Consider the following 144,179-nt stretch of genomic DNA (forward strand, 5'->3'; position numbering starts at 1 on the left):
AGATTTAAATCCATTCATTTTAATAGTTACATTTAATGTAAATGGCCTAAACCCCTCAACTAATAGGCAGTGAGTGTCATATTCATAAAAAATTGAGACCAAATGCTTTCCATAAAAATCCCACTTTAAATATAATGATATTGATTGGTTAAAAGTAAAAGGGTAGAAAAATACATGCCAAGAAAATATTGATCAAAAGGAAGAGTGAGTGGCTATATTAATACGCAAAATAGAATACAGATGAGGAATATCTCTAGGCATAAAGAAGGACAGTGTTAGGAAACAATTCTCCGTGGGTCTCTAACATACTCTCACATCCTGTGAAAGCTTTTATAATGGACAATTCTTTCAAGGATGTTTGTGTAGTGAACAGGCTTGAGAGATAGATACAGTGTCTCCCTCCATCTCCAGGGTGTAAGGCTGATTTGTTTGCTGTCTAGGATAATAAAAATAACATCCTCCAGGGAAGATGTTGGCAGGTTTCCCAGCAGCCCTCTTTATAGGACTAGGGTTTCCTAAGTACAGGGTTCCTTGACTGGACACAAACCTACTGAGTGTACAGTGTCCACCTGGGCTTACCTTTGCCTTGCACTCATGAGATTTAGGGGAAAGTGAGGATCAATGTAAACATGAAGTTCCTGCTATTTTCTGTGCTGTGAGTAATAAAAGCCTTTGTCTCTGACCCAAGGGTCTTGTGTCTTCTGCAAGAATGTATGAAACTGGAATTATGCTGGTAAAGGAATCAATTTGTCAAGAAGACTCAACAATCCTAACTATGCATTCACCTTACGGATCATCAAAATATGTGAAATAGAAATTGACAGACCTGAAAGGAGAAAGAGACGTTATAGTTGGAGTGTGCGAAATTTCTTTCTCAGTAATAAAACAAGACAGAAAGTAAAAAAGGATAAAGAGGATATGAAAGAATAACACTATCAACCAATTTGATCTAATTGACACTTATAGAACACTCCACCCAAAACAACAGAAGCCACATTCTTTTAATGTACACAGAGAATATTTACCAAGATAGACCACATCATGAGTCATAAAACAAACATCAACATATTAAAAGAATTAAATCAAATAAAGTACTTTATCTGGCAATGGTGGAATTGAAAAACCCACCAGTAGCAGAAAGAATTTGGAAAATCCCCATACTTTTGGATTTAAACAGTACAATTCTAAATAATCTATGATTCAAAGGGGCGGGGGGAATTACAAAATATATTGCAATATATAAAAAGGGAAATACAGCATATTGAACTTGAGGGACACAGCTAAAGCAGCACACGGAGACAATGATAACAAATGATTATATTAGAAATATCCTAAATCAATAAACTAAGCCATCTCTTTGAAAACTACAAAAAGAAAAGAAAATTACAACCAATGTAATCAAAAGGAAGGAAATAATAAAGAGTAGATATTAATGAAATGAAAGATAAACAATAAAAAATAAAATCAATGAAGCTGGAAACCTGTTCTATCAGAATCAAACTGATAAAGCTTTAGCCAGAGTGCTGAAGAACAAGAGAGTAGGTAAAAATTACCAATATCAAGAATAAGCGAACATAACTACAGATCTTAATAGGATAATAACAAATATTATGAACGACGTCATGCCAATACATTTTAACACTTGGATGAAATCAGTAAATTTCCGTAAAACATACAAACTACTGAAGCTCACTCATGAAGGAGACAACCAAAATAGTGTGATATCTAACGAGTAATTTGAATTTCTAGCTTAAACTCTTCCCCCAGAGTAAACTCCAGGCCCAGGTGACAGCATGTGTGAATTCTATGAAACATTTAAAGAATTATGCCAATTTTACACAAACTCCTTAAGAAAATGGATGCTTATACAACACGAATGAGTGACATTTCTCCCTGAAATGCAAAGCTGATTTGCCATTTGAAAATCAATCTTTGTAATTCATTATATCAAAACAATGTAGTATAAAAATGTATTCTCTCAATAGTTGCAATAAAAGAATTTGAAAAAATTCAAGATCTATTCAAAATTAAAAAAATCTCTCAGCAGTCTAACAATAGAAGGGAACTTCCTTAACTTGATAAAGGGGCATCTACAAAAAAGTATAACAGACAGCATACTTAACAGTAAAAGAACAGTGCTTTCCCCATACTGTAAATAATAGGATGTCCAATCTCACCATGTCTATGCAACATCGTGTGGGAGGCCTTAGTCAGTGTGATAAGAAAAGATAAGTAAATTAAAAGGCATACAGACTTGAAAGGAAGAAACATGGCTATAATTACTTGCAAAGAATCATGGCCATCTGTGAATACAATCTCAAAGATTCTACAAAATACCTCCTCGAAATTGAGAATGAGTTTAGACGGGTCACCGGATACATGGTCAACTTACAAAAATCAATTATGTTTTCATATACTGGTACTGAATAATGGGATATAGAAATAAATTTTAAATCTTCATAATTTATAATAGCATGAAAAAGGAAACATGAAACATCTAGAGATAAACTTAACACAGAGATAATCTGATATATATGATCATTTTATGCTGAAAATAAAGAAAACGCTGATGAGAGAACTTTAAAATAATCTAAATAAATTGAGAGATATGCTCTGTTCATGGATTGGAAAATTCGATATTGCTAAATTGTCAATTCTTTAAATTGATACATAGATTCAAAAAAAATACTAAACACAATCCAAGGAGGCTTATTTTTAGATATTGGGGAGGTGATTCTATAATCTATATGGAAAGGTGATGGCCCTAGATAGCCCAACCAATTTTTAAACAGAAGAACAAATTTAGAGGACACACAACCCTGATTTCAAAACTTACTATAAAGCTTCAGTAATCAGAACAATGTGGTTTTACTGATAGAATAGATATATTGATTGATGGAACAAAATAGACCCATATGTCTATAGTCAATTGATTTTTGACAAATGAAATGTGCCAAGGTATTTCTAGAAAGTATACACTTTTCAACAAATTGTGCTAGGGAAACAAAACCTCATCCCTTCTCTTCCCACACCCCATATACGAAGAAAAGTTTATCTTGAAATGGGTGGTAGACCTAAATGTGGAACTTAGAAAACTTTTAGAAGAAAACACAGGAGAAATTCTCTGTAATCTTAAGGCAGACAAATATTCTTATATAGCAAAAGCACAAACAGAAAATAAGAATTGATAATTTGTACTTTAAAATTAAAACTTTCTGCTCTCAAAAGAACTCCTAAAATACAATAATAATAAGATACATAATCCAATGTAAGTGAACAAAAAGTTTTTAAAAAATTTTTTATTTTATTGAGTCGCATTGGTTTATAACATTACGTAAATTTCAGGTGAACGTCATTATATTTCAGCTTCTTTACAGACTGCGTTGAGTTCACCACTACAAGTCTAGTTTCCATCCATTACCCTACAAATGTGCCCCTTTACCCCTTTCGGCCTACCCCTGACTTCCCTTTTGGTAACCGCCAATCTGTTGTCGGTATCTATGTCTGTTTTTCAATCTTCCACATATGAGTGAAATCATACAGTGTTTGTCTTTCTCTGATTTATTTCACCTAGCATAATATCCTCAAGGTCCATCCACGTTGTCACAAATGGCATGATTTTGTCTTTTTTATGGCTAAGTAGTATTCCATTTGGACAAAAGTTTTGAAGAGAAACTTCAGACACAAAAAAGCTATAGATATCAAATAAACATATGAAAAGATGTTTGGCATTTTTAATCATTAGGAAAATTCATACTTAAATCATAATGAGATATCACTGCATACCTATTAGATTGGCAAAAATTCCAACAATAACAAAAATTACTAGTGAGGATGCAAAGCATCTGCAACTCCAATAGATTGCTAGTGGGGATGGAAAATGGTTTAGTCACTTCAGAGAACAGTTTGGCAGTGTGGTACAAAGTTAAATATTTACTCAACGTGTGAACCAACCATCCCACTCCAATGTATTTTTACAAGTGTTGACGACATATCTCCACACAAAGACCTGTACCTCAATGTTTGTAACAGTTATATTCATAAGCACCAAAAACTGCAAACAATTCAAACTCCATCAACTGATGGATGGATGCACATATTTTGGTTCATTCAGAGAATGGAACACTACTAAGCAAAACAGAAACAAACTGATGACACATCAACAACATGATGTTCTCAGCATTAAACTAAGTACAAGAAGCCAGTCAAAAAAGGTTATATACCTTATGTTTCCATTTATATGATATTCTGGAAAAAACAAAATTATAGCAACAGAAATCAGATCAGTGGTTTGTAGGGGCTATGGGTAGGTGGAACCTACCTCACTACCTAGGTCCACAAGATGACTTTTCGGGGTGATGGAAATATCATATAAATTGATTGTGGTTGTGGTTATACACAGCATACATTTGTCAAATTCAACAAACTGCTACTAAAACAGGTAATTTTTGCTGTATGTAAATTATATCTCAATTAATAATAATGAACAAAGAAATAAACAGAAAAAGGAAAATCAACATGACAATGCTATTGGGTTCATATATTTCAAGTGGACTTCCAGAAGCTTTTTGGGAAATAATTTGGCAATATATGCCAAGAGCCTTAAATATGTTCCTACATTTCACCCATACAACTCCATTCTAGCATCCAAAGAAATTAACCTAACACAGAAGAAAAATTATACCCATAAAGATGTTTACTACAGAATTATTTATAATAGTGAAACCATAGAAGTTAAGATTTAACAGCCTGTGAATGATTAAGATATAGAGCAATGTCTTGATTCAGACTTTAAATAAATATGAAGCCTATTGAATAAAATAGAAAACGTCATGACGCAATGTAAACTGAAGAAAGTAACATATCCAATTTTATTTCAGGGCTTCTGTAAACAGCGGCTGACTAAACACATGCATCTACTTCCCATTCTCTAGAGCTGCTATAGCTGAAAGTATAGAAGTACGAATGAAACCTGGTGCAAATGGTCTCCTGGTTTTTATTGATGCTCCTTTCCGCTTCAGCCTATTCTCAACTCCCACCTCCACGTTTGAGGCATCCACTCACAAACCAAAATTCTGTGAACCGAGTTTTAAAAACACCATGGTAAAGTATTTTCTTCAGGCTGTTTTTTCCATCTTGAATTTAAATAATAAATCTAAGGTCATGCTTATACAAATGAAACATACAAAAAAAATTAGCCAACAGGCAATAACAAGGCAATCAAACATTAACAAACCCCCAAACACACCATTGCTTTAAAGCTGATTTTATCATAAATAAGAAAATTTGTAGCATTGATTTGATACTAACTGATCAGTTACTGAAGATTAAAAATGACTAAATATTATTGATGTAGTGGGTATATATACGTGCAACAAATAAAATCTATAATTCTTTTGAGCTTAAATATAAAGAGATGATTTTCAAGAAAAAAGTTGTCTTTATACTGTAAATATTGTAGTTTAAGGGTTAAATAATTGGGCAACCAAAAAATATTTAGTATTCCAAAACAATTTATTTTCTTTTCTTTTCAGTTTTGTTAAGACATAGTTGATGAATAAAATTGTAAGGTATTGAAATGGTCAATGTGATATATGTATACCTTGTGAACGGAGTCCCACCATTGAATTAGCACATCCTTCACCTCACATATTTACCGTGTTTTTTTTTTTGGTGAGAACACTTAAATTCTACTCTCTTAGCAAGTTTCAATTGTACAATACAGAATTATCAACTGTATTCACCTTATTATACACCAGAGCCTCAGACCTTACTCAACTTATAACTGAAACTTTGAACGCTTTTACCTGCTTCTCCCTCTCTTTCCCCACTCCAGCCCCTGGCAACCACTATTCTATTCTCTGTTTCTATGAGTTCAACTTTGTGTTTTAGATGCCGTAGATAAGTGATACCATGCAGTATTTGTCTTTCTCTGTCTGGTTTATTTCACTTAGCAGAATGTCTTCCAGGTTCATCCATGTTGTCACAAATGGTAGGATTTCCTGCTTTTTAAAGGCTGAATAATATTCCATTGTGTGTGTGAAAATATATGTATATTAACTCATTATCCATTAATCTGTCAACAGACACTTAGGATGTCTCCATACCTTGGCTATTGTGAATAATGATGCAATGAACACAAAAGTACACATATCTCTTCAAGATAGTGATTTCATTTCCTTCAGATATATAATCAGAAGTGGGGTTGCTGGATCATATAGTAGCTCAACTTTTAATCTCTTGAGGAACCTCCATAGTGTCTTCACAGTGGCTGTACCAATTTATACTCCAACAAACAATGTGCAAGAGTTCCCCTTTCTTCATACCCTCAACAATATTTGTTATTTTTTGTTGTTTTGATAATAGACATCCTAACAGGTGTGAGGTGATATCTTATTGTGGTTTTGATTTGCATTTCCCTGAAGATGGGTGATGTTCCCCTTTTCATGTAACTGTTGGCCATTTGTATATCTTGTTTGCAAAAATGTCTATTCAGGAACTTTGTCCATTTTTTAATTGGATTATTTAGGGTTTCTTTGCTATTGACTTTGCTATTGAGATGTATATTCCTTGTTTATTTTGGATATTAACTGTTTATCAGCCTGGCCTGAGCTCCTGGTTGTGTCTCAATATTTTGTGATTGTCCAAGCCGCCATTTTTGTTCTTAGTGGCTCCCAGGAGTTGAGGGTGTGCTGAGACCTGTCAGTGTCTCAAAGAGAAGGATCAAAGTTAGCACCTAGATCTGGGATGATTAGAAGCAGGACCCTCAAGCGGCAACCAGCAAAGTATGTAGTTAGCCCTTCCAGGAGAAACTGGGAGATAGGCATTTTTATCTGTTCCTTTTGTACTAAGCCCAGATGTACAGCCATGGAGAGGAGGGGAGGGGTGTTCCTGCACCCATTTAAAAATTGTTTCTTTGTGTACTGCAGTACTGTGGGATTCATGCATGAAAGCCTCCGAGGCTATCAGAGCCAGACAATCCACGGGCCCATCCTTAGGGCAGCAGTCTCCACAGCTGGAGCCCCAGATGTGTGTACAAGATCCTTCCAGAGAGGTGTTGACAATCTGGTTTTATCATTAGAGTGAGCTAGAGGGAGAAGGTGGGGGTGGAGGGTAGGGGTGGAGGCAGGAATACTCCTGGCTCCCCCATTCTCGAAGGAGGTTCACAACCAGCCGCCAGACATGTGCTAAATTAGAATCATTTGAACCTTCGAGCAGCAGCTTGTAAAGTAGGCCTTCAAACTCCTTTCAGGGAAAGACTGGGAGACGGGTGTTTGTGCCTGCTCCCTCTGCACTGAGGCTTAAGGAAAACCTCCAGAATGCTTCACACCCATCAAGACCTCCTTCTTTGTTTGCTGTGGACGCAAGCCATGAGTGCCTTGTCACCACTGTATTTCCAGCCTTCTCCCGTTGCAATATTGGCACATAATGGGTGCTCACATATATGTTTAACAGATGGACGGTCTGAATTAAGAATATCCTCAATAAGAGGGGAGGCATCAATCAAGAGAGCCATAGAAAAAAATGAATATCTAGCTAGTTTATGTTTTAATCATTGTCAAAACAGCGATTCCTAATGCAGGTATAGATCACATTTTTAAAAATGTTTTGTAAAATACAGATTCCTGGGCCCTGCTGGAAATCTACTGAATTAGAATCTCTGGTCACAGATATTTAAAAACAAGTGCTCATGGGTTTTCTAACATGTTTAATAACCTTTGCTCTAAAATGAGCTTTCCTTTTATGATTTGAAGAGTTCCACACTTTCAACCTCTGCACAGATACACAAAACTCTTTTTGGAAAAAGCTTCAGAATAATCCACTATTTCAGATTTTTAATTGAGAACACTCTGTCAGTGACTTGGCAAAATTATGTAAAATTATTCCTGCATATTTCCTGTGTAGAAATTCTACTAGTTTAAAATAATCATTTTTTCCCTCTTTTTCTAACAATTACCATTTTATCCACCCCCCCAACCCTAGCTCCTTAAAGTCTAAAAGATTTCAAGATTTAAAATGTGCCCTTGCTATGAACTACTCTAAAGTAAAAGAAACCAAATGAATTCAGGCGATGTCTTACAGAGTAATTGCCTTCTTTTCATATTAATAAAAGTCGTCTCTCATACCTATTTTCCCTGGCTTGTTCATATAACATAGTCAACTGTGTCAACATTTAGCAACCTTAAATTGTATGCCAGACACCAAGATGTACATAATAAACATTTCTGTATTCCATAACCATCTTATCAATGGTTCTGTACTCAATGTGCTTATTACAATGCCGATTTTCCCTCCAAACAATGACATGTGTTGAAAAGTGGATAGATACCAATATCTGTTATGTATATTAGCAAATGATAAAACATTAAATAGAGTGCTTTAAGTGAAATCTAATGAAAAGACCATTTCACACCAAGTCCTTTCCTTCCTTAGCGGGCCCTAACCCTCATTCTGAACAGATACAACCTCTGGGTGGAAAATAGAAACATCATAGTTGGAATATGGTGGGAAAAAGGATTTGTAAAGAAAGAGACTGAGGGCTTCATTTAAAAATGTGGATGCAGGGCTGACCCTGTGGCCAAGTGGTTAACCTCGCGCGCTCCGCTGCAGGCGGCCCAGTGTTTCGTTGGTTCGAATCCTGGGCACGGACATCGCACTGCTCATCAAACGATGCTGAGGCAGTGTCCCACATGCCACAACTAGAAGGAACCACAACAAAGATTATACAACTATGTACCTGGGGGCTTTGGGGAGGAAAAGGAAAGAATAAAATCTTAAAAAAAAAATGTGGATGCAAAGTGTACTTTCCCCTCTTCAGTTTTAAATTAGAGAATATGGACCTAGAGTGGACAACAGATTCTAGTAGCAAAGGCAATTATGTGGTATACAGAGCCATTTATTTTGATGGGAAAGAAGGTTATCATTTCTGTAATTTTAACAGTGGTAGATGTTCACGGTTTTAAAAGGATCGATGAATACAAGAATGTATAAAATAGAAAGTGGAAGTCCTTCCTTTGAGTATTACTATTAGTGAGTCAGCTAAATACTTTTCTGGAACTCTCTCTATATGAACACACATACTTAGAGATATGCATATGCATGTGTATGAGTGTGTGTGTGAAAAGTATCCCACATGGAAATTCTAATGGCTCCTGTGAATTTGGTAGTGCCTTTCTGGCAGTATGTAATAGAGATACTCACATCCATGAAGGGAGAACAGAGAAGCTCTTAATTGCCTATCACATTACTTTTGGAGCTAAATGGATGTTGCATTATTCAGGATTAAGAGATATATTTCCAAAGCACCAAGCTAGATGGATGCCGCAGAATTCCTCATTTGCTCCAAAGCCGTTCATTGTTTGCCTTTCTATTGGTTTGTCATTGCCATGATGACGGATACGTCTGGTGCACGATGTTGTTTGCAGGGCAATTTTTGCCACAAAAAAAGGATTAATTTTTTTTCTGCCATTTTCCATTTTCATCACCAATTTCTAACTGTCATGAAAGTGAGCTCTGTTTTTACACGACATTCCATTCTTATTACCTTCTTTGTCCCAAGAATGAAAGTCTGTAATGAGAGCAAAGCCATAGCTGGCATCAGAGAGCTGTTATAATTCACTCTCATGACAAAGAAAGTAATGAGAAATGACAGTGGCACAAAATGAATCCTTTCCCATCCCAGCCCCTTGGATGATAATGAAAACAGAAGATGGCACCAACTTTATTCATCTTCGTGACACCTATTGTGACAGGATTGAAAGCTGCGGCAAGAAAGCATCTGAAGTTACGATTTCCCAGTCTCATTCCCATCACATGTTTAAAAAAATCAACGAAAAACAAACAAAACAAAACAAAAAGCCTTCCATATCACCACTTCTCCTGGGACTCCCATTATGGGGAGGCTTTCCGAGGTTGCAGAATTCTCTTTACGGTGCACAACTGAATGTATTCCAGAGAGCATGAAATGCTTCCATCTCCTAAAATTGTTTTCTTTTTTATTATGAAATCATCTTAGCAATGCCTCTAATAGAATTGATGGGAAAGAGGAGGGAGAGAATACAGAAATAAAGCCACTTTTTGAAGTTCTAATTCAATTCTTTGACTCTCCTGAAAAATATAAATTTAAGGTATAAAGCATTCAACTAATACTTCAGCAGACTCTCACCCGCTCTTACATATCTTTGCCCTCTCCTCTCCTCCCTTCTCCTATCTCTCTTTTTGAGCTGTGACTATATTTTTAGAAAAGCTAAAAAGAAATTTAGAGCTAAGTTGACCCAATCTCTGTATTTTATGGATCAGAAAAAGGAGACTCAAAAAGGTGAAACAACTTAGCCACCGTCACCCAGATAGTGCCAGAATACTCAGTCACAATTTTTCAGTGTGATCTTTCTAGAACGTAAGTTGAGAATGCCAGAGAAAGGTAGCATGGAGTATATGTATTCTTCTTGAGTTTTTGCAGCCTCTCTATCAAGGGAAGGTGGCATCCTCTCAAGGAATTCATTTTAGAGTCACAGGAGTCCGAGAGTCCAGGCTCTGTCACTTCCTACCTCTGTGCCTTTGGGCCTATCATCTTTCTGATTATCAGTTTCCTTTACTATATAACAAGTTTAGAAAATTATAACTGGCGTACTAAATGATCTATTTTAAATAGAGTAGATATAGTGATCCCCTTATTTTTTCCTCTCCCTACTGACTTCAAATATGACTTTCTTTTACCTCCTCCAAGAACAAAGATTAAATGCATAGATCTTAGATCAAAGATTAAAAACAAAGATCTTATCTCAGGACCAATCTTCCTCACACACAGAAAAAGCAAACAAACATTCTTTGCTTCTAACTATTCTGTGGTCAGGAGCAAGGGAGGGGGGCAAAGTAAGGCAGCAAAGGCCGTGCTCCATTGCTGGGCATCTCTGCCCTGCACCATTTCTTGGCACAGGCCATGGATCCTTTGGAAGACTTCTCACAACTCGCACTCCACTCATGATAGTAAAGCAAAATGGTCCATTTTTCCCATTGGCAGACACCTGAGTCCTTTCAAAAATATTCAAGCCTGGCTTCTTTTCTGGGTATCCAGGTGGTCCATGTGAAAACCCATACCACCTGGCCCTGACGTGCTCCAAGAGTGAGGCCCGTTCACTGCCTCCTTCATTCTTGTTTTGCAAATGGGGACTGCCGGAGGCAACCTCTTGCATTTGGAATTCTTCAGGCAAGAGACAAGCACCATTCCCTTTCTCCGCAAACTCCAGGGTGCACACGCCAAGCTGGAGGCAACCGTTCTATACCAGTATGGGCAGACCTATGCATTTGTGCAGCTAATAAGCATTTGGCAAGGAACTGGCAGTGTGTTAGTGAAATGTCGCTCTCCCTTTTGACAGACATTCTGGGTGCCATCCTTACTTGACTGGAGGGAAGAGGGCATGTGATAGTCTTACATATACCTTTTATCCCTTCATTGACTGTTCTCCAACAAATCTCTAACCTTCTTTCATCGCTGGCTACTGGGATTGATGATGGCTGGACCAGTTTGGCCATTTGGGGATGAATCTGTGGCTTCCTTTTAGATAAGTAGCAAAACTTGTCCTTCATTGTCTCAGCTTTCAAACTGCAGACAAAATTCTGAGACCCAGCAACAGTCTTGTTGCATTCTCTACAGATCTCACATGGTTGTTGTAATAAGCATAACTTTTTGATATCATGATAATTTACTTTGTATTTCTACTAAATGATGATATCATAACTCCTGAATTATGGGGCAACTGAAGTGTACAGAGGGGAAGTGCCTTCTTCTGATGCAAGAAACCAGTATTCTGGTTAAATAAAATATTTCAGCTAACACAAAGTGGTAATGTATGCCACAACACAATGTAGTTTGTGTGTGTGTGTGTTTTTACTGAGGAAGACTTGCCCTGAGCTAACATCAATTGCCAGTCCTCCTCTTTTTTTGCTTGAGGAAGACCAGCCCTGAGCTACCATCTGTGCCACTCTTCCTCTATTATGTCTATGGGACACCTCCGTAGCATGGCTGGTGAGTGGAGTAGGTCCGCACCCAAGATCCAGGCCCGCGAACCCAGGGCGTCGAAGTGGAGCGCATGGAACTTTAACCACTGGGCTACGGGGTTGGGCCCTACACTGTAGTTTTTAAACAATTAGAATACCTAGGAGTCCTAAAACTTCCAGACCTTCCTGCACCTGATGCTGTCTGTGACATTGTGGAGCTCAACTATGATCTACATCGTAGATCTTCTATGCTGAGGATCCAGCAGACTTTCAAGCCAATCCAGAGCTGGCCAGAGCTCTTGTTCTTGGGAAACTATTTCATTGTGAATACCTCGCTATAGGTAATGAAGCACTCCTGATTCCGGTGGCAGCCAGGGTTCCACCAGATCTGTGCAGCATTGGTAGTGGGACTGAATATTTTGTAGTTCCCTCAGGATAATGTACTGAGCTCTCTTCCAAGCTTCTTGTTAAGTTCCTTGACCTATTTACATGTTTTGGGGGCTTATTTTCATAATCACCATTCTTTTACACTTTCCTTGAACACTTTCAGACAAATGAAGAAAGCATTCTATTAAACAACAGTAATCTTGATGGAAAAATGTTCCAGATTTCAGGTCTGCCTCTATCACTGATTAATATAACACCCACCGCAGTAACTTATATTTTGAGATCTAATGTGTAGAAGGCTTTGTGTCCTGTAACTTTGGACAAGTAGCTTCATTGCTTTAAGCTTTTGTGGACTTATCTGTAATATGAGAGAGATTGGAATTAGATTTGTGGTTTGCAATCTGTTCTGAGGACCCTTGTGTTCTGTTGAGATGCTCAACAGCTCCCACAGAGAAAGAAGGGAAAGGACCACGGAATTGTGGGGGCCGTCCAGCAGCCTGTTACTCAATCAATGGAGGAGTTCCGCTCATGTCATTTTATGTATCAGGCTTCCACACAAGACTGATTTTCGAAAAAGGAGTTCAACTCCAAAACCACTGGGTTAGAATTTCCTTCTGACTCTGCTCAGCTATAATTCTACGAGATAGCACATGATTGTAAAATACCAGAGCAGCAAACGTTAATTCCCATTCTCTTCTGAGGTGTAGGGTGAGGTTGGAGTTGTGAGAAATTGCTCTGCCTTTCAGCTCGATGTCACCTATTCAACTTTGTTTAGTGAGCAGATAATAGCACAAAACAGGATGTTTTCTTGCCCTGGTCATCCCAGGCAAGAAAAGGCTTTATTTGAAATGCGTATCATGGGGCTCAAAGTAAATGTGAAAATTGGTATAAACTTGCCAAAAGAACAAATAAATGGGACTGGCCCAGTGGCATAGCAGTTAAGTTCATACACTCCACTTCGGTGGCCCAGGGTTTGCAGGTTCGGATCCCAGGCGCAGACCTAGAGCACTCGTCAAGCCATGCTGTGGCAGCATCCCACATGAAATAGAGGAAGAGTGGAAACAGATCCTATCTCAGGACCAATCTTCCTCACACACAGAAAAAGCAAACAAACATTCTTCAGAACTTTGAGGACAACATAGAAAGGAGTCAGCCATGATGTAGCTGTATAGCTGTTATGTCTCCATGGGAGCTATGCCCGCAGTTCCTTAGTCTCAGCACCTTTAAGAAAGGAATATTATTCTGCAATTTATTTCTAAAATAAATTTATTTTAGTTTAAAGATAACTAGATATTTTTCCGGTCATGCAGGTAAAGGTAAAAATTATGCTAACTTAAAGTGCTATGGATATTTTCTAGTCATTCAAACTATGTAGGGTTAATATCAAAGAGACTATCATGAAGAACAAAGATTAAATGCATATAAAAATCTTTCATTCTATTTCTAAACCTATTTTGTAGTCAAATAAGACACGTACAAGAAAAAAAATTTCATCTTAGTTTTTAATTTTCATGTTTCTTCCATTTGTAGTCTGGAAGATTTGCTAGAGAGTATATGAGATCTTCACACACTTTTAATAAATTCATCTTACTTTTGGTGATTAAGGCATCTGTGAGATTAAAAAGATGACTTGAAAATTCCATTCCTGATTACTTAGGGTGAAATCACAATTACTGCTTTGTCTTCCTGCTTGGTTAAAAGCAGTCAGTATTCCCATTACCTGTGGATTGCTATAATAAGTCAAGCTTAAGAAAAACGCATATGTGAAAACTTGCTTGCAATTACTTTTCCTGACAGTCAGGCAAAATGTAATTAAAAAGTTTGAATTGTACAGGTGCTAAAAAGAAGTACATTGCAAAATAAGCAAACTCTAATGTTAAGAAATCCATTGGGTTATTAACATGTTATGATCTTAATTATGACAGTCCAGGGTTATAATCCTGGGTCTATTGCTAAGGAGAAGAGATTATAAAAGGAGGTTGTCAAAATCTTTATCAGAGAGTTATTTTAACATCATTTTTAAGGGAAATTTATTGTTTAATTATGAAGGTAATATAACTACAATCTAGGAAATATGTAAAATGGTGAAAAGAAAAATAATTGCCTATTGTTCCAGTACTTAAACTGCCATTATTATTATTTTGGTGGCATTCCTTCCAGGCTTTCTTCATACGCTTTTATTAAGTTTTTGTTTATAATTTTAATGTGTGCGCATAACATTTTGCACCCTGTCTTTTCACTTTATTGTATACATTTAATAGAGTTTTATATTTTCAAAACGAGTCTGGTTTGTATCTTAGGAAATTACTTGGTAAGAGAAGGTGGTCAGCATGGCAATAAGCCTCAGGCCTGGTCCAGAAGGTAATTCCACTTTGGTGTGAGGCTGGCAACAACCAGGTCATTTTCATCCCTGGAATCATTTCATGAGAAATGCTTTGCCCTATGCTGAATGCTAGCTACAGGACAAAGTTGCCATCAATTAAGACTTGGAATGAGGCCAGATCTAAATCACTGGGGTAGAATCTTTGCATCTCAGCTTCATGGGGATCACCATATAAAGAACCCAGATGATACAGGACACCGTAATTGCTGCCCACGGAAGCCAAAGGAGAGCATTTGAATCCACAAAGATGAAAGCACTTCTTTCAAGGACACCTGAAGGCATGCTATGAAACCAAGAGCTGTAATAAAATCAAAATTACTTAGAAAACTAACTGTAATGTTTAAACTATTCTATGAGTGAGTGTAACTGGATTTTTTGAAAAAAACCGCAACAATATATAAGTAATGCAAACACTAAGAGACCCTGCAATTTTGTTCTTTGAGATTAAAAAGAATGAATATGGAAACCTATAAAATCAACTGTATGTGCATGTGCGTAGGCATAATTTGGCCTAAGTACGCATGGGAACACTATCTTAGTACCGTCTAAATGATAAACTGCACTTTAAGTAATCCAAAAGACAGCCAGAGTCCATGGAAACTTTCAGAAAGACTGAATCTCTACAAAAGTTCCAAGAGCTTCATTCGTCATTCAGTAACCACAACAGATTAAAGAGTAAAGAAGTTTAAAGAGTCTGCTACTGAGAATGTCAAAGTCACAGAAAGATTTGTGACAGTCTTTTCAAGGGCGTAGGGAAAAGGGACAGAATTTCTGGAGAGTAGAATGAAAGTTCACATCAAAATTTTAAAAACTCATAAACTGTTTGACCCTATAATTGTACTTCTTGAAGTTTTTCTCTCCCTCTGGCTGCCTTTTAAGATTTCACTCCATCTTTAGTTTTCAGTAGCTGGACTCTGCTGTCCCTAAGTGTAGTTTTCTTTCTGTTTACACTATGTGGGGTTTGTAGACCTTCTTGAATCTGTAGCTTGATATCTATTTATGTCTAGCAAATTCTCAGCCACTATTTCTTCAACTATTGACTCTTCGATTAAACATACATTAAACATTTTGTCTCTATCTTACATGTATCTTATGCTTTTTTCTATACACTTTTCCCCCTGTGCGTTGTTCTGGATTCTCTCTACAGCTCTATGAGCTGATTTACTAATTATTTTTGTTTTCTTGCTATTTCTAATCCGGTAATAAACTACTCTAGTAAATTTTTCATCCTAGTCATTATATTTTCTAGTTGTAGAATTTCCATTTGATAGGTGTTTTGTGTGTGTGTGTGTGTGTGTGCGTGTGTGTAGATTCTAGGTGTCTACTGAAGTTTTCCATTTTTTCATCTATTTTCTTGAATTGTATCAATCATGCTATTTAAAAATTTATGATAACTCCAATATCTAATTCACTCACAGGTTTGTTTCAATTGCATGTTTCTCTCTTGGTTTTTTTCAACTGGTTCTGTATTTTAACATGCTTTTAATTTTTAAATTGATACTAGAAACTATAGATTAAAAAAATTGCATAGTGTATGCATAACGTAATCTTCCAAAGAAGTTCTTTTGTGCATGTGTGGAAGGCAGATAGAATATCAGAAGATCACCTTAATCCTTTTATGAGTTGATTTTAGTTTCTTTTTTTAAGATTGTTGTGTTTCACTTTGTCCCTAATATTCTGTCATGGCCCTTCTGGGAACTTAATGACAAGCCCTGGGTATTTAGCAAGTCCATCTGATCTGATGGAACTTGAGCTCCAATCTCTCTCCCTGGCAGTGGGCAGTACTGAAATCTGCTCTGTTTTGTTTCCCTCCTAGCTGCGCTTTCCACAGGTTTCCTTGCTTGCATAATTAAGAGTGCATCAGTATCTTGAAGAGAATCAAAAGGAGATTTGGTGAGTCTTTTGAAACCTCCCTGTTTTGGGGTAATGTCACTCAATTTGTCCCCTCTCTGTCAGACTCACACTTTGACTTCTGTCTCCGTGGTCCTGGGAGACTCTTGTTTCCTGCTTGGGCTCTGTTCCCTCACTTAGCGGAAATTTCTAAGTACCTTCAGGAGAAAAGCCAGCCGGTCTGGAGCTCGCCTGCCCACAGTGGTTGCAGTTCCTCCTGTCTCTAACTGCTTTGGTTGATTCCAGTGCCTTCAAACAGTTGTATTTTATATCTTGGTCAGCTTTAATTACTGTAACAGCAGAAAAGTTAGTCCGATACAAGTCATTCCTTCATAATGGAATCAGAACGCCACTTCTATAAAGAAAATAATCATGGATGTGGCAAAGATTTAGCTACCTGAGTAATCCATAATGGCTATTCTTCTACTGGTGAAAACTTGGAATGACTGACAATATGGGATTATTTAAATAAATTATGACATCCTCTGTAAATCAAAATTGCTCCCACAATTAGGGACACAATTGAGATGATGAATTTCAAGTGTGACCAAGCAGTGTGTGGTGTGTGTGTTTATTTTCTTTCAGTCATATTTACTACACAGGTGCAAGCATAGATAGGTGCAAACTCAAGAGTCGGGCTTAACTTGATCATACTTACCCCCAAACCCCATCTAAGTCCTATCTCTGTCTAATTTAAGAGGAATGGAATGTATTAAAGCACATTGAATGGCTCACAGAACTCACGGAGGGCAGAGGAGTAGGGATGGGGCTACACTGCTAGAAATAGCTACAAAAATCACGTGTAGAACTTCTCTCGTGAGAACACACTGCTGATATCTCTCAGCCGAGATACTACTGCTGTCTCCTTGATACCCCTGATCCTTGACACTGGAAGTTACTGCTAGAAACATCATCACTGCTGCTTTAGAAAATTAGAAACAGCTTTGACCACAGGCAACCCATTCCTGAGATTCTAAATTGTTCCTTAATGACTATGACTCATTTTTCAAACAGGTATGTCCTTCCAAAATCAACTATTTTCAGGTAGTTCATGTAATGGGAGAACCAGTGTCATGTCCATGACTATGAATAATTCTCCATTTAACTTAGGATTATATGTATAAATTATTTAGCTTTTAATTCTCTGAGCCAACTGTGACTGGCCCTACAAGGATACTCACCATGCATCGCTCCTACCCTCCATCCTGCCGTCTGAAAGGCTGTTTCCTGCAAATAGGGTTTGTCTGTGCATGATTCTGCATTTACCTCAATCTTCTCTTGCTCCTCAAGTGTTCAGGCCAACCTGGGTCCAAATAATGAGTTGTCAGATTTCCTGCTAAGTCTAGGTTTAGGCTACTTCATTTGGTGAATGGGCCAGATTTTTCTGAACTCTGTAGCCATGGACACTACCTCTTGGTAGCCTTCCACTTTCCTTCCTGATAGTCATTAAATTTACCAGCCCTTTCACAGATTTTGCATAATTTATTTGCTGCTGTATGTTCCAACACTGTGACAGCACTTGGAGCTTATAAGACACTCAATATCCATTTTAATAAGATTTTGTAACATTTTGTATACTTAATGAATATATCAGAACACTCTCTAGTTTCTTTAGAGACTCCATTTGTAGTTTTATCTCTCATTCTCTGTATACTTTTGTGTGGCTTCCTGGAAGAGAAGAATGAAACTACCATCACTGTTATTTTTAAAGCCACAAAAATAGCCAGTTAATAAATGTTTATTGAGCTGAACTAATAGATATGCAATAACAATGCTAAATGGCCATCTGTAGGATAAGTCTAGGGGGAACCACATTTATATCTCTAATCAAAAGTTAATGTCATTGATTATTGAATAATCCATTTTTCTTTACTTGTACCCATCCTTAAGGAGGAAACGGAAATGGACGTCCAATATTCTGATTGTTGAGTGTTACTGACTAGTGAGATTGTGGGGATAAGAAGGTTAAGTCAAAATTTCTCTATTCTACACAAATTTTATTTTGGGGCTACATATTTCATCTAACCATATAACAAAATATTGTCAGACTAAAATCATTATGGAGTCATCTGGAACCTATTTACTCTGCCTCTGGTTTTGTGAAGTCTAATGGGAGCCAGAAAGAAGCAAATGAACAAAAATGAGCAAATAAACCTAGAGATGTTTGTAAAATAGGACTTGTACAGAATTTACATGAAATCATAGTCACGGTTATGGAATAAATATTCTATGTTAATAACTTGTCCATTAAAAAAGATGTCTGATAGAAAACAATTGAAAGATCAAAACAAATTGATATTTGGAAGAGTATCATGTTTGCCTTCTGCAAGAAGCAACACAGAAGAACAAATCTCTCAAACTTATGCTTCCACTAAGTGGCTCTGCTTTTGCCAACATTTGAAATTGTCAGACGTTAAAGTTAGTCTTTCTGGTGGGTCTGTAGCAATATTTCATTGTGGTTTTAATTGCATTTCCTTGCTTACTAAAGAAATTGAGCTCCTTTTCATCTATTTATTTGACTTTCTTCTCTTCCAAAATATTTTTTTAAGATGTGTGTTTTTCCATTTGGTTACCTTTCTTCTTCTTATTGATATGTAGGAGTTTTTTTTTTTTCTTTAAAGTATGCTTTTTGGTGGGGAAGATTGGCCCTGAGCTAACATCTGTTGCCAATCTTCCTCTTTTTGTTTTCTACCCAAAGCCCCAGTACATAGTTGTATATCCTAGTTGTAGGTCATTTTAGTTCTTCTATGTGGGATGCCGCCTCAGCATGGCTTGTTGATTAGTTTGTAGGTTTGTGCCCAGGATCCAAACCAGTGAACCCTAGGCCCCCGAAGCAGAGTATACTCAGCCATTGGGCTGGCTCCTAGGAGTTCTTTATGTACTGCAAATGCAAGATCTTTGAAAACTATATGCATGGCAATATCTTCTGCTCTTGGGTTTACTCTTACGCTTTCTAAATAATACCTTTCCTAAGCTGAACCACTTAATTTTAGTGAACAATTGAAAATATTTTCTTTTATTATTCTTGCATCTATAAAGGGAAAACACACTACTGCTTTCCTTTACACTGCACACAATACTCTCAACACTTCTGTACTCTGGTCTCCAAATGTGTGGAGGTTTTCCTCACACCAAGCAATTCTGCAACACCAGCTGGATGTCCTAGAATTGAACTCAATTCCAATTCTACCTACTTGGAGCTAGCATTATCTCCCACACGTTAAGGATTCAGTCCTACAAGACTGCCCCCGCTCCCACTTCAGATGCCATTTGCAAGTCCAGCTTGTTACCTGTGCTTCTGACCCACTGGCTGTAGAGCAGAAGTTCCTGCGATCCCCTCCTTGGATTTGATTAATTTGCTACAGCCTCTCACAGAACTCAAGGAAACATTTTACTTGCTAATTACTGGTTTATGGTAAAAGGATATGACTCAAGAACAGCCAGATGGAGGACGTACATAGGGCAAGGAATGTGGGAAGGGATGTGGAGCTTATATGCCCTCTTTGGGCAGACCACTCTGCCAGCACCTCCACGTGTCCACCAACCCAGAAACTCACCAAACTCTGTCCTTTTGGGTTTAATGTTTCATTGCATAAGCTTGATGGAGTAAATCATTGACCATTGAGGTAGAACTCAATCTCCAGCCTTTCTTCCCTCTTGGGAGCTGGGGGATGGAGGGATGGGACTGAAAGTTCCAACTGAGTCATGTTTGGTTCCCCTGGCAACCAGCCCCATCCTTAGAGGCTTTCCAAAAGTCACCCAAATGACATAAACTCAGGTGTGGTTGAAGGGGGCTTGTTATGAATAACAAAAGATGATCATTTCACATTTCTCTCTCTGAAGCCATTTCAGGAACTAATGACAAAAACCAAGTATTATAATAAAAGATGTCCCTGTTGCTCTAATCACTTAGGAAATTACAAGGGTTTGGGGAGCTATGTGCCAGGAATTGGAGGAAGGCCAAGTATATATTTTCTTATAAATCACAATATCACCATATCCTATTTAAGAAATTTTCCCTCCAAGGTCTTTAGTGTCTTACATCTTTTTCTACAACCATTACTATTTTGCCTTTCACATTTAGAAATCTAAATATAGCTGAAATACATTTTTGTGAATGCTATAAATGCTAATTTCTTTTTCTTTCTTTTTGGTGGGGCAGATTTTCTCAAGGCTAACATCTGTTGCCAATTTTCCTCTTTTGTTTTGCTTGAGGAAGATTAACCTTGAGATAACATATGTGCCAATCTTCATCTATTTTGTATGTTGGTCACCACCACAGCATGGCTTGATGAGTGGTGTATGTCCATGGCCAGGATCCGAAACAGTGAACCTGGGCTGCTGAAGCAGAGCACACCAGACCCAACCCCCGTGCCATGGGGCTGGCCCCCTATAAATGTTAATTTTTAAAAATATAGATATCTAAATGCTCCAGCAGTGTTTATTCAAAAGAGATATGTAATGTTAGCTTTGTAACAAATCAAGTGTCTATGTATGTGTGGTTCTGTTTTTGGATTCTTTGGGTTTTTCTCTTTCATCATTTTATATTTTTTTGCACAAATATCACATTGTATTAAGAAAGTTTCATAGGTCTTGTTAAAAACAGAACAACAGGCCCAAAATGGACTTGCTTATGCTAAGCCACATGGCACCAAACCGAGACCAACTCCTTGGAGCTCCTTTCTGTCTGCTACATCGGATGGTGCAGGATTCAAATTGATTTTTGCTCAAATTAGAAAAAAAAACAAAACCTCTTAAAATTTTAATATGCTTCAATTTATCTTTTAAGAGTTTTGATGTAAGAAGAGGGAATGGAAAGAGACCCCCTCCGATGGCCCCCAGGAGCTATGAGCAACCAGGCCTGGTGCCTGTGGAGCCCCTGAGCTCGCTGTTCTCTCGCTGCCTCAGGAGGTCGTGAGTGGGTCCCTGTCGGATGCTCCACAGCTTCTGCGTTACGCACTTTCAGACGTTGTTTGAGCATTTCTCTTTCCAGACTGGGTCTGGAAACTGGCCAGAGTAGGACTAGATCCGGCTGAAAAACTAGACCGGGGCCAGGGTTGGACCAGATTTGACTTAGAAACCGTACTGTTTCTGGGTTGAAATGAGCCTGACTTAGAAACTGGACTGAGTCTGACTTGGAAATCAGACTGGGTTCCGCGTCTGGTTCCAACAAAAACTGGACCAGGCCCAATGTGAGGCCTCAGGTGAATAAAATTTTTTTTTAGGGAAGAACAGACAGGTTAACCTTACCAAAACTAGTTGAATTCCAGTGGCCACAGTGTAAAACCTTTAACCTAGATAAGCTTATCTATTTGCAGGTGCCCTAGAGAATAAGGGGTCTCAGCTAAGCATTCACTGAAAAGGGTTCAGGGGAAATTATTTCTCCTCCTCTACAATGTCTGATGACCAGGGTGAGACTTGCTGGGAAAACCCCACTCGCTTCAGAGCCTACAGACAGGATCCTGGGAAAACTGGCAGAAGCCGGTAAAGGGTAAGAATTCTGAAGTTAGCTCTCTGAGACCTCTGTCTATGGTGCCTGGTGCAGAGAGGAAGGTAAAATTTCATGTGGTCCCATCCTTTCCAAATTCAGACTGTCAAGAGAAAATATTTGTAGGAATTAGATCTTTGAATTGTGACTTGTGAATTTGCTTTTGGGTACTCATTGTTTGTCTCTTGATCCTTTCTCTCCCAGGGGGAGCGATTGCCTTCTCGTTTGTCTTGTTACATGTCCTGAGAACTTGGGTTGGCAACTGTCAGATTGAGGGCCCCAAAAATATGGCCAGGTTTTGGGGACCATAGCTCTGAAGTGCATTTCAGACGTTGGGAATTATCCTGCCTGTAATAATCATAGTAGTCTCTCTTCAAAGCCTTAAATGCATGTTTACAGCAAACAACCAAGCAAATGGTCTTAAGAATACAACTTTGGAAAAGGAAGAAAGAAAATGACCAAGTTAAAGAATGCGAGTCAGGATGTTGTGACCTATGATTGCTGCAGAGATTCAGCAAAAACTCCAGAGCGGTAGCTGGGGGTAGTGCTTAATGCCTTGTATTTTTGATCCCACCTTTCAGTTAGGCTGAGGGTCTGATCAAAAGGAGGGAATTTTAAAAAATTGGACAACAGGCGCAAAATGGAGTTGCTTATGCTAAGCTCCATGTCACCAAACCAAGACTTGACTTAATTATAGTTTCAGCTCTCCAGAAATGGAATCTTAAACCAATCACTCAGGAATCACCAGATAAGCACTCACGAGGTAATCCGCTGAGAGACCCCAGCCATCTCCTAAAGGGAAGTAACCTTGCAATAACCAACCTACTTTTTCCCGCTGCCTTCAGCCTTGGAAGTCTTTCACTCTGTGTAGCTCCTCACAGCTCCTTTCTATCTGCCACATTGAGTACTGCCTGATTGGAATCGATTTTTGCTCAAATAAACTCTTATAATTTTCATATGCCTCAGTTTACCTAGATTGGCTCTGAGCTAATATCTGTTGCCAACCTTCCTCTTTTTTTGCTTGAGGGAGATTGTCACTGAGCTAACATCTATGGCAATCTTTCTCTATTTTATGTGGGATGCTGCCACAACGTGGGTTGACAAGTGGTGCTAGGTCCACGTCCACGCCCGGGATCCAAACCTTCAAACCCCGGGCCACTGCAGCAGAGCACAGGAACTTAACCACTACGCCACCAGGCTGGCCCCTCAGTTTATCTTTTAACAGTCTTAAAAACTGTTAAAACAAGTTCTTCATAATTGGTGTTATTATGTAAGAGTAGATTGGCTATTTTCCTTCCTTTATAAATTTTAGAATATGTTTGTCACATTTCACACAGACATTTCTTGGGATTTTGCCTGGAGTTACATTGAATTTTAATATCAATTTGAGTAGAACATATCTCTACAATGCTCAGTCATTCAAACCGTGAACATGGTATGACCTTTCATTTATTTACATGCTCTTTAATTTCTATCAGTAATATTTCTTAGTTTTCAGTGAAGAGGACTTGAGGAATTGCACATTTTTTGTTAAATTTATAGTTATTTGATGTTATTTGACATGTTTTAAATAGTACCTGTTGTTGGGTAAACATTGAATTATACTTACAGAAAAGGGAAAAATTCATAAGTGTGTAGCTCTACGGATATTTACAAACCCAACACACTTGTATAATATGCAAGCAGATCAAGAACTAGAATATAACAGCACCTCAGAAGCCTCCATCCAGGCACTGTCATGACTTTTAAAACAAAATTAGATTTACCTTTTTTTGTTTAAAGTGAGGAAGATTGGCCCTGACTTAAAATCCATTGCCAATCTTCCTCTTTTGCTGAGGAACATTGGCCTTGAGCGAACATCTGTGCCGATCTTCCTCTATTTTGTATGTGGGATGCCGTCACAGCATGCCTTGGTGAGTGGTGCATAGGTTTGTGCATGGGATCCAAACCTGCAAACCCCAGGCTGCCAAAGCAGAGCATGGAAGCTTAACCACTACACCTCTGGGCTGGCCCCAGTTTTGCCTTTTTTAAGGTTTATGCAAATGCAATAATTCAATGTGTATTCTTTTCTTCCTGACATCTTTCCCCAGATCTATCTGTAAGATTTATCCATACTGTTGTTTACAGTTATAGTTTATTCATTCTCATTCAAGGATAGCATTCTGTTATACATCAAATATATGTGGTGAATACTCCACAATATATGTATCCAAATGACTATTTATGGACATTTGGATTGTCTCTCATTTTTAGCCACTAACAATAGTGCTGCTATGAGCATTGATTTTTTTTCCTGGTTTTTAAATTTGTGGCTATTTGGAATAGTGCTATCATATGTATCTTTGTCCATGTCTTTTGGCGGATATATATGTATTTCTGTTGGATACATGCCTAGGAGGAGAATACTGGGTCATGGGCCATGCCTATATATACCTTTAGTCCATACTTCCAAACTGTTTTCCAAAGTGCCTATGCCAATTTGCATTCCCAAAGTGCATAGAATTTCCAGTTGCTCCTCATCCTTGCCAAAACTCAGTACTGGGGTTTATTTTCATCTTCACTATTCTGGTGAGTATAAAGTGGTATTTCATTGTGGTTTTAAATTGCATTTCCTTAAAGACAAATAAAATTAAGCAACTTCTATTTGCTTATTTTTCTTTATTTTGAAGTGTTTTTTTCAAATATTGTAACAATTTTCTATTTTATTTGAGTACTTTTTAAATTGATTTCTAAAAGTCCATGTACGTTCAGAATATGAGTCATTTGTTAACTATTTGTATTGAAAATATCTTCTACCACTCTGTCGCTTTTTTTCCTTTTTTAAGGACTTCTTTTGACAAATAGATTTTAAATTTTAATGTAGTCCAATTTAGGTTTTCTTTAAATTTAGAGTTAATATTTATTATTTAAGAAATTTATGACCACCTCAACGTTATAAAATATTCTTTATGTTTTCTTTTAAAAGGTTTATTATTTTATCTTTGCTGTTTACTTTTACTTTCCATCTGGAATTGAATCTTATAGTGGGTGTTAGTACCATTTATTGCAAAGACCAAACTTTCTGCTGCACTGCATTGTCACTTTTGTCATAAATCAGGTGGCCACACATGGGTGGTTCTGTTTTTGCCTTGTAGAATTTATTCTTGCCATGTTTTTTTCTTTCTGAGATTAATTCTGGATATTTTCTTTTAGCTTCACTTCCCATTCACTAATTCCCTTTTTGTTTATATCTAATCAACTGCTAAACCCATCTCTAGAGTTCTTCATTTTAATTATTACATTTTTAAATTTCTGTAGTTTCATTTTTAAACTTCTTTAGCTTCCTATTCTTTTCTTAAATTCTCACTAATCCTATTCATCTCCTTAAACACAGTAAGCAATTTTTATTTAAAATCTGTATCTGACAACTACAAAAGCATATTCTGGCACCTGTTTTCCAGTCCAGTTGTTCCTCAGTTTGCTTTGAGATCTGGAAAATAATATAGAAGCCAAGAATGATGTCTGCTTTCTCCAGAGATGATAGGCTTTTCTTTCTGCCAGCTGTCTGACTCAAGAAACCTACAATCTCTTTAATCTGATTCAGAGATTCAAAACCGGATTTTCCTCTCTGCAAGGGCCAGATGACTTCCTAGTCAACCTGTGTGTAGTGCATATTGTTTACTTACGCTGTACCCACTCTCTTGGATATGGTACCCCCGTTTTCATTCCTGTCCCCATAAGACACTCAATAGTACCACTCAGCTTCCCAGACTCTCAGCATCTCTTCCAGAATCAGCAAGTATCCTAGAGGACAAAGACTTCTTACACTAATCCTACATGCATATATCTCTATCTTCCCCTGATCGTAAACTGGATCCTCAATAACTGTTCAGTTCTTCTGAACCTTCAAGCAGATTATTTTGTTCATTTTTTTATGGGTTTCCTAGGGTTTCTTCAATGGGAGGATTGTTTTAAATTAGTCCATAGTTGCTGGGAAAAAAAATTTTTCTGAAGTACTTTTAAAGGTATTTTTTCAAACAAACCAAATTTCTCTCTGAAAATAATCCTGCTGTTATGAGTTCAGGCATTAACAAATATTTCCACTTCATTATTTATAAAGTCCCTCATTGAGGGACACTAACTTCTACTTCTACTTCCTACTAGCTTTTTTCTTAAGATGGTGTGAGATTTTAGTTACTATGTAAAACTTTAAGATGCCTTAAGCAGGAAAAATGTACAAAATTTCACTCTACAAGTGGAAAGTATAGAAGGTCTTGCCTAGAAGGGAGCAGAAACTGGGTCTTAGAAATGTTTGAGGTGATGGCATAGATCACATATTTATTGGAAGGCTTCAGGGTTTCAGAAGAAGAATCAGCAACAACGATATAACACATATTTCAGGCTTGGATGAGGTAGAGGGAAAAAGAAGAGACAGCCCTTGCTGTGAAGCTGGGATGCTTTGTAAGGAGGATGCACAGAGGGTGAACTGTTGGGATGGTGGATCAGAATTCTGTCTCTGTGTTTTAGACCTACATGGTGGCTTTTCACATTAGTTAGGAAACTTATGGTTAAATACAGCAACAAATAAAATAATCTTCCCAGAGGAGTTTGCATTTTAAGGATGCTGATTCCCTCAGCTGTCAGAGGTTAGCTTAAGAGGAAGGGTCATTGGAGGTGGGAGGGCTCAGAAACTGGAGTAACAAAGAAGATTGATGAGCTCTGTGGTACTCTCTGGACATCTAGAAGTCACTGTGGGAATGGGAGGGATTGTGATGGGGAAGGCTCAGCCATACCTATTGATTTTGTTGTCATGAAAGGGATCCCAACATCTGTTTTATTATCCTTCACTAAGCTAGTGGGCTAGGACAAATCTGTTAACAATAATACAAAAGGATAAGAAATTTAAAAGAGGTAAATGATAAGCCCCAATGAAAGCAGGGAGGTCATGCCTGATTTTGTTTATAAATGGGCTACCTGCCATGTGTCAAGCCCAGTGTAGTAGGTCCTAAAGAAAGAAGAAAGGAAGAGAGAGAGGAGGAAGAAAGGAAGGAGGAAGCAAAGGAAAATTTGTGTGTTCAGGAGTTCCATTAATTTTATTAAAGAATTTTATCTAAATATTTATTACTGAAAAAAGACAAAAGAAAAGAGCATCCATGAGTTGCGGGTCTTTATTCTTGCTAAAGTCTTCAGCCCAATTCAACATGTTTGCCTATTACTAATAAAGGGTTTTTTCCAAAGTAGCTATTCTATTACTTCAGTGTTACTCTGTGGTACTTTTCTGGTCAAAGTAATAAACTGCTAATTTGTGTTCTTTCAAGTTATATAACAAAAGCAGTATTTCAGGACATAATTTTCTCTTCTATACTTTGAAACATAGGACTCTCAGATAGCTAATGAGTGTTTTGTACAAATAGTTGAGCAGAATTGAGGGTCCCAATATACTCCCTCTTTCCGGCTGCCTCCCCATATCACCCCACCCTGCCCACACACAGACACACACCTACCCTCCTACATCCTGCCATTAGGCTTTCTGGAAATTATACGGCTTTCTATCTGGGTGAGAATGCAAAACAGGCTTCAAACATTCCAGAAGATTTTATAAACTCTGCCGTCTGCACATCTGGTATGTAAGATGCCTGTAGTGCCCTTTAATCAACAACACAGATATCTGTGCTTTGGGTACTTGTCAAGAGTTACACCACAAATTGAGTGCAAATAACCAGGTCTCGTTAAAATTGACTTGAACACGGGATGATTTAAAGAGACAAGCTACCCAGCCACTCTTAGATATTCTCCAAGCTCTGACTTATGTTAAGAAATAAAATCAGGACATAACATTGCTGAGTAGTGTCATTTATCTTCCTGAAGTTAAAGTTGCAATATGGTCATAAAGGAAAAATTCATCTTAACAAAGATTCGTTCATCATTGTTGTTAGTAGCTTCCTCCAAATGTATAATGTGTGTGTATATATATATATATGTCCTTTATTAAGACTTTTTTTAAGAGCTGTTTCAGGTTCATAACAAAATTGGTAGGAAAGTACACAGATTTCCCATATACACCTGCCCCCACACAGGCATGGCTCATCCACTTTCAACAGCCCCCACCAAAGGGTACATCTGTTACAACTGATGAACCTAAATTGACACAGCATAGTCACCCGAAGTCCATTCTTTACATTATGGTTTAATCTTGGTGTTATATATTCCTTGGGTTTGGACAAAGGTATGATAACAAATAGCTATCACTGTGGTCTCATACAGAGTATTTTCAATGCCCTTAAAATCCTCTGCCTATTCATCCCTCCCCACCGCCTGAACCCCTGACAACCACTGATCATTTTACTATCTTCATAGTTTTGACTTTCTCAGAATGTTATACAGTTAGAATCATACAGTTTGTAGCCTTTTCAGGCTAGTTTCTTGGGCTTATTAATATGTATTGAAGGTTCCTCTTTGTCTTTTCATGACTTGATAGATCATTACCTTTTAGTGATGAATAGTATTCCATCATCTGGACGTACCACAATGTATTTATTCACTCAGCTACTGGAGGACATCTCAGTTGCTTCCATGTTTGACAATTATGAAGAAAGCTGCTATAAACACCCATGTTCAAGTTTTTGTGTGAACATAAGTTAACTCCTTTGGGTAAATACCAAGAAGCACTATTGTTGGATCATATGGTGAGAGTATGTTTAGTTTTATAAGAAACCATAAAACTGTCTTCCAAAGTGGCTGGACCTCTTTGCATTCCCACTAGCAATGAGTTAGAGTTCCTGTTGCTCTACGTGCTTGTCAGCATTTGGTGATGTCAGTGTTCTGAATTTTGGCCATTCTAATAGTTGTGTAGTAGTATCTTATTGCTTTAATTTATATTTCCCTGAAGACATATGGTGTGAAGCATCTTTCCATATGCTTATTTACCAACTGTATATCTTCTTTGGTGAGGTATCTTTCAAGGTCTTTAGCCCATTTTTTAATCAAGTTGTTTGTTTTCTTATAGTTGAGTTTTAAGTGTTCTTTATAAATTTTGGGTAACAATCTTTTATCAAATATGTCTTTTGTGAATATTTTCTCTCAGTCTATGGTTTGTCTTCACATTCTCTTGACATTGTCTTTGCAGACCAAAAGTTTTTAATTTTGGAGTCTAGTTTATCAATTATTTCTCTCATGCATTGTGCCTTTGGTGTTGTATCTAAAAAGTCCTCATCATACACAAGGTCATCTAGGTTTTGTCCAATGTCATCTTCTAGGAGTTTTATAGTTTTACATTTTACATTTAGGTCTTGATTCATTTTAAGTTCATTTTCGTAAGAGTGCCTAGATTCATTTTTTTGCTTGTGGATGTCCAGTGTTAACAAAGATTTTTTAATCTTTTGGAGAACCATGTTTTCACTTATTGCCCAATTGTCATGTAAAAAACTTTATATGATGATCTATGAGACAATTCATCCTGGAAATCAGATTAAAATATATAATCTTTCCAAATGACTTTACTATGCTTTATCTCATGGACAACTAAATTATTTAATTCTTTTTTCCCTTCATTGTTATTAGGAAGCTCAGAGAATACTTCAGTATTATATTTCTATTTAGAACAGTTTGATGGATAAAGAACAACAAAAAGAGGAAAATATTATGCTGGGTGCTGCAGGGGAGACAGAGTAAATGGCCCAGTCCATGTGTTGGCCAAGATTACTGTCCAGTGTACTTGTCATGGGGAGTAAAGAAGCTAAGGAAGGGAACAAACAAGGCTGGGTAGGATAACACTATTGATGCTTCCTAAAGACTGAATTAAGAGGAGGCCAAGGAGGAAAAGTCAGCCCTGGTGCTCTAGCAGTTAAGATTCAGCACTTTCGTGGCCATGGCCCGAGTTCATTTCCCAATCAGGGAACCACATCACTTGTTTGTCAGTTGTCATCTTGTCGTAGCTAATTGTTGCTGTGATGCTGAAAGCTATGCCACCAGTATGCCAAATACCAGCATGGTGACCCATTGGGGACAGGTTTCAGCGGAACTTCTAGACTAAGACAGACTTGGAAGAAGGACCTGACATCAACTCCCGAAAAAATAGGCCATGAAAACCCAATGAATAGGAGCAGAATGTTGTCTGATATAGTGCTGGAAGATGAGAGGATGATGCAAAAACCTCTGGCAGGGTTCTCCCCTGCTGTACACAGGGAGGGTTGGAGTTAGAATTGACTCCACGGCACCAACTACAACAAGGAGGAAAGGGGGGAACATCTAGATATGGGACTCTTCAGTCTCTGTGAAGGAGATTAGAATTTTAGCTTGGCTTTCATTGAAGGTTTGGAGAGGGGGAAAATGTATTTCAGATAGAAGAAAAGTAAATGAGTTACATAGGAATTATTAAATGGTTTTGTGTGGAGCAAAGACTGTGTGATATAGTGAAGTGTGAAATAAGCATAGAAAAGTAGGTGTTTCTGTATATGGTGTATGGCTTTGAAAGCTACAGTGAAGAACTTTAGTTATTAATTCATATCATTCATTTTCTTATCTTTCTGGTGAGATGTATTCAGTATGTTAATTTAAAAATTTTTAATAATTGTGTTTCTTCTGTTTTTTAATAATGTAAGCTGCCTCACATTCATTTTGATGGTAGCAAAAAATAAACAATACAATGTATAAATGTTGGTAAGAAAAAAGAAACTTCAATAACATTCGTTTTTAAAATATTATTCAAAACAGCTATCTGATGTAAAATAGAAAAGAATGAAATGACAACTAAATTTGTCTAGAGTCTCTGTAAGTAAAGCAATATGCAAAGTATTTTTCCGTATTTTATTTATTCATCATAAAAATCTGGTAATAGGCATTTTTATCTCAATTTTATAGGTGATATTCTGAAGCCCAGATAAATTAAATGACTTTCCCAGAAACTCCCAGCTCATAAGTGCTCGAATTCAGATTGGAAAGCAGAACTCTAAAGCTCATTTTCTTCCCATGACACTGTGCCATAACCAATATAACATAGTGATCAATTCACCCTAATTTTCACATCTCAGCTGATTGTTCTGACACAAACTTGATGCACTTTCCTATAAATGTAACTTCATTAATACACATTCAGATTTTAAATAAATACATAAAACAAAGTAAAGCGGCAGAGAGGAACATCTAGAACATGAAATCCATCTTTGTTTTATCTACAAGAGTGTCTAATATAGATATCATTTGTCAACAAAGTCAGCTGGTACCAAATGGAAACTGGGATGATGGTGCTATTTACTCTTTTATTTTTGAAAATTTCTGAGACAGTCCATTTTGTAAATAGAAGCTGTATAGGTACAATTTCTCTACCTATACCTGTAGCTGTATCTGTATCTGTACCTGTACCTGTTGAGGCTGTTTTGAAGTTGTTCTCTGCAAATGTTGATTGACTATAGTCATCCTGGAAGTAGTAGCTGAATGGCTCAATCTTGTTGGCTAAGACATCCTTAACATTTAATAAATCCCAGACATCAGGGACACATACCTAGAAAGATGTGAAAATCCAGGCCTGTTTGGACTACGGAGGAAAAATGTTGACTCTCTTTCTAAAGCTTCATGCTGTTCACCAAAACAAGGTACCATAATTGACATTAGTTCTTCCCAGGGTTCATACCTCTGACTTGAAAAAGACAATTATTCTCTCTCAATGTGGTGTATACCTCATGACTGAAATACTCAATTCTTTCTTCTATATGTTTATTTACATTTCAAGATAGAGTGAAATAATACCTATGCTATAAGAAGTGATAGACTGAAGGAATCCAGCACTCCTCCATCACTTTCCCATTCAACACCTTCAACAGCTGTCAATTTCTATGGAATAAAGCTCAACTCCTCACCATGACATTTACCATTCTCCCTGTTTTGTCTCCATCTGAGTATTCTAATATTATCCCAACTAGAATTTTTCACGTACCCAGCACACCACCTAAATGGAAATATTTGACATTTCCCCAAACATCTCTGTATCTTCAGGGCATGTCTTTATAAACAAGCCCAGCTGTGCGCCTGCTTTCATGGAACTAACTTTTCATCTCACAGATACACAAAGCAGGTCTTGCAAGGCTTTACCAATCTGTGCATATCAAAGAGACCACACTGGTAGTAGTAATAATCATATCACCCATCCCTGAGCTAGCAGACTATTGCCATCCATTCAAAATCTCCCCAAGTTCTATCTGAGGAGTTCCAGAAGGTTCTTACTTGAACTCACAAACTGACATCTTTGCTATCACATGGCATGGACCATATTCTGTTTTGGCATCTGTTGTTGACTCTTCTAAAGTTTTAAATCATTCATATGCCAAAACAGCAATGTATTCCCCCAAATCCTCCATGGCTCAGACAGAAACAAGATAATGTTGCTATTCCTCTGTGTCATACTTTTCCACCTTGGCATGAAAGTACGTGGCTTGCAAACACACATCTCATAGAATCCTTCATAAAATACAGCTTCTTCCTTTCTCCCATAGCTCCTGTCTCCATATAGCTGAAGTGATTATCTTTTAATAGTAAGTGATGAAGATATTTCCACAAGAAACATACATTTCTGATTCTTTTTGGACAAGATTAGACGGAGACATTTTCCTTAAAGTTATCCTATGCTTTGGCTACAAGTGGTCTGTTTATCTCTTAAATCTAGTATGTTCATATGTCAGGGAAATTATTTCATTTTTCTTAACTAATTTGAGAACAGTTGTGGGAGAAGGAAAACCACAAAGACTTCCTTAGTATAAAGAGGATTTAGTAGAAAATGGATGAAGTTATTTGAATACAGTAGGCTCTTAATAAAGTAAAATGGTCACTTACTAGATTTTTTTTAAAGTCTGTGGGGCCAACCTTGGAGACTAGCCTTTGGAATGGAGTCCAAGCTGCTCTTCCTGGCCCCATCCTCCTCCATGTCCACCTAATACAGTGTAGGCACCTGCATCAGCTCCTTCCTGTCCCTTCGGCCCCAACCCCTCACATCAAGTGATGCCAATTAAGTTCTGTTGATTGATTCTGACTGTCCAAGGGAGTCCAAAATGCAGCAGTAGGCAGAGGGTTGACCAAAGCTGGGACCCTTATTTCAGTTTTTTACATACGTAACTTTTCATCCTTTCTTGTTTTAGATTCTTTAGAAGAAAGAGTTAGGTTTTGCTCATCCCTGTAACTCCTAGGATTCCTTACCCATAGTATACACTTGAAAAATTATTGTTGAACTGATTCCTTTTGGCCATATTATACTCACTAAATCCAATTATCCTAAATTAAACATTACCATATATATTTTATATCTAACCTCAAATCACTTAGAAAGGTATATAAACTCATAAATAATCCCCAAACATAAAACTGATTATTTTTTGTTTTAAAGTGATTTTCCCACTCTTCAGTCAAATGTATGATGTTGTATAGACACTGCCTTGAAAGCAGCTCCTGAAAACACTAGGATTATGTTACAAGGCCTTCTGATAGAAAAACAATTATATTACTGTAACTTGCATGATATCGGACAAGGAATGATTAAACCATCAGTTCCCTGGAGCCACTTCTGAGGCACTGTTGCATGAGGGATACAAAAGAAATAGAACCGTGACTGTGTTTTGTACAATGGGGGTATTCATTTTTGGTGGAAACTCTTCCAAGCAAATTAGGCTTAAAATAGCATTCCCATCAGAAATAATAAACCTAAAACGTAGGCAGCAAAGGAAGCAGACTCAGAATTTTCAGAGAAACAGACAACTGAAGCCTCACAGGCTTTGCAAGATTTTGCAGAATGTATTGGAAGGGAGCAAAGATTCCAGCAGAAATCAAAACATACAACTTTTGCACTTAAAGTTGGTGTTTTGAGACTAAGCATAAAAAAGAATTAGGCTAAGGAAGAGATATCCTGAATCAACAAGTAGGCATCCCAAGAAAGATGTAAGTTGGGACCGAGTAAGCTTCTTTTCACAGGAAAATTCTCCCAACTTAAAAGAAAATATTTGTAGCCACTCTGGTCACATTACTTACTAAAGAGGGAATGGAGAATGGTCTCAGAAAATAAACGTGTATTTTAGAGTATTCCATATTGTAAGCTACGTACATTCCCTATTATAGTGTGCAAGTTTATTTTTCTTAACGAGTGCTTTTATTGCCTGCGTAAAGCTCTAAGTGGATAAACACCTCTGGTTATTATTACAAATTGGATGGAACTATGGAAACTTCTGGAACACTAGCATGGGTGAAGTTAAACAGTGCCCCTTAAAGAATTCTGTCTGAATGAGGCTTCTTTCTTTCTGAACGTGACATATTTTAAATGAATATAGGTCAGGAAACATTGTTTTGCAAAGTCTGAAGAAACAGCAAATGTAGAATTATTCCATACAGCCGAAAAGAAAAGAGTTATATAAGACGCAACCCAGAGGCAGTATGCTGTGGAGGAAGAAAGTCTGAGAAGGAGGCAAAAAATGAGTTCTCATCTTAGCTCTGCTCCAATCAATTCTTTGACCTTGGTTAAATCGCTAAACCCAGACTGAATCTTGATTTTCCCCTTCCAGGTCAGAACAGACACTATTGTGAGCCTGTAAAGGCCACTTTTCACCTTAAAAGCCATACTGCAGCTCTTTCTTGCCTGTCATTGGTGCCGGGGGACCAAGTCTTCCCGATTCTCTGTGCTCTGGAGGGGGTGTATATGATCCACACGCTGTTGTAAGAACTGAACTAATTCTCTAAGCAGCTCTTGACTAATACTACCCTACCTGCAGCCCCCACTGAGCGCCACCCCACATGAAGTTAAACCAGGTAAGAGGCACCATTAAGAATAAAACAAAAAAAAATGTTGTCTTTACACAGCAACTCTGAGCCTTTGGCTGGTCTCCTGTTGCTTGATTTCAACTTGTTCAAAAACGTTTCAGATAGAAACAGTCTAGCGACACTTTGAAAAGTTCAATTGTTGAAATGATGATTCATAATTCTAAGAATATGAGATTAGTAGTAGTTCCAAAATGGATAAACAAGTATTATCTAAAAAAGATTTTTTGCTTGCACATTAAAATGTATTCATCTGTGGGCTATGTAAAAAAACAATTTTCATTTCTAAAATAAGGCCTCCCTTTTTTTCCAAAAGTAGACCCTGGATACCAACACATCTGGATATTTTATCTATAAAACTAAAGTTACGCATCTGGATATTTAAAAATATCTGTGAATATTAAAATGTGGGGGATTTCAATAAAAAAATTAAAAGCTTTTGACCTAGAATTATAGAATGAATGGCATATCTGAGAAGATGGGGCTAAAAGATGATCTGGTCTAGACATTTGATATTATAGATGATGTTATAGATAAGAGAACACAGGTCCAGAAAAAAAAATCCTAATGTCCTCCCTGAAGGATTTTTTTTTACCCTAAATACTTCAAAGGTATTGGGCTCTTGACTTACCAAACATTAAAAAAAGAGCCTTTTAACATAATAGCATTTATTTCAAAAAACATTTGTTGTGTAACCTCAACTAATTGGTGCAGAATTGCGAATCAGTAATTTAAAAACCTGCAGTCAAAAGGCACAAACTTCCAGTTATAAACAGATAAGTCCCTGGGTGTAATGTAGAGCATAGAGACTATAGTTAACAATACTGTATTGTATATTTGAACGTTGCTAAAAGAGTAGATATTAAAAGTTCTCATCCCCCCCAAAAAATTGTTACTATGTATGGTGATGGATCTTAGCCAGACTTATTGTGGTCATCACTTTGAAATATATAAAAATATCAAATCACTATGTTGTACACCTGAAACTCATATAATTGTATGTCAATTATAACTCATTAAAAAATGTAGCACAAAGGATCCTTAATGAGCCAAAATTAGCTCATTAAATTTTGCACTAAAGCCTCTTCACTTTATCCGTAGTGACCCCTCAGTCCCTCCCTCAAGAAATATTTACAGTTGTTTCAGGTCCAGTTACAATAATCTTACCTCTCGTGTTTTGCAAATCATATATATTCAAAACAACAAATACAAGATGATTAATTAAGCTCATACTATGAGACAGGCACGTGGCGAGCATGCAGAGGTGATAAAAACAGCAATTACTCCTGCTTCCGTGGAGCTTACAGCCTGGGAGAGGAATAGAGAGCACTTGAAGGAGCAAGCACACCGACAGGAAGAAGAGTAGCTGCAGAGTGATAGGATGAAGGAGAACAGAAAGTGTAGAAAAGTAGACACAAGATCTCACACAGCGTCGTTTTCTGGGCTCTTTTAGCTTGAGGTCACACTGCCTTGTACATGTCAGGAGTTCCTGAACGCATCTTTCTAATGCAGTATTTTGTAGTATTTGATATTCTAAATGATGGACCTGGCCATCAAGAAAATACTCAATAAACTCTATCTGAAAAAGAGGGAAAAGGTGGGCACATTGTAGATATCTCTGCCAGGGATCTCATCTTGAGGCTGGTCCATGTCTAATGATGGAGATTCAAGTTTACTTGGTTATGTCTGGGGAATATTTGAGGGACCTCACAATGTCAACTCACTAGAAGGGATCTCATGGAAGGGAGCTCAAAACAAAGAGAGATGTAGCCAGGTACAACAAATTGACCCGGTAATAAGCCTCATCTGGCAACCCAGGTACCAACTCTCATATCACTTCTGTATATATTCCATTGCTCAAAGCAAGTCACATCACCATGTCTAACTTCAAAGTGGGGGAAAGTACAACACTATCTTATTCCCAGAAAGGACAATCAAAATGTTGGTGAACATCAGTGCTTTGCCAGAAAATTGTAAGTGTTAGCATTGTGTGGATATGGATAGAAATCCTTGTGTAGTGGTCGGAATGTAGACAGGTGTTGTTATTCTGCAGGGCATCCTGAACACGCATAGTTAAGAGAGGTGTGTGTATACTCTATCACTCAGCAATTCTTCTAGGTACGTACTTCAAATAAGTCCACACACAGGACCATATAGGGGCAGGATCCCTCCTGTAAATTGCAGCATTACTTGAGTTGATGATGACTTGTCTACAATTTAGGTGTTCATCACTGGAAGTAGATGGGCAAAATGCCATGGTTACAGATGCAACAGTCGGAAACAACAGAGTATGGACTGGCCTGGTTGCATAGTGGTTAAGTTCGTGCACTCTGCTTTGGTGGCCCAGGGTTCACCAGTTCAGATCCAGGGCGTGGACATATGCACCACTCATCAAGCCATGTCATAGCAGCATCCCACATAGAAATACTAGGACTTACAACTAGGATATATAACTATGTACTGGGGCTTTGGGGAGAAAAGAAAAGAAACAACAGACTAGGTGTACTTACAGCAAACCTGAAAGCTTAGTGACAAGATGAAAAAATAGTTGTAATATATGGCACAATATAAAATTCATTCAAAATAACAATATACATTTTAACAGCATAGTTACAAGATCAAAAGGATATGCATTAAGCACATGAGACTTATTGACTATGAAGAAAAAGGGAAATGGAAGTGAGTGATAGAGATAAAAAGGAGTATATAGAGAAGTGAATAAATTTGAGAGGGACTTTGTGCAGATCAGTGATAAAAATCATTAAATCAGTGACCTGGGCCTAAGATCCCACAAAACAAAACAAACAAATAAAACTCGAGGGAGTTGTTTCAACTGAACCGTAAACAGATGTTAACCCAAACGTTGTTGTTTTAGGGTTCCAGTCTCTGTGGTAGGCTACCCTGTGGCTTTAGCACAATGAATATGCAGGCAGCCATCAATGAGCCGCCCCCGGAAGAGCAACAGTAAAGATTTTAACACTCAAAAGAGCAGTTTGGAATCCCAATGGGACCCCCAGAACCTAGTGGAGTGGCAGCATCTGGTAGGAGCTGGAGCTAAGGAGAGAGGGGAAGGCAAAGTTCATTTTGCGTGGTAGGCGCAATGGAATAGCAGTGTTGCCATCTGGCAAAAAAGTTGGAGCCCAGTGGGGCAGGGTCAGAGGCCATGCACCCTGTGGAGAAGCAGCTCCAGGGTCAGGAGACAACTAGACTTCCCAAAGAAGTCAAGGGAGAATGCAGTGTCCACTGGAGCAGTGTGAATATGATATCCGCCCTGATATCAGTCCCCCTACATTGAACCCAGCATGTATGGGGTTACAACCAAAAACGCTCATCCCCTACCCCTGCTGCTCTAAGTTACACTCACATGAAAATATCAGTTTTTTTTTAAAACCTTTGTATTTCTGAACTTCACAAAGGAAACAGAAGTTAAAAATTGTTAGAGTCCAGGTGGCCTCATGCTAATATTTTGGCTAGTTATGGGTCCTTTAAAGTTTTATTACAGGGAAACTAATATCCAGAGAATATTATGAAGCTTCCTAGAGGCCAACTCCTCAACTTCCTGGCACTGGAATCCATCATCCACCCAGAGGCAGACAAGCAGAGATAGCCAACTGCGGATTCCCCTACCTCACCACCCTCCTCCCTGCAAGCAGTGTCACAAGGCCAAACGCAGGCTAGTGAGAAAGTGCCGACCAGCAGGCCACATCTCCTCTGCTGCAATCTAAAACCCCAAATAAAACCCTTTCTTGTAGCTTTTCGAGGAGTTTGGGATTATAGTGTTAGCTGCCTGTTCTCCTTGCTCAGTGCTTTGCAATAGAATTCCTACTTTCTTCCACTACACCTGGTATCAATGATTGGAATGCGACGCAATGAGTGAGAGAACTCACTTCAGGTCCAATATCAAATACTTTGTCAAGTCCTTCTGGAGATACTTAGAAATAATTGGCAAAAGCTACAGGAGTGGAGGTGGGACGTGAGCAGAGGGGAATAAAGGAGTCTGTAAAACTCAGCTATCTCTAGCCTCACTGGCTTGGAGACATTTGGGTAACAAATTAAAAAAAAAATCGATGTATAAAGGAATATACTTCAGGTAACCAGAAAATCCCCTTATGTAAAATTCCTAATCTTATGAGGATGTTCTGAGTATAAATGCAACTGAGTAAATGTTTTAATTAATTCATCCTGATCTTTTCAATGAGATGTGTGGCCCTTACAAGAGAAACCCTAGCAGTCAGTTTGTTGGAGATTACAACAGTGGGAAAGGAAGGGTTGAGTCTTTTTCTGAGAATGTAAATATATGCGAACTGGGTGTCTCTCTCCAGATCAGCACTTCAGAAGGGAAAGAGGGAGAGACACTATCAAGCAGCACTGCAAGAAAAAAATGATTGGATTCATCCATTCTGTATGTCAAAAGGAATTAAGAAGGGATCTCAAATCACAATGAGGCTGAAATCTTCAGTGACAGGAAGAATAGGTCCATCACTAACACTAAGATGGAAACAAAGAAGAGAGGATGCTTAGAGAAAAATATTATAATTTCAGTTTTTGAAAAAAAGAGCACCATTATCTGAGTCTCAGAACATCCATACGTTGAGGAGGTAATTGAAAACACAAGGGAGGGATGTCAAAAGGGAAAAGTATTACTTTGAAATGATGAGCTCCATTCTTGGGATACTCTCCACTGCCACAGATTCTGATATTAGAAAGTTGAGGAAAAACGTCTCCAATTTGCCAAATCTTTACAAATTCAACAGGCTGTAATTTATATAGAGAGTAGTGATAGTGAAGTAACAAAAGGAGAATGAGACATGGAACAGAAGACATAGATTTTACCATGGGCCAACCATTGAATGTCCTTTGGCAAAGAACTTTGCTTCTGTCCTTCAATTTTCTGGGCTATAAAATGGAAATAACGATACTCACTGTATCTCCCAGAGTTGTTAACTACTCAAAATCATGTATCTTAAAATGCTTTCTCAGTGGAAATGTGCTATAAAACATTACTTATTGATATTATTATAAAATGTTCTTATAGTATTTCTCTTTCTATTAACTGTATTTATTGAGACAGGCAAATCCTTGGAATATCCACTGCATAGCCCAGAGAACACTCAAGAAGCCAAATCTTAGATAATATGCTATAATAGATGTTTCCCATAAACGTTACAAAAATTGTTCCTGTTAAAGAGATCAGTGGAAAGAAAAGAAAGGTGAAGTTAGGAAAAATGTTTACACCAGGCATCCACAGACAAATAAAAGATGAAATGTCCTCATTCTTGAGCCAAAATATAATCATAAAAGGGAGCTATAAAAATTGTTTTACAAAATCTGAGAAGTATTTACTTTTGGACTTTTTACACTGAACTTTAAAATCATGTTGACACTTAAAGTTGACATTTACATTTCAATAGATTTTTGTATATTCTTGACATGGAGGAAAGCATCGTATTTTAAAAATGCATATGTTTGCTAAAGTTGCACATTTTGTTTTTAACCAAACCATATGTTAGGTAATTGCTATGTCCCAGGATGAAAATCAGTAAAACAAGTGGTTTTGACAACCTCAAATGACAGAATTAACTACATGGCCAATCTGGCAGATTATGTGGAAAATAATAATAATAACAGCAATTTAATTAAAGCTAGTCAAATTGGTTAGTATATTAATTACACATTTCAAGGAAAACAAGATGTGTTGAAACACCTTGACCCATTGTATTAACCCATTGCATTCCACCTACGTAAAATTCTCATTATGACCCACAAGATTCCATTGGGTCTCATCTTTGTACTTTCCCAATTCTCATCATACATCAATATCACATTTTCTCTTTTAACTCCAACAGTAATGGCCTTCACTCAGTCTTCTTTGTGCACTGTACTCTTTTTTGCTTTCTAGAGGCTTCCAGCACATTCTGTCTGCCATGTTCTTCCTTTTGTGCCTTCCCTCACTAACTCTAACTTATTCTCCTTATCTTCTCTCAAGATGACATTTTTTTTTGGTGAGGGAGATTAGCCCCAAGCTAACATCTGTGCCGGTCCTCTTCTATCCTGTGTATGGGACTTCTCCACGGCATGGCTGATGAGTGGAGTATGTCTGCACCCAGGATTGGAACACTCAGACCTGGGCTGTGTAAGCGGAGCATGTGCAACTTTAACCGCTTGACCATGGGCCGGCCCCTCAAGGTGACTTCTTCACTGAAGTTATTCCTAGCTCTCCAAATTTGGCTGGATTCTCTTATTCTCTCATGGTGTTCCATATTTCTCTTCCTGGTACTTATTTTTAGGCTTATTAATGTTTGCCTTTCCTTCAAAATAATAAATTCCTTAAGAGTAGAGACCATATATATTTTCCTCATTATTTTATTCCAAATACCTATCAAAGAGCTGGCATATAATAGACAATCTATACATATTTGTTAAATGAAGGACTAACTATTTAACCTCTAAATGGCAGAGATGTCACATGATTCTCAACTCACAAATAAATTCATTCAACCACTCCCTTTAGTAAACCCAAATGCTAAAAAGCATTATGTAATATTTATTTTGTTGGCCATGTTGAACTAGTTAAATGAAATCAATAGCAGAAGGGACATGACAAAGTTTACGTTCAAGGTTACATTTTAACTCAATTTGTAGAGCACATAGGGACAGGCTGCTCTGTTCTCTGTTCGTATTCACTCCCGTCTTTGCTACCTGTGGTGGGTGAGTATTCATACATAAGCTGAAGACAAAATTGTCCAAATAAGTGTTTAAGCTTTGTGTGTGTGTGTGAGAGAGAGATATTTGATAAATAAATAACGAACAAATCATCTATATAAAGCTCTTGCAACACTTTCCAAAAACAATTTGTACTTTCATTTGTGTGAAACTCAAAAATTCCCATAGCAGTCAGCACGTAAGAACTAATCGATATCTGGCTTCTCTTCCAAGATCTGCCCCTGAGTTTTATTTCTCTGTGAAGTTGCTGGGATCAGAGTGAAGTAAGATACCTAATTTATGAGTGGGCTCGAGTGTTCAGGCCACACCAGCCACGCTGGTACAAGATCTCCTTCACAGAAAAGAGTGATGATAACACAGCTCCCGCACCATGTTTAAATGTGATTAATCATTAAGAATCTTTGTAGACTTAAGGAGTTTTTTTAAATGTTGTATATGATGCGAACTTGAGAAACACTTCAACTGAGCCCTGTCCCTTATGTTTTGAAAATAAATAAGGGAAGGCAGAATGGAGAAGAAGGATTTACTTAGAGTTGCAAGATCTAATTAAATCCCAATGCCCACTTCATAACATCACCATGACTTGAAGTGCATTTTTGACCTCTCTGAGATTTACTTACCTTTATGAGTTAAATGGGGAATATAGAAATGACCTCACTGGGTTCTACTTTTTGAAAAAATACTTAATAATACCTACCATTTGTTGAATCCCGTGCCAGATACATTTACCTGTAGATTTCATCTAAACTTTATATGAAGAGGCATTAACAGCCCCAGCTTACAGCGAGGCTCAAAGAGGTCAAAGTCACACAACTAATAACTATCAGAGTGAACGATGTTGAATGACATCTTTAGGGGCCTCTATCGAAACTATGAGACCCTGTTTGGCTGTTGCCACAGCTGTTGAAGCTTCAGACCAAATCCCAGCATCCCTGGACCAAGAAATGATTCTCAATGGTCTCTGACCTTGGGCAACAACGTTGCTTGCTTTAATTTATGCACCACCATGGTTGTTTGTCATGGAAAGCTCCCCACTGATTCTTTACCCACCAATTCCAAGTTCAGCTTCTCCAAGCACAAAGTAAATTGAGTCGGGAATCTCTCTGAATATGGACATCATAATAGTCTTCATTATTGCCCTTCTACCTATAGGTTGTCACATCAGAGAAGTTGCAGAGTTGATTTTTTAAAAAGTTTTTACATAAAAGGCATGTATGTCCTTTGATTTTGAGACGGTGAGCTCATCATATCCAAAAGTGCTTGGGGCAGGCCCCATGACCTAGTGAGTAAGGTTCGCATACTACCCTTTGGAGGCCTGGCTTTGGTTCCCAGGGCACAGACCTACACCACTAGTTGGCTGCCATGCTGTGGTGGTTACCCACATATAAAATAGATGAGGATTGGCACAGATGTTAGCTCAGGGCAAATTCTCTTCAACAAAAGAAAAAAACAACAGTGCTTGATGTTCAGTCATGCCCTCTTCATAATGCCTGCTCACTTGCATAATCACTCTGTCTAGCCGAGACAACATGTATGACAGGAGTGGCACAAAGTGGGAAACAAGAAGTTAAATTCCCTCTGTGGGAAAACAAAAACTTATTGTAAAAGTCTGAAACCCAAAGCTTTCATGTAGAAAATATTCAGACACACACCAGGCATTTAGGTAATATTTTTAGGGGGAAAGCAGGGCTTTACAGGGAGAAAGATCTGGCCTGGGTATTAAAACACCGGGCTGTAAATCTTGATTCTACCACTTACTGGCTGTGTCATTTCATCCAGAGTCACAAAACATTGGCTTGCTTTCTTGCTGTGAAATGGTCATAACTATACCTTCCTAGCCCCCTTCCAGAGTGTAGTAAAGTTCAAACAAAATAGCACGAGAGAGTGGGGCAAGAGTATGACTCCTATATTATTGTTTTGAATTTACGTAGTAAACTCTTTTATTATAGGTAATATTTCCCAAAACATTTTCTGCAGAATACAAGTTTTGTAAGAAAAGTAATGGAAGTCATTTTTGTAAGAGCTTTTGTGTTGAAATATGTTCAGAAAATTCTGGGTTAAACAAAGTTAACCCCTTACCTTAAGACTTCTCAGAGCCTCCAATGGGCTAAAGCAAATCTTCAGAAAGGGAGAATTTGATTCAATACTTTGCCAAATTTATTTAACCTCATACATTTTATCTTCTAAGATTAGTATTATGCAGAACACATTATGGGAAACTTACATCTTTGGAGAATGAATAATCCTGTGTTGAGTTTTGGATTCTCAGATATAACTTTTTCTATTCATTACAATAATGGCTGTCACATATTTCGTACGTGCCAAGAACTGAGCTAAATGTTTTAACACTCTGACATGATTTAAATCATTCAAGAATCATTTGGATTGCATGCCTTATTGTCATTTTACAAGTGAGGGAAATGAAGCTTAGAGAGGTTAAGTAACTTAACCAAACTTAAGAATCACAAGGTCAAGATTCAAATCCAAACCAAGGTCACACCCTTGTTCACTGTTGAGCATTGAATGACTGGGTGAATGAGTCGTGTGATCATATGTGAGACGTATTTTTTCCCAGTTTTATTGAGATATAATTGACATACATCACTGTGTAAGTTTAAGGTATACAGCGTGAAGGTTTGGCTTACAAGTATTGTGAAATGATTAGCGCAATAAGTTTAGTTAGCATCTATCATCTCGCATAGATACAATAAAAAAGAAAAAGTAAAAAAAAAATAAGAACAAATTTTTTCTTTGTGATGAGAACTCTTAGGATCTACTTTCTTAACAAGTTTCATATGTATCAAACAGCAGTGTTGGATATAGTCGTCATGATGTCCATTACATCTCTGGTACTTATTCATCTTGTAGCTGGAAATTTGTACCTTTTGATCACTTTCCTTCATTTCCTGAGATGTATTTTAAACAGCAATTCTGTGAAAATTGACAGATCCTCTCTCTTTCACTGGCAGTCCAGCTCCTCTGAGCTTCTACTAAGAGAAGAGAAGCTGTCCAGCTCATTGATCAGACAGTGATCAATCATGGACAACGCCTGAGCCCATTCAGGACCACTTCTGTCACATTTTCTTCTCTAGACCCAGGATTGGACCAGTCTGGTCCTCAGGCCAGACCTGGCTTTCCTCTTCTCCCTATTGCTTTGCTTGTTAACGAAATAAGCAGGCTGGAGCAGAGCCTGCCTCCTTAAGGTAGGCCTGTCTCGGTCTTTTTCTTTCTGGTCCATCTTTTATACACTTGTAACCAGGGTGGGCAGGTAGGCTGCTGTCTGTACCCACAGAGGGGCCGGGCAAAGGACAGGAGAAGCCCAGAGAAACCTTAAGCCTATGCCAAGTGTTCCAATACACTTCTCACCAGAGTTCAGAATTGTAGAACTATGTTTGCTTTTCAATTTCAACATTCTTCTTCAGCACAAAATTCCATGCAAAACAGTCAAAAGTAGGACCCTGTTTGGTGTGTAACTGCGACATCATCAAAGTGCAATGAAAAACAGCAGAACTTCAAAAAGAGAATATTGAGATAAAGATTAATCTTTAAAGAATATATATGTAACTCAACTCAATAGCTGCTTAATACAGAATTTTAGGATTTCAGCATTTTTGGACCTATTTTTTTAATATATATAAAGTGATCTAATTTTATTTCATCCAAACCAATTTGATTATTTCTACAGTAAATTGTTTAAGGAAATTGGTGTGACCTATAAAACAAGATGAGTTAATATTTCAAACTTCCTAAAACATGCCAAACTTACCTATCTTTGATCTAGTCATGAAATCAAAAGTTTATAATTCAGTTATGTAAGAAAGACATTGAGTACAGAATTATTCCAGTACCAGGTTGATCCACTCCTGTCAAATAGCTTTGATCAGCAGTTTTCATATTTTTAAAAATGAAAAATACTTCCTTCAAATAATATTTTACAAAGAGCTCAATATGTTAAGCAGAAAGAACCGGAACTTGCCTGTGAGAAGTCAGAGAAGAAGTCTGGTAAAGCTATCTGCTAAGAACTTTCCTTTACCAACTTGTGTAGATCCCGGGCTTTGAGAAGAATCCCTAAGAATTTATAGAGCACTGCCTATGAAGCGTTGGTCCAGATAATGCTTCAGACAAAAATTGGGGAAAGGTGATTTTTCTGTTATTTAAGTTGACTGGTAATACTAAGCACACGCATAATGCCATGAAATATAGAAGGAAGAAATAATTTTATATCTGGAAGGGACCTTGATAATCATAAGTCCAGTGTCCACCAATTTTAAGAATGAGGAAACAGGCCCAGAGAATTTAACCAACTTGGCCAATATCACGCAGCTAACTGGTGGCAGAGTCAGGAATAAATTTCCTGCCTCCTGACACAGTCTGGTGTTCTCCTAATGCACTCCATGGACCTGCAAAAGTCATTTGGAGGTAGCATATTTTTTCTAAAATGCTTTAGCATGAGAGAGAAAGCATTTTATATGCTAAGAATTTGTCAGACAGTCCCTTCAATTTGAGATATAAGGATAAAGTCTTCCGTGAAGCAACGCAATTGTCAATGTATGTTTGTGTATCTTGAAGTCTTCTTCTGGTGCTCTGCACAGAAAAGCACCCAAAGGTTGTCTACATGTTCACCTTGCCTCTACTCTAGTGGGGAAGCCACTGCCAACCTGAACACTTTTGTCACGAGTCCTTTCACCATCCACAGCCCTGACGCTGAATAACAAATGCCCAGCAGACGATCTTTAAGCAGTTCCAAAGGTTAGCGGTTTTTATAACCAAAGTATTCCAAAAATCAAGGAGCATAACAATTTAGTATTTTGAGCTTATTCTGGAGTGTTCCAAGTAATTAGAAAATGTTTCTGACAATATTGGCCTTTTTAATGAGAATATTTCCCCTTTCGTATACCATATTTTTAAGATATTCAAATTAATATGATCATAAATGTGTCCCTTCACATTGTCTCTACTACTTCTGGTCCAGGAACACTTTGTTACAGCAATCCCAGGAAACTAAAATGATGACCCTGTCAAGACATGTCTGATTAGGGGGATCCGTGTTAAATTATCAGTTTTAGAATCAAACGTAGTCAAAAAATGGCATGGCAGTTTCATATGGTTAGGCTTTACATGGTAGCTACGTAGTGGCGATTTCAATGGCTTGTATCTGCAAAAGAGGTTTCACAGCTCAGGGAGAGAGAAATTAGCAAACTTTACCTCACGCCACCATAGTTCTTTCTATATGAGGGCAAGCTGAGAATATAAAAACATGCTCTTCTCCATTGCTATCTACTTTATTGGTTTTCTAAGAATCTGACATGTCCAGCACCATAGAAATGCTTCTGTAACTCTGCATTATTTACAGATTTATTTCTAACTACTTGCCTTGACCACTGCCATGCAAAGGAAATGGCCTTTTCCCCTTTTTTCTGGATTTGACCTCATGATTCATCTTTCTGATCAGTGATCTCCTTCCTTCACCCACTGAATCTGAAATTCTTCAGTTTTTTTAAAATCTGAAAAGATCTTCATTTATGGATATCTAGTATTCTGAGTTGACTATTTAGAACTTTGTAGTATATAAAATAATATCATGCAGTACATTGAATGGTAGACATGTAAATTGTTAAGAATTAAGCTCTCAAGATGTAGCTACCATAGAAGAATTTCTATGGAAGAGTATTGGCAATCCAAGATCAATTGTGACTTTCAAAGGTAGAATGAGCAAGATTTATATCGATCATATTGTTACAGTTCTAGACATGTAACTGCTCCCAGTAGTGGCAGTAGTGATGTAGTGACAACTTGTAATATTCAAGTTAGCCAGCTGCAGATGAAACTCGGCTTTGAATAAAGGAAAAAGAAATTGGGGCATTTGTTCATTAATATTTATTATTCCCTGATAAAAATGAGAAATGTCTAGGTCATTTGCTTAAGATTTGCTGGAACACTTCTAAAAAAAGTGATACATTCTTTAAAACCTATTACAAAGACTAACCGAACTTAATGTTAAGGACGCTTTCTTTGTCTCATCTAATTCCCCCCAGCTGCAATTTCAGCTTCTTCTAGGCAGTCTGTTCTTTCTCATTTGCTAATTGGTGTTCACAAAAGATGTTCTTAACATGGATTAGCAAGGGGCCAAAGCTCCACTGAAGAAAGTTTGGAGGCCTGTGTGTTAAAGAAGAACCCCAAAGGAAGATTGAAAACAGCAAAATTGTGTTTGTGTAACAAGGTAGTAAGAAAGAACAGATAGCAAATGGTCACAGACATCTGAGGAGAGAATCATAATATTCCTTACGATCTTTGCGTGAAATGGTTTCTATTTTTTACATAGGCTTTCTCCATGATAGCTTAGCAAAGGGAACAATTTTAAATCTTGTGTTTATGGACAACATTTGAAAAATGCTAAGCTTCCAAATACAATCTAAAGAGTTTGTGTTTTAAAGGCTGTTTGAAAGCAGAAGTGAGTGAGATTCCCCAACTTGCCAGGAAGAAGTTACCTTTGTGATGCCTTCAACACTTTCTAAAAATTTTTTTGTATGTCTCATATTTTACTTCCTAAATCTAGGCGGAACCTAGCCAAGTACTAAAATCTTCAGAGACCAAGGAAGTAGTTTAAAAGGACAGAAATTAAGGTTTTTGACCAAAAAACAGGGAAAATTAAGGTTTCTGGAAAAAAGTGGAACTTCTGCTATCTTTAAGATGGGTTCAAGAATTGGAATTTCTGAAGAACAAATACTTCTGTAGTTTTTGGCTGTGGGGTAGTAAACAAATTCTCCCTGAGGAAGTTTTTCTCAACGTTTTATTATGAAAACTGATGCTCTTATTACCTCACAAAGATAGTCTCATATACAAAACCCCTATTTTGAATATTTATCATACCCAAGAAACATATACATGGATTTTTAAATCTTGCCATTCTAACAACTCTGAGAAGCAGATATTCTCTTAATCATTTAAAGGATGAGAATTGCATGACCATACAAATTAAGTAATTTGACCGTGGTCACAAAGGCAATAAGTGACCAAACCACAATTCCAATCCCAGTGGCTTTGTCTTATTCTCATTCTCTGAGAGCAAACATACTTGCATTAAATTAGGTCTCCAGAAATAAAGACTCTTCTGATAGTATATAAACATATTTAAAATAATTAGTCTGTGCGTACAAATGTATTAGCCTCGTCCCTTTAAATCTTTATTATTAAGGGGCTCTGTTTTGCAATGAATGAGAGCATTTTCACTGTCAATATTCTAAAACTTTAATTTAATTCTCATTATACTAATTTAAATAGTAATTTTATTCCAGTTCTTATTTTGCTTAATTTCGCAAGAAAATTCTAGTATTAGTGAAATTTACATTAGAACTCATCTAAGAATACAGCTCACCATATTGATGGCCTAAGGCATCCGTTGATATGTTAAAGGATAGCTTTAAACAAATATTTGATATAAAGTCTAGGATATGCATTATAATGAAGGATGGTAAGAAGCTTTACTTAGTAATAGGAAAGTTCAGTTGTGTTGGTGAGACTAAATATTAGGAAGGAAAACAAGAGTGTTGCACTAGCTTGAATAAATAAGCTCTAAAAATGATCCTTACAAGCATGTGTGTATGTGTATATAAAATGATAACAGTTGTCTCTGGTAAGGGAATAGTAAGATGAGCATTTTAAATACTGTCAGTGAGAATATAAATTGCTTCAGTGTCAATGAGAATATAAGTCGCTTTACTATATACACTCAGACACTTAAAATTGGCGAATAGTCAAAATATTTAAATTTTTTACCACAAATTGAATTTCTAGAAATCTCTTAGAATAAAAATAAGAGATGCAGACAGAACAATGTACAATGCTTGATTGTGGTGTTAGTTTATATAGCAAAATGTTGGAAACAATTTTATGTTCCCCAATAGGGTAATGGCTAAAAATTACGCTAGGTTCGTATCACAGATAATTGTACAGCAATTGAAACTTGGATTTTCACAAACATTTGATGGTTTGATAAAGAGTAGATTATAAAATTATCCATAGTAGGAACTAAGTTATATATGTACATATGCTCATAGAGAAAATATCAACATTTTAATAGTAGTCATCTCAAATAGTTTTTCGTTTTCATTTTTGTAACTATGTGTTGTTGTTTTTTATTTTTTTGGTGAGGAAGACTTGCTCTGAGCTAACATCCATTGCCAATCTTTTTCTTTTTTCTCTTGAGGAAGACTAGCCCTGAGCTAACATCTGTGCCAATCTTCCTCTATTTTGTATGTAGGTTGCCATCTCAGCATGGCTGATGAGTGATGTACATCCATGCCTGGCATCTGAACCTGAGAACCTGGGCCACTGAAGTGGAGCGCATGGAACTTAACCACTGCACACCATGGGGCTGACCCTTATGTGTTATATTTTTAACAAAAATAAATCATCTTTAGAAATAGAGAAGTTTTTGTGAGGTGATGCCCTTAGAAGTTAGAGTGGAGTCCTCATCACCTCACTAGGATTATTCCAAGGAAAGCAGCACCCCCATGAGTGCACATCCTCACGTGGATGTAGCTGCTCACATCCACATTCAATCACATTGCTCTATGCCAGTCAGATAGTGCTTGAGCACTTTCCACAAGCCTCTGTTTGAGGGACTTCTATAGGAAATCATGCTGTCGAAGGTGAGATGATTATTTCCTTCCTTATTTATCTCATAACAATTTTAGATGCAAGTATTGTGATCTAAGTACAGCTAATGAACTGGGAAGAGTAGTTCTAAGAGAACTTTTCTGAGTTTCTAGTTTGAGATAAATATCTCACATTATCTCTTTTAAGCTGCATAATAACCCATTTTATGGATCAGAACGCTGAAGGTCTTGGCAATTATGTGATTTGCCTACCTAACTATGATGAGTCAGAGGCAGAATTAGAAAGCTGTACTCTTTCTACTACATGTACCAGGGTACCACCTTGGCAGAAACTTCCATAGCATTTAAGTTCTATTTGTAGGTGGTGTCAGAAATATTATAATTATCTTGGTGTATAAGTTTTGAGAGAAGCTGAACTGATAAAGACCCATCTATAACGTAAAATTGGGCCAACCTATGCTCTCCTGTGATAGTCCTCATACTCTAGACAGAGTGTAGAATGTGGTGCTGAAGTTAAGTGTACAGTGGAAAGAATTCTGAACTAAATCCTATGCTTGAATGAATGAAGTAAGCCTCAGTCATTGCATCTTCTTTTGTGTTATCCACACAAATAAAAGTAAAATATATTTAGACTTAAATTAGTAGTTACTTAAACCCACTGCATTTAACCTCTATAAATCCAGACAGGCCTTAGTGTAAAAGTATATACAGATATTGTTTACATTTATTTGTTTATGCCCACAAATTTATGATAGAAATACAGATAAATTGTAAACCGTTACATTCATATAAGAGAAATGAAGCACAAGACTGACAGCAAGGGGGAAGATTATATTCCATTGGTTAGAAAGACACTTGCGAGAAATCTACTTTTCTGTACACAGTAGGGCTCGTCCCAGGTAGCAGTTCAAAGCTGTATTTATCACTTTAGAAAAATCACAAAAAAATCCCTGCTTGCTGATTTTTTGTTGTTGAAAACTCAGTCCTGTGTTTTTTTATTTGTACCAAATAAATGAATATAAAGCCCTTTAAAGAGCCGCTAGGTCTAAATCCACCATTTTAATCAACCCTGAATAGCAGCGCTGGGCTGAGTCCAAGGAAACTCATTGTTATAGTCAACAACCTTCTCCAACCACTCCAGAATGTTATTTTAAAGGCCTCAGGAATTAAAATTAAAACAAATGCCTTAAGCCTTTTCAAAACTCTGTCCCAGAAAATAAAAGCCAAGTGCCTGCTCTCCAGAGTATTATAGAGAAATGCATTTGGCTGAGTTTGAAAATCTCTCTTTAATGTGAGCAACTGGAAAAACTATGGTTGAACAATGCTAAGTAACCCTCCTCTGAAGATTAAAAAGCAAATTTAGGGTTATTTAATCAGCAATACCCGTTCTAAAACAAAATGATCTTTATACTTTTAAAACCATTATGCATTGCTTTTAAAAAGAAATTTGGCACAAACAGCATTATGAATAAGTAAAATTAAGTCTCTAGTTCTCCTTTAATACTCTTTTAATAGAACAAAACGAAGCGAAACATGACCCATCTCGACCAACTATGATTTTCATTAGCTTCTTTTCAAGGATGATAGTTTAGAAAAGGAAAGCTGTAGAAAGCCTGTCTTCCTTTGATAGAACCCTCGATATTTGGGTAAGTATAACTGGTGATTTTTTTTTTGAATTAAAAGACTAACATAATTGAAATTTAAAATGCTCATGTATGTCAAAGATGAGTTAGGATGCTCAGGTTTTTTTCCCTATCTAGTACTTTAATATGAATTTTTTAAGAATTAGTTTTGAAATATGTACATTTGAGAACTGTCTGTAAAGTCCTGAATAATTGTGCTAAACTTTCCCACATTGGTGGCAATGATTTGGACAAGGAAGTCCAAATGGATTAGCCTAGTCTAACCTGATACTTTAGAGATGGGTAAACTGAGATCTCATTAGTGGCAAACCTGACAATCTAGTACTCTTCCCCTCCCCGCCATGTTGACCTCCACCTCTACAATAAATACTAAGAAGGAATGCTTTAGTTAAATTGAGTCCCATTTTTCCAAGTAAATGCTCTAAAATTTCAAAAGGGTAAGCTTTTTGTTTGTTTCCTTAATACCTCCTACCTTGACCAATACGTATGACTGAAAAGAAAATTTCATAATCCTTGTTCATTAGAAAGGCATGCTATAGACCAAAGCCAGTACGATATGCAGTTTTCTTCCAGACTTTGAGTTCAAGACAAAAGTCAAAAAGACACCAACCTGCTTTTTATTCTTTATTCATTAAATGGCATACTGAAATAATAGAGGTCAAAACGATAACACTTCCAGAAGGTGCTCCTCAATGGAGTGTATTAAACTGATATTTCAAGACTGGTAAAATATGAAGGTGTTCTTGTTCATATGAGGAACTAGAATATTTCCACAATGTTTTAAAGAAACTGTAAATAGGATATAAATCAAAGTGACCATATCACTAGAGGACCTAGAAAATTACTTAGTGGCCTTGGCTATTCAATTGTAATTAGTGAGACTTTTCTATCACAATTAGACATTAGTCAGTGTTTAACGTGCCAATACAAATATTACCCCATCTCCACTGCTCTAGTCACCAATTCGATCAAGTTACAACGGCTTATCTAGCTCCACATGCAAAGCTTTCAGAAAGAGGGATCTGGCATATTACTCGCTTGCTTTTATATTTCAATTTCAAAGAGTGAAATGGAAAATTAACTTTGTATTTTTGTTTGGAGGGGACTAAGGAGAATGACTGGAGCTCTAAGCACAGGAAGCTCCATTTGGCTCTTTGATTTTCCTTAAATTTCTTCATGAGATGAGGATAATTGTAGGAAGTTGGAAATAATGGCACAGAACTTCAGAGATTTCTGATTTTTAAGTATATTTTAAACCATAGAACTTTTTCTCAAGGAAAATCTTAAACAGAGCTCTAATATATAGCAAAGGTAGGTGTCGAGCTTTTATCTCTGAGGTGGATTTGAAGAGCTCAGAGTCCACGGAAATCCTACCCCTCATCTCTGTCCTGTATTGGCATCTCTACAGAATCCCAGGGCTCTGCAGAATGCAACTTTAAAAATACGGTTGCGAATGATACCAAAGAGTAAGAGAATGAGTGAAGGAGTTGCTCTTCGAAGTGTCATTACTTTGCAAAGTTAATAGAGATTGTTTGTGATAGATAAAGGAGTCTGCAAGAAGTCTGATGCACAGAGATAGAAATTTAAGCTCAAATGGCTAAAAACATTTAACTAAACTTGGAACTGAAAATGAATTCACGAGAAACATTCTAAATGAAGTATATACAGATCATGGTTAAATTAAGGTTAGAAAGATAGAATAATGAGAATAGGAATCATTAGCTACTTTGTTGGTCAGTAAGTCTCTTCTAGTAATCAAAAAATATGTCTTTTTTAAAAAATTAATTATATATTTGGAAATTTCTGTGTTTGGAAATAATTGGACACACAAAAAAAAGCCTAAGGTCTTAATATTTGCAAATACTTTGTAGGCTAATAAAAGACCAAGCTATAAAACTAAAAATAGTATGTGTTGATGAAGAATCAATCTTAATATTCATTTTAAATAAATAGTAATATGAAGTCCTTCCTCATTAAAAAGAGAAAGTCTTTTCCATACTAGAAATGAATTATATTAAGGAAATTATTAATATACTTAGTAGATTTTATCAAGGTATTTGTATATTAGTTTATTTATTTGAATCTTAAGATAACCTTCATTATGGTTTTTGTTCTCTGAAAAAAGTGGCGGAAGAGAAACTGTGTCCCCCAGTATGCATTCTTCTTTTTTCTGAGATGAATTTGGTGACCAGAGCACTTGGCCATTTAGCTAGAGACTGTATTTCCTATTCTCCCAGGCAGTCAGGGCCTATGTTTCAGCCAGTGAAGCACTGCCGAAATATGTGCAACTTCTAGATTATTTCTTTAAAGATAAAGTTGCTGTCCCAATGTAGCCTTGTTTCTCTTATTCTTGGCCAAGAACAGCAGCTCTAGCAGATCTAAGACTCAAAGATGAAAGCCACATGTTGAAGATGATATGGCCAACTGGCCAATCACAGTTCTTGGGGATCACACACTTATCATAAGAGAGAAATATTCTTCTATCTAATTCCAGGCCTTCTATTTTAAAGTTTCATTGTAATAAATCTTTAGCCTATGCTTTAGCTAATAAAGAACTCGGTGTCCTAAGAGGTGTGATGCTATTAAAAATATGTGACATTGTCTTAGTGGTTGAATTGTAGACTACAAGGACACACGTATTGTAGGCTGGAAGGCCAGCGACCTTTGTTACGGCTTGGCAAAATATTTAGTAAAACTGTCAACTGTAAAGAAAGGTGGATCATACCTATGACTATTGTTTCTCTAAGGAATATCATTAGGAAAAGACTAAATACGTGTCTATGTTATCTGCTCCTTGACACTTTTAGCCAAGTAAAAGACAGAAAGCTTGAGTAAGGATTGCCCGTGTATAACTAGAGATAAAAAGGAATAGACCTTGCTCAGAGAGTCTATCTCTGACAGTAGTCTAAACATTAACTTGATCAAATATTGGTGCCTCTTATGAAAGGGGAAATCCTTTGCTTGTATGTCCCAACTACAGATGATAATACTTCGCTGAATGTTTGTGTCCCCACAAGATTTATATTTTGAAACCTAATCGCCAAAGTGATGGTATTAGGAGGTGGTGCCTTTGGGAAATCTTTAGATCATGAGGGTGGAGCCCTCATGAATGGGGTCGGCACCCTTATAAAAGACCTTGGAGAGCTCCCTTGCCCCTTCCACCATGTGAAGACACAATGAGAAGACAGACGTCTATGAACCAGGAAGTGGGTCCTCACTAGACAACAAATCTGCCAGTGTCTTGATCTTGAACTCTCAACCTCCAGAAATGTGAGAATTAGATGTGTGTTGTTTAAGCCATCCAGTCTATGGTATTTTTGTTATGGTAGCCTGAACAGACTAAGACTTGCTCAGAGCCTTTCTCAAAAGCCTCCCATTTGTGCCTTTCAGTCAGACAATGGGAGCTCGGCCTGGTTACAAAGATCATCTAAAACCATGTTAACTTCTCAGCACAACCTCTGGTCTCACAGAGATGGCTGTAGAACAGAAACCAGAATCTCCAGATCTGAGAACTGTTTAGGAGAGATCATCAAGTATGATAATTTTTACACAGAATCTGATTGGAAAGCAAATAGAAAGAAGCTTCACTCAATTCTTAAGGGCATTAATATTGCTAAAAAAAAAAAAAAGAGAAAAGAAAGCCAGCCACAAGTCTGGTCTACAAGCAAGACCTTACGTTCCCAAATGTGTATCAGCAGGCAGTGAAAATTATACAGCCCCCAAGAGAGCATACCCTCCCAAACTCACTTTGGATTTGGCTACAATGTATAAAATCCAAGGGAAAACTTCCAGAGGGCTCCAGACGTCATGAAAAATGGTGACTGAGAGAATGCTCCAAGGGAGCAAAATCAGAGTGAGGTAAGCAGGAATGGGATTTCACAGTTCCTACACATCGAGACCTAAATGCTGTGCACCGCTTAGTGCTCTCTGTTTTCTATTTTTATCTCTATGAATGGATTATTTTTCTACCCCATCGCTGTCTATTGGGTGGTAGGGCTGGATGGGGTGGATAACTTCTCTCGTAGTTTATACGTGAGGGATCCCAAGAAGGGGATGGCACACTAGTAGATTGTGGACTTCCAACTAGATGCAGAAAACGCATGCACCATGGGTGGCTCCACCGAGGATGACAGATATGCTTTGTTTGTGCAGAAAAGGATACGCAAAGGGGCAGACTTCTGTCAACAACCCTCCAATATGTATTCTGCTTTTATCTCTTTTAGTAGTTCATATATGTTTAGGGCACAAGAGTGGGCGCAAGAATACCCAGGAAGAGATCACAATTGCTAGCATATGATAAAGCTTGGGCCTGTGGAATGTGAGCGAGCGTTACATGTAAGTGAACGAATGAACATTGAAAACTATCCCTAATTATAGGGTTAAAAATGCTAAAACTAAAAAAGAAAAGTTTACGATTTAAAATTATGATAGAATGGGAAGAATCAGAGTTCCTCAACTGAATTAAATTCTACTATAAAATTCTCTCCAAAATGTCATTAAATTTCCACAGTAAACTAACGATCAGTTCATAATTTAGACTGGTTCACGTAATTTGAGTTATTCCTTATTTCTAACTTTAATCCAATTAGAAGGAAAAGTATTTGATTCGAAATTAAACACTTGTATTCTTTTATGTTTCCTCATGCATCACAAATTAGAAAAAAGGCATGCCAACAATTAATAGCTGACTCTAATTAGTTTTTACTAGTTCCAATTTTTGAACACCTACTCTAGATATTAAATTCTTTATTTTTGATGATTTTCAGAATTTATCAATACACTTTCTCATTCTATTTGACGTGGCTGATTGAATTATATGTTTCTGCATTTTAAATTGCAAGACTTGCTCAGTATATTCTTTTTAAATTTCATAGAAAACCACAGGTACAGATGGTCCATTAATAGCAATAAAAAGGCAAATTAAAATTATGCAAAACCCTTTGGAAAGCAATTCATTCCACAGCTATCTCAAGGAAAGAGTCTGTGCTTAAAATCTAATGTGATAAGACTTCCTGCTGATACGACAAGTCACCCTAAAAGAAGTGCTATATCTTCTGAATTATCTGCTTTTGGCAAGGAGGATAGACTACCTAATTGATTTCATAAACAATAGCTGGGAATAGGATTTCAGTCTGTCATGGTTAGGTTCTAATTCCTTATGTGATTTGACAGACAATGACATTCAAAACCACGATTTTCTGAGTTCTGTATTTATTACCTATTAATGTCTCCCTTGATATGATAGAATTTTTCTATTATCTAGAATTATGATGTGTGTTAGTATTTCTGTAGGGGTAGTGGTTTAAGAGGCTTTTGGTTGAATGGGTCACTGTGATGCAGTGGATGACAACAAACTTTGGAACCAGAATACACAGGTTCAAATCTCTCTTTTACTGTGTTGTTTGTGTCTGTTTTGAAATATCTCTTAATCTTGTTTTTTACCTACAAAAATGATAATAATTAATAACAAATCTTTAAAGAATTGTAAAGATTATCACTATTGATGTGAAAATACTTCATACATTTTAAAGTCCAAGCAAATATTAATTAGTGCTTTATATCTAGATTAGGAAGAGAGGTGAGGTAAACTAAAATACTTTAGTTTAGACTGATGCAACTAATTGCCTTTGAGTTAATTTTCTTAGAGGTATGAGGAGGGATATGAAGAAAAACACCAATGGCAGAAAGGAGGAAAAATAACAAATTTCTGAAGAAGAGTAGAAGAGATGAATAGGGGAGCAAATTGGAGACAGACTCAGTGAAGAAAGAAAGGAGAAACACGCTTAAGAAAGATACTGGAACAAATGAATAAAGCTTTCTTCACTGATGCCTTGTCAGAATATTAGCACGGAGGAGGAAAGACCATGGCACACTTAAGAATTCTGATAGATTACTCTCCTGCAGAAATCCACTTGTCCATCCCCCGAACTGTGATCTTATCTATATGAGTGAAAGGATTACGTTAAAACGATACAAGACAAATCCCATTCTTAAAGTAATTAGGCAGTAGATGTGGAAATGTCATACTTCAATGAGAATTTATTTTTGGAGATTGAAGGACCAGAGATATTTCAAGCAGAGAGCATAATCAGATTATATCTGATGAACAAAGAAGAAAGCCAGGGTTATCTCCAAATTTCTGGAGCAGCTGTGCGGTAATTGCACCATAATTAATTTCCCTCATTGTGTGTGTGTGTGTGTGTGTTTTCTTCCCAGATTATTTCTCCATCTTATTCAGCAATTTAAAAGAACCTTAATTTCCTGGAAATCATTTGGAGTCTATTATGCACCAGGATGCTGAGATGCTGAGCTTAAAGCAACTTCCTGTGTTGTTTCTCATAATTCAGCCATTGAACTGCATTCCTTGTACAAAATCTTTTTGAGGTTAAAAAAAAATTTAAGGATAAACCATTCTGTATTCATAACACAAAAGGAACTGAATACTGAGCAATCTTATTGCTGATATGACTATGGAATTCTGATATGAAGTCAATCGAAAGAAGAGTGTTTTTCCTGGGGCCCATTTTCTCTTAGCTTATCACTTAAAACCCTTTGAACGAATTCACAGGGATTAATGGTCAGCACCCGGGGAGGAATTGGGGCTGCTTCAGCACTTCTGAGCTCGGCTGACACAGACTTATTCTTCAGCGTTCTGGGGCACCAGGCACACATTTTTAGTTTTCGTCTCCATCCTAAAGAGATGAAAGCCCCTTGAAGTCAGTGGGAGATTCATTTTAAAATTAGTTCTATAGGAAGCAGAGTAATTTGAGAAACTGGGCTGCAGATAGTGTTTGAATAAGGCAGACACACACAATGCCAAGTTTGTTATTTGAACTCTAGTTTGGTGTGGGTGGCTCTGTGTGTGTGTGTGCAGGAGATATTGTGGAAAATGTGCATTTGAGCCATTACTTTGCTGCAGTAACCTCAGTAGTTCAGGAAATCCCTTGACATTTGTTTGTGCAATACTTATGTGCACATAACTTTGCATAAATATCAAAACCAATGCCCATCAAGAACAGACAGAGAGTAAGTTCTCTGTGTGGGTATGTGGATTTCCAGTCTCAAAATACGGCGTGTTCATGTTGGCTAATGGTATGGTCCTCACTGAAAGCAACTAATATATCAAAAAGGAGTTTTTAAGATTGGATTTTAAGAACCTAAAATGAAGCAAAGTAAAGAGTATGATGCATTGGGAAGAAACCAGGACATTTTGCCAATCTCATACCTCAAACTTCCAGCAATGGCTAAGTTAAGGGAAGATATGAGGAGTCCACACAGTGCAATTTTCCTTTTGATGCATTGCAGGAAGCAAGCAGAAAAAAGAAGACTCTGAACCTCCCCAGTAATTGACATGCCCTGGGAAAGGTGAGAAACTCATTATTTCAGTCCTGCATCCAGCCATGGATCAGCCTGCTTTCGCAAGAGTATGCAACCTTGCCTCTCTGTTTCTTTCTTGGAGCCAGCTGAGTAATTGCAGGGGAGCATCTCTGAAGGGTGAGTTCTGGGGAGAATTGTAATCGGTAAGAAAGACTCTGGGGAAGGGTTATAGAAGAGATGTCTTTTTGGATGCTAACTATAAAAACAAACCCAGGTGGCTGTGAGGAGGAAAATGTGTAGGTTTTTCACTAACCAGGTTAGTAAGCTTCACATCATTTAAAACATCTAACCCTACGTCTCCTGGTTGTGACTGACCCACTCTGAAGAGAGGAACAAAAAAAACTCAAGGATTAACTTGACATATCAGTGTATTTCCCCAACTAGGCTTCTTGGAGGATTTGAGTCCAAGAAGAAGTATTAAAGGATGGGAGAGAGTTACTCTGAGAAGAATGGATCATCGTGAAGGCTTTGGAGTAGAGTCGATGGTTTGTGCACATCAGAAAGGCAAGAAATAGAGCAACAGGCAGTTGAGTGTTACTGCTTGGATGTGGCAAGAGATTAAGCTAGAGAGTCAGAAGTCTGATGAACTATCATACTTATAGTTACAGAAGAGTACAGATATGTTTGTTTGCGTATGTGACACAAGTATGTGTGCATACACAAGTAAGCATAGCTCCCATAAATCTTTACTCTTGCTCTCACTTTCTCTTGCATCCAAGTCACTCCAACAGAAGAATTGCAGGATTTACTTACTCCTTGGCATCTCTTTCATAGCTCCTTGCATAATGCTTTGCCTGCAGTGGGCTCTCCATCAAGATATGTTTACTAACACTGTGACCAAAATGTTTCCAAGCAGTTTGGATTTCAACTCTGGGGACAATAATGCAGTTGGCATACATAGGCACACCTAACTCCTAAAGAAAAATCAGAGTTCTTGACCACTCCAATCAGAAACACAATTAGCCAAGAAACCTGACTTGACTCCTACCGTGGGCCAGGGATGTAGCTACGCTCCTTGCATCAATATTGCATTTCCCATCCATTAGTCCATCATTTGGAAGATCACCTGACTTGTTTGTAGAAGCAAATGAATACATTTGGATAATAAGGAAAGAATTTAAGGGCGAAAAGGAAAAGGTATGAAAGTTTGATACAACGACGGCAATCCATGTTTGGAGGGAGCAGAAGAGTTTGTGAATACAGCGTGAACAGATGATGCATAGATATAAATGGGTGTTACTATTACAGTCAACCTAGTTTTCTCTAATAGAGTGCTGTGCACTGGGACAGCTGAATTACATCTATCAATGTAATCAAAACCTTTAAGAAAATTATATTATGATAATATTTCTGCCATGTCACATATGCCTTTCCATGGAGAAGTTAATTCCCAAAAGGCCTCCACTGATTTATTCTTTAAGTAAAGGTGGCAGGATAAATAAGATTGTAATGTTAACAGCTGGTTCAGAGTTCTCCTTAGGGAGAAAACTATCTTTGTTTAGGAAAACACCTTGATATTCTGCTTTGGATATGTGAACCCTAAGGGCATGTTCTGGAAGGATCCTGGAAGAAAAAAAGATAAATTTCTCTGTTTAAAAATTTAATAGGACTTTAAAAGAAAACAAGAAGTAAGAGAGGACAGAAAACTGGATCTTACCGCCTCTGAAGAAAAGAAAGAGAGAGAAAGCAAAGCAACATTAGGTAGGAAGCTAGAGATGTTGGAAGTCTGTGATTACTGAGAAATTCCTGGTGGGAAGAACAGGTCTATCTAATATTCAGTATTAATAGTTTAGGGATTATTGCTGCTATATAACCCTCTTCTATTGCCCCAAATCTCGGTAAAGTCTTCTGCACCTACAAATATCTTGTGTGGATGGCATTTTGGAGAAATCCCAGATGGATATTTCACCTTTAGTTTAGCACAGGGCAGGGTCATGAACAAATATAGGATGTGAGAACTCACTGGATCAAGAGTTCAGCAGGAAGAGGAATTCAGTACCAGAAGCAACCATGAGAATGTCAGCCACTGCAATCGTGCCAAGAACCCCAGACTCATCATGTAGGAAGAAGGATTCTTGCAATTTTAAGTAAATCTTGAAAGATGGTGCAACCTTAACTGATATTGAGATGTACTAATATTTGATATTTAGGGCAAGATCTGGTACTAGACTGGGTAATTTCTACTTAGCTCTTTAGATAATCACTATTAAAAAAAAGTGAGAAGGAGAAGAAGAGAAATACAAGAACATGCAGAAAAGTAAAAGAACAGTAAAGCTGTTATCACTGAGCCCAAGTGTAAGGGCTGATGAGATAGAGGTTGGAAAACATAGACTCCAAATAACATGTGCTGGGAACACCCACAGATGTCTACATTCACAGTCTCCTTTCTGGGACCACATTCACATAATTCAGAGCAATTCAAAGATCTTTATAAGCTCAGCTTACGTTAAATAGTCTTCATTTGTCTGCCAATAGAAGGAACATATCAGGCATAAAGATTTTAAAAGGTAAAAACTGCATTGCTCTGTTGACATGAATAATCCATAACCAATGTATAAATCAAAATTGAGGTGAGTTTATTATGAGCCAGATCTGAGGACCATATAACCTGGGAGAGTCTTTCACAAAGGGATGGAGCACTCCAGACAAGTGGGAGGGTACAGAGTGGTTATATACTATCAAAGAGTGTGTATCACATATAATTGGAATGTCCCTTTTACAATAGTCATGTGATTGCCTAGCACAGTAATTCACACAGCAATTGATGAACAGAGCAGGTAGGTGGTCTGTGGCCTCGAGCTGGGTGGTCACAGCAGGTCAGCAATGAAGCCCTAGCCTAGGGAGACATGCTCATCCTTAAGGAAATGCCAATGTGGGGGAAGTTACATCTTTCTTTATCTTAAAGGGCATTGTTCTTGTCTTTGGGACATAGTAAATACTTAAAGCAGATATACAATGCATGCTCAACGGCCACGTCAGCCCCTTTTGGAAAAACAAGATCAGGCCAAATTAGTTTTACACCAAATGGCTTCCTCACATACCCCAATATATCCTATTGCTTGCCATTTATTTATCAGCTCTGATCCTTGCATGCAGTCAGTCATAAAAAAGGAGGTAAATTCTAAATCATTGCTAAAACAAAGTAAGGATAAATTAGAAGCGTGAGTCAAGTTCTTCTTGATATGTTTAGTTGTTGACATTAAGTTCTTCCATCAAATCTTTTTAGTCATGGTCACAATCAGATTTTTAATAAAAATGTTGATAATAAAGAGAAAGTGAAGATATAGAATTGACATGGACCATGAACACGTCAAGGAATCATTCCCATATATAGCATTATCCATCATGCACTTCTAGCCATTTATGTAAAAAGTAGTTCTTCTACAGAATTGCAGCATCAGATTAAAAAGAATTAATTCCACTGCACTAAGCATGATTGGAATATACCTGGAATATTACACTCAGACAATATTTTAAGCACATTAAAAAAAACACTAATGTTATTTGACACAACCTCTCATAATACAGTTACCATTCACTGAGTATTTCATGCTGCACTAAGCACTTTTCATGTGCTATTACAATTAATTCTTACAAAAAATCACATGGTAGTTACCATTCTTATTTATATCTTACAAATGAGGAAACTGAGGCTTAGAGCAGTGCAGAGGAGTTTAGCTGCCTATCCAAGATCACACAGCTATCAAGTAGCAGGCAGAAGCTTGGGGTCTTTATATGAATCTGTGAATCACCTTAAAAATTTTTACTTAAAAATGGGTGTCAGCTTCATGCGTCTTTTTTGAGGGTTTCTTTCTAGATTCTCTCACTCATTGTGGCTTTATCTAGATCCCTTATTTCTATGTGTAGATTGCCAATGATGCTTCAGGGGAGGATGACTTTTCCTCTACCCACTCTAGGTCCTTCTGGCCAGGCTATGAATTAAATTGACATCAGAGAATAATAGGAGAAAATCAGACAAAGCTTTATAACGTGTATACATGGGAGAAGCTCAGGAAAACTAAGCAACTCACCCAAATGGTGGAAGCTCTCACCTTAAATACCATCTTCAGCTGAAGACAAAGGAAGATGTTGGGGGTGGTGGTTTGGGGCTTCAAAGGGGAAGAAGGCAATTTACATGGAGATGGAAAAGCAAATGTTTGGTAAACAGAATTTTGATAAGAGTGGGTTTAGCAAGGACCCTCACAGCCTAGTGATGCCCAGAGTTATCTACAGTGATAGCCTATCCTGGGGGCAGGCCTTTATTTTAAATTCCTTTTAGGCACTTAGGGGGAAGGTCAGTACTTCTTTCAGAGTCTTTTGTTCTTAAAAAATAATCAAGGCAGGGCAAATAGATACATTTTGGGGTGGCCAATTCTGACCCCCCCCCCCACAATGCATTTGACTTTTCCTCCCACCTTAGTTCATTTCTTGAACCTGACAGATTCACCTACATGGTTATGACTCTTTGGGCTACGGCTTGTACTTATCTTTGCTCTCCTCTCTTAGCTTTTCAGAATTCATAAAAAATATACTGAAAATTTATTACGTACAAGATATTACTACTAAAGTAGCAAATAAAGTACTAAGTAAAGTACCAAATAAAGTACTAAAGTAGTAAATAAAGTAAAGATATAACTACTACTAAAAGAAAACAGTAGCTATAATTTAGTTCTATATTCTAGACAGACATTTAGTCTTTCTATTGGGGGGGTTTGTTCTAAAACTTATGAGACAGAAGACAAATTGAGATTTGGATGGTATAATCCACCACGTAGGAGAGATCTAACCACTTGAGTCTCTGCATATGATGTTTATGAGGCAAATCCTAGCCTAGCTAGTCATGGACATGTATGCATTAACGCTGACATTCTGAAAGTCCTAGCATCCTAGAGTTCTACCGTTGTCACCTGTTTGTACTTAGACACGTGACAATTACCTTGGCCTTGTCTGGGCATCCTAGCATAGTTTAAATCCTAGACCTGTGTGAGGATATAGAAAGATCTCATTCTTTCAGCAACAGAAGCAGCTTTATTCCCCCTTGTACTGGATCGTTCTATTGTTAAGTTGGTCAAGTTGAGAAATATGTTTCCAGAATTCCCCTCTCTGTATGGTATTGGATTTTACTTGGCAAGATGAGAGAGACAGAAAAAAAAAAACAACTGGGAGAGATTTGAGATTTAATCAGTTGCCATTACTCTTGGAAGGTCTTCATGATTGGATAAAGTGACAGAGAGTTGCCAGTTGCAGATGTTCCTGGTGATTTCCTGTTTGTCCTTGACCTATATCCGTGTAGATCCAGCTCTTCATCTTGACAGCTGGATGTTCTAACCAACAATGTCCCCAGGACCACCAACACATGCTTAATTGAGGACCACCAGAGGTGGTAGCTACACAGAGGCAAGAACGTCCAATATATCTCTCTACAAATGTCCCTTTCCTAATCCCACTTCTGTGACTGGACTCGTCTGGCTTCTCAGGCTCTCTATTGTACGCTCCAACCTGTCATCCTGCACCAGTGCTTCAGCAGAACTGCTTAAAGATGCTTTTGCTCGTCCTCCAAGTCACTGTTCCAGACTTGCACTTCTCCAGCTCCTCCAGAAATTAGGTAAAATCTAACTTTTGTAATAATTAATTCTGAACATTCAAAAGGTTCTTAAGATTCAAAAATTCTTAACATTCAGGGTTCTGCTTCTTTGACTGAACCCTGGCTAATTAAGACTCTTAGAAGTGAGGTGTTTTCATCTCAAAAACCTACAACATGCGGCAATGGCTTGGAAATTGGTGGCAGATGGAGGCTGGAAAGGCAGCAAGAAATCTATTAGGAAAGGCTGGGAAAATGGCCAAGGCATTCGGGAGGCTGGAGAAAGGCTGACCCATATTGTGTCGCAGAGAAAAAATTATCAAAAGACTTGCCCACAATAATGTGAAAGTCAGAAAACGTACCTCATGAACTTGAAGACCTGCTATCTCCATCTCTACATAGGATGTTGAAAGTGACACTTGGCTTCTTCTAGTTATATACGACAAGATATGGAAAGGCAGAGATGGGTTAAAGAAGGAATCATCTGTCGGCAAGCAGAATTTAGAGGAAATATAGAAAGGCCAGGACTTATTGGACTGAAAAATAAAACTGTCTTTCATTCTAAGTATTGCCGGCCAGTAAGAAATTCTCAAGGTGAGTCAACGCCTGGGGCCAAAGATCAAATCAAGGGTTTATCTCCAAGACCTCTTGTGAAGACCTCTGAAAGATTTAAGGCCATGTCACCAATGTAGACCTGGACAATTTGTAGAAGGACCAGCCTTCCAGCTCAAAGACTTGTGAGAAATAATATCGTCATATTTTTAAGACGCTAACAGTTTTGGGGTGATTTGGTACGCAGCTCACAAATTCAAGAGTTATCTCTAATTAATTTCCTTAAAATAGTACATTTTAAATCAAAGTCGACTCAATACATAAATCTAAACGTGAGCAGCATGACTCTCCTTTTCCCTTTACTCCAGATAAGTTAAATAATTAAGTTTTCATTAAGATATTACTCATATTATAATTTGTAACCCAATTTCTGACACCATTACACTTTACACATTACACAATACAAATTCTTCATGACGATATGCTTCTTACAGATAAGACATATTTTCATTGTAACGGAAGCTTTCTAGAGGTAGTGTACCAGGGGTTGAATCCATCATTGTTGGACACGATAGTCTGAAAACAACTGCTTGATATTGAACAAGTTTCTGAATTTCTCTGAGCTTCAGTTTCCTCATCTCTATAAACAATGTCTGTTTCTCAGGGTGTTGTGAAGAATAAATGAGGTAATTCCTGGCGTATAGTAATGCCTAAGACATGTCAGCTATTATTAGTTCCAAGACAATGATTTACACTCAAGAGTGGGGGTCAAGTGGGAGCAAACTTCAAGCCAGGTTCAGAAGAAGAGCCCAGTTCTGGCCTTGGACAAAAGAAGGGATATTTAGTTGCAAATTCATTGCTGATCTCACAGAAGCAATCCAGAGGGTAGGTCGACTTGCTAATGGGGTATTCTCCCTCCCCCAGGCATCCAGCGAAAGAGATATAATTACTGTTAATATAGAAAATTATCAGATATGTTTACTGTGGTCTGAACTAAAGACGTGAAACATCCAATGATTATTTGTCCTGGCCTTATGTGGGCTGATGTGAGAAACTGGGGGAAAAATCAGGAACAATTTTCTTCATTACCTCTCAGCTATTTCTCATTTTTAATAAATATGTATTTTTGTTTTTCAAATTTTCCCAGTTTGCTTTTCTTATGCCTTCATATTTTTTAGATTGTTTCTTTTTTTAGAAATGTAGCTATTTACCTGAAATCTTAACATTTATTCATTCTTGGATTATTCATTTAACATTTATTAAATGCTTCCTATGTTCCTATCACGATGTTAGATGTGGAAATACAACAGGTAACAAGAAAGACATGGTTCTTGTTCTCTGGGAATTTTCAGTTTAGTTGGAAAAGCAGAGGAATGAACCGGAGATTATACAATGTTGCAAGTATTGCAATAAGGGAATTATATTGCTATTGAAGCACGAAGAAAAAGCATATGCCCTCTAAACGGTGAGGAAGAGCCAAGCAAAGAAGAGAAGATGCAGTGAAAAGGAAATAGACAAGAAAACACCAGAGGCAAGGAAGCATAGCACATCTGACACGTAGGGGAGGAAGGTGCCTCTGGGTGGCCAAAGAAGCAACTGAAGACATTCCTGAAGACTAAACCACAAAAAGCCTATAAACCTTGTTATGAAGCCCTCTTTTTACCTGGAGGGGAATGTGGACCTCCTAATGGGTTTTGAGCAGAGTAATGCTATAAAACAATAAGAGACTTGTATCTTTAAATAATCACGGTGGGGGGGGGGGTGGCTGGAGAACGGTTTGGAGGAGAAGTAGAAGAAAAACTCTAGGGGCTGGGAGCTCTTCTAAGAATCTGCCTCGGGATCTAAGGGAGGGACCTACACTGGGTGGAGACACAGAAAGGTGGATGGGTAAGTGAGTTATTCATAATGTAGATACCTACTGTGGAGCTCGTTACTTAATTAGATGTGAGGCGTCATAAAGACAGAAACATCAAATTTCAGGCTTGAGCCACTATACAAATAGTGACATCCTTTCATGAGATAGGGAATATAGCAATGTTAGAGGAGATACAGGTGTCCAGGATACATATGATGATTAATTTACTTTTGCTGAGGAAGATTCACCCTGAACTAACATCTGTGCCAATCTTCCTCTATTTTTTTGTATGTGGGACACCTACACAACACGGCTGGTGAGTGGAGTAGGTCCATGCCCAGGATCCGAATTTGAGAACCTGGGGTACCAAAGTGAAGCATGCAGAACTTGAACCACTCGGCCACAGGGCCAGGCCCATGATGATTAACTTACTTTTGAACCTGAGGACATCTGAGTTTCCATGCCCAGCATGCAATTGATTATAAAGGTCTGGCTTTCAGGGAGAGATATGGCCACTAGAAGTGGAAAACATTTAGTCAGTTATCCAGATGTTTTCTTCTGCTGATCAACTATTTTAAAATTGGCATTAGAGAGCCCATGTATCTGGATATAAACTTTTTCTCTTCTTGCACGAGTTATGTAATTCAAAGCCTGTAGACCTCACATACAAATATAGGCACCACTTCAGATTTCCAGCTGATGAGTCAATAGTTTACTTTATCACCTACTTAACCTGTGCATTTCTCTCAGAAACAGAATATATATGGAGATTTTCAAATTAATCCAAAAAGAAAAAAACCTTGATTGCTTATTTCTTAAACTTGATGTGTTCTAAATAATGGGTGAATGAATTGTTTGAGCAAGTTCCTCCTCAATTGGCAAAACTTTTTGTTCATCATTGTTCATCACCTGGTATTGGACTCAGTTTGGAATACCATTACAGAAAATGCAAATGGAAAGTGATAAGTGCTACCTAAAAGATAGGAGGTGTGTTTTTCTAATAACTGAAGCTTTGCTGCAATCAAGCTGGCAGTTTATTTCTCATGATGCGATTATTATGCAAAGGCAAACTGCAGGTGAAGAAAATTGGCTGACTGTTATATTTCTGCAGCAGAGGTACTTTTCATTAATGAGGAAGGTTCATTATTTGTGTTTAAAATGAATTATTTCCACAAATAAATAGCAAAGAGTACCATCTAAGTGGATGTGAAATGAGAAGCTTTGGGGATGATTTAAAGAGGGGAGAAGAGAATTCACCCATGTTCATGGTTAGGAGTCAAAGTGGCGTAGGAGGGAGGCTTGATCAGCAAAATTCTATAGCTGTTTCAATGCCTCTGTTAGTTTTCAAAATACTTGAAAAGGAAAAAAATAGCATATATTCGATTAGTAGATGTAATTTAGACAAATAGCCTTTGATTTGAATTCCTGGGAGTTTGTTCTGCCCCCAAGCAGCTATCAAATCATTGGATTGGGTCTCTCAGTCAGCCTCTGGAAAAGTCTAAGGGTGGCATTTGGAAACACAAGTGCCTCATGTCAAAACCTAACTTATTTGTCTTAGCAGGCACAGCAAGTGTAGGAGCTTAGAAGTCATTCTCGCAAATGATTAATCACAATTCTCTCCTTGAAAATTCACCTAAAGTAAATTTCCAGAATTCTTTTAGATGAAAGCTGTTTAAATAATGGTTGTTTACAGCTAAAGAAATATTTATGGTCATAGGCTTGAGAAAAGAAGTGGAAAAAAAAGTGGAGAAGATGAAAGAGGGATTAAGAAAGTGGTGATGTCAGTGAAAGGCAATGAATTTATGAGACACACATTCCTTGAGGCTTGGCTTACCTTCCCACAAATATCAAGGATGTTCCAGATAATGGCAGAACTCTTTTATGAACTGTAGGACAAGTTTAAGCCCTTCAAATACTGTTTGGAGTCCTCGTCTAGAAAGATGGAAGTCATGATCACGGTAAAATGTATAATTGTGCACACTCCAGCTGTGTAATTGTAGGCAAAATACTTAACTTCTCTGAGTCAATTTCCTCATCTTAAAAATTGAAACAGTGGGGCTGGACCCATGGCGCAGTGGTTAAGTTCATGCTCTCTGTTTCAGCGGCCTGGGGTCGGCAGGTTCAGGGCAGACCTACACACCACTCATCAAACCATGCTTTGTTAGCATCCCACATACACAGTAGAGGAAGATGGGCATGGATGTTAGCTCAGGGTCAATCTTACTCACCAAAAAAAAAGGAACTAGTAATGTCCACATCACAGGGTTATTACCTGTATGAAGTTAGACCATTTTGTCCACACTTCTTAAACTGGTGTGGTAGGCTACGTGCTCCACACTACTGAAAGCCACCAAATAACATGGCACATCCCTCAATGGTCAATAATTTGAAACACACGTGAAACATATATAGTTGGAGTAAAATTCAAGATGAAGCCTAAGACTACAGATACTTTAGGCTTGCTATGACCTTGTCAGACTACACATAAACCCTTCCCAAAACTCTAGGGATGTGCAATAATTATTCTTTTTTATTCTTCTTTATTAGGGTAATTTTAGGTAGAAAAAATGAGGAGCAATGCTCTATGGATATCTGGTACATAGGAGACCTTCCATAAATATTTTAAATAATAATGAAAGCTAAGTTACTGGGAGCTAAATATTCAGTACATGGTAAGTATATATAAGTATACTTACTGTGTATTCATTATTTCATTGAGCCTTTATAATAACATATGAGGTGAGTACGATTATCATCACTGCTTGAGAGATGAAGAAATGAGAAAAAAAGGATAAAATAATGCGCTTATGTCCCGGCAACTAATGAAAAAGGATTCCAGGAAAGCCAGGATTCAAACTCCGGCCATCTGACTCCTAAATTTATACACTTAATGACTGTGTTGTACTAAAAAGTAGAATTACGAGTCCACAAACTGCTAGGAATCAGGGATTCATGTAATGGTCTGAACATCTTCAGGGACGAAGTAAGCCTAGGAAACAACACAGCAACATTCACAACCCAGAAATTGTCCTATGAGAATGATACTGCAAGACGAAGGTCACTGCTGGGACTCCTTCCTGCCTCTCTCAAGGCCACTTATGAGAATATTTTAAAGCTTTCTCTACTTTTCTGTCCTTTATGTACTGAATCCTTGGAAGACAGATATGATTATCCGAGCCAGAGTTATACACCTGAATCTTGGCTTTCAGGATGCAGAAAGAGCGGTTTTCATCCTTTGGGATTCAGTCAAAGGAAGCTGAATCCTACCTCCTATTGAATCACATAATTTCTATTATTTCTCTAAAATAGGAAGGAGCATTTGATGTTGAGGACTTGAAAAAAATTTGCAAATTTTTCCACCTAACATGATGAAAATATTCTTTGTATAGCTAAATGGAGACCTGTTTGTTTCCCAAGGTAGACAATCCAAGTCTTCAAGTCGGTATTATCACATAAGGTACATTCGTTCTCTGGTTCTTTCACACCTCCCTCAAATATTCTGCAACATCTAGACCTACTTTTTGTAGTATGGTAGCCATTAGTCATGTGAGGCTAGCACTTAAACATTTGAAATGAGGCTTGGATGAATCAAAGGGAATTATAAATATAAAATATACAATGGATTTTTGAAGACATGTATGTTAAAATGGTAATATTTTAAATGTATTTAATTTTAATTAAGTAAAGTACATTATTAGTTGTAATTTGACCTATTACTTTTTACTTTTTTAATGTGCATATTGAAATTTTAAAGTTGTGTATGTGAGTCACATGATAGCTGTATTGGACAGCGCTGCTTCAGACTAAATGGAATAGCTAACACAAGCACTAACACCACCACGTCCTACACGTTATATTTGGAGAGGAAGGCAGGAAAATAGGGAAATTACTTAAAATATATAAGTGTATATGCTACATCTACCACTGATCATGGAGAAGTACCTGGTTTAAACTAACATTCCCACAGAGAATGACTATGTATGTTAGATAACACGCATAGAGGAACAGACTACAAGCATCAGTGAAAAACTCAAGTGGCAGCGTCTTGAAAAGCCAAGATCTTAGAGAGAAGTAAAATGTGTTGAGATGAACTCAATATTCTCCTGGCAATTTTCCCTGAAGGCAATTGCCAGCTCCTAAATTGCAAATGTACAGAGTAAGATACAGAAAAGAACCAGAAAGCAGCTGCTAAGAAGGTAAGATGACAAGCAGAGAATGTAGAGATCATTAAAAATTGTCTCCTGATGCTAGAGACACTTGAGTCACCATGTACATTAGATCCCCAGAAATTATTCAACTGACAGCTGGAAGTTTGCACCCTTTGATCAATATCTCCCCATTTCTCCCATAATCCAGCCCCTGACAACCACCAATCTTTGTTTCTATAAGTTTGTCTTTATTTAGATTTCACATATAAGATCATACAGAATCTGTCTTTGTCTGTCTGAATTATTTCACTTAGCATAATGTCTCCAAGGTTCATCCATGTTGTCACAAATGGTAGGATTTCCCTTTTTTAATGGCTGAATAATATTCCATTGAGTATATGTACCACTTTTCCTTATCCATTCATCTATCAATAGACACAGGTTGTTTCCATGTCTTGGCTGTTGTGATTAATGCTGCAGTGAACATGGGAAGCAGATAGCTCTTCGAGATAGTGAATTCATCTTGAAAGACTTCTTTTTAATATTTTCTTGTAGTTCAGGTTTTCTAGTATTGAATTCTTTCAGCTTTTGCATGTCTAAAAAAGTGGTCATTTCAATTTTATATTTGAAAGTTATTTTTTTCTGGGTTAAGAATTCTAGTTTGATACTTTCTTTCAGTACATTAAATTACATTCATTTGCTCCACTGTATTGTGACTTGCTTATTTCTGAGAAAAATCTTCTGTATTTCTTACCTTTGTTCCTCTACATAATGTCTTTTTCCCTTTGGCTTCTTTTAGAATTTTCTCTTTATTACTCTTATAAGCAATTTGACTATTATATGCTTTGGTGTTTTCTGCATGTTTCTTGTGCTTTTTGTAACTGTGGCTTCACATTTTTCATCATAGTTTGGAAATTTTCAGCCATTATTTTTTCACAATTTTTTTCTCTCAGACTCCCTCACTCCCAACTCCTACACAAAACAATCCAAAGGTTTGTGTTTATTTTCCAATTTGAATAAAATAAAAATTTAAAGTGAAAATGAAAAATGAAGGGAACATGACTCTTCCCTTGCCACTTCTTTCTTGGAAGCCAGACAACTTCCACTTCCTCCCACCACCCTCACCCTACCCAGGGCACCCAGGCACCGGGGCTGGTGTAGCAACCTGGTAAGAATTTAGAAGACCTCGGTCTTATCCTAGATTTGCACTTAAAAGCAGTCCTTAATTTCCTGGAGCTTCATTCTCTATCTCCAAAAGAGGGAGTTGGGCAGGTTGATGCTTTCCATCTCTAGCTCAAAAGTAGAATCCGATCCTAAAGTTGATTTATTTAAACTGGAAACAGCAACCATTTTTTAAAATCATCAATTAACATGCTTAGGAATCCACTCTGCCCAGCAGATCCAGTGGTTATAATGGATTTTTAGTTATTCTTTCGGTCTAGTGACAACATCTAATAATCCTCTAGGTCTGTGTGCCTCACTTTGACTAGTGTACAGTTTCCCAAATAAGTATTTGCTCGTTCCTTTGCATAAGGCTACTTCCACAGACGTACTTGTGATGTTATTTTAAAGGTCCTTCATGAAGGATGTGCACTTATACCTTAATTTGAGACTCGGGTCTTAGATTTGGAGAAGGGCCATAATTCTCTAAATTGGTAACTCAAAACAAGCCTCTCTTCAAGTCGGGTGGTTGTCCATCGTCCATGTCAATTAGGACCTTAGTAGGTTGCCTACATAATTAGCTCCTGGGAATGCTGTAATCATTAATCATCAAGAAACCTCTCTGAGGACCATATTCAGACTACCACATAGTCTCAGTTGGCTATTTTGGTAACATGCACAATTTGCCCTAGCCAGTTAAATGCCGTGTCATGCTCTCAGCCATCTCAGAATCCTCCTATCTCCAGTAGAAGTAGGGACCCTATTTTAATTGTACTGTCTCCTGCCTCCCACCTGCGCAGGGATGCGTCTCTTACCAATGTAGATCTCAAAATCGTGAGAAAGGGAGGGATCAGGACCTCCTAACAGAACTTAAGTGGTGGGTACATGGTGATTCAAGCATGATAAGTGTATCCCAGCCTTCCTTTCTCTCAAAGTCTTTGTAATTCATCTGGTAGATTATTCCAGGGGAATTTCTATAATTCCAACTTCATTTAAGATGGGCCATCATCAAATCACACTTTCTATCATTTAGAACCACAGCATCAAATTCAGAATCTCTGACAAATTCATCAGCTATCAATAAATTCATCCAGATCCTTGGTTGAGTCCTAGAAATTCATTCCCACATGCATTACAGAAATTTTTACTAATAAAATTTGGCAAACTTTTATATATTTTATATATTTTTGTATATATACCTTTTCCTTTCTGAGCTTAAATTTGTAATTTGTTTTTCAGATCATGTTGACATTTCCCTCCAACTAAAATATAAGCCACAAAAAAATAGGGCCTTTGTCCTATTCATTACTATATGAAGGTGGTATTTAATGAATGAAATAATAAGTGAATATTTTGATTTGCAGGTCTGGAAATAATGGAAACTGGTAGAACAAAAAGAGAATTGAGTCCTCCTACAGGTACAATCCCTTAGGGGAGAGACATTGGAATGTGTTCGCACTTTGTGGAACTTACATGCTAGCTTCTCTTTGTATTGAATCCTAGGTGACAGCCAGGATTGTAAAAGAATATGTATAATATAGCTTTTCTTATTACTAGAGATTGCTCAGTCATTATATTCATCAGTTTTACTCCCAATAGCTCTTGCTTTCTGTGAGAAATAGATTAAACAATAATTTTTCTAATAAAATATAGCACTATAAGTTTCTAAATAAATGCGATATTGGCATTCAGAGCAATAGATCTAAAAAATTAAAGTGACTTATTCTTAAGCAAGTGCTTTCCTGTTGAGAATTTCCATAAATAAGTTTTCTGATACGTACTCCGAGATAAGTATTGAACAACTTCATGTCATACATTAAGATGATCCTTTTAGCTCTTTCTCTTGCCCTGCAAGATGCTGCAATTTTCCCCAAAGCTAAGATCTGCAGAAAGTAAGCCTTGATCTCATTTAGTCAGTTGTTGTATATTTTAAATTGGAGCTTCTCAGATGAAAGAAATTGCAAAGTTTCTATTTTCCCTCACAGCTCTTTTCCTAAATTAAATTAAAACTGAACTGTAAAGAATAGTGCTTTCACTGCCCCCTTTTCTACAAAATAGAAGCATATGCTATTGAACTGGGAGAAGGCTAACCAACAAGCCAGATCTGAGTCAGTCTCTTACACCTTTGCTCTGCACATTGCCTGGGCTTGTCCTAGCTGTTTGGTAGTAAAAGGGAATTAATCTTTAATTTCTCTTCATCTAAAACCAGAAGGTACTCTGGTGCCATAGTCTATCATTCTTTCCTTACATCAGATAAATAGGAGAACTTGTATTGTAAATTAATCAGTGTTTGCCCCTGGAGCCCCTCTCTGGAAACTCCTCTGTTTAGAAGAAGATAGATAGTATCTTCAAACGCATCATTCTCCATGAAATTCCTTTTCGAATCTGAGCAATCTTCCCTGTGATTTCTCCTCAGCTAAATTGCTTTTAATTACATTTCTGTTTGCTTTTCATCTCATCCTCTGAGTTAAATTTAGTATTAATACGATGTGTCTCAGCAAGCTATGTAGTTTTATTACTTTTCCAATCTGGATTTTTTTAACAGAGAGAAATTTTAACGGCCCAGATGTCTTCCTACCTTCATCCCCATCAATGAACATTTGAAACCTGGCTTGAATATATAAAATAGTGTAGGAACATTCAGAAAAGTTTCCCACATTAGCTAAAAGTTAACACATTTAAAGCTGGTATTAAAATAAAAAGTGCTTCCCAAAATAGATGATACCTGAAAAAAAAAAAAAAAAGGTGACTTTTAACATCCAAAACAAGCAGTTAATTTGGAATGTTTAGTGCAAATTAACTCAAGCTTTTTGGGGAGGAAAAAGGGTGTGTTAGTTTTTCTTGCTGTGTAACAAAGTATGTCCTGCAAATGTATCAACATAAAATGACCCTTCACAGTTCTGTAGGTCAGAAGTAGGACTTGATATAGCTAGTTGTCTTTTCAGTGCATCACAAAGCTAAACTCACCATGTTATAGGACTGGTTTCCTGTCTAGAGGCTTTGGGGGGAAGTCTGGCTCCAAGTTCATTCTTGTTGTCGGCAGAATTCAGTTCCTTCCATCTGTAAGACTGAGGTCCCTGTTTCCTTGCTGGCTGTCATCGAGGGCTGTTTTCGGCTCGTAGTGGCCTCCCACATTCGTTCTTTGCTATGTGGTCTCCTCTATCTTCAAGTCAGCAAGTGCGCGTTGAATCCTTCCTGTGCTTTGAATCTCTCACTTCCTCTATCTCTGTTTGTTTAAAAAGCTAACATAATCAGATAAGGTCCACTTGGACAACCTCCCTATCTTAAAACTAACTGATTCGGGAACTTAATTACCTCTGCAGAAATCCCTTTTGACATATAATATAACACAACTATGGAAATGATATCTGCTAATCTATACGGTTTCCACCCACACTCAAGAAGAGATTATTCAAGATCGAGGGTCATTGGAAGTCATCTTAGAATTCTGCCTACCACAGGGGACAATGAATAAATTTGACAAAGCCTACTGAAAATTACCCCTTTTGAATAATTTTTTTTTAGGTAATGCCGCAGTGATTATTTAATATAAAGCATTATTGGATGATATGGAAATTTACACAACTATTGAATACCAAAGTGAAATTTTAGTTTTAAATGTAGTAGGAATAAAAATCAAAGTCATGAAAATGTTTATAGGTGTGTTGCCACAATGGTTCTCAAGAATCAGCTTCTTTTTAATTTTTTTCTTATAAAATGTTGCAATCTATTTAAATCATACTAGTTTCAGCAGTCGCATATAGAAATAAAGACCTTGACAGCTAAGTAGCTAATGAATGCAATAGAATTTTCAGCACCTTGTCATTTACTGCCATCTCTGCCACCACCTCCTCACTCCAGGGGATTAGCTATTTGAAGAAGGGTCAAAGGGCCTGGAATGGTGTTGGAGCTTGCATGTGAAATGACACCATCTTGACTCATTGCTAACTGTGCCAGAAAAGAATAAATAGACAGAAGTAGACAGCAGTTCAAAATAATAAATTTGAAAAAGAAAGCAATATGTGATAAGTGTAATCATGTTAATAAAGATGCAAAAACACCTTGCTCTAGCACTATAAAATTCATTGGAAAGAGTGAGAAAATAATTTACAGGCAAATTAGAAATGCCCCTACATAAATTTCTAATTTTATTTAAAAAATTTATCCTCCCAATTACACTTTTTTTGTTTTTTCATTTTGACACTTTAGTGAGAAGGTGTTTCAGTCTTTTCCAATGCCATTTTGTATGAGAATATTTTGAATTCTTCCTCCTATTTCTCAATACATTTGAATTACTATGTCATGAGAATCTGATATCAATCTGAAATTCCTCATTTGAATAAAATAACACAGACATCACCACAGGCAGTTGCCACTACAGAAATGAAACTGAAATAAATGATATTCCTTATACAGCCTCTTACATTTCTTAGGATGTGTTCGTAAACAGTTGCTAATGCAAGGATTTTTATCTTATGAATTATTAGTCATTTACCAAGTAGCAAAAAATATTTATAAATAGTCTCCTGGATTTAAAAACATTTTCTCTTTTGCATCAGGAGTTGGTTTCTTTCCTCCTTGGACTCCTGGGAAACGGCTCAACAGCCTGAGGTTGTTGGTAGTTAGTTCTTAGTCAGGCACTATACTACTAGCTGCCACTGAGTATTATTATGTACCAGGAAATGCGTGCAAAGCTTTCCTCCCAAAGGCCATAAAAGTGTTATTCTGATCGAACAGGTGAAAAACAGATTTTGCCCAAAGTAGTAAGTAGCAGAGTAGAAATTACCTAATTTTAGGACCCTTTAAATCCTTAACACTAACCAATTAGGTAGAGAACACGAAGGCCCAAAACAGAAGAAAAAAATAAGATTAACTCGTCTATGTCAATATGGCAGTCATCATTCTTTTTTAGTGAAAACGTTTTAAGCTTTTCAATCACCACTCATTGTCCACTTGCGCCACATTTCTTTTTCTTCTTCAAAAATATTTTGGGTTTGTTTTAAAACTCCTGACTCACTAAATACAGTATATTTCAGATCTTAGAACAGAAAAGTCCTTCTAAAGTAATCAACATATGAAAATTGTTCCTTAAAATAGGATTAGAGCATTCTACAACCAAGGGACACAACAATTAATCTCTGTGGCAGCTGGATATCATGCAAAGAGAACAGTGACCATGAAATAAGATTTGAAAAGAGGTGGGAATGACCTGCGTGCATTGTGAAGAGTCCTACAAGCCAACCAGATTGCACTTGGGGTCTCTTTAGGGTCAAGGAAAGATTAATGAAGATGCAGATAAGGAGGATGCCTTTTAGCAGGTAAAATGTTTATAAAAGTAATATCAGGGGCTGGCCCTGTGGCCGAGTGGTTAAGTTTGTGCGCTCCACTTTGTTGGCCCAGGGTTTCACTGGTTCGGATCCTGGGCACAGACATGGCACCGCTCATCGGGCCATGCTGAGGTAGCGTCCCATATGCCACAACTAGAGGGACCCACAAGTAAAAGTATACAGCTATCTACTGGGGGGATTTGGGGAGAAAAAGCAAAAAAAAAAAAAAAAAGATCGGCAAATTGTTAGCTCAGGTGCCAATCCTTTAAAAGAAAAAAGTAATATCATGGTGGAAAGTCTACAAAAAACAGCTATGAAAGCCAGGAAGGTAGTTGAAGGGAAATTTGAGATTTGGATATTTTTAACAGTTTGATCCTAGAGTAAATTGTCTAAAATAACTTTCAATATATTAAAAAGAATCAATAAGGGGGCCAACCTGGTAGCGCAGTGGTTGGGTGTGCATGTTCCTCTTCTGTGGCCGGGGGTTCGCCTGTTCAGATCCCAGGTGCGGACATGGCACTGCTTGGCAAGCCATGCTGTGGTAGGCGTCCCACATATAGAGTGGAGGAAGATGGGCATGGATGTTGGCTCAGGGCCAGTCTGCCTCAGCAAGAAGAAGAGGATTGGTGGTGGATATTAGCTCAGGGATAATCTTCCTCAAAAAAAAAAAAAAAAAGAGTCAATAATTTTCTCAAATGGGTGTTGAATAAATGTGTGAATGAATGGTATATGTTTCCTATTCCTAAAATGAGTTAGTAATTTGACCATGGCTATTTGGATAGCACTGAAGAGCAGAATACTACAACTGTCAAGAACAAGTGTTCCATGGATACAGAAAACAGATTGGTGGTTACCAGAGGGCAATGTGGTTGGGGGAGAGTGAAAGGGGTAAAGGGGCACGTATGTGTGGTGATGGATGGAAACTAGACTTTTGGTGGTGAATAAGATGCTGTCTATACAGAAGTCAAAATATAAGGATGTACACCTGAAATTCACACAATGTTATAAACCAGTATGACCTCAATAAAATAATTTTAAAAAGTAAAACAAGAAGAAAAAAAGAACAAGAGTTTGGCTTCTTGAGTTAGGATACCATTACTAGTATAAACCATCTTTTGTGTTGTAAAAGAAATAGTCTCTTTCCATTAAGAATATTTGCATCGTTCATAAAAACCTTGCGTATGAATTTTCATACGTATATTTGATTTTCAAATTCTTGTCTTTTAAGTGTAGCTTTTGCTAAATTAGCTTGCTCATGTACAACCAAGTAATAAAAACACATGAGAATCTTAAGAAATAGGAAAAAACAATCATAAACATTAAAATTCATTTATACATGTCTAGATTTTCTTTGTAGCTTATGTCTTTTAGAAATTTAGAATCCAAATTTTCCTGGCCTCGAGTATCAGTTAGAGTTTGGCCTCTGCTTCAGTCATGGGCTGATGATGGTCATGATTATTATTATTTTACCATTTTATTCCAAGAAAGATTTAGGTAACTCCTTTAGGATAACAAAATACTGTATTTTATGGCAGAAACCTCTACACGGCTTCGCTTGTCTAGCTCTCTGTGGACCTTAGCCTACAGTCATACAGAATGTGATAGATTTATTGAGGAGAAATCCTGGAGTCTTAGTGATCTCCCTTTTTACATTGACTTGTTTTCAAATAAAATAAAATATTACCAAGGTTGTTTTTTTTTTAAATAAGAACCCACTCGTGGAATAAAGTACAACGTTTTATATTACTCATTAGCACATGTAGAAATTCACAATAACAATTCTTTCCAAAGAAGGCAAATCCATTCTATTTCTACTCCTGTTTCTGTTTGAATCAGCAACCTTCTTTGTAAGACTTATTAATCAAGCAGCTGTCCATGAGTTCACAGTATGATGATGATTTTCTATGCCATACAAAGGATAAGGACTTTTATTAACTCTAAAAGACTCCTTTTCAAGTTAAATTGTAGTACAAAACTGAAATACCTGATATGTAGTTATATAACTATTTTTCAGCATATGCTGTGTGTTATAATTTGGAAGAAGGCCTGGATCTCTATGTAATAATAGAGTCTTTTGTATGTAACTATATACAACTTTAGAGGAAGAAGTTTTAGCAAAACATTTTCAATTGCCACTTGTCTTGCCTTTACTCACTTAATTTCAATGAATAACAGAAATGTTAACTAGAAAGTTAAGAAAGTAGCATATAGACAATTTTTTCAAGGCAATTCCATATTTAGTCAATAAAATTAAATAAAATTTTAAAGATTTTTTGAAACTCAGTATTGGCAACGATGTAGGGAAATGAATAGTGACATCATGTATCATACATTGTTGGTAGAAATATTTTTTCAGCTTAACAACATTTAAAACAGTAAAAGGATGTATGGATTTTACCCTACAATTTCATCCTAGAGAAATATTTGCACCTGTGAATTTAAATAGAATACATATAAGGCAGATCATTGTAGCACTGTTTGCAACTTATAAAAAGCTATAAGAATTTATCAAAAGAGCAAATATTTTAAAAAGTATCTTGTGTCTATACAAGTAAATACCTTGTATTCATAAAGAAATATGTAAATACTGTACAATATTGTAAGGGAAAAGGTATACCTATTAGCATTGATGTGAAAAGTTTTTCAAGTGAATGTTGAGTGAATACAAGCAAGACACAGAAGAGAATTCATAGCATGATCTCATTGGCTTACAATATTGCACCTGCACTTGTTTGTAAATATGGAGAATGAAGACAGTAAGAATCATACTAAGCAGGACCCAATGTCCATCTCTGACGTGGGATTTGGACAGGAGAAAAAGGAAGATGAGGAATTTTACTTGTCATCTTACACACTTCTATATTGTTTGACTTTTTACAACTAGAATGAATGCCTTTTGTAGTTTTAAAAAGGATGTATGGTAACTATATATATAGTTTCTATATGTAGTTTCTAATTGTGAATGGTGAAGTTTATGGATTTAATAGGGCCCTGAGACTGATTTCATTTGGCTTTGTGATTAAGTACTGATGGTTTTACATTAGTAGTGTCACTGAGCTGTTTTACTCTCCTCTCTCAGCCACAGTTTATGTGAAGAACTAACTTGACTGGTCAATTATATGATTTTTTTTTCAAATGATGTGGTTTTGGACTGATTGATATTCATCAAAAATCAGGAGATTCAAATAAGCAATACATATAGTTTGTTTTCAGATTGCTGTAAGTGTTTCAAAATTTAAAATTATTAGAACAAACAATAGTTTTGAATATTATCAAAATTACAATTGCTTGGGTAGGATTTTTAAAAAAACATTACAGAATTGTCCCTTAATGTAAGATCAAGCAATTATTTAGTGAAATAATCAAACCACATGGGTTCAGGCTTTAGTTTTATCTTATACAATATTTGCATTAAGTTCTTTAAAACTAGTTTTCAGATATATTCACTTCCATTTACCCATAGGAAAGCACAGTACTGGGCACATTGTAGACCCTGAATAAATATTTCTTGATTTATTCATTGTTATTGACCGTCAATAGGAAACTGCCTTCTTGACATGCTTTGTATTAATGAAAAACCTATTTCATTAGAGAAAGAAAAGACGTTATATTCAAATAAGAAAATAAAAGCCTCTGTCTGTGTTAAGACATAGGATCATGAAAATAATGACTTAGATGATTTATTCTGTCCTCTCCTAACCATATCTCTCCTAACTATGACTTAGAGCTCAATAAGCATTAAATAAGCAGTAGGCCAGGACTTTATATCATCAAGGTCTCATGTCTCTTTTCTGCTTATAATTCGTAAATTTTTATTGACTTCCTGTTGTCAGCCATAAAGGTCAAAATCTTTGGCATATCAATCAGAGTGGATTCATGATGTGGACCTGCCAAACACTTCAGCTCACTTCACATCCACACCATGCTAGCAGCCTTCTACCCTGGTGCATTGCTAGATTATTCCCCTAAGTAATAGGGTACCAGAAAAATCAAATCCACATCCACGCCCATCCAACTCTACATCCCCCAAATGATAAAAGATTCATTTGGACGAATATATCCAGAATTTTGCCTTCAGAAAATCTAGAAAGAAGTTATTTTAATTTCAGCATGGATGTATATCTTGTATCATTTAAAAAAAATAGCATGTCATTTTGCGTTTCCTTCTAGGAGTCTTCATCTAGCCCTGCCGCACTGATTTCATATGTGTTTTTCTCTCTTCTTGAAATCATTCTTCCTGATCCATTTCACCGCATCTCACCTTACCCAGGCTGTTCTTCGTCCTACAATTTGCCTGGCTGGCTGTGATTCATTCACCAAGACACAGCTGCTGGCATCATACTTTCTGCCAGGAAGACTTTCCTGATATCATCCTCAGGTTAGTTGTCCTTTCTTTGTGCTCTCATATGTGCATCATGAACATGACAACTCTTATTACATATACTCACTCTATTGTAACCATTTATTTATATGCCTCTCTCTTCATTAAACATGAGCTGGTTTATTGAATAAATTAATGAATGGTTGCATGAACAGCTGAGTGGGAGAATATTTATTTCGATTTTTTGCTTCAAATTCTTAAAAGGAATCATTTTTCAAATTTTTACATGTATATAATATGTACTGTTCATACAATAAAGTGCTAGCTGATGAACTAAAGAACCAAATAGAATAAATTATGTTCACCCATCTAGTAGAAGGCTATTAATGTATCTTTTTGAAAGTGCCATTGAAGAGAACAAAATTGCCAAAAGGAAGAGTGGCATTGAACAATGCTCACCACTAAGCAGCCTTTATTTAATTGGCATTTAAGGCATTTTCAAAGGATGCTTGGTCAAAGAGATATATAGTAGCCTTATGCTGAGCACTATTTAATTATTTCAGTCCTCATCTGTCACATTAGCACTCTCCTGTCTCATTTTCAGTGCCCCCAAAGCAATGCAGTTGATAGATTATGGAAAATAAATCTAGTGTGGAAATACTGATAATTTGCTCAAGGTCAAAAAAAAAAAACAGGCAAGAGTAATTTGGAACAACTAAATTGCTAGATGTAGTGCTCTGGCTTGCTGCTCTGCAAAACGTGGGAGGGGGACTTGACAAGAGTCAAGACTCTTTAGAAAAATATGCAAATCAAAAATTTACCACCTTTCTAAATCCTTTTAATCCATCAGTTAATCTCAACAATGACCTACTTTTCAGAACATTGAATATGCTTGGCTACCTAATCACATTATCTCACTTCTCTCCTGCAAACTTTGAAGTGGGAAAGATATATGTACAAATGAAAACATTGATAAAGCACAGCTGCCTGTCATATTTCCAATCTTCTCAGGAAAACAAGTGATTTATAGCATGATGAGATCAAATCTTCCTCCATAGCATGCTAATGGCTATATTTTAAAACTCAGTTAGCATAACTCATGCAATAGCCCAGGCTGATGATATTAATGCCAGATCTTTGGACAAATTTGGTTAATGTGAAAGCAGAGGAGAAAGATGATCTCATTTTGGAAACAGCAATAAAAATGATGCTGTTCACTAAGGAATTGAGACCATGAGGCTTTAGTGTGATATCTTTGTGCTTGTCTTCTATCAGCCAACTTTCCACTGTAAAATACATTAAAAATTCACTTATGGAGAATATAGCTCAGAATTGTTATGAAGGGGTGCTTTGCAGAGAAAAGTTCATCACACGGTTGGCTTGTTCTTGCCTTTACATCTAGAAGTGTTTATTGAAGGCCTACTATGTTGATAGTATTATACATGAGGCTATAAAAAGACTGAAAATAAGAAAGAACATATCTTGCTTTCAAGGATTAGTAAGTGGGAAATACAAGATCTATAAACATATTTTGTTTAACACATATATATGTGTGTGTATGTTAAATATAAACATACGCATACTGTTAAATAAATGATCTGGTGGTGATTGTCTTAGTTCAAGTTCCCTAGATGCAGAAGCTAGTATATAGATTTTTATTCAAGTAATTTGTTGGGGAGCACTTTTAGAAGAAAGGAGGTGGTGGAAGCACGGTAGAACAGGCAAAAGAAAGTCTCAGATGCAGACTAGCTTCAGTCTGACCACCTGGGCAAGGTTTGGAACAAAGATTGCACTGCAGAATTGTTCCCACTTTGAGACAACAGAGGCAAGCTTTTGTATTCCATGCCAGTCAGTCACGGGCCAAGCTCAGCCTTCAGGGATGTGGGAGTGGTCTACAGTGCCTCTTGGGCCAAGCTCCCATTTGGCTGAAGGCAGATCTCTAGCAAAGTAGTATTTGCTGGAGACTGATCGGTCAACACAACAGTAGAGAATGGGTACACTGGCTGTTAGGGGGGATCAGAGTGGGGTACCAACAGCGTCAATTATGGTTCACCACTTCTGCCACTCAGATTTACTTGCTTTGCACATTAAGTTCACTCCATCAAGGCACAGCTTCTTTGAACTATTTGTGGGTCACAATTTCTGGGAAAACTTTCACGAGGAAATTTACTTGGACGAACTACAAACTGTGCTGCTGCAATTGGTCCTTAGACCATAACTGATACTATTCATTATGTTGCTCACCCATCACCCATTCTAGATGGCCTTTTCCCTCATCTAGAACTTCTGTTGGTCTGGCTACCTTGTCTGTTGGGTTTTCTTAGATCTTCATCCCTGAGAAACTTGAGCTCGTATTTACTGTGCCCCAAAACACCACTGGTGATGTGCTCATACACTGAGAATTATAACTGGGCCTGGGAATACCGTGAGCCCACCGGTGGATCACCTAAGTGTGGTAGACATTTATCTTTGCCAGCTTTATGAACAGCACTTCCATTCCCTCATAACGATCTTGGTCAATTACCCATGCCAATATGACAACGCCTTTCTTTGCTTCCTGATGTATCGGTACAGAGAAACTCCTTTCTTTGCTTCCTGATGTAACGGCACAGAGATCCCAAAGTAATCAGATAATGGCCAAAACTTTTGATTTACTGTGATTCTTACTGCATGCCCTGGTGAAACCCTCTCATCGTTGGGAGCTAGAAATTCTAGACCCATAGAGCTTAAAATAACAGAGAGAAGAAGTGATAGTGAGTGCTGGCACTCCTACTTCCCAGACCCACATATTCCGTCTGTTGGTGATATAGTACAATATAATAGCTGCTGGTTGAGATGTGTACTGCTCCATGAAGCAGAGAGCCCCATTTTTGCACTGCGCTATCTCCAAATTGCAGCTTCAGTTGCTTCTTCAGGAATTCATTTCATCACTCTGTCAGGCCAGCAGCTTCTGCTTCTGAATAGTGCAATATGTTGCAGGATGAATGAATTCCATGTCTGTGTGCCCCCGGCCACACTTCTTTTGCTGTATGGTGGGTGCCTTGATCTGAAATAACATTATGCAGAATTCCATGTCGATGAATAAGCTACTCTGAGCCGTTGGATAGTGGTCCTGTCTGAAGTAGTGCAATCAAGAAAAGCAAAGCCAAATACAGACGAAGTGTCAACCTCATTGCAGAAGGCAAAATAATGACTCCCAAAGATGTCTATATCTTAATCCTCAGAACCTGTTATAATGATTAATTTTATGTGTCAGTTTGACTGGCCATGGGGTACCCAGATTAAACATTATTTCTGGGTGTGTCTGTGACAGTATTTCTGGATATGATTAGCATTTGAATGAGTGGAAGAAAGAGGAATTCTTCCCCTTTTTTCCTGCCTCACTGCTTGAGTTGGGACATCTCATATCTTCTATTCTCAGCCTGAGCTTGTACCATCGGCTCTCCTAGTTCTTAGGTCTTTCTTTGGACTCAGACTGAATTATACCACTGGCTTTCCTGGGTCTCCAGCTTGCAGAAAGCCCATTGGGGACTTCTTCACCTCCACAATCATGTGAGTCAATTATTCCCAGAAAATCTCTCACTCTCTCTAGATACAGATATAGACATAGACACATCTCCTACTGGTTCTATTTCTCTGGAGAACCCTGACTAATACAGATTTTGATACCTAGGGTGATTCTAGAGGAACATAATTTTAAGGATGAGTTTTCTAAATTGGTTCTGGGTTTCTGGAATGGGCCCTCTAATGTAATTAGATTCAAAGATATCAATGACTCTATTTCCAGTAGTAAAGAGAGCACTGATTGTCCGTGGTGTGAACTGTTACAGAGAAATGCAAACTATCTGCATTGAATACCCCTAATCAACCACTTATAACAAAAGTAAGGAGGTAGATGATTCCATATATGATGCTTTCAAATATTTTTAGAAAATTAAGAAATATAATAATGTTGGTTAGTTGTTCCTAATGTCACTGAAAAAAGAGCAGATTTGTCATTGGTCTGGCTGGGAGGGCCCGGAAGACATACCTGTCACTAATACTGTTAGGAATAAATTTGTGAGGGGAGCCTCAGCATCCTTGAAAGCTCTGTGATTGTTCTTCTCTGAAGGCCGGACCTCACAGTGGGAACTGCAGTCACTGATTTCAGAAACCTAAATGCAATGTGAGCCATTGCATCCTGGGGTGGCAGGGGCTAAGTGGAGGCACTTAACCACTGAAGGCCAGGTGGGAATGGGTACCACAATGGACAGCGGCGTCAAAGCAACAATCAGACTAGTCTGACTTGTGCAGACCACTGGCATTGGCTATTGATCATGGTGTTCCTGGAAATGAAATAGATAGAAAGCCTGCTGTATTCTTACTTGAACAGTGTATGCAGAAAAATTCTAGATCAAGTGAACAAAAGTCTAACTTGAATTATAAAACCAGAATCACAACCCCTTAATCAATTCCCAGACTTGAGCCAGTTTACAAACCCAGAACACCTGAATGTACGGATGATTGGATAACTTTGAGGAAGGGCCCTGGTGCACTACTCAAAATTTATATTGTTAATCCTTCTCCTAGTCTTCCCCAAAGGGACCGGTGGCAATTTATGAGGTAACTTTGGATTGAGGAAAAGGAAATAATCATATCTTTCAGGACTACTGGACACTGGATCTGAACTGACACTAATTCCAGAGACTCGAAACGTCACTGTGGCCAAGATTAGGGGCTTATGGAGGTCAGGTGACGAACGGAGCTTCAGCTCACGTCCATCTCAGAGTGGGCCCAGTGGGTCCCCAAAACTATCCTGTGGTTATTTCTCCAGTTCTAAAATGCATAATTGGAATAGGCATACTCGGCAGCTGACAGAAGCCCCACATTGGTTCCTTGACATGTGGAGTCAGGGCTGGTATGGTAGGAAAGACCAAATGGAAGCCAGTAGAACTACCTCTGCCTAGGAAAATAGTAAACAAAAAGCAGTACTGCATTCCCGGAGGGATTGCATAGATTAGTCCCACCCTCAAGAATCTGAAAGATGCAAGGGTTGTGATTCTCAATACATCCTCATTCAATTCCCCTATTTGACTTGTAGAAGAGTGATGGGCCTTGGAGAACTACAGTGGATTATCAAAAGCTCAGTCAGTTGGTGACTACAACTGCAGCTGCTATACCAGCTGTGGTTTTATTGCTTGAACAAATTAACACATTCCATGGTAACTGGTGTGCAGCTATTGATTTGACAAACGTCTTTTTCTTCATCCCTGTCCCTAAAGCCCGCCAGAAGCAGTTTGCTTTCAGCTGTCAAGGCCAGCAATACGCATTCACTGTTCTACCTCAGGAGTATATCAACTCTCCATCCCCATGTCATAGTTTAGTAAGCAGGAATTTTGATGACCTTTCCCCTCCACAAGACATCACACTGGTCCATCACATTGATAACATTAAGCTAATCAGACCCAGTGAGCAAGAAGTAGCAACTACCCTAGATTTATTGGTAAGATATTTGCATGTGAGAGAGGGAAAATAAATCCAGCTCAAATTCAGAAGTCTTCTACCTTAGTGAAATTTCTAGGGGCCCAGTGGTGTGGCCATGTTGAGATATCCCTTCTAAGGTGAAGGATAAGTTGTTGCATCTGGCCTCTCTTACAACCAAGAAATAAGCATAACATCTCGTGGGAATCTTTGGGATTTAGAGGCAACATATTTCTCATTTGGGTGTATTAATCTGGCCCATTTACTGAATGATACAAAAAAACTGCTAGTTTTGGGTGGGATCCAGAATAAGAGAAGATTCTACCACAAATCCATATTGCTGTGCAAGCTGCTCTGCCACTTGGCCCATGTGACCCATCACAGTGGTGCTTGAAATGTCAGTGGCAGATAAAGATGCTGTTTGGAGCCCTTGGCAGGCCCTTATAGGTAAATTGCAGTGGAGATTTTGGGAATTTTGGAGCAAAGCCCTGCCATGATTTGCAGATAACTACTTTCCTTTCAAGAAACAGCTCTTGGCCTGCATTTGGATCTTAATAGAGATCGAATGCTTGACCATGAGGCAACAAGCTACCAGGTAATCTGGGCTACCCATCATGAACTGGGGGTTGTCTGAGCCACCAAGCCATAAGTTGGATGTGCAGAGCAACATTCCATCATCAAACAGATATACATTATACATACATATATATATATATATGTGTGTGTGTGTGTGTGTGTGTGAGTGATTGCACCCAAGCAGGTCCTGAAGGCACAAGTAAGTTACGTGAAGAAGTAGTCCAAATGTCCATGGTCCCCACTCTTGCTACATGTCTTCTCTCTCCCAGCCTGCACCTATGGCCTCACAGAAAGTTCCCTATTGTTCCCTATCACAGAAAGTTGACAGAGGAAGGGAAGACCTGGGCCTGGTGTACAAATGGTTCTGCATGATATTGAGACATCACTCGAAAGTGGACAGCTACAGCACTACAGCCCCTCTCTGGGACATTCTTGAAAGGACAGTGGTAAAAGGAAATCCTCCCAGTGGGCAGAACTTTGGGCAGTGCACTTGGTTGTTCACTTTACTTGGAAGGAGAAATGGCTAGATGTGTGATTACATAACCATTCATGGGCTATGGCCAATGGTTTGGTTGCATGGTCAGGGACTTGGAAGAGCCATGATTGGAAAATTGGTGACAAAGAAATTTGGGGAAGATGTATATGGATAGACCTCTCTGAATGGGCAAAAAATGTGAAGATATTTGTATCCCATGTGAATGTTCATCAAATGGTGACTTCAGCACAAGAGGATTTTAATAATCAAGTGGAAATAATGATCTGTTCTGTAGATACCAATCTGTCTTTTTCCCCAGCCACCCCTGTCATCACCCAAGGGGCTCATAAACCAAATGGCCATGGTGGCAGGGATGCAGGGTATGCGTGGGCTCAGCAACATGCACTTCCACTCACTGCAGCTGGTCTGGCTACTGCCACTGATCAGTGCTCAATCTGCCAGCAACAGAGACCAGCACTTAGTCCTTGATATAGCAACGTTCCCTGGGTGATGAACCAGCCACTGATGGCAGGTTGATTACTTTGGATGACTTCCCTCGTGGAAGGGGCAGAATTTTGTTCTTACTGGAATAGACACTCTTGGATATGGATTTGCCTTCCCTGCAGGTAATGCTTCAGCTAAAATTACCATCCATGGACTTACAGAATGCCTTATCCACCATCATGGTGTTCCATACAGCACTGTTTCTGATCAAAGAACTCACTTTACAGCAGAAGAAGTGCAGCAGTGGGCTCATGCTCGTGGAATTCACTGGTGTTCCACGTTCCCCACGGTCCTGAAGCAGCTGGCTTGATAGAATGGTGAAACAACCTTTTGAAGACTCGGTTATGGAGCTAGCTAGGTGACAGTACCTTGCAGGGCTGGGAGAAGCTTCTCCAGAATGCTGTATATGCTCTCAATCAGCGTCTAATATAGGATGTTATTTCTCCAATAGCCAGGAATCACAGGTCCAGGAACCAAGGGGTGAATTTGAGAGTGTCACCACTTATTATTCCCTCTAGTGATCCACTAACAAAATTTTTACTTTCTGTTCCCAGGACTTTATGGTGTGCTGATCATGAGGTTTTGGCTCCAGAGGGAGGAATGCTTCCACCAGGAAATACAATAATGACTGCACCAAACTGGAAGTTAAGACTGCCACCCAATCACTTTGGGCTCCTCATGCCTCTGACTCAACAGGCAAAAAACAGAGTTGCTGTCCTGGTGGAGATGGCTGATCCTGACTACTAAGGGGAAATTAGGCTACTACTCCACAGTGGAGGTAAGAAAGAACATGTCTGGAATACAGGCCCTTAGGGAATCTCTTCATATTACTATGCCCTATGATTAAGGTTAATGGAGAACTACAACTCAATCCAAGCAGAAATACTAATGTCCTACACCCTTCAGGAATGAAGTTTAGGGCCACCCCACCAGGTAAGAACCATGATCAGCTAAGGTACTTGTTGAAGGCAAAGGGAATACGAAATAGGTAGTAGAAGAAGGTAATTAATAAATATGACCATGTGATCAATTACAGAAAGGACTCTAATTGTTATGAATATTTCTTGCTTATTTTGATACGAATACAGCTGTGAGTGAACTCTTTTTTTTTCCTTACTCCCTTATCATGTAACATGAGACGTATGTATTGCTTTTATGTCATACTATTTAAATATTGTTAATTTTGCATCATGGAATCATAGTTTTTAAGTTATGGGATATCAAGGAGAAGAGTAAACATCACTCAAGGGTTTTATCTCCTCTTCTGGGGAAGAGATTACTGTGATTTCAGTGTTACACAGGATAGTTGTATCATGTTAGGTGGAATTAGGACTTTATTACTGTCTTTTCTTGGAGATTGTTTGGTTTAGGTAGATGTATGTGGGTGCCATATTGACAAAGGATGGACTTGTAATGGTTAATTTTATGTGTCACTTTGACTGGCCATGGGGTACCCAGATTAAACATTGTTTTTGGACGTGTCCATGACGGTGTTTCTAGATGAGATTAGCATTTGAATTGGTCGACTAGGTAAAATAGATTGCCTTCTCCAATGTTGGTGGGCATCATCCAACCCATCAAAGGCCTGAATAGAACAAAAAGCAGAGAAAAGAGGAGTTCACCCTTTTTTTTTTCCTGCCTCACTGTTGAGCTGGGCCATCTCATGTCATCTTCTCCTTTCAAACTGAGATTAGACCATTGGCTCCCCTGGGTCTTAGGCCTTTGTTCTCAGACTGAATTGCATCACTGGCTTTCCTGGGTCTCCAGCTTACAGATGGCAGATCATAGGACTTCTCAGTCTCCAAGATCCTGTGAGTTAATTTCTCATATATGTATATATATATGTAAATTTTTATATATTCTACTGGTTTCGTTTCTCTGGAAAACTCTGACTAATACAACTATGAATATATTACTTTACATAGCAAACGAGAATTTGCAGGTAAAATTAAATCAATGATCCTAAAATAGGGAGATTAACCAGATAGGCACAATGCAATGCAAGGATTCTTAGAAGATGAAAGAAGAAAGCAGCAAAGTAAGAGTCAGAGAAAGAGATGTGATGTTGCAAACAGATGTCAGAGTGATTGCTCACTTTAAAGATGAAGAGACCATGAGACAAGGAATGTAGGTAGTCTCTAGAAGTGAAAAAAGATAAGAAAATTGGTTTTCCCTTAAAGCCTCGGGAAGGAACACAGCCGTAAATCATCATGCATGATTTTTAGCCCAAGGAGATCCATTTGCGCTTCTGACCTCTAGACTGTAAGAAAATAAATGTGTGCTGTGTTAAGGCCCTAGAATTTTGGTAATTTGGTACAGAAATAGGAATACTGTGATTTCTAAGATAGAAGGGGTCTGGTGTAATTCACTTGCCAACATGTAGCTGGCTGATTTCCTTAAATGTGTTACCCTAGTTGAGACCCTGCTCTGGTCTCTGTTCTCATCAGAACAGACATTCATCAGCAACAATAGTTAGAACAGTCTTGATGAGACGGAGCCGAGGTTGTTGAGTCAATGCGTAGCTTCTGTCTCTCCCACCATGGTTCTAACATTCATGAACCCGTTTTGCTAGCAATGAGATGTCTGAGGACAGAAGCTGGCTGACATAAACTGGTGGAGTCATCCTCTCCACTTGGTTGTTTAGTGCCTCTTCTACAATGATAATAACAGGTAATATAATGATGTTCACACTTTGTGTCCATTCCCATAAATCCATGCACATGTCTCGTCCCCAAACCTCCTTCTCCCTGAACTTCTAATCTCACTCATTATAGAGCCTTGATCAACCAGCTAAGCCATTCATTACTGCCTATGAGTCTATGAATACTTTTACATAGAGCCACTTCTCCCTCCACATAAAATGGATGGCCAGAGGGCACTTCACAACACTCTACCAATTGGTAGGATTTCCCTTTACCACTCTTTTCCAGGACCATCCCTGACTGGAACTTTGTTGTAGGAACAGCTAATTTCCATCTTGCACTCATTTTCAAGGTGGCCCATTTACAAACTCAATCTGGGTTTTTTTCCTCCTTTATAAGCTGATCATAGTTCATGAAGCCATAGATGTGAGCTGAGGGAGTGGTGTCATGCAACAACTGGTGACATAAATTAAATATCTGGGCAACCTTTTCGTGTAGATTACTGCAATTTCTGGCCTGCTCAATTCCAATCCGAGATATACCATATCCATCTTATGATAAATTGCTGATCAGCCTGCCTTACCTGACAATTTGGTGGGTCTCAAAGTAACCAGCACATGAAAGTTACTTGATTTTTCCATAGTCAAGCACTCAGCTTCTACCATGGCCCTGTAGCATGTCATGAGCTGTTTTTCAAATGATATACAAGTTCTCTGCTGCAGATGGCACGGCCTGGTTCTATAACTGTAGAGTTCTGAGCAGTGATTCTCCCATTGGTCCTCCGGGGGCTCCATTTGGTATCTTTCTCTGCCATAGATACCTCTTTTACCCTGTTACTGCCAGGTCATCTACCTCAAGCGGCATGGCTGCTTATACCTGTCACAGTGGCCTTTCTTGTTCTGACCTCCCTTGAAATTAGCATAATTACATATTACCCAATAATGTGTCAGAGCAGTATTTACAAGTTTGAAATATGCTATCTACCAATGGATGTCTATATTAATGGGCAAAAGTTTGAGGAGAAACAGGACATTAGCATAACTTCAAAGTATCTCCCCCAGGATATTTATCGATTACAAAGAGAAATATAACAGCCTTATAGTGCAGAAACTCAGCAGACACCCCTTTTACCAAGTGATCAAGATTAATACACCTGCAATAAGACATATCAAAGTCTTGTATCCCCTGACATCATGCACTCAGAAGGACACATCACTTCTGTGGTATTCTTGCCCCAAAAATGCATAATCTCAATCTGATCATGAGAAAACATCAGACAAATCCAAATATTTTGCAAAGTGACTAGTGCTCATCAAAAGTGTCAAGGTCATGAAAGATAAGGAAAGATTTAGGAACGATCACAGATTGGAAGAGACAAAGAGATGTGATAATTAAATGCAGTATGAGATCTTGAGTTAGCTTCTGGAAGAGGAGAGGAAACATCATGGGAAAAACTGGTGAAATTCAAGTAAAGTTTATAGTTGAATAGATAATATGCTACTGATTTTGATTTTCTGGTTTTGATAATTGTACTGCATTTATGTAAGTTAACAGAGGAATAAGACTAAAGGGTATATGTGAACCCTCTGTAGCATTGTAACTTTTATATATATCCAAAAGTATTTTAAAATAAAAAGTAAAAATAAATTAAACATAAAAATTTTAACTGGATTAAATGCTTCATTTTTTATCCACATTGGATAAAAGAACTAAACTCAACTATATACTGCTTACCAGAAACATATTTCAAACATAACATACAGATAGGTTGAAATTAAAATAATGCAACAATAAGTGCAAGAAAGCTGGTGTATCTAAATTAATATCAGACAAAAAAAATAGACTTCATGACAAGAAATATTACCTGAGATAAAAAACGATATTTCATAGTGATAGAAGGGTAAAATTAGTCAAGAAATCACAAAAACTCTAAATGTGTGTGCACCTAATCAAAGAGCTTCAAAATATATGGAACAAAAATTGACAGAAGTAATAGGAGAATAGAAAAATCCACAGTCATAGTTGGAGATTTTAATAATCCTTTATAAGAAACTTTTAGAAAAAGTAGACCAAAATATCAGTAAGAGTATAAGTCTATTAAACAATTGACCTAATTGATATTTTTAGAATACAACACTCAACAACTGAAGAATAGTTACTCACAGGTAGTGAATTAGGAAGAGAATCCTAAAATGGGGAATGCCTTAAGAGAGTGACCATGTAGATCTTTTACATCAGGTAAACAGTTTGTATTTAATCCACAGGGCAATGAGAAGATATTGAAGAATTTTAGCAGGGATGCGAGTAATATACAGCTGACAATGAATTTTACATTGTCTATTTCCTAACATCCACCCCAAATATCATCAGGAATGCTAAGCAAAACATTGAAATGGGTTTGGTCCATGAAGAAGAAGGTTCTAAAAACAAAACAAAAAATAAACACCAAAGCAAACATGTAAAAATGAAATTTACAGAATGAAGGAAGGAGATTTTTGATAAAGCTTAGGTAGGTGTTAGGCCCAACGATGAATGAGCAATAAGGGAGTGACGTCAGCACCATGGCAGAGTGAGGTCCCTCAGAAAACGTTCCCCTCCAATATACAATATAAAAAACATCCATAATCCAACAGAGGACATCCAAACACAACACAAAAATGTTGGAGAGTCTCACACAGCCATACAACAGAGGGCAGAGAGCCTGGAGCACCCCTCAGAGGATGTGGAAGGGGGTAAGAGAAATCTTCACTCCCTGTCCTTAAAGACTGCAATCTGGGACAGCAGGAAGCCTCTGATGGGGAGGGACGTTTGTTTGTAGGAACATCAAGGACTCCCAAGGGCCCTTGCAGACTAGAGGGAAGCCATCTACTGGGGTGAATGCTTTCGTGGGGGAGGTGATCTTATCAAGCCAACACCCCAGGAGAGTGGATAGTGAGGGAAGAGGGAGAAAACCCCAAGTGCATGCAGGAGAAAGCACCCCTCTCCCCACCCCCACCACAGTGGCTCCAGCCCCTGGGATTTTGGTTAAAGGCTGAGTGCTCAGAATATGTGGCTCTTGACCCCCACCCAGTGGCACTAGGTGGTAACTGCAACAAAATAACACCAGGATGCTAAAGAACAGAGCCACTACCACTAGCAATATCAAACATTATATTAGATTTCTAGACCAGAGACAAAATGACAAATACCCAGAAATCAGTCCTGAGGACACAGAAATATGTAATCTAAATGACAAAGAATTCAAAACAGCTATCATCAAAAAACTCAACAAGGTAGAAGAGAATGTAGATAAATAAGCCAATGAGTTCAGGAGCTACTTCTCAAAACAGATTGAAACTGTAAAGAAGAATCAATCAGAAATATTAGAGATGAAAGACACAACGGAAGAAATAAAAAAAAATATGGATTCCCTGAATGCTTGAGCAGACATCATAGAGGAGGGTATGAGCATAATGGAAGATAGACATGGTGAAATGCTCCAGATAGAGGAGGAGAGAGAACTAAGACTAAAAAGAAATGAAGAAAGTCTCTGTGAAATATCCGACTCAATGAGAAAATGCACATAAGAATTAGAGGTATTCCAGTAGGAAAGGAGAATGAAGTAGAAAGCTTGTTCAAAGAAATAATAGCTGAGAACTTCCCAAACCTAGGGAAGGATATCCATGTGGAAGAGGCTGTAAGATTTCCCAAATATGTCAATGTAAAAAGACCTACTGCAAGGCATAGAGTAGTGAAACTGGAAAAATTGAATGACAAAGAAAGAATACTACAAGCAGCAAGCCAGAAGATGATAACCTACAAAGGAACCCCAATCAGGGTTTCAGCAGATTTCTCTGCAGAAACCTCACAGGCTAAGAGAGACTGGAATGACACATTCAAATCATTGAAGGACAAAAACTTTCAGCCGAGAATACTCTATCCAGCAAAAATATCCTTCAGATAGCATGAGAAATAAAAACTTTCCCAGACAACATAAGCTAAGGGACTTCATAGCCACGAGACCCCCCACCCACCAATAAAAAAATCCTCAAGAAGGCCATCATACTGGAAAAAAAAACAAAGAGAGAAAGGGATTACAAAGCATGGAGTAAAGAGATAAATAGGCAGACAGAATCAGAGCAGGATAGCAAATACTCAAATATAGCATTAAAGACAAAAGGAAGGAAAACACCAAAAACAAGGATAATCTCATCATTTTAACCACAAACTCATAAGACAAGATGGGATAAGATGTGAGAAAAACAACTTAGGAGGGGAAGAGGAAAGGGATTGAATTGGTTTAGTCTAAGGAAATTAGAAGCAATCAGAAAGGGGACTATCTTATACACGAGATCTTGAATGCAAACCTCAGGGTAACCACTAAACAAAACAGCAGAACAAAGACACAAATAATAAATAAGGAGAAAACGAAGAAACACAGTATAAAAAACTACATAACTCTATTCGTAGACTAAAATACGCAAGACCAGAAACAAAGGAAATGCAGGGGAACTGGAAAGCGAGTGCTAAAATGGCAACATTAAGCCCTCATATATCGATAATCACCCTAAACATAAATGGATTGACTTTTCCAATAAAAAGACACAGAGTGGTGAGATAAGCCCTCATATATCGATAATCACCCTAAACATAAATGGATTGACTTTTCCAATAAAAAGACACAGAGTGGTGAGATGGATTAAAGAACAGGACCAAACAATATGCTGTCTCCAGGAAATATATCTCAGCTCTAATGACAAACACAGGCTCAGAGTGAAGGGATGGAATATGATACTCCAAGCTAATGGCAAACAAAAGCAAGCTGGTGTTGCAATACTTATATTAGACAAAGTAGACTTCAAGATAAGACAGGTAAAGAGAGACAAAGAGGGGCAGTATATAATAATCAAAGGGACATTCCATCAAGAATAAATAATACTTATAAATATATATGCACCCAACACAGGAGCACCAAAGTACATAAAGTGACTATTAACAAATCTAAAAGAAGACATTAATAATAACACAATAATAGTAAAAGACCTCAACACTCCACTCACATCAAAGGATAGATCATCCAGACAGAAAATCAATGAGGAAACAGTGGAAGTAAATGAAAAGCTAGACCAGATGGGCTTAATAGACATATATAGAATACTCCATCTAGAAACAGCAGAATACACATTCTTCTTAAGTGTGCACAAATCATTCTTAAGAATAGACCATATGTTAGAAGACAAGGCAAGCCTCAATGGATTTAAGAAGATTGAAATTATAACAAGCATTTTTTCCAATCGCATACCAACTCATATGGGGTGCAGCAAAAGCCGTGTTAAGAGGGAAATTCATTGCAATACAGGCTCTCATCAACAAACAAGAAAACCAAATAAGCAATCTAAAAACTGCACCTAATTAAATTAGAAAAATAAAAAATAAAACCCAAGGTCAGCAGGAGAGAAATAATAAAAATCAGAGCAGAAATAAATGCTATTGAAACAAAAATGTCAGGAGAAAGGATCAATGAAACAAAGAGCTGGTTCTTTGAGAAGATAAATAAAATCGACAAACCTCTAGCCAGACTTACAAAGAAAAAAAGAGAGAAAGCTAGATAAATAAAATTAGAAATGAAAGAGGAGAAATAACAACAGATACCACAGAAATACAACGGATTATGAATGAACAATAAGGAAAAAGTTTCTATCTTAGTGCCACCCCCAAAACACACACACACACAGAGCTGAGTTAGCATGAAGAACTCGTCCTGGCACAGAATCTTCCAAGATATTCTTGTAGGATGAAGGAAGTTTCCTAATTCTATTGTTCTTCCTTGACCACAAACTCCACAATTCAGTCTTCTGATTTTGCAAAATTTTAGCCTTGCTGTGGAAAGAAATGTAGAGAGAGAATATTTTAGGCATTACATGTGCTTTGGGACTTATCTTTTTAAGTACGAAATATTTCTAGGCCACCAGTCAGATGGATAACCTTGCAGGCTACTATGTAACCTAGAGGCATGCATTTTGACCAAGTACACTTAGAAAATAAGGGCTGAACACAGAGATTCAACAATAAATTAAAGTGAGTTTTCTATTCCTTTTGGTCTCATAAATTTAAGGGCACATTTAGATCACACAAAACATTACTTCTTTGCTGTAATTTTTCTTGCCTCTATTTGAGTCTCACAGTTTCATGGGGCTACCCAGAAGGATCCATTTCCTGGTTTACTTACCCCAAGTCTGAAATAATCTTTTAACCTCTAGATTCTCAGTCCAAAGAAACTGACAAAGCAAAATCTAACCTTACTTGAAATGTAAATGTTGACCTAGTTTTCTCTTTCATGTTGCTCCCTTAGTGCTGATTTGTGTGAAATAGGAACAGATGGCAATGTGTCACTTGTGGGGGAAAAAAATCTTTACTTCTAAAATGCTTGCCTTCACTCAATAACATATTGCCGTCAATAAATGTTTCGTTTGCTTCATTTAATTACTCTGGCCCAGAATCCTTTGGCCAAGCAAGTCTAATAAAAACTCAGATAGATGATATTGTTATGGATGGCAAGTGGAAAAATAATGATAATATAAACCATTTTGATAAAGAAATATTTGAGACGAAAAGCTTTGCGTCTCAGACTGAAGGGCCATGGAAGAGATGGTCCCAGGGGCAAGTTTCAAAATAAGCTGTGGAATTAATAACATACAATTCTGTATGTTCAGCAGCCAACACAAAGCAGGCTGGAAGCCAACTGAGGAAAGAAATACACAAGAGAGCTTCTGTAGGCCGAAGGTGTGCCAGTGTAACTCCCCAACACAGACCCCAGAGTGGGTTATTATGCGTATAAGAGAGTTTACTGAAAAACAATCTTAACATTTCAAATTATCAAATAGAAGTGAAAAAATTATGTTGAACTGAAAAGTAAAGAATGCTTTTGGAATAAGAAAGAAGTTCCCATAGGGACAGAATAAAGGGATAGTCAGCTGCTTCTATTAAAAATCTGCCTTGTGTGTATACTTTCTCATCCAGAGGAAGGGCATGGAGAAATGGCTTATAACCTCCAGTTCCCCAGTGGTCCCACCAGGGTAGGAAATTGATTCTCTTCCTTTTATCTTTTCTTCCTTCCTTCCTCCCTCCCTATCTCCCTTCCCGCCTCCCTCCCTCTTTCCCACCTTCCTTCCTCTGCACTTTTGAGGCTTATACAAAGCTCCCTTGGCTAGAAGTATTGCACTAAAAAGTAGTGTCTCTGTACCATCGGACGTAATGGGCATACGCTGTAGGTGACTGATACATTGGTGTCCGTTTGAATCATGTGGAAACTGAATTCTCCCCAGATGGTTCAAATGAAAGGAGTTTACAGAAAGGACTACTGTCAGAGTTTCCAAAGATGAATTTCTTAATCACGATCCCAAGACTGAATTTCTGAAACTGTTTTGTGGTTTTATAATGAGCTGAAATTGTGGCAGGGCAATTGTACCAATCAGATCATTGCCAACTCTCCTGGCATCAATTCAAATACTCTTTCTAACATAGTCTGCTGATCTTACTTAGGCTGCCTAGGGAAGCTCCTGGTGAATTATGACAAAAGACATTGGGGGCATAAAGGATGGGGTGATATTTGAGATATCAGAAGATGTAGGCTTGATTTGTCTACCCTCACTAGATGCTGAACCTTAGGAAAGTCATTTAAACTTGTCTGGGTTTCAATTTCCTTATTCATAAAATAGCGACAGCAATAGTTCCTCCAAAAAAAAAAAATGGTCTAAGTATTAAATGAGGTGAAATATGTGGAAGTGCTATGAAAGCCACAAGATCCTGTCTATGTTGAGTATTGTTACTATTTGTCAAATAGAGCTGGAACAAAGGTCCTGATCTTAATCTGGTGTTCAGAAGGCAGACTTAGAGTCTCACTATGTGGTCTCTTTGAAATCCTCACTCTACCACTTTAACTATCATTCTTGACACATTATTTAACCTTCCTACTCTCAGCTTCCTCATCCATAAACGGACGGTTTTGTGAGAATTTAATGAGATAGTACATTAAAAGCTTTTAGAACAGTCACTGGAACATATTTCATCCATAGAAATTTTATATACGGAAATCTACATAAAAATGATTCCTGCAAATACACAGACCTGAACTATATGCATGTTTAGAGTCCCATTTTAAACTCTGTCCATAACTTTGAATTCCTTTGCTGCAAAATAGATATTTACTAAGAAATGTTGTTGCAAAGTGCTCAAAGGATCTCAAAAATTTTATACTCGAAAATTGAAATTGAAACTGGGTTGTATACATCCTGTTCAGTTTGTCTGGAGGAAAAGGTCACGTATTTCTGTGTTCCGTCTGCATTCTCCATTCTCCAGCTTTTACAGGTAACAAATTCTCTCTTACGGTTTTCATCTTTTCTTTTATTTGCATACTCAGAGAGAAATTTTTTCCTTTTAAGTTTTGTTTTTCCTGTCTACCACTGATTTGATATTTCTGAGAATTCCCCTCTATTGTTTATTGGTTCTGAGGCTGATTTTAATTCTGCTGCTTTAAAATGCCCTTATAACATTTTGTAACCACATAAAACGTCAAGTTCTTTGTTAGAGCCTGCCCATTTTTCAACTAACTCTTTTTCCAGGTAGTTCCTTTTATATTATCTCATTTTAACTCTTTTATTATAATCCATCATCTTAGAGTTTTATTGAGAGCATTTGGCATATTTTTTCTACTCTCTAAGGGCTCAGACTCTGGAGTCAGACTACCTGAGTTTGAAGCCTGGCTTTGCCATTTGCAAAGCCATATGGCTGTGAGCATGTTACTACGTCTTGTCTCGGTCTCCTCATCTGTAAGATGGGAATAATCTCATCCTTTTTCATGTGTGTTATAAAAGGTAATGTACATTAAATATTTAGAACTCTATTGAACAATATCTCTCAATAAGTAACTACCATTTTTTAAACTTATTCTTTTCCCCTTAGTGAATATCTATATCCATATAGACACACATATACACGTATTTATGTATCTATGTAAATATGTGCATACACATCTACAGTTCCTCTTCTGCATTATTCAGTCTTATGTTTTTAGTCTTCTTTATGTTGCATAGTTTTTCATTTTTTCTGCGTACTCCTCCCAAAAGAAGTTTATCCAGTTCTGATGTTTGCGCCCAAACACGGCGGGTGGATTCTCCTAGGTTGCCCTCATGAGCCACCTGTCACTGTGGGAATGCGCCTCCTTATCGCAACTTGGAGCTGTTTGATGTCTCCAGGCACCAGACACTTTCTGGTATTTCAGTTTTTGATGTGGGGTAGATTTGTTGGCCTGAAAAGAGTTCTTCTGGTCTCACTGTTTGATTGTCTTACTGGGAAGAAAAGTATTTATCCCTGGTTAATATATACGATCTCCCACCCCAAAAGGAATAAGTTAAAAGTTTAAACCTGTCCCCTGGAAGAGTGATGGCCCTCATTGCCATGAGCATCTCCATTTAGCTCTTTTCCACTGCTGCCTCCCCACCACCACCTTTTCTGATTTAGGCTTTAATTTGGCTTTTGATAGAGAAGATGTCTATTGGTGTCTTGAAGATTGTTGACTACTGATTTCTAGTGATGCTTCTCAAGATACTACATGGTTTTAGACATTTTTCTAGGTCTATGGATACAAAGCTTAAAAAGAAAGACAGTTCCTGGCTCCCAGGTGTTGACAATCAAATTAAAATTTTTTATGCTGGTAAAATACAAATAAAATAAAATTCACCATTTTAACCATTTTTAAGTGTATAGTTCAGTGGTATTAAATACATTCACATTGTTGTGCAACCATCACCACCATCCATCCCAAGAACTCTTTTCATTTTGTAAAACTAACATTCCATGCCCATTAAACAATGACTTCCCATTCTCCCCTCTCCTTGGCCCCAGGTCATTACACTTTTGACTACTCTAAGGACCTCATATAAGTGGAATCATACTGTATTTGTCTTTTTTTGTGACTGGCTCATTTTACTCAGCGTAATGTCCTCAAGGTTCATCCATGTTGTAGCGTATGTCAGGATTTCCTTTCTTTTTAAGGCTGACTATATTCTGTTGTATGTATACACCATACTTTGCTTATTCATGTGTTTGTCAATAGACACATAGGTTGCCTCCATGATTCAGCTGTTATGAATAATGCTGCTATGAATATGGATATACAAAAATCTCTTCAAGACCCTACTTTCAGTTCTTTTGGGTATATTCTCAGAAATGGAATTGCTGGATTATATGATAATTCTACTGTTAACTTTTTGAGGACCACAATCAAATTTTACACGGGATATCGGGCTATCCAAAAATATAAAGAACAATTTTATGCTAACACATTCAACACCTAAGAAATGTGGCCAAAGCTTTTAAAACAAACAAGCTACCAAAACTCATTCAAGAAAAAAATAGATAACCTGATTAGCCCTATATTTATTAAAGAAGTTGAATTTGTAGTTAAAAACTTTCCTGAAGACATCACAAAAAAACTACAGATAGATATTCCTTATGAATATATATGTTGCATTTTTGTAAAATATGCAAATAAAATTCTTATATATGTTTGTATAGCTTCGTATGAGGGATAGAGAAAAGAGTAGGACCATATTACTAACTTGGTTAATGTGGAGAAATTAAGGGTGATGTGGAAATCATTGAGCTTTTCATCTCTGTATTGCTTAAATTTTACAAGTATACATCAGTTTTTTAAATTAAAAAATGTAACTTTTAAAAAAGAAATCCTCAAGGGACTCCACTTTATCATTGATAGCAAGAGGAAAATTTGATATCAGCACATCTGTTTAATGCCTACTAGGTTCCTGGCCCCATGTGTGGTGCTGGAGACGCAACAATGAGTAAATAAGACATAGCATCAGGTTCAATGATCCTTAATATAATGGAGTGAGAAAGACAGGAAGGAATTAAGTTCACATCTAAACTGCAGTTATAATTAGTACTCATGGTCACTGAGAACATGAATCTCCTCCCTTAGAATGACAGCACATAGCACAGTGCCTGGCATGTAGCAGATATCATTTAATAAGTGTTTGATAAATGAATAAATGAATGATGCATGTGCTACAGTAGGGCACACAGAGAAAGTGGACAGTTCTACCTGCAGAGTGAGAGAGGGGAGAGTAAGGGATGCCTTTCTGAGTTGTAGGTGTTCCTCATGACTGCCAAGGAATACATGGAGGGAGCTTCACAAGTGTGAATCTCAGTCCATAAGTATAATTGTCTAAGTAACAAACTAGCTTATTATTATTTTTGTTTTGGTGAGGAAGATTGGCCCTGAGCTAACATCTGTTGCCAATCTTCCTTTTTTTTGCTCCCCAAAGCACTATTAATAATCATATATCATATATCCTAGTTGGAGGTCTTTCTAGTACTTCTATGTGGGATGCTGCCACAGTATGGCTTAACGAGCAGTGTGTAGGTTCATGCCCATCTGAACCAGTGAACCCCGGGCTGTCAAAGCAGAGCACACAAACTTAGCCACTCGGCCACAGGACCAGGCCTGGCTTATTTTTTTACAATTCAATTTAATTTCTTACACAGAACCCCAATTACACCACTGGTGGGAAGCTTAATCTCCTAAACTTTTAGGATTTCTTCCCTGTGGTCAGACTACAGTTTGAGTGCCAGGACATTACAGGAAGTGTAGTTGGAAGGGTGGAGAATGCAGGTGGGGGAGGGGAAATCAATCTGCTTTTCAGTCGTTTGTCCACATTGATTTTCTCTGGAACATTCATTATCCCATCTGCCTGGTTCCCTTCAGATCCAGGGATTCTCTGCGGTTCTGAGCCATGATGCCAGCGTGGAATTTTTTTACCAGACTGCATATGGGGCCATCTGCCTTATGCGCCTCACAGCTATTTCTTTCTTGAGTCTTGTGGCTTTCCCAGCAGCTCTGTACTGTAGTTTTCCTTTGCTTCTGGGACACATAGACCTCTCTCTTTAGCTTGCTATTTCTCCCCCACCCCAACTCAGAGATCTCTTTATAAGGATATTCGGTGGGAGGTTATTTTTTGTGTGCTAGTTTATTTCAAGATAATCTGTCTATCCTTTCAAATTCCTTCTTCCAAGTGTTTAGACATTTTGTAAACCAAAACCCAAAAAGACTTGGGAGGAGTTACAGGAAGAGAAAAAGACAATATGTCAAAATGTTCACCCACAATTTTTTTATATATCATAGCCATGTTTCTGTTAGACAATAGGAAAACTGGCAAAGTCGAACTTTGTCATCCATAAACATCCTCTTGTTAGGGAAAGACGAAAAATCATGTCACACATCTAGAGACTCCAACTCAGTTTTATTTAACCAATGTTTACTGAACCTTTACCATCTGTAAGGCACTTTGGATAACACAAAGTTGAAGAAAAACAAGATTCCTGTCCTAGAGGAATTTGCAGTCTAGTGAAGAAGGAAGACATAAAATAATAATATAAATAATAGTGATGCAAAACCTAAATGATTAATCTGCCCTCATGAGTCATAAACAAAGAGGTTTGGGAGCATGGAGAAGGCAATTAATTTTAATCAGGGATTGGAGAAAACTTCACACCTAGTACTGAGTCATAGCCTACCAGTAAACAGCATGTTAACAGCTCACTGGACATTTCCTGGGCTCTCTGGGTAATTTGGGGTGGGGGAGAAAAGATATCACTCACCACTTCTCAACCCTTGTACAGGAGCACCAGCGTGCCTTGGTGGGTCCAGAACTTAAAGGTAGTGTTTTGCTAATCGACTCTTCACGCACGTCCTCACTCACTGTTACAGACCCCTTCTCCCCTACTTTCTTAAGGCTCGTGCATTCCAGGTCAGTCATTCTCCGCCTCCTTGTCTTCTGTTGGTGTTAGTGTTGGTAGTGTTGTTTGGTTGTTCGTCTCTGTGATTTTTGTGTATTTCCTCTAGTTCTCTTTTTTCCCCCTAAGAGTCTGATTTCAAATTCTGAACCACTGGGTGCTTGGCATTTTTTGACTAGTTTTTCTTTGCTCATAAGCCTCAAAGAATCAGAAGCTTTAGGAAAATGAAATGGTCAATATGGCAGAAGAAGAAAATGGAATTTCTATTTAAAAAAAAAATGCTAAAACCTTAAAAAGTGTGTTACTAAGTGAAAGAAGCCAATCTGGGAAGGCTACATACTTGTGATTCCAACAAGAGGACATTCTGGAAAAGGCAAAACTATGGGGACTGTAGAAAGATTAGTGGTGGTTGTTCGTTGGGGGTGTGAGCACAAAGGGTGAACAGGCAGAGCACAGAGGATTTTTCAGGCAGTGAAAATACTCTGTAGGATACCATAATGGTGGATATATGTCATCATACATCTGTCCGAACCCATTGAATGTACAACACCAAGAGTGAACACTAATGTAAACTGTGGACTTTGGGCGATATAGACGTGTCATTGTAGGTTCATCAATTGTAACAAATGTACCACTCTAGGGGGGGATGTTGATAGTGGGGGAGGCTGTGCATGTGTGGGGGCAGGGGATATTTGGGAACTCTGTACTTTCTGCTCAATTTTCCTATGAACATAAAATTGCTCTAAAAATTGAAGTCTATTAAAAAAACTAAAAAAAAATTAGTATGCATCATTTCCTCTATCCCATCCCCCCACCAATTAAGGACTGCTCTTCTATTCATTTAGCTACACCAGTGCCTTCTGATTATCTGTACTAGTCTCTGTTGTTTGTCAGCCTTAGTGAGTGAAATTGTCTTTCACTTAGAGCATAAGTGGTAGGTAAATCTTTCACTATCGTGGTCCATATTAAAAAAAAAAAAGGTTCCTTGTATTTTTGCTTCCTGTAATAAGTACTGTGCCTTGATGTATACTTTAAAGAGATATGGTACAGATAAAAAAGGGCAAAAAGAAAGAAAAAAATCCATATGGGGAAATATCATTTCTGATTTCAACATTCCCTCCTTGTTTTATCACTCAGAGAAAAACTCTGATGGTATACAAGGGTTATTTAGCACCATACAAAGTGTGCTTATGACACCGAGAGAAGATCGCTGTCCTGGTCAGTTGCCATGGTAACCTCTAAAAGCAAAGATTATGTCTGATTAGGTTGCCCTTCTCGGGAAGAATTGACCAGAAAAAAATCTTTTGAAAAGTTTAAAATGGAGGGTAGGAAGAAACTGGTACTAATTTTGCACAGCTGCTCTCCTCTCTTACTCTCCTAATAAGAGTGACTCAGACAATCTTCTAGAACCTTTTTCCAGTCCCATAGAGAGCTTCCAATGACATCCTCCCCTTGTTGAAAATGTACCTCGGCTCGCTTCTTAGTGGTTATTGTCTCCACAGTCCATAATCAGAATTCCAGATATCTTTGTCATTGCTTCTAAAGAGACTAATGAATGTTCCTAAAGAAAAATAAATAAATAAAAGAAGTGAAACACAATTGGCTCTGAAGAAGTTGTAAAAGCAAGCAAAACCTCCATCATGTCTGTCCTACAAAGATTTGGGAGGCAAGCAGGCAATAGTAAGGTGGAAACATTAAAGAAGCGAGAAGACTACATTATGTGAGAATTATTTTTGTCGAAGCTCTTACTGCTCTTTGCCTTAAAAAAAAATCCTTTTAAACAAGATTTGGTATTTTTTTCTAAGTTTCTACTGCCAGCACCTGAGCCGTAAAGCAGAGCATGTATCAATTATTCTGTTCTTCCTATTTCATTTCCTAAATAATGTAATAATCAAGTGACTTTATTGGGGGCTGACTAATGTAAAGAGGAGCATCAAGTAGAGGAAATGATAGCTTTACTCCTACTTGACTGGGAGGGAAAATCTTATTGAGTTGATACAATATTCTATAGCGGTGGCCTTAGAGAGAATTCATAGAAAGTCTGCAAAATATTTGCAAACCTTTTGGTGCTTTGTCAACTTAAAACATTGAGAGGCATAAAATGTCATTCTGATCACTGACACGAACATAGCAAACCATGAAGGGGCCATTTATTCAACTTAATGTAGGAAAGAAATTATCTTTGCATTTGAGCAAAAGGTAAGAATTAAGAGTCATTCTTTTCTCTCCCTTTATGGAAAGGAAATGGCTTTTCCCCCCTGGTTATACATGATTATTATAACAAATCCTGGAGAGAAATGTGGTAATATACATCAAAATTAAGAATGCACAACTCCTTTGCCTGCAGATAGATTTCCACATGTGCACACGGAAATATGTTCCAAGATTCTTACTGAAGCAAAGGATAGGAAGGAATCAAAATGTATTCTTTCTAGGGGCAAGAGGTGAAAACAGGATGTAGCCATCTGGTGGAATGCTATTTTGTTTTTAAAAAGAGTGAGGACATGTTATATGGGCCAATAAGGAATGATCCTCCCAAATATACTCTTAAATGATGATATAGCAAATAGACATGTCTTATGTGGTTTTTTCATGGTAACTTATTTGATCCTCACAACTCCCTTCAGTAAGGACTCTTATAATTCCCATATTCTAGATGAGTTAACAGGGGCACAGAGAGGTTAGGTGACCTGCTCAAGGTCACACAGCTGGTAAATATAAAGTCAGGATTTGATCCCAGCCAGTCTAACTTCAGAGTCTGCACTATTAAACATTGAGCAATATTATAAAGCAATGTTCAGAATAGTGAATGTAATATATTGCTAATGTGTGATGAAGGATATACATATATGTATGCAGATACAACAAAGACACACACATACACACACACACATATATATATATATGCAGTCAATCCTTATTATTCACAGACTCATCCACTTGCTATAATTTATTTGTAACCCCACAATCAATACTCGCAGAACTTCCTGGGTCAAACAAGGCGATGCTCTGCCTTCTTGTTTCTGCCCCCATCTCTAATCAGAGTCCTTTTCGTGGTCTATTTAGTGCTTGTTCTGTCTCATTTTTGTGCCTTTTGTTGGTGATTTTGCCGTTTAAAATGCCCCCGAGTGCGGTGCTGAAGCACTGTCTGGTGTTCCTAAGCACAAGAATGCTGTGATGTGCCTTACAGAGAAAATACGTGTGTTAGATAAGCTTTGTTCAGGCATGAATCATAGTGCTGTTGGCTGTGAATTTGATGTTAATGAATCATAAATAAGATGTCTTTAAACAGACACACACGTAAGACAAAGTTATGCATTGATCAGTTGATGATAACGATGCCACCAGAGGCTCACAGGAACCTAACTCCGTATTTCCCCCAGAAGGAAGGATGGAGTGGTCACTAATTCTGGTTCACGCAGACTCTATAGAACACAACTAATATGAGTAACAAGAAACGATTGTATACATATATAAATAATATGCACATAAATGCTTATTTATGTGTCATGCATAGAAAATCTTAAGAAGATAAAATAAAATGTATACAGTGGTTGTTTTGGGGACAGAAACTAAGATACGGAAGTTCAGCAGTGGAGGAAAGCCTTACTTCCTTCCTTATGAAATTTACCATGTGTATTATCTATTGAAACATTTTCATGCAAACAGTACAGAAAAAGGAAACATTTCCCAAAGTTCTGCGTAATCCCATCTTCTTGCGAACAGTTTCATAAAGAATTTTCTAGGCTTTTAAAATGCAAATCTAACGTACATGATCACATCCTACTGTATTTTGCTTTTTTTGTTAAAGATATTTTTGTTTTTTCCTTTTTCGCCTCAAAGCCCTGCAGTACGAAGTTGTATATTCTTCGTTGTGGGTGCTTCTAGTTGTGGCATGTGGGACGCTGCCTCAGCATGATTTGATGAGCAGTGCCATGTCCTCGCCCAGGATTCGAACCAACGAAACACGGGGCCGCCTGCAGCAGAGCGTGTGAACTTAACCACTCGGCCATGGGGCCAGCCCCCTTTTTTTTTTTTTTTTGAGGAAGATTAGCCCTGAGCTAACTACTGCCAATCCTCCTCTTTTTGCTGAGGAAGAGTGGCCCTGAGCTAACATTCGTGCCCATCTTCCTCTACTTTATATGTGGGACGCCTACCACAGCATGGCTTTTGCCAAGCGGTGCCATGTCCTCACCCGGGATCCGAACCGGCAAACCCCAGGCCACTGAGAAGTGGAATGTGCACACTTAACCGCTGAACCACCCGGCCGGCCTGTGTATTTTGCCTATTTAAAGTTTATATGCTGGACTTCTTTCTAGGACAAAACAGAGTCACCTGTTCCCCTTTTCCTTCCATGTCCTACCACAAACACAGCCACACTGAGACACAGACATCACAGATTGCTGTCTTTCTCGACTACCCTCCCACCATGGGCATTTCTGCATGAGGACAGCAGCAACATCTTGGAGATGAATTCAAGCTGTGACCCTGAAATTTAAAGTAAGAGCATAGAAGAGGGTATACCAAGAAACGAGGAGAATCTCCTGAAAAGTTTTGCGAATTTTTATGATTTTACTTCTCAGCCTGAGTCAGAGGATTTTTATTACAAAAAATAGAAAAGGAATTTACTCTGAGTCAGGCACATGCTGGGTGCTGTATATACATATTTGTGATCCTCACACTGCTGAAGGCAGATGTAGTTATTCTCATTGTACAGATAGAGAAATTAGGCTTCCTCAGATCAAACCACTCACGGCTCTAGAAAGCAGGGAAGGGAGCTATTTTCTGTACCCTTCTGCAGTTGAAAGATGGATATTTGAGGATATTTTTGTCCAAATCTTAGTATTTGACTGTCATATCTATAGGGTACTGGGCCACTTTTTATTGTTATATCCAATTTACGCAACAGTAAACAGCCTCCAGTGCCCCCAAAGATGCAATGTGAATCCCAGAACACAATAATCAGACTCTTAGAATCCAAAATGCACACCACTCATTGCATTAGACACTAAAATTCTAACCTTTTCAGTACATCCACTTTTCTTAATGAGACTACTCTTTACCAGGGTTAAGATTTTGGTTTTGCTATTCAGAAAAATGACCCCTTAAGATGCTGACATTTGGCTTAAAGGAAAAGACACTGAATACTTAGAGCTACTTAAGATAATAGCTTCTAGGACTGAGTTAAGTTGAATATAAATTAAGTCAAGGAATTATTCTCTTGATTGTATTTCAGTTAGACCTACTGGTCCATTAGATTTTTAAGTTTGAGTTGTAATACCCAGCGATTTCCTCTAGAGGGAGAATGAAACAAGAATAGGCAGAGTATTAAAAAGTGTATATAATAGAATGATCCTAAAAATTGCCCCTTAACAGAGAGAAGACATTTTGTCAAAGCTGTCATAAGCAAAAGCAGAGGGTTCGTTTTACTGTGATATATTTTCTAAGTATAACAGAATCAACCTCTAAGATAAAAAGGATCACAATTTTAGTTTCTTTTTAATTTTGAATTAATAGAAAAAAACACATGCACTTATGCTCACACACATACAATTTCTCCCACTTCACTCTTTATAACTTGCAACAATAGCTATATTATAAAAGAGATTATGAGTTGCTTAAAACACATTTTTTAAAACTGCGTTTAATTCTGAGCATTTATAAAATAGAAATGAAGCTCGTTGACTTAAATATACAAGCAAAGCAGTGTAAGAAAAGGGGCATTCTGCAGAGCAAATTACCCAATGCTATCTAAAATACTCCGTAAAACTGAACGTCAAGATGATCACCCCACTTCTCCCCACAATTTCCTTAGGATGGTCAAGGTTCTGCTAAAATGATCCAATCTTTTAAAGTTTGGAGACCTGGAGAAAAAGTAAGGAAATAAGTGTTTATGTGCATCGTACAGGAACTGAAATCCAGCTAGCTTCACTGTTATTACAGAATCTGAAGAAATAAACATCAAAGGGAGATGAGATCACTATCTTCAGAAACGAAGCTTTCCACAAGAGAACAATCGTGGAAGAAAATTATCCTCTTTGCTAACAATATGGTGATCAGCCTTTCCTGCTTTCTCCTGATGATAAGGTGATGTCACTGGTCAGAAGCGCTGGCCTATTTTCTATTCTGCCTATGGTGGGTTGGATTGGATGAAAATAAACATCTTACATAACAGGCCGGCTGTGCACTTCGTCTTTTTTTTCCCAAGGAGATTTTCCCAGTGTGAATTCTGCATGTACAATTAACATTGGCAAAATTTCAGCTAAAAAATCTGTTAGGTTTATAAGCAGATTAACAAAGACGGTCCATGTATGCTGCCTCCAATTCCCCTCACCCACCTTACCTCCTTTACACACACACACATGCACACACAGGCCATCACCATCATCAGCTCCAACGTTACCTCCACCACCATCACCACTCTCACCTCCATCACCTCCACCCCTCCTGTAATCAAAACAGCTTTGTACTGAGAGAGAAGGGAAAATAGGCAAGTCAAAATTGAAATTGGTCTTCAAATGGTTGTAACAAAATAGAAGATTGCAGATTAGAGCCATTGTCTTATTTCAGCGATGTAAACCAGACCCTCAGGGCTAGCTGTCTCAAAATTGAAGATGATGGATCAAAGACTATGAGCCTAACCAGAAAGATGCATCCATACATCAGTGGCCTTTATAGTCACAAAAAGAACAAATCCAGAAGAGGGAATTTTCCATGTAATTTGTAATAATTAACAGAAATTCTAGAGTTTTCTGTCATAAATCCTGCTTTGTATGGAGGGGTTTACTAATTTTTAAACTTTGGCATTTGTTGTGGAGGCTGCTTAGGGAGTGAATATACTAAACTGAGCATTCAACTTGATTTCCTAATCTCTGAAGATACAATAAAATCAGAGCTGCCAAAGAATCAAAGGGAACCTGTACTTGAACAGCACAGAGGGAAAATCATTTGAAATCAGCAATGTAATTCACAGTGGTTTGGATGAAGCCCATCAACTGGCCTGGCAGTCTCAGTTTGAGAGAAAATCATCACACGGTCTTTACTCAGTAAATATTTGAATATCTATCATATGCCTAACCCATAACAATATTGAAAAATAGTATAGAGATGAACTTAGACTATGAGATAATATTTTGTATTGCCAAGCAATAAATATAAATGTTACTATCTGTAGCTCGAGGGAAGAAAACCGTTAAAAGCAAATGCAAAGGAGTGGATGATGAATTAAGATTATCTGATCCCTCCTGTCATATAAACGATCACTGTTTTTCTGTCCCAAGTGGAAGCCACTTTGGAAAGGGCCAAAATGCAACTCCCTTTTACTCAGTGCAGATATATAACATCAAGGCAAGAAAACCAATCCACTATCTATACTGGAGTTACTGTGTATCCATTTAGAGATGCCTACTTATGTTCAGAGGGTATTCTGTCCTATATAAGAGGCACTAGTATGTTACATACACACTTAAGATACACTGATAGTACCTGTTTGTTTGAACAGAGAATGTGTAGGTAATGAGACAGCTGTGTTACTTTGGAAAGATAATTGAATTTGTCTTCTAAAGATCTGCATTTAAATATCAATTTTGATTTTTATTGCCAATAAGACCTTACACCATTAATTATACTTCTCTAAGCCTCAGCTTTCTCATCCATAATGTAAAGACAATGATGCTTTTAAGAAGCGTGATAAGGAATAGAAAAGAAAACATGTTAAGCTATCTAACACAGATCAGAGCAAATAATTGGAGATACATATTGTGTGCATATGTATATGCATGTATGTATAAATATATATGACTTTGAATGATCAAAGTCACAGATATTCATTCAGTAATTTCACAAAAAAGCAGAATTGAATTATTTAATATTTACCAAAAAAAGGAAAAAATCAAATTTTTAACTTCTTAGAACAATTATTTATTTACTTGGCTTAAAGAGTGATAATGCCTCATATTTTGTACGGGATGTATAGCTATGTGGATTTAAATTAATTCCAATTGTTGAATCAATCAAATATTTTTTAATGCCTATTTTGTTTAGTGACAGAAGAGAGTAGGAATAAATTATTTCAGTACTTTATTGTCTTCTAGGAGATTTCAACATTCTTGGAGAGATGATAAATTAAAGAAACAATTACAAGACATTGAGTAATTATTATATTAGGTAAGATAGTTTAAGTGCTCTCGGAGCTAAGTGGATATTTTAGTGAATTAAAAAGAGTTACTGTTTTCATATGCATTTCCAAGATGGTGAAATCTATTTATATGTGAAAGAAAATTCTTTATGAGGGTTTAGTATAGAATTATAATCCTTTCAAATATCTCAAATTCTCTCAAATGAATTTTGGAGAAAAACATTTCTTGAAGGAGTGTTTTTGTTGATATTGTTAAAGAGACCAAATCTAGGAAGATTTAAAGCTGATAATATTTTAGAAGAAAAAACAAAAACGACAAAAATCTCAGATAAACAAACTTGTGACAAATGTATACCTCTAAAAAACACATGTACAAAACAAGAACTTAGAGATTTATTGAAATATTTTCATATTATAGTATGTGAGAAAATAAAAAATCCAGAATTTTGGTCCTTCTTTATAAGCTTTGAGTCACCAATCTAAAAATTGGTGGTGAAAGCTTATTGACCTCACAGTTTTAAGTTTTTATTTTACTATTTCTGAGGAAATTCTAACTGACAGAAATTTAGGTTTCCTGGGCTCTGAAATAGGGGGAAGAGGCCCAGCTTTCTCTTTGTGTAGAATCTGAAGTCCAGATGCTGGCTTTTTTCTTCATGAAAATTCATAATGTATCTATTATAGCTCCCTAATTAAAGTCACACATGTATGAATAATGTTTTCAAAATCAGTCACTATCCACTTTACATATGTTAACATATATTATATTTTAGAGTCATTTTCTGCCGAATAGCTCAGTGTGCTACATAACTTACAATGAAGTGGCAGTACTATTAATTTTTTGCTCATTGATTGGGTTCAGGGATATTATAATATTGAAAAGTGAAACAAGCTAGAGTTCCTTATTTTCTAAAACTCAATTAAATTTTGTGATTAAAAAAGTGTGTTTTGTTTTATTTTCTTATACTTCCAAAGAGCTGTAACTTTTAATTCATTCAACAAATAATTTTAAATGTCTACTCAGTGCCAGTCACTCTTTAAAGCATCGAGAACATATCTGTGAACAAGGCACAAAAAAAAACTCTCCTCTGCTCATATCCTGAATTAAGAGTAAACTAAAAATGCAACAAATAAGTTAATTCTATGACATATTAGAGTGTAATAATTGCTGTGCATAGCAATAGAACAGGGTGAATGATCAGAGAAGGAAGCGTAGTTTAGAATAGAATGGTCAAGGTTGGCCTTGTTGAGCAATTGACATTTGAACCAAGACATGAAGGAGGTGGGGGAGGTGACATTTGAGTCTCTCACTGCCACTGAACACAGCATAGTACCAAATGATCGGGAGTTTGGCTCTGCCGTTAACTTAAATTGATGATCCCAGCCATGTATTTTGCTTCTTTAGCTTTAAAATAAAAATAGGGAAAGTATCGACTCAAGATTGTGGTGAGGAAAATAAGACCATTTATTCTGCAAATATATTGCTCAATGCCACATGGGAGCTGGGCACTCAGAATGAAAAGTGCACAATCTTGAGCCCTTGAGGAACTTGTAATCTAATAAAGATTACATTCTAGCAGTGAACAATGACAGTATATTTCAAGACTTTTTGGAGATTGCCATGTATTTTGTGATTGAATACATATTGTAAAACACGATTGCCTTTCTCATTGGTCATCCTCTTAAACTTTTGCATCATCAAATCTGGCTGTCTCTCTTTTCCTAAAGCTTCAGTTTTGCTGTCTCTAACTCTGTACCCTTCTGTGGCTTCTCCTACCTCTCAATCACTCATTCTCCATTTAATTCACTAACTCATTTTCTTTTTTCAGATCCTTTATAAATAATGTACTTTAAGAGTTCTTTCTCAGTCTTCTTTGTCTTTCTCTATTCATTCTTTCCATGGACAATTTAAGTATTTCTGATTTTAAATATCACCTCTAGAGAAACATCTACCCCCTCAGCTTTACCCAAATTCTGAGCTGAGATACAAGCCACGAGTCTACCGATGAAGGAAAAAATGAGTTTTTTATTGCTAAATGTTAAGAAAGAGGATTTCTTAAAACTCTTTAAAAAAAGAGTTTTACATGGAAACCCAATGGGCTGGCTACCTAAATCTCATAATTCCTTGCCCATATAGGGAGGCAAAATTTTACTTCTACTCTCTTAGGATCTCTGGCTGGACCTGAGAATTAAATTGACATAAGAAAGATTAATAGGAGAAAAGCATACAGATTTCTATATGTACATGGGAGCCCCCATAGGAAAATGAAGACCCAAAGAAGTGGCAAAACCTAAATGCTTATATACTAAGTTGAACAAAGAGAGGCAATTGTGGAAAAGTAACTAAAATATATGAGGAGACTAAAGGAAGATAAAAATTATTTTAACAAGGTCTATTTGTCTAGAATTCTCTTGGCCTTGACATGTCATCTCTGGTGATAAGAATTTTTCTCCCCTCCTGGAATAGGGAGAGCATCTTTCACGTGGGAGTTTTAGCTCCTGCTCTCAAGAAAAAAAGGGAGATCAGAGCATTCTTCTTGCACCCACTTTTTTCAAGCGACTTTAGCTGAAAATAATCCTTATGCCACTCACCACAGTTGTGGACCATGGAAAGTCTCCCCACTTTGAGTATCCTCCTGGGACTTTTGTAGGTGGCGTAAAGTTTGATCAGAAGGCTGTGTACTTGAGGCTGAAATTTTACTCCCTATTCTTTTGTCTATCCCAAATCATGTCCAGCCATATTGTCCAACATAGCTTGTCAGAGCTTCTTCAATAAAATTGAAAGATGACATTAAGATATTTATGTAATAAAAAACATAATTTTTCTCCAAAAAAACCTAATCACAACAATGTATAGAAGTCCCAAATATGAGTATAACTCCCTGGCATTATCGAATTCCCAGACAGAAGTTAAACATTAAATGAAATTTCAAGCTGAATTCTAACAATCAATGGCATTAAATTCAAAATAAAATTCCACATGAACTACAAGTTCACAGGAAGAAGAGTCAAAAACTCTTTCTCAGCATTTCCTATTCTTCCGAGCCTCTGCTAGAGACGTTCTCGATGCCTGTCCAGGGCCGAGGCTCCTTGAGCAGTTCGAGCCGAGGCTATTGTTGCTAGAATGGTTATTGTACTTTCCAAGCTCAGAATTTTACACTTCATTTTTAAAAAATGTATTATTTATGTTTTTATTGAGGCATAATTTACTAACAGTGAAATGCACAGATCTTAACTGTGCAGTTCAATTAGTTTTGACAAATGTACTTGCCACACCTCTATTAAGAAGTAGAGTATGTTTTGTCACTCCAGAAGGTTCCCTTGTGCCATTTTCCAGTGAATTTTTGTCCTCAAAATCAGTCGTTTTAATTTCTCCCAGCATACATCAGTTTTGCCTGATCTGGAAATGCATAGACATAGAATCAAGTATGCACTTTTTAGTGTCTGGTTTCTTTCACTAGGAGTGTTTTTGAAATTCATCTCTGTTGTTTTGTATATCAATAGTACATTCCTTTTTATCACTGAGTGGTATTCTACTGATGAATGTGCCACAGTTTTTTTAAAAAAAATCCATTCTCCTGTAGATGGATACCTGAGCTGTTTCCAGTTTCTTGAATGTTATGAATGAAGCCACTCTGGATATTACTGTACAAAGAGTTTTGTGGATATAACTTCATTTTTCTTGGATAAATATCTAGGAGTAGAATTCCTAGGTTATAGGATAAAAGAATATTTAATTTTATAAGAAACTATCAAAAAGTTTTCCAACATAGATGTATCATTTTATACCCCCATGGCAATATTTGAGAGTTCTGCTTGCTCTGTACCCGTGCCAATGTTTGACAGTCATTTTTATTTTATCCATTTTTAGGTATATAGTGATATCTTATTGTGGTTTTAATTTTTTACCTCATAGTGATGGACTCCAGACATCCAAAGGTGTTACAGCACTGACATCACATCAATTAAGTTTTTTCAAAGAATACGGTCCCCAGCTCTTAGAACAGTTTTGCTTGTGGCAGAATTATAAACCTGGTACTCAGTGGTATTAAAAAATTGGCATGAACTTTTTGGTATTTGAATGAAAATATAAACTCTTCGGTATTTGAGTGAAGAAAAGGGTAGATGGAGAAATTCTGCTTGTTTTAACCTCATTAGGGTGCCAGTGAGACTAATCTGCCTACAATCCATAGCCTATTGACTTAGTCTCAGCTGGAGGAAATCCACCAGTATGAGGTTAAATTAAATCTGAAGCATTTACTATTTCGGGGAGGCAAGATGTAACATACGTGTTACCTCTTCATTTTAATTTCCCCTTTAGTCCCATCAGTTTCACTAGGTGGTTTCCAAGGTCACTTTGTTCATCTGACTAAGCTAACAGAGGGGAATAAAGCAGAGAGAATGACATAAGGAAGGTTTACATGAGCCAGGCCTGAAAATGGCCCACCATCATTTCCATTCATATTCTCTTGGCTAAAACTCAATCACATGGACATAGCTAACTACAAGGAAGACTGGAAATGAGATCTAGTTGTACCTTAGAAGGTGGCATCTCTGTACACCTCAGTCCGGCTTACAGTGCCAGGTCATACTGTGTCTGTATAGCCGATGCCTGTGGCAGCTAAAACAGTCAACAGTTTCCCAGGGTCTGCTTGGTTCAAGTCTTCTGACACCATCTACAAAGTCTTCAGACCTTCACTGAGCCTCGTGTATACACCTTCACCACCCGAGCCCTTCTGACAGAGCCCAAGTGCCTTTGCTGTGGTCGAATGCCTTTGGTTAATGCCCATTTCTTTAAGGTCTCTGCCTCTTTAGACCCATCCCATTGACCTGTGGACAAAGCTACCATGGTCTGAGGTCACTCACTAAAGTCAAAGCACCTTTGACCAAAAGTTTAAGTTTTTTTCAGGCTACAGCAATTTGAACCCTGCCCAGTACAAGCTTTCAAAATCCACAGAGGTTCCAACATCTGGCCCATATATAAACGAATGCCTGCATTTCTTTCTGGTCTCAGCTTAAACGTAACCCGGAAAGCCTTCTTTGACTCCTAAGAAGATGCCAGGCTTCTCTGTTATACAATTAAACATCATTTTTCTTTTCCTAAAGGAACTTCCCACAACTAAAACTAATTGTTTGTATAATTGTTTTGTTTACTGTATCTTTCCTACTAAAACGTAAGCTTCATGATGGTAGAGAACTTGTCTGTCTTACTCATCGTGGCTTCCCTCAAAACTCAAGAGACTAGCCAGTATTTAGCAGATGTTCAATAAATATTTGTTGAATTAATATACCTAAGCTTCACAATATGACCTCCAACATACACTACAGGCTTAAACATCTAAAAAAGACTAAATTTCCTCAAATCCACTTCACAGTTCCACTGCAATAGTGGGGCTCACGATTAACCTAGTGGTAGGAACGTCCTTGATGCTTTGTCTAGGTCTCAAAGTGCTCCAACTTTCCCTTTGCGCCAACTTGTAAAATTATCATTTTCTCCATAAATCCATTCTCGATATCCTTCATGAATTGTCATCTCTCCCTTCCTCCTTTAAACTCAAGCAGAATGATGTAGCTCAACACATTTTCTATTGCAGTACAGTGATTTGTGGTCCTGCCTCCAGTCTCAATAAGACTAGATTTCTTTAGGACAGAGAATCATTTTCCGTCGCTATACCAGTGCCTGGTACAAAGCCATTCTTCAACCAATGCTATCTGAATGTAATACCACAGGAAATAAGCCTAAAAATCACTGAGACATGGCCCTGAAAACTAATTGATGAAGACTATGGTATAAAAGCCACAGCCTCAAGAAATATCAGTCCATTGATTGTGAGCTGGGCTCCCTTCCCTTGTAAGGTCTCCTCTTCTTTTTTCCTTTTCTTTTTTCCCTCAAGTTCTTTCAGAATATAGACAACAGTGGTTCAATCAAACGAGCACTCTACTCGAAGTAAACAAAGTCTAGATTAGATGTTAGCTCTGCTCCTTACCAACTTTTACCAGGAAATGTCTCCTGGACAGGTCCAGCCAGTTTCTTTAAATTCAATATCTTGCATTTCTAAAGCATTCTAGAGTTGATACGCTGTTTTCATTGGCATTTAATAAATTCTCCCCTGCATCCTATGAGGATGCTTTAAAAAGATCAAATTGTCGTTACCTCAAAACCAGCAGACTGTACTTATTAACCTATTTTCTTTTTCAATTATCTCATTGTCTCTCAGGCACTGAAGAAGGAAAACTGGTGTCTCACGTCTGGTAAGCACTCATGTCCTAGAAACCACTTCTTCATAATTTCCCCTGTTTCCACTTTTATTGTCATCTCTTCTGTTCGAGGCCCTTGCTCATTCAAATCTGAATTTATATCAATAATCTCAAACAAACTTTCTCCATGTCTCTGGGAGGAAATCTGGAACAGTCATTTTAATATCCTAAAACACAATCTTCATTTCACCACTCACCATTGAAAAATTTTTAGTGACTCTCCTCTGAGAAAGGCCTATAAGCTGTGCTAATACAGAAGCCATTAATTGCATGTGGTCATTTAAATTTAAATTAATTAAAATTAAATACAATTTAAAATTCAGTTCCTTAGTTGCACTGGCCACATTTCAAGTGCTCGATAGTCACGTGTGGCTAGTGGCTACCATACTGTGCAGGGCAGATACAGAATATTTCCAGCATGGTAGAAAATCTCCTTCGCGTTGAAGATGTTCAGAACATGCTATCCCAAATATGCTGCTTTGGTGGATTGAGTATTTTGAGCTGAAGGCACTTGAAAAACAGTAGAGGCAAGGAGAGGCTTTCTCTTAACTCCTCTTATCTGCCTAAAAATTCCTCCAAAAGGAACTCAATTGTCATCAAATCCCCTCCCCAGGAGTTTCATCAACCAGAGAAGATTTACTGATCACAGAAGAGGAGAGTGGAAGTCAACACTACACCCAGGCAAACTTTGTCACAAACTATCATACCTCTCATCGATTCTTCCAAGGGTCTATTCGTCTTTCTTAGATATCATTTACTCTCTCTTAAATTGCCTATATCTCCTCTCCTTTTCCCCTATTAAGATGGTATATAAACTCGCAAATTTCACCATTTTTAGGGGGTATTGGCTTTTTTTCCCTACGAAGCCCCTATGCACATAATATTAAAGATTAATAAATTTTTATACTTTTTCTCCCATCAGTCTGGCTATTGTCAGTTTATTTCATAGACCCAGCTACTGAACTTAGGGAGATAGAGGGAAATTTCTCCTCTTCTACATCCTGTATTCAGGACCTAGTACAATCTGACCTGAATTTCTATTTTCAACTCGATCTTCCACTATTTGGACCCTTATCTTCCCTATTTAAATCTTCTATTCTATTTAAGCCGGTTTACCTCCTCCCCACAAGTTTCCCTGCTTTGTGTATGTTTTCCACCCGGGATATTCTTTCTCTTCTTGTTCTTTCCAAATCTACCCCTCATTCTGGCCCAGTGGTACTCCCTGTTCGGGTCATGCAAGTGCAGGGCCAGCCCTTGACAGTGAAGATATCTTCACATGTTGCATATCTCCTTTACCCATTCAGCCCAAAGAGACTTTTTCTCACCTCCAAATAGCTATAGCACTTGTTAGTGTCTTTTTAAGCATTTGACAACCTTGACCTTGCATTGTTATTTGAACAGTTGTGTGCTATGATGGAAAAAAGCATAGGATCTCCTTTCAAAAAGTATGTTTTTGCATCTTGGCTCCACCACTGCCTAACCACATGGCCTTGGGCAAATCAATCTAGCTTCCACATCTGTAGAGTGGAGTTAAAAATACAGCCCAGTGGTGTAGTGGATAAGTTCTCCTGCTTCGCTTTGGCGGCCCAGGGTTTGCAGGTTCATACCCTGGGGACAGACCTATACACCATTCATCAAGCCATGCTCTGATGGCATCCCATAAACAAAATAGAGGAAGATTGGCACAGATGTTAGCTCAGGACCAATCCTCCTCAGCAAAAAAAAAAACAAAAAAACCCAAAAAATCCAGCACCAACCCTATTTCTTTTCACTGAGTTTTTCTAAAGTTTAAGTGCATAGGTCTGTGAATATTGTAAAACCCAATTCAAATAGTGGTGATAATAGAAGTCATAAACGTTGCTGTTGTTACCAGTTTGCTATCATTTGCTTCTTATCATTTTCAATAATAAGGCCATGTTGGATTATGCATTCTACCTACAGCAGTGCCATGCAGAACACAAGTTCTTAATATCACTAATGCTTGTTGAATTTGAACATTACAATATTTCTATAGAAAATACATTAAATACATATATCTATATGTATAAACATTTTAGTAGATATTATGTATATACCTACCCATTTTTCTTCAGCTAAAGTTAAGAATGTAAGTTTTTTTTTTAAATTAGCCTTGAGCTTACATCTGTTGCCAATATTTCTCTTTCTTTTTTCTTCTTTTCTCCAAAGCCCCTCAGCACACAGTTGCATATTCTGTATGTAGGTCCTCCTAGTCCTGCCTCGCGGGATGCTGCCTCACCATAGCTTGATGAGGGGTGCTAGCTCCTGGCCCAGGATCTGAATCAGCGAAACTCTGGGCCGCTGAGGCGGAACACACGAACTTAACCACTCAGCCATGGGGCCGGCCCCAGGAATGTAAATATTTTAAATGTAAACTATTAAGAAGTAAATGATATACTTAGAGTAATGAATTTTTGTCTCTATGACGTTAAGAGAATGTAAAAATAATTTGCCCAGAAAATTTTATCAATTCTCCCTACCCTGTCCTTATTGCAAAACTTCTAAACTAACCAGATGTGAGGAAAAATTGAACCCAAAATCGTTTTAGGTGGAGTTAGCTAAATATTCTATTCCAGGTAACTTTTTCTTTATTTAAATTCATTCTATTCATTAATCTGAAATGATCGTGATCATTGCAGTTTTTCTTTCCTTTCTGAATTTTGAAAGATTAGATTCAAAGCTGATGGTTAAAAGCCCCCACAGCTTCCTTATAGGCTGTTGTTTTTTGGTTGGAGGGACTTACGCGAGCTTGAAGGAGGAAAGTGTTAAATTGACTCCCCTAGTGTTAGAGCAGAAGGGCTCATTGTGTGCATGCAGGCGCTCAAGGTAATGTGCCCTCTACTGCAGCAATATGACTTGACTTGGCAAGACTTTCCTGGCTAGCATCAGAGCCCATGAACACACAACAAGCCAGAGCTGAAGACTTGCAATTGAAAGTAATATTCAGATTAAGTAAAATCATCTCCTGGAAGAGATCAGGATAGAATCAACTCCGGGGCCAGCCCGGTGGCCAGGTGGTTAAATTTCCACATGCTCCATTTCAATGGCCTGGGTTCATGGGTTCCGATTCTGGCATGGACCTACTCCACACATCGGCCATGCTGTGGCAGCATCCCACATACAAAATAGAGGAAGACTGGCACAGTGTTAGCTCAAGCAAAAAGAGGAAGATTGCCAAGGCAATCTTTCTGTAAGCTCGGGGCACATCTTCCTCACCAAAAAAAAAAAAAAAAAAAAATGAAAGAAAGAAAGAAATCAACTCTAGGAGACCCCTTATGGGACTTGGCACAAGTTTGCTTCACTCTTCCTGTTTGGCTCATGGGGCTGGGGAAAGCAAAAGGAGAAAGGTATGTCTCCATGCTCCAGAGGGGAAAGAAAATCTATGCAGTTGGTGTCCTTTACCTTCAAAGTCCTAACTTGGCTCAGCATCAGAAATTGGGCCATTATCTTATTCCTTAGTGGAAAACAAACTTTTGAGAAATATTGGAGTGAATAAGGATCCTAAGGGTAACACACTAGGCTAAAAAAGACTGGAAGGACAGCAAGATTACAAAACCTCACTCTTTTGTCCTTTGACTTAAGTTTCTTTTTGATGAATATCTACTGAGCCATGATTTCATGACTGAGGAGTAAGCATTGGCCAGAAGAAAGAGCAGAGTTAAGCCCTTGAGCAATTCCTAACATCTTGGTTCCGGGGCAGCCGACTGAGCTCAGGAAGAGCTATAAAGGGGTGTCTCTGTGAAGCGAGTAATGTCTGGTCATGTGGGAATTACAGATGCTCCTCAAAGAAAGCTTCCTGTCAAAACTGAGGTTCAAGAATCAGCTTTGAAGGTGGAGGAGCTCAGCTCAATAGCTCTATAGCTTTATGAGAAGAGAGACGAGGTGAATAGAATTCTTCCCGGCAGAAGAAAGAAATGAAACCATCTTTCCTTGCCTCTGGGGAAAATGTGCTTTCTCCTTCCTGGGAATAAATGACACAAAAGCTGAAATAGAGTTTGATTTGTCAGAAGTAGTGATCCCAAAAATATCTCAGGATTGCTTGACGTGTTAGAGAATGAATGACTGTGAAGCAAGTTAACTAGAGCATGGACATACGTCTGGTAGATTCTTGACAATCTGTTTAGCTTCAGGTAAACAAAACGTTGAGAGTTGAAGTTGGGAGGATGATTTAGCAATGGTTTGCAAATGCTTCCCATATGGAAAAGAAACACCAAACATTTCCCCCCAAGTAATTACTCTATAATTTGATTTTTTTGACTACACACACATACCTAAAAGACATATATGCATACATACATACATATGTGCATCTATCACACATTGATATTTAGAGTATGTAAATATGCATCTGTACATTTGTGTTTGTGTATAGTACATGATTGAGTGTATACCTTATTTGTACGTATTTGAAACACAGCTCATGTAAACAATAAAAATGCTGCTATATCTGGTGATGGTTTCTTAGACCAGGTAAAAAAATACTTAAGACATGATGTTATGACAATGGACTAAAATTTAACCACTTGCTTAAGAGATGTACAAGTCCTGCACTACAGGACTGAAGTAGAAGATGAATTTATTACTGAAATAAGCCACAGACATTTTATGTGTGTCTATGTTTACATCTAATGTATATTATACATATAATGTATGTGTGCATACAACATATGTAATTGGTTACATATACATACTTAGATGCACATACACACATAGACATATTATTAATAAAAAACATTTTGACCACCATGGCAAACAATGCTTCCAAGGGTTAACATCCTCAGAATTCAACTTATGCATCAAGAACATTCTTTTTCCCCTAACACAAAGAATGCTCCCCAACTGTTCCCCCAACCACCACCATTTGATCGATTTTTTTCTTTTTGACCTACCTAGCATCTATTTCCCTTCTTTTGGTGGCAATATCCCCCACTCGGATCATATGATTTAGATTGAGCTGACTCTAATCCCACTTCTGGGAAGGTGATGTGATATTGGACATATTCTGTGACATTAGCAACAGTGATTGGCTCAAAGATGGACATAGGACCCTACTTGGGACAATGAATTTCAAGCACAAGATTTGGGTCAACCTACTGATACCAGAGAATGCTTCTTTGTGCTGGTCATTAACTATGCGAATATAAACCTGAAGCTTAGGGTAGCCGTTTCACTGCCATAAGAGAAGAAATGTCTGGAAATGGCATCAGTGGAGAGGAAACCAGAGCCAAGAGCTAGAGAGAGCAAAGGTGCCAGTGCCTAGACTTTAGAGTGGGTATCCACAGAGAAGTCAGGGGAGAAGTCACAATCTGGAATGAAAGCCTATCAAACCAATATAATGTGAAGAACAGGGGCCTTTTGAATGTCGTGGGCTATGGCCCGTATACATCTTAGCGTCTCAGTGCTGTTGCATGTTGGGCATGACATGATGATGAGGTGATTGATGTTTTTAAAGGACTGGGAAACAATTGAATAATATTGTCTGTACTCTTCCATCCTTAAACCTTCCTCCACAGGCAAGACCCCCTTTAATGCCATATAATGAAGCTGTCAAAGAAATGCAAAGAGCCGGAAGGGATAATATGGTGTCACCATTTTTATTCCTGTCTAAGCCAAAACAGAGCCTGAGGGAGCTGAACCTCCTGTGAGGAGGCAGGTAGGGGTTATAAAAGCTTCTTCTTGCCCTAGGGCCTTTCCAACTGCTAGCAATATTAAAGAGGCAGCACCATCAAAGCTGCTTTTGGGGGGTTTAGGGTCTTCTCCTTGGGAGGGACATTTGGTCCTTGAGACACAACAGAGGGCAGAGTAAATGAGGTTTAGGACCAAGAGAACTGAGGCTCAGGACTAACTCTAGACTCGAGGCTTTAAGGGAGGGAAAGGAAGGGGAAAAGAAGTTTCCTTTCTGTTATTCAGCTTCACTTAGCAGGATAGAAAACCATATCAAGAATTAGTGGATGTATTGTTTTAGATGAATTTGATTGCAAGTAATTAAAATAGATGCAGACTAACTTAAACCACAAGAAAAAGGGATGTACTAGAAGCAAGCTTGGATAGCTCATTCAAGCAAATACTGAACTAAATCTCTGGAAGAGTATAAACTAATATAGTCCAGAAGGTCTCAGCAATGGGAGATTATAACACTTTTCTCTAGAGAGCTGGTGTTAAGACGACTTAGTTGTTGCTCTTCTAGTCAAGATTTCAAATTCTTGGGGGCCATCCCCGTGCCCGACTGGTTAAGTTCTCGCACTTGGCTTCAGCGGCCCAGGGTTTTGCTGGCCCGGAGTTTTGCCAGTTCAGATCCTGGGCATGGACATGGTGCCACTCATCAGGCCATGCTGAGGCAGCATCCCACATTGCACAACCAGAAGGACCTACATCTAGAATATACAACTATGTGCTGGGGGGCTTTGGGGAGAAGAAGAAAAGAAAAAAAAAAAAAGATTGGCAACAGATGTTAGCTCAAGTGCCAATCTTTAAGAAAAAAGTCACAAATTAAAAAAAACAAGATTTCAAATTCTTGGGAGAGAGAACTCCGTTAGCCTTGCAGCTATGGAAAAAAGTGACAGTTACCTTGGACCTACCTTTAGGCATCAGGGATGGTTGCGTAGGTGAGATAGTGTAAACATGGCAAAAATGGCAAAAATGGTGTAGATTACAAGGGAGAAGATTTGATTTTTTTAAAAAAGTGTACATTTGGCCAGAACAATCTTATATTACATCTAGGAAACCTGGGTGAAATGGTGGATAGGTGGGTCTGTTGCAAAACTGATAATATTGATTACAACAGCTTAAGACATAGAGCAAGGCGCTGTGATTTCATAGACATCTTGGTTGAATCAGCCCTCAAGATCATCTGTATCCTTTTGCTCTGTTCCTATGTTGACCTCAAACCCTCTGATGACTAGCTCTATTTCTCTTGAGATGTTGGTAGAATAGAGACAACCTGGGCCTTTTAACACATACTAACTGGAGTCTGCTCCAAGTTGTTTTAATTGCTTGAGGAATCAATGAGATCACACATGTAAAAGTTCTGGAAACATAGTAACTTCTCAGCAAGTAAAATTTTCTTTTCTTTGATTCTTCCTTGATACTCTGAAAGAGATGCCCAGGGAAGCAGATATTGGTATTCTGGTCTCTGGAAAGTACAGTATCTATTGTATACTGGCAAATTTGGGGACAAGCTTGTAGATAAATCCTTCCAGAATTTGCTTACTGTGGGTCAGTCTTGCAGAATACCTGAGTATCAGATGAAATAGGAGCATCTAGTTTCCGGATGCTTAGCATAACTAAGATCATCTGGCATCTTTTGTAGTTTCAGGAACGTGTTGCTGATGACACGAGCAGCACAGCACCATCCTTCCTTAAGCATCTTTTTATATGACACTGTCCATTTATCAAGAGGCATGCACTCCTCCTGGATCGTTTATTCACTGCAGTCATTGATGAGATCACTAGAAAGCTAAGGAAGGCAGCTCTTTACGACATGTTCTCATTGTTCTTCTTCGCTCAAGTCAAAAGTAACTTGGCTTCTATCAAATGGTAAGTTGTGGATACAATACTAGTTGGGTTCCTAGGTACTGCAGGTACCTAAATATACATGTGGGTGTACCACACAGTTCACACCTGGTAGGTACTTAAATTTTTGCTGGTAAAATTCTAGGGAGGGATAAATCAACTCATTTGAAATGCACTGGGGAAGTTTGCCATTTGAAGCCGCTCACAAATAAATCCCTTTGTCAAATGATGCTTGTCAATATTGATTTTTAAAATATTGAACATGTTAAAATACATAACTCATTCTTTATGTGAATCTGTAAAATCTAGTATCAAAGGAAGAGTGGCTCCCCAGTGACCATCAGCACACAAACACATACACTCATTCACTTTCCCCAAATATTCATATAGGACTAGTGAAAGAATTGAAAGCTCTGGCAGTTTTTGTGGCCACTGGTGAAGAAGCTCTGTTCTGCTGCTTCATACAGCTAAGCTCTTGCCAGGCATTGTATCAGATGAACAATAGCAACACTGTCTCTTGACTATAGATTCTGCCAGGCCTTTGAGCCTTTAGGAGCCAAGCAGAAGGAATTCTTCACCAAGCCACAGCTCTGCCCTCGGAAAGCATCTTTGTTATGACAAATGGTAGCTTGTATTCATTTATCCCCAGTAGTGATGGGAAGGGAAGCAGATAGTCCCCACTATGGAGAAAATTAAAAATTAAAACTGGAAAGAATCCTACAGATCATCTTACCAGGGTTGTTTAGACTTCTCAGCTTCATGAACTAGCAACATTTGAAAACATAACTACAATTGTGAGAAAATCAAATAACTAGGGAGAAAGAGCACAGATAGGGACACGGGATTTTTATATAGCGAAAAGAAGTCTTAAAAAAATACTACTGCCAGTTTGAAGATGACAGCTTAGACTTAGCCATCTCCCTCTTGTTTCTTAGAATCATTGGAACAATAATACAAAATACCCTTTCAGTAAAATCAGGAGACAACTGGAGCCCCAAGTTTTAGAGTAGGGGAGGGGTTTCCAAAGCAGTGGCAAAGGAACAGGAGCGTGACAGAGAACATGGAAGCCACAGATCTCAGAACATCAGAGTATTTTTCTGGAGCCACTTTCTGAGTAAAAATCTAATCAGCTGTTCGCGGCATCAGAAGTGGGTGTACACATCAACACCACAAACTCACGTAATTCCAGTTTTGTTTTAAGAAGTAGAGGGAAACTGAATGGTGCACTATAGTTGAAAGAAGGAGTCTGTCTTCCTGGAGGCAAAAGAGAACATGTATATTATCTTATTGTGGAAGATGCCACAGCTACCATCCCCATCGGCTCACGAAAAGTATAGAGCAAAGAAACTTTCACCCAAAATCCTAAGTCTAAGGAAAATTGAGGCAAATTCTGGTTTCCCCTCATGAACTTCTACAAAGAAATGGTACAGAAAATACACAATAACTTCAAATTTAAGTACTCAAAGTATAACCCAAAAAATAATTGATAAAAAGTTGCCACAAGAATCAAAAGAAAGTAAAAAAAAAAAAAAAACAAAACCAAAACAGAGATTAAACTCTCACAAGAAAATTGTTTTCATGGAATGTATTAAAATCGAGACCAGGTATTTTGCCATCATTAAAAAAGATATTGAAGTATTTTGCCTTTGTGAAATAAGTACACAAAGAAGAGATGAAATAGTCTCAGGAAACCATGCCAATAAAAGAAAAAGATGTAAAATATGAGTTAGTAGAACTTCGGAAAGAAGTGTAATAAAAAAATAGAAACAGACATGAAGATAAATTTGGAAGATCTGATCGATAGTGTGATTGGAGGACCGAAGAAAAAATATAGTTGTATACAAAACAAATAAGTAAAAATAATTTTTAATCTGGCATATGAAAAAGTGCTCAGAATTATTAGTTATCAGGAAAATAAAAGTTAAAATCTCAATCACATACCACTGCACACACAGGATGGCTAAAATGAAAAGGCTGACAATTCTAAATCTTGGGAGGATGTGGAGCGTCCTGGCTCTCAGACAGCAACGGTGGGAATGCAAATGATCCAACCACTTTGGAAAAAGACTTGGTAGTTTCTTATAAATATGAACACGTGTATCTCAGACACAGAAATTCTACTTCTAGATATTTATCCAATAGAAATGAAAACACATGTCCATTAAAAGAATATTTTTGTAGAATATTTACACCAGCTTTTTTCGCAATAACCCAAAACTTGAAACAATCCAAATATGCATTCACAGAAGAAAAGCTAAACAAAGACTATTTATTCTGTAGAAAGATACTAAACCATCTTTTGACTTTTGGAACAAATTACTGACATGTCCAATGTCATAAATGAAATATCACAGACGATATGATGAGTAAAAGAAGCCGGATCTAAAATATATACTGTGTGATTTGATTTATGTGAAATTCAAGAACAGGCAAACCTAACTATATTAAAAAAATTGAAATAGTCATTGCCTCTAGGGGGTGGGAGGGACACTGATTGAAAAAGACAGAAGAGAACATTCTGGAGTGATAGAAATATATTTTGATCGGTTGTGGGTTAAAGAAGTGTATCTATTTGGCAAAACTATGTGGTCAAGATTTGTGAATTTAAATGTATGTACATTTAACTAAAAACAAAGACAATCAATAATAATGAATAATCAAGTGGGTGTTGGAGAGTGGGTGTAAGTACAAACAAGATAAAAATGACAGAATTTTGATAATTGCTGAAGCTGAGAGACGACTGCACAGGGATTCATTTAGTCATTCTGCTTCCCTCTTACAGATTTGAATTCTTCCCAAATAGTTAAATTCTGAAATAAGAGAAGACTTCATTCTACATTTAGAATTGGCGTAATGCTCCACAAGAAAGCTGCTTTTTTTGGCCTGAATTGTATTTTATCTGTTATTAACATCATGACTCATGTTTTCTTTGTACTTACATTTGCCTGCTATTTCTTTGCCAATCTTTTTCATTTTAATCACTAAATTTCTTTTTTTATTAAAAAAAATTTTTTTTAAGATATGTTTTTTGGTGAGGAAGATTGGCCCTGAGCTAACATCTATTGCCAATCTTCCTCTCTTTTTTTTTCCTCCCCAAAGCCCCAGTACATAGTTGTATATCCTAGTTGTAAGTCCTTCTAGTTCTTCTATGTGGGACGCTGCTACAGCATGGCTTGATGAGCTGTGTGTAGGTCTGTGCCCCAGATCCAAACCAGTGAACCCCAGGCTGCCAAAGTGGAGCACGTGAACTTAATCACTATGCCACTAGGCTGGCCCTGTAACCATCTAAATTTCTTTAAGCGTATCTCTTTAGAGAGCCTTTAGCTGGATATTGCCTTGTTAGCCAAACTGAAAAAAATTTTCCTTTTAAGATATGCAATAAACTCACGTTATGGAGATGATTGATAGATTTAGTCTTAGTTCTACAATACCATTTCATGTTATTTTTCAAATAAAGTTTTCTTTTACTCTGCAGTTTCATTTCTCTACGGTTTATTTCTTTTGATATTTAGAAGGTATGTATTTTTGCTCTAGTGGTTACCTCTCTATTAATAATTCTATATAATACCTCTAGTCACCTCTTTCTTTGGAAATTTAGTTTTAACTATGAGTAATATTGAAATTAGGCAATACCTGCTTTTCCCCTCACTTCTCTTTCTTCTTTCCTTTCTTCGTTCTCTGATTTTAATCACCGGTATAATTTTAGTTTGGGTGGTTTTATTCCTAACTTCTACTTGCTTTGTGAACTTCAGGTTCTACCATTATATTCCCTATTAATATCTATGAGAATATCACAGAGCCAATTCTACTTTCCATTAATTCTCTTTCTTCTCATATTTTTATTATTTGTAGAATATCTTCTTTCTTAGGGCACATTAGGTTTGTATACTATCCTGTCATGATTTACCTTTATCTTTTCCTCTTGGCTCTACAGTTAAATATGTTCACTTCGCACCCCCATCACTTTGTGATGAAGTCCTCCAGTCATTCTGTAGTGGCGGAAGCTCCTTCTCCGGGAGATTCGGAGGAAGAGCTCACAAGAGTGATATTCCCAGATGCCCAGCTTGTTCCTAGCTTCACTTGATTGGTTGTCAATGGCCTTGCATTTGAAAGATAGAAAAATCCGTGTCTTTTATTTCCTGCCTTGAATGTCATAAAAAAAATTTATCACTTGCAAACTCAAAAATATATTTCATTGTTTCTCTGTTTTCCTTTTATTGAGGTAAAATTGACATACATTAAATTCACAGAATTCACCCTTTTTACTGTATGGTTCTGGAGCCTCCAAACAAAGGTTGTCAGAATTCAGCTCCACACGTTCATAGGACTGAGCTAGGGGTGGCTCTCAGCATCCAGAGACCACCTATATTTCTTGGCTTGTGCTCTTTTCCTCCATTTTCTTTTTTTTTTTTTAAAGATTTTATTTTTTCCTTTTTCTCCCCAAACCCCCTGGTACATAGTTGTATGTTCTTCGTAGTGGGTCCTTCTAGTTGTGGCATGTGGGACGCCACCTCAGTGTGGTCCAATGAGCAGTGCCATGTCGGCGGCCAGGACTCGAACCAATGAAACACTGGGCTGCCTGCAGCGGAGCGCGCGAACTTAACCACTCGGCCACGGGGCCAGCCCCCCTTTTCCTCCATTTTCAAAGCCAATAATGGTGGGTCAAGTCTTTAGGCTTTGAATCTCTCTGACCCCTTTCCCCCCCGCCTTGTACCTCATTTGTCCTGCCTCCCTCTTTTGCTATATCTCTCTGACTGACTGTCTGCCTTCCTCTTCTTTTTTCAAGGACTTGTGTCACTAAATTGGGCCAAACCAGATAAGCCAGGGTAATCTCCCTTTTTGAAAGTCAGCTGATTAGTAACTTTAACTACATCTGTAACATCCTTTCGCAACAGCACCTAAATTAGTGTTTCATCAGATTATCTTCATGATAAGAATGAAAATGTTAGAGGGATATCTTTAGAATTCTGCCTACTACATAAGTGCATAAAAAAACTCACGATTTCTCTCATAAGAGAAATATAATAAGCATACACTGAGGTATCATTTTTCACTAATACGTTGGCAAAGATCAAAGAATATGACAACATACTGATGAAGGAGAGGAATAGCAGGAACTTGGATATATTGCTAGAAGGAGTTTTAATTGTATGATATCTATAGAAGGTAACATGGCAAAATCTATCAAAATTACAAACATCAATACCTGTTTCTCTAGAAATTCTACTTCTAGGAATTTTTCTATAGATATCACATGTGTATGAAATGACCTACATACAAGGTTGGCTACTGCACATTGATTTTAGTAACAAAGTATTGAAAACTACCTAAAGGCCTAGGGGACTAGTTAATAAGTTAGTACAATTTGATATCAATAAAATGAAATACTTAGAATACAATAGAGTATCTTATGAAATGATGAACCTCTTCATATACTGTCGTAAAATGATAAGCAAGACATATTATTTAAAAAATAACTTCTAGGGGGTTGGCTGGTGGCTTTGTGGTTAAGTTTGCATGTTCCACTTCAGCAGCTGGGAATTCACAGCTTTGGATCCTGGGCACAGACCTAACACCATTCGTCAAGCCATGCTGTGGGAGCATCCCACACAAAATAGAGGAAGACTGGTGTAGACGTTAACTCAGCGACAATCTTCCTTAAGCAAAAGAGGAGCATCAGAAACAGATGTTATCTAGGGCCATTCTTCCTAAAAATAAATAAATAAATAAAAATAAAAAAGAAGTTTTAGGATAGCAGATATTATATGCAACCAGTTGTACAAAAAGAGGAGAAGCAGAATATAAACCTATATATATTTGCTTCCATTTTGCGTAAAATATCTCTGAAAGTATACGAGAAAAAACCTGATAAAAATTAGTGCCTTCAGGGAAGAGAAATTGGTGGTAGCTGGTGTTGGAGATGGGATCTTGTGGAAGTTTTTGAATCTTGGAGCATATGAATGTATACTCTGTTCAATGCTTAAATGAATAAGTAAACTGTGTAAGCAGGCATTTAATGAGCGCTTGCTATGTACCGAATAGCCTAGAGAGTATCTCCTGGACATCCTCTCTTTCCATCCTTAGGACAGCCTATACGGTTAGTACTAGTCTCCTCCATCTACCGTTGAGAATACTGAGGCTCAGAAAGATGCGTAAGGCTGCACAGGTGCTAGGACATTTGGCCAGGGTTGGAACCGGGGCAATTTTATACCATAATTTTAACCACGACATGACAATAACACTATATAACTAAAAAAGAATATAATCTTAAAATAGAGAATATCTTGTTAAACAAAATATTTACTTTTAGGTAAAATTAAATACATTGCCTGTTTCCCATTTTGTATGTACAGTGGCGTTAGTCCCAAATTAGAGTTTAAGAAATGCTATAGAATCCAAACTGCAGCCGGATGCTGAAGTCTCCTATATAACACCTCCCACAGAGAGACACAATGTTTCTCCTTGAAAACCTGTGGTGACAGTGAACGTTTCTCACAAAGTAGTCCATTCCGTGTGATAAGGCAAGTGTCTGTGCTGGGAGATCTGTGCTATGTTGGCCTGAAATATGCTCCCCTCACACCCCCCACACCTTTGTCCTGAGTTTGCCTTCTGGAGCCACCACGAAAATTCTAATGGATCCCTCTTCTTTATGACAGCTCTTCCAACATTCTAAGTATTTTCCTTTTGATGTGAAACTCCATAAGATCCTCTGTTTCTCATACAAACGATTGTAAGTCTCCCATATGCACAAACAGGTAATTCTTCTCTGGGGCACTCCAGTTTGTCAATGGTTTTTGTAGAATATTTTATAAGGGAAGACCGACCAGCAGAAAGTAGACAGGGATTATCATCTCCAGTTGCGAAATATCAATTTATGAACACAGACAAAAACAGATTATCTTTATGACAAGAGGATTAGCCAGCTAACTTGTATTGAGCAGACAGGCATATACAACCCCTAATTACTTCTCACAGTTGCAACTCTTAGATTTTCCACCACCACGGGGCGGGGGTTGTGGGGAGTGGTGGGGAGAGAGGGAGAAGAGAGAGAGAGAATGTCTTGCCTTAAGGACAAGATTTTAATATTATGCCTACTCCATTTAATTTCTTGTAGACTCAGCTTGTTGAAAAAGGAAGAGGCTAAATTCAGAGGAATAAAGTAGAGAAAGTGTAGATAAGTTAAAAATGGAAAAAAGAAACATAAAAAAAGGCTAAAATATAAAATATAGCCCAGTACGCATTAGGGTATTTTTCTCCTTAATGATTTATCTATTGAAGCTCCAGGAGTTTCAAACTAAATATTTGAAATACTTTTTATTAGCATCTAGATGTCAGGCTATTAATAAAATTACATCAGTAAATTATGTAAATAGCTAACATTTTTTACAGTTTATTGTGTACCAGGAACTATTATAAAGACTTCCAATGAAATACATTCTTTTATTTCACAACAACCATATGATGTAGATACTATATTCTCTCCATTTTTGAAGATGAGGAAACTGACGCCTGGAAGGGTTAACCAACTTTTGCAAGGTCATAGAACAAATGATCAGTGAAATTGCATCCAAAACCAAAGAGTTCAGTTTTGAAATAAAGGACAGACTGCAAATTACATAACCCTTCTGTAAAAGGCCAAGCTTGCTTGAGTTTCTTTTCAAAACAGGTAAACATATTGAAATTCAGCAATATGCAGAATCAATAATAGCTTTAGACCAGGAAAAAGTTGCCTTAGAGATGGGCAGCCCCTCAGTCACAGAATGGAGGCAATAGATGTAGTGATTGGGTGTGTATGCTTTGAAATCACGTAGGCTGCTTTGAATTCAACTCTGGGCAAGCGGCTTGACCTGGGTGAGCCCCAGTTTCCTCATCTATGAAATGAGGGTAATATAATAATATCTCCTTCAAAAGTCTCTTACCAAGAACAGATGTGATAATATATGTAAATCACTTCACAGTGCTCAACTCATAGTATGCACTTAATAAATGATGGCTATTATATTATTATTATAGTGGAGTTTGAGTCATGATACTGGAGGGAGCTTATGCCTGGTAAATTTAATTTTCTCCCTCAATGAAGTTGCTCTTGTCCCTAACCTCCAGGAGTGCCTAATTCAGAAATGTGTGCTTAATAATTAATCATAGATTATATTTTATTGCATTAGCTAATGTTGCTTTCCACTTTTAGCTGTTTCATAACTTCATGGGGAATTTGTCATTTTTTTCATTAACTGAAAGAAAATGTAAAATAAGAAGTCTAGAGAATACTTTTTTCTACCATTTCTAAATTAGAGGGTACTTCTCCTTCCATGGTAGAACATTTATCTTTTATTATAAAGCCTATCAAAATGTCTCTAACAATGGCAATTTCTATGACTGAAGAGCAAATATAGTTTAGGACAAAAATTCAACAGAGTATGTAGCTGAGAGCCTGAGAAAGTCACAGGACTTTCATCCACGCAGAATCATTACACATGGAAAGGAAACAATTTTGTTCAAAGTGAAATTATTATTTTATTATTGACTTAGATTTTAGGACTCACTTATTTTCCACACTATGTGCAACATCGTTTATTGTTAACATTTTTAGACACAATCCTTAGGATCTTTTCAGGTTTCTAAGGACTTGTCTCTCCCAGAATAAGTCTCTCCAGGCACAAACGACCAACAACCCTAGAAATGATCAATCCATAGCCGGTTTCATTTCTCTTCAAGTAGAAGATTGATAACATTATTTTCAACATTTTTAAAGTTAAAACAACACAATTTTACCAATGGAAACTGTATCATTGGATAGTGAAGTTAAAATTAAAACCAGATCCTGTGATTTTTCTGCATTAAATTGGATTATCTTCCTATCAAATTTAGACTATAATCCACACTTCTTACCAAGATCTTTAAGACCCTCTGTAGATTGTCCTTGCCTAGCTCTATGGCGGAGGGTCTTATGCATCCTCCCCTTGTCTACTGTCCTCTAGCCATGCTGGCACTCTTCATCCCTCTGGCTTTCCTGCCTTTCTGCTCACCAGAATTTCTGTAAATGCCTCTTTTATACCTTTGCTTGAATGGCCCTCCTTGTCATTCAGATCTCAGCTCAAAGACCTTCTCAGAGGTCTCTACCTTGACCATCCAATCTAAACTCAATCCCCCACTCCAGTCATGTGCTGGAAAAACTGCTAAATTGTATTTGGAAAGATCACTATCTGAAATTTACTTCCTTGTGTGTGTATTGCCTTCCTTCCCTACTGGAATATAAGCATCGTGAGAGCAGTACACGTCTCTTTTGATCACTGCGAATCCTCAGGGCCTAGAAGAGTGTCTGGTATATAGCAGATCCTCAAAACATATTTGTGCAATTAATAAACTATGGGAGATTTGAATTGCGGTTTTCTATGTATTCAAATTAGCACAAAAGCATGGTAGTTCCACCTACTCTGCAATTAGGCTGCTTAGGTCTTCAGACCCCAGCTTTGCTATTTGTAGCTTTTTATTATCTTCATCTGTCATAGTACCTGGCTCACAGGGTCACTGAAGGGACTGCCTGCAACAATGAATGTAAAGCAGTCAGTAGAGTAAGCTCTCAATACATACTATCTACCAGTATCCATTTCTTTGCATTCAGGCAGCCTTGTTGTTCTGAAGGTTTATCATATATAAACTTTAAGTAGAGCTGTTAAGATTCTCCTGGCTAATAAGCATGTTTCTTCCTACTGTCAATTTGTATTGGCTTTATTCTAGGGTTAGCAAACACGAGTTAGCATCCTCTTTTCTCTCTGCAATTGTCGTATTCTAGAGGTGCTTATCCACTCAATGGACGTAACTTTTATTTTCTGTGCCAACAAGTCTTGCTGCTTCATTCATACAGCAAAGATGTGAATTTCTCTATAGAAGAGTTTTGTGTTAGAAACTAGAGATATGATCCCAAGCTATGTAGAGAGGCAGATAAACATTAAAATTTAAAACACTTAAAAATGATATAATTACAATCCGCTAAGTTCTATGAAGGAATATAGAGGTGCTATGAAAGCGTATCTTAACAAGACCCAACTCAGTTTGGGAGGTGGGGACCAGTGAGGAAAGGCATCTGGAAGAAATGATATTTGAACTGAAATAAAGGGCTGAGAACAGGTTAGCCAGGTAGAAGTTGGAAGATACAGTGTTCTACGGAAAGGAAGTTAAGTTTGCAAAAACCCCTAAGAGTAAAGCAATTGAAAATTGAAAGAGAAAGGAAACAACTTGGTGTAGGGTAATGAGTGGGGAGAAGAGGGTTAGAGATGAGGCTGTAGAGGAGACTGAGGTCAAATCCCGAGTGTTTTGTAGACAAGGTTGGGGATTTGGAATTTTGTCTTTTGTGCAATAGAAATCAGTGAAGATTTTATGTAAATGAGTATCCAGACTTTATTTTTCGTGTAGAAGCTCAACTCTGGCTGTATTGTTGAAGATGGATAAGAAGGAAGGCAAGCGAGTTAAACTCGTTAGTCTATGCTAGAGGAATGGGGGCTTAGAGAAGGGGAGAGGTGGTGTGAGAAAGAAGTGAATGGAGTCAAGAAACACTCAAGACACTTTCAGTCTTAAAACATCAGAAGTGACCACGAAGTCTGTTGCGTGTCCAAGGCCTTTAATTAAATAACTATGGTACTGAAAAATCACCTGGCTAAAATCAGTAACTAGTCAATCCGCAAATAGTTATTATAGTTATTGACTATCAAGTATGAACAAGACAACGACAGCCCTCATTAACTCCAGTTAAAACAGGTGTGGAAGAGTCACCTTAAGTACCTGACCTCTTTGAAAAAGTTTTAACTTAAATCTAAAATACTTGCTCTGATTGGTACCTTTTCCTGATGTAAATTACAGTTGTGTCTGAAACATATTTCTTTCCAATTTATTTATAAATAACTTGCCATCACTGTTACACAAATTGAATGTGTATTCTCTAGCTACAAGAAATAGGATGACAGTTCATTTCAACAAGCATATATTCAACACCACCCATATGCCAGCCGCTGTGATATATGGTAACAATACCAAGATCAAAGGCATGTCTCTTGTAAGGAATGCAGCAGAGGTGCCTTCATCCTGGAACTTGTACTGGTTTATTATCTTAAACTGATTTTAAGGAATAGTTAAACCTGCTGGCTAACTATTGTCACAATGGCATTTTTATAGCAATTGTGCTAAAAACAAAAATGTTTGTTGAGCATTCTCCAACATGTACATGAACAAAATAAAAGATAAGTGAGTACTTCGATCAAATATGATGAGTTCCCTGAAAGTGGATGTTGTGTCCATTTTATTCAATATTGCATTCTCGAAATTTAGCCCATTGTCTAGGACTTGGCACCTATATGTTAAATTAATGAGTGACAGAATAAATGAATACCTGAATCTGCTATGTGGAAGCAGAAGTTAAAACACCTACTTGTGGAAGGGCCCATTAGGATACTTATATATTCAAAATCCTATCTTTCATAGGGACTAATTAATTGGTAAGAGTTGCCCTTCACTTTTTCTACAGAAAAAAAATGCCTTTCCGTTCTTTTCAGCCCAAAATTCTAGATTCTTAACTGAGAGTTCATTCAAATGATCAGCAAATACAAAAAAAAAAAAAAATTCAAGGAGATGTCCTGCTCGTTGGTTTTGCCAAGGTCCACTTCTATGTAGGGGTTAACTCACTTTCTGTCTGAGAAAGAACTGTCAGACCTAGTTTCACAATATTTCTCCTCTCCCAGGTCTAGTATTTAATTCAATTCAGTTGCAAAATTAGTTCTTTACGTCTACTAGGCATTGGGTACTCTGTTGGGAAACAAAAATGAATAAAATGAGGGCTGCACTCAAACATTTCACAGCTCAGTTGGGAAGAGTGAGAAGTAAACGGACAGCCACAATGCAGCAGGCTAAGGCTATGAAAGAGGAAAACACAGGATGCCCTCAAGCTCTGGAAAAGTGTGTAGTAGTCCACTCGAGCTGCCATGACAAAATACCATAGACTGGGTGGATTAAACAGAAATCTATTTTCTCACAGCTCTGGAGGCTGTAAAATCCAAGATCAATGTTCCAACAGAGTCCAGTTTCTGGTAGGGTTCTCTTCCTAATTTGCAGAGGTCTGCCTTCTTGCTGTGTTCTCCTCACACGGCAGAGAGAGAGCAAGCCCTGGTCTTTCTTCTTCTTTTTATAAGCACAACAGTCCTGTTGGACTGTGGCCTTACCGTTATGACCTTGTTTAACCTTTGTTGCTTCCTAATAAGCCCTATCTCCAAATACAGTCCCATTGGAGGTTAGGGTTTCAACAGATGAAAGAGGACACACTAAAGGGACACAATTCAGTCCATAGCAAGGCATCTAAGGCAGAGGGAAGCTGATAGACACCATGGAGAAACAGTAACCAGGGAGCAGTCCCATCCATTAGTCAGAGAAATGGTTAGGACCTTCCAGGAGAAGGAGCAGTGTAAGCATATATGGGAGCAAGAAATGGAATGATGAGTATTGGTGGCATATAAAATGTCAATCAGAGACTGAGGGCGCTACTGGGGCCTAGGGATCTAAATTCAGGAGTCACCAGCATGTCAGACTGCATGTGATCACCAAGTTAGTAAGGCAGATAAAGGAAAGGTCCAGTGATTAAGCCCTGGGTGGCACGTCAACAGGGCGAGTTTGCTTAGAGCAGGAGGATCCAGCCAGCGAGGAGTCTGAAGAGTGACCGGGGAGGTGAGGGAGAGGAAATTCAGCAGAGTGTGTGTCCTGAATACCAAGTGAAGCTTGGGTTTCAAGAAGGAGGGAGTAATCAAGGGTGTTAAATACTACTAGTAGGTCTAGTAAGATGCTCCCTTAGGACGGACAATAGATTAGCCAAGCAGAGGTCAGTATTAGTAACTTGGACCAGAGAGTTTGCCTGCCATTGTGGAGTAAAGGCCTGGCTTAAGTGGGTTCCAGAAAGAAGGGGAGCAGCATTAGAGAAAGCAGGTGTACATAAGCCTTCAGGGACTTTTACTATAAAGGGAAGCAGCGGAGGGTTATAGAATATGGGGGCAGCTCCAGATAGAAAAATCGCCCCTCCAGGCTCCCCAAAGCATCTACCTGGTCTGAGATCCACAGTCTGTTCAGCAAATGTAAGTTTATGTTTCTGTCTAACACCACCTGGGACATGTTTGCCCATAATAAAAACAAAAGGTTAACTGAAAACAACCGAAGAAGCCCACATTTTGAAATAGGAACTATATATAGTTTACTAAACAGACTTCTAAAGCTTGATTACATATTTAGCTGATAGAAAATTACATATTTTGGGTTTTGGTTTTGACTTCCAATTCCTCCTCTGGATAAAAACCAGTAAACTCCTTAGTTATATTAAGTTATGGGAAGTGTCTCTGCTCTGACTTTATTAAAATCTACTTTTATATATCTGGAGGCTCCAGTCTATTCTTTATCTGTTTTTATTTAGTCCCCTTACCTTATGAATTAGAAGGGTCATTTTTTATGATAGTTACCTCCCTTTTTCCGTTTTTGTTTTTAATTGACTCTGGATAATTCTTATCACATTAAGCATTATGCAAAGGTTTAACTAAATGCTACATCTTCTTTAAGTGTATACCTAAGATTTTTGTTTTCCATGCATATGCTCTCTGATAAATCATGAGTTTCCCTGAGTACAGCTTCCTTTGATCTGCATGTAATTCTTGTGGCTTTATGAATTTTATTTTATTTCCAAGTGTGGCAGAGACATCCGAGGGTGACCCCCAAGGATCCACAATCTTGTGTGATTCTGTCCCCGTGGGTACAGGTGGAGCCTGTGACTTGCTTCTATCCAACAGAATATGGTGAAGGTGATCAGATGTCCCTCTGGTGACTGTGTTATGTTACATGAGACTTAGACTGGAGAGAAATTCTCCTGATGCCTTGAATAAGCCAGGGGCCATGTTGTGAACTGCCCATGGAGACGTCTACATGTCAAGGAACTGTGGGCGGCCTCTAGGACCTGAGGGTGGCTTCTAGACACAACCAGTAACAAGCCAGCACACTCAGTCATACAGCCAGACGGAAATGAATTCTTCCACCAATCTTAATGAGCTTGGGAGTGGATTCTTCTCTGATCAAACATTGAACAGGCTTGTGAGACCCTGATCCAGTTAAAACATGCCCCGCCTCCTGACCCACAGAAACTGCAAGATAATAGATACGTGATATTTTAAGCCAGCAAGTTTGAGGAAATTTGTTATGAAGCAATAGATAACAAATACACAAAGCTTTCTGTGTTTTTTATTAAAAGTATGTCTCTTTTTATAAACGCATCACTGATTGTATTTTAGACCCAATCTGACAGTCTCTGTCTTTAAGGAATGGTTCCAACAAATTTAAATTTATTATATCTATAGTTATACCAAATTATTTCTATTATTATATTTTATGTTATTCATTTATGGTACTTTCTTTTGTTCCTTTTTTCTCCTCATTTCTGATTTTTGAGTAGATAGCTTGAGTGCCCTTCTGCTTGCTTAAAAATTACACTCTATTTTTGTTTTTTGATGGTTGTTCTTAATATCTATACCTATAATTGTTTAATTTTCTACTTTATTTATTTTGTCTATTAATGTCTATATTTTGCCCTAACAAGACAAGTATTTTAGCATACTGCCATATCAATTTGGCCTCCTCTCTGCTATTATATTCATGTTATCTGGAATTTTAATTAGCGGTAACCATACCACCTCAACTTCACATGCTTCCATCACATCCCTTGGACTATTTTCTCAATGAGAATTTCCCTTGAGAGTGTTCGATTTGGAACTTTGGCAAACTCATATGGCTGAGAATATTTTTATTGTGCCTTCACTTTGGAATGAAATTACAATTTTGGTGGTTCTAAATTTGGTTCCTGGCTTCTTTTCCTTCAAAACTTAAAAATTGTTTTCCCGTTACTATCTAGGTTTCATTGCTTCTATTGAGAAATTTGATCGAATCTAATTTTTCTCCTTCCGTAGGTAATCTGCTTTTCCTCTCTGAAAGCTGTTAGCTTTTCTTTGGACTTTGTTTTTCTTAAATGTCACTCTCATGAATCCAGGTGTAGGTTTTTTCCTTTGTCCTTCCTACTTAAGCACTCCAGGAACTCTTTCAATCTAATGTCTTTTATCTTATTAATTCTGAATTTACCTCCAGTATTTCTCTAGATATTTCTCTCTCTTCACTTTTGCTTTTCTCTCATTAAATTCCTATTGTTGTAACATTATACTCCTACCCTCCATATCACTTAGCTTTCGTATATCCTTTTCTGCTTCCCATTGATGTTCCAGCTTACCATTTCCTTCTTGAGTTAGGTCCACTCTCTTTAAAATTTCATCTACTGGTTTCTGTATTTCAACTATTATAGTGTTCATACCTAATACTTACACTTGCTTCTTTTTTAGGGTTCTTTTTATATTTGCTCGATGTTGCTAATATCATCCTTTATATTCTTTAATATAGTTGTCATGACTCTTTTTAATTTTCGGTCCACCTGTTCCAAAAGCTCGACTTCAAAGGTATGCTAATTCTACTTTAGATAGCATAGAAGTAGATGTTATTCAATTTTTTTCTTTCTTTTACAATAACGTTCTTTCTTAAGACTTAATTTATTTCATTTTGTGACTTCACATTTAGCTTTTCTTTCGGGGTCCCATGTGTTGGGAGGGGCCCTGGGGCAGGCCTTAGTCTGTGATAGCAGTGATAAGTTTAGAGAGATGAGGGAGGAAGAAGCCCAAGGCAGAGAGCTCCTAGCATCACAGACCTGCTCCTCCAGAGAAACCCTCCAGCCCTGATTTTACGTTTAAGCACTTTAGGAGAAGTAGCATGGGGAGATGAAACCTCCCTAGATCATAGTCCATCAGCCTGGGAGATTTGGAAAGCAGGGAGTATAAGAGGAAATGCTCAGGGAAGTTTTTTATTCTGCAATTGTTTTTACCAGCTGCTTGCCCTATAAAGTCTATGTATTACCAGGATACTATCTTGTGGACACCAGCAGCAACAGAATGTTCACTGGGGGTCTAAGATAATGGGCTAGTCAATGGCTGTGCCAGGTGCCGTGTGCCAGACACCAGGAAGTAAGAGCAGATCCTCCAACTAAAGATCCGTCTGCGGCCTGCAGCAGCCTTCTCCTCTGCTCCCATCCCCGCCCCTCCTCCTTCCCCGGCACCTTCAGAATGCACCAGCTCAGACAGCTCTCAGGGCTGGCTTTTCGAGAGAGCCAGCAGCTCCTGCTAGCTTACCACTTTCATTGTACTTTTTCTCTGTGCAGTGTCAGGTCTGTCCCTACATCATCTCTGAGCTTCAGGATAAAGACAATTTTTTTTGGCGAGAAGAGGAAATCCTCTACGTTCAATAAAACGGAAAAGCACTACCAATCCCACAAAGCTTGAGAACTTGAATATTTTGGGGTCAAATATCAAACTCCTTTTGGTAGCTGTAGCCACCTGTGATGTTATTGTTTAATCACTTAATTCATTTGTGTAATTATTTAATACAACTGAACTTTCATATCCACTCACAATAACCTATATGAGAACGAGAAAGTCCTAGGAAATGGTGACATGACTCATTCAATCAGTCAAAAAACAGTCATTGAACAATTTTTCCTTGTGCCAGTCTCTAGACGATAGAAAAGTAAGTAAGATTAAGTACTTGTCTTTAAGGGGATCTTTACTAAAAAAATTGCATGTGAGATAAAGAGAGTCTTAAATAGTTAAATGCATTCATATGGTTTGTAAAAGTCCTAATAGAACGTAGAGAAGGTTGCTCCTAACTTGCTAGGGCAACATGCAAAGATTTCCCAGAGACAAGTCCCCTGTCAATGTGGCACAATGCCAAGATCATGGTGTGCTGGACTCTCGGCAAACTTCTTTTTGACAAGGTCCACCCTCAACCACTCCAGAATCTCTACACAGGACTCTGCCTGTCATTGCAGAAAAACAAAATCGAAAGAATCTGATCTATTACCGCCTGAGCCTACTTGCTAGTTGTTTGCTAAACCAGTTTGGTATATACCGGTTCTAGATTCTTGGAAGTGTGGTTGTGTGGTCAGCCAGCACCTACCTATCCAGATGTGAGTGGGCTTGAATGTATACCAAGGGGTGAACACCTGTGCTTTTGAAACCCTGACATCTGGTCATAGATATATTCCAGATAAGGGTGTGAAAACCATAAGAAGTTTGTTATCTGTTTTGTTGCTATTTAATTTTCACTATTTCCTCTATCTAGGACAACTGAATAAGTGAGTTCTGTGAGCGGAGTTGGAAGTCACAGCTCTTGAACCTGCAGTATGTACCTCAATGTCATAAAATGGGTCCTACAAAAGATGTCTCTCAGTCATCTCCTCCCTTACTCTGACTCCCTATGAAAAGATTTTGCAAATAAAATGCACCAATTACTTATTTAACAAAAATTTATTGGGTGTCACTGTTTCCTAGGTACTGGGATAGACACTAAGGATATAGATTCCCTAGTTCATGGAATTTACAATTTTATGAGGCAGACAGACATTGCACAAGTACTTATAAGTGCAATGAATGCTATACAAGGGAAGAACAGGGCACTGTGGAAGCATAAGAGAAGTCCTTAGAAAAG

General features: G+C 37.7%; 1 long non-coding RNA gene across 1 annotated transcript; it reads left to right on the forward strand.

Annotated features, from left to right (window-relative positions):
• Positions 1–51,658: 51,658 nt before the first annotated feature.
• LOC139045167 (uncharacterized) lies at positions 51,659–119,141 on the forward strand. Its single transcript, XR_011503051.1, has 5 exons — positions 51,659–51,900; positions 59,203–59,391; positions 82,069–82,276; positions 89,789–90,012; positions 119,018–119,141. It is a non-coding gene; the product is annotated as an uncharacterized lncRNA (long non-coding RNA).
• The last annotated feature ends 25,038 nt before the right edge of the window (positions 119,142–144,179 follow it).

The sequence above is a fragment of the Equus asinus genome, chromosome 4 (genome assembly GCF_041296235.1).
Source record: "Equus asinus isolate D_3611 breed Donkey chromosome 4, EquAss-T2T_v2, whole genome shotgun sequence".
NCBI lineage: Eukaryota > Metazoa > Chordata > Mammalia > Perissodactyla > Equidae > Equus > Equus asinus.